The 119,268-nt window shown below is 54.3% G+C and overlaps 7 protein-coding genes across 12 annotated transcripts in view; 2 read left to right on the top strand and 5 right to left on the bottom strand.

The window, feature by feature from the left end:
* Positions 1-5,412: 5,412 nt before the first annotated feature.
* Positions 5,413-35,447, bottom strand: DISP2 (dispatched RND transporter family member 2). The gene is made up of 8 exons (XM_045532997.1): positions 35,270-35,447; positions 12,485-12,814; positions 12,177-12,206; positions 11,873-11,996; positions 11,477-11,592; positions 11,157-11,284; positions 10,710-10,807; positions 5,413-8,664 (listed from the first exon to the last, which is right to left on the bottom strand). Exons 1-8 carry the CDS (start codon positions 35,383-35,385, stop codon positions 5,413-5,415), a joined length of 4,194 nt encoding a protein of 1,397 aa, XP_045388953.1. The 5' UTR covers positions 35,386-35,447.
* Positions 35,448-37,196: 1,749 nt separating this feature from the next.
* On the bottom strand, positions 37,197-55,280 carry LOC123633318 (translation initiation factor IF-2-like). Its single transcript, XM_045544500.1, has 5 exons — positions 55,241-55,280; positions 53,555-53,926; positions 40,301-40,348; positions 39,219-39,226; positions 37,197-37,502 (listed from the first exon to the last, which is right to left on the bottom strand). The coding sequence occupies exons 1-5, from the start codon at positions 55,278-55,280 to the stop codon at positions 37,299-37,301; spliced, it is 672 nt and encodes a 223-aa protein (XP_045400456.1). The 3' UTR covers positions 37,197-37,298.
* A 212-nt stretch (positions 55,281-55,492) lies between these two features.
* On the bottom strand, positions 55,493-70,857 carry LOC123624864 (proline, histidine and glycine-rich protein 1-like). Its single transcript, XM_045533094.1, has 4 exons — positions 70,669-70,857; positions 58,645-58,692; positions 57,565-57,572; positions 55,493-55,871 (listed from the first exon to the last, which is right to left on the bottom strand). Exons 2-4 carry the CDS (start codon positions 58,652-58,654, stop codon positions 55,581-55,583), a joined length of 309 nt encoding a protein of 102 aa, XP_045389050.1. The 5' UTR covers positions 58,655-58,692; positions 70,669-70,857; the 3' UTR covers positions 55,493-55,580.
* A 1,738-nt stretch (positions 70,858-72,595) lies between these two features.
* LOC123624711 (proline, histidine and glycine-rich protein 1-like) lies at positions 72,596-81,800 on the bottom strand. 2 transcript variants are annotated; one of them, XR_006730207.1, is made up of 4 exons: positions 77,287-77,305; positions 75,727-75,774; positions 74,647-74,654; positions 72,596-72,929 (listed from the first exon to the last, which is right to left on the bottom strand). XR_006730207.1 is itself a non-coding variant. In XM_045532842.1 (4 exons), the coding sequence occupies exons 1-4, from the start codon at positions 81,582-81,584 to the stop codon at positions 72,699-72,701; spliced, it is 324 nt and encodes a 107-aa protein (XP_045388798.1). In that variant the 5' UTR covers positions 81,585-81,800; the 3' UTR covers positions 72,596-72,698. The 2 variants fall into 2 exon arrangements, 1 of the variants encoding a protein (XP_045388798.1); XM_045532842.1 differs by lacking the exon at positions 77,287-77,305 and adding an exon at positions 81,548-81,800.
* Positions 81,801-86,724: 4,924 nt separating this feature from the next.
* CCDC9B (coiled-coil domain containing 9B) lies at positions 86,725-93,376 on the top strand. 3 transcript variants are annotated; one of them, XM_045532633.1, is made up of 11 exons: positions 86,725-86,885; positions 87,730-87,843; positions 88,137-88,244; positions 88,824-88,979; positions 89,062-89,187; positions 89,833-90,002; positions 90,307-90,365; positions 90,902-90,955; positions 91,050-91,140; positions 91,693-91,735; positions 91,819-93,376. In XM_045532633.1, exons 1-11 carry the CDS (start codon positions 86,874-86,876, stop codon positions 92,365-92,367), a joined length of 1,482 nt encoding a protein of 493 aa, XP_045388589.1. In that variant the 5' UTR covers positions 86,725-86,873; the 3' UTR covers positions 92,368-93,376. The 3 variants fall into 3 exon arrangements, with proteins under 3 accessions (XP_045388589.1, XP_045388678.1, XP_045388505.1); XM_045532722.1 differs by having other exon boundaries at positions 86,752-86,885; positions 87,762-87,843; XM_045532549.1 differs by lacking the exon at positions 86,725-86,885 and adding an exon at positions 86,927-87,635.
* Positions 93,377-100,633: 7,257 nt separating this feature from the next.
* On the bottom strand, positions 100,634-103,668 carry INAFM2 (InaF motif containing 2). The gene has a single exon (XM_045532433.1). It carries the CDS (start codon positions 103,292-103,294, stop codon positions 102,833-102,835), a length of 462 nt encoding a protein of 153 aa, XP_045388389.1. The 5' UTR covers positions 103,295-103,668; the 3' UTR covers positions 100,634-102,832.
* A 12,829-nt stretch (positions 103,669-116,497) lies between these two features.
* Positions 116,498-119,268, top strand: part of PLCB2 (phospholipase C beta 2) — a 19,295-nt gene continuing 16,524 nt past the window's right edge. For 2 of the 3 annotated variants that reach the window (XM_045532128.1, XM_045532303.1), the window contains exon 1: positions 116,498-116,861. In XM_045532128.1, coding sequence (XP_045388084.1) covers positions 116,778-116,861 — 84 coding nt within the window. In that variant the 5' untranslated portion in view covers positions 116,498-116,777. The remainder of the gene's footprint in view (positions 116,862-119,268) is intronic. The other variant, XM_045532214.1, reaches the window with a different exon arrangement.

Below are 119,268 nucleotides of genomic sequence, written 5' to 3'. Positions count from 1 at the left end.
AAAAATTAGCCAGTCAGCTATAATTTTTTTAATAAAAAAAGTAAAATAAAGTAAAGAATAGGTCTTGCTTTTGAGATTTGTTAGGTGGGACCAAGCAGTGTTTAAACTAGGGCTAATGGATCCCCACTACTGAGGCAAGACCCTTCTGAGAGCTCTAACCAATGCTCCATAAATTATGAGGTTTTCCAATCTGGCTCATGGGAACAGGTGCTGTTCCAGGCTCTCTGTGAGATTTTTTTTTTTTTTTTGACAGTGTCTCACTCTGTTGCTCCAGCTCAAGTGCTGTGGCATGATCATAGTTCACTGCAACCTCAAACTCCTGGGCTCAAATGATCCTCCTGCCTCAGCCTCCCAAGCAGCTGAGACTACAGGCATGTGCCACCACACCTGGCTAATTTTTCTATTTTTGATGGAGACAGGGTCTCGCTTTTGCTCAGGCTGGTCTTGAACTCCTCAGCTCCAGCTATCCTCCCACCTCGGCCTCCAAGAGTGCTAGGATTACAGGTGTGAGCCACCGTGCCTGGCCTGGACTAGAATCCTTAAATGAAATAGGCACAGAACTGAGCCTTAGGGCTGCCCACTTTGAAACTTCTCAAAGAAGCTCTGTAGGCTTTGCTCTCTTGAGAATTTCCTCAAGCAGAGAAGTCTCAAGTAGTCCTTTTACTTGTTTTTCTACATTGCAGAGCAAGGTGCCAGAGTAGGATTCAGAATGAGGGAGAGGGGCATCTGGGAAGGTGGAGGTCAGGAAGGAGAACTGCAGACCTAAGGTGGCTTCTCGGGCACACCAGTATGAGGAGAGGGAACAGGAAGGAGGTGGCTCTGGAAATTGATTCCCTGAAAATGATCTGTGTCCACCTCCCTTCTAGGAAGTCTACACATCCCTGTAGGGGAGCACAAGCCCTAGTTTGGAGGCCTCTGACCCAGTGTGTGAAGCCACTGATGGAGCCACGACTGCTTCCTTCGCTGTAACAGGAGGGATGGGGAGAGAAGCAGGCACTAGGAGTAGGGTAGATAAGTTGGGGGTTTGATGCCTTGGAGGTGAGGAAATTTCTTTCTGAGGGCTTCAGTTTTCTTCTTGAAGAATGAGTTTTTCTGTCCATTGAAAATGGGGGCGGGAGGATGGAGGGGACCACATATTTGAGGAAGGTGGAGAAAATATGAAATTGTCCTTATAAAGAATGGAAACTAGTCTCCATAATGGAAACTAGCTAGGCAGAGTTGAGGGTCCAGTTGAGGTGAGTGGTCATGGATTCAAATCTACATCGATCTGCTCAGCTGTGGGATTTTGTTTAGCAATACTGAAGCTCCTGTTTGTTTGATGTTTGTGTGAATTTGGTAAAATGCGGATCTTTTCCGTATGTTGAGATATAACATGAATAATCACACAGAGGCCAGATAATAATTATCAGAGAAATTTATCAAGGTCCTTCCAGGGCTCTTCTGCACAGGGTGGCTTTGGATGGCCAGACATTTACATAGCACATAGTAGCTTTCTTTTGTTCCTCATCATCCTGGTGAATTGAGTTACAATTTCTTAAGCATGAACACCTGTAGACCTCAAGTTAGTCATCCCTATGAACAAGGGTAAGGGTGGAGATGGTGCAGAATGTCTGTTTTTCCTCTCCTCAGGTAAATGTAATCTTGATGCATGGCATGGGGTACCACTGAGCTTGCCATTGCCCCTGTGTATTATCAAAGGATGAGACAATGCCACCATAGAAGAAACAATCAGAAACTCTCTGGACAACAGATGAAGGTTGTAAACCAATGTATCCTCTTTCCTAAAACCCTTCACCTGCCTGCCTGTCCTTTTATGCACTGGGACAAGGACAGAATGAGTTGAAGGGGCCTGGGAAGTTTGGCTTATAAATCTCTTGTGAAATGTTGCTTTCAATATTGGCTCAAGCTGGAATATTGCCTAAATATCATAGTATGGGATATACTATATATCAGAAAAATCTATGATTCTGTCAGTCACATCAATTACTGTCTAACATTGTCACTCTAAATGTCCCCAAAGCACCACAGCCATGGAAGGTTGGGTTTTCTCATGGTAACAAACTATACCAAGTTTTATATAGATGTACATATTTGTTTGTTTGTTTTAGAGATAGGGTCTCACTCTTTTACCCAGGCTAGAATGCAGTGGTGTGATCATAGCTCACTGCAACTTTGAACTCTTGGGCTCAAGCGATCCTCCCACCTCGGCCTCCCAAAGTGCTGGGATTACAGGCATGAGCCACCATGCCCAGCCCCAAGTTATATTTTTAAGACATACAGCACACATACTCATACTCTGAATGTAAGTTCAAGGATCAGTGGCACAAATAGGAGAAATGACCTCACGTCCCGAGTGAGTGTTAATATAGTTCTATTTTAAAGTATCTTCATGGAAAGAAACCATTTCTTGGATTTTGCAGGGCAAACATGGATGCTTTGACTGGTTTTCACAAGCCTCACAGCATGCTTCTAAGCGACATGTGTCCAGGGCCATAACATTAATAAAGTGAACAGATCTGCTGAAACTCAAAGGATATTGAAAATGCTTTAAGTTCCACATTCCAAAGTCAGGGCTAGAGAGGCTGGCTGGATTACCCGTTGATGTGGGTTTCCTGCTGTTGGTTTGGGCCACTCTAGGTATGAGGTGATGTTTTAGATCACCGGTGGGTTCTTCCAGTCTTCTGGGCCTGGCAACATAAAGAACAAATCCAGTTGACACATCAGCTGCTATGGCTCATCTGCCTCCCTGAGGGGTTGTGTGGCCATGGCCTGTAAGAATGGGCCCCAGAAATCCCCAAATAGGGCCCAGAGGTGTGCCCAACTCCCTGATGCCCACCCACCCACCCCTCCGCACTCTAACATTTTAGTGGTTGTGTTCAGGCCAAGTGTTTGAAACTCCAGTCCCAGATACCAATGTCTTCCTTTGCAAGATACAAAAGAGGGAGCAGATTCTTTTGGGTCCAGATATCTGCTGGTCTCCCACAACATGGGGTGGAAGAGCCTAAGTGAGTTGCTGAGAAGCAAAATAAGATGGTAGACTCTCTTTTGGGTCAAGGTAGGACTTTTGCTCATGCTCAGGAGGAAGGGTCCCCTTGTCCTCCCCATGGCTCATTGTTCCAGAAGAGACCAGGGCTCTCTCAGCCTGGCTGTGTGATAACAGAGGGACATAGGTACCAGAGAAGCCAGGACCCTGTTAAGCAGCCGTAGGCCAGAGAGGCTGAATGCTACTTGGACACGAAGAGAGAGAGGTCCCAGCAGACCCCTGGAGGACAGGTCCAAATTAGGTCCTAGTCACTGCCTCCCCTTCTCAGTGTTTATCTTGATTTACTTATCTTGCAAAGGAGCCAAGGTATCCTGTCATTCCTGCCTACTGTCTTCTGTCCCTTCCACAACTCCCATGTCTCATTTGGGTTTCTGCTCCTAATCTCATGGAGTACTTGGGGCGGGAGATGGGTCTCAATAACATAGGAACAAACCAAAACAAAAGTACCTTCCGATTTGCCTCCAGCTCTGACACCGAGTGGCCCTGGAAAAATCCCTTCCCTTTTCTGATACTCATCTGTAAAATGGCCTGGATCAGTGGTTTTCCGACCACCTTCTGTGGAGCTGCCAGGAGCCTGAGGGGTTCCCCGGGGTCCCCGAAGAGGCTGCAGTAAAAAGGGAGGCTGAGCTGACTCTGTACCCCCACACCCAGTGCCCACCAGAGTGGATACTTTTTACCTGTTTTACATATTGTGTTTCCACACAAGGGTTCTTTGAAGAAAGGGTCCTGAGACTACAGTGTTTGAAAGCTGCTAGAGGAGATGATTGCTAAGGCCCCTTCCAGTCTAAGATACTTGGTCTTCTGAAGCTCAGCTCAAGTCATTCCTCCTTCAGGAAGCCTTCCTGGTTACCCAGTCTGGGGTACTTGAGCTCCAGCAATAACGATGAAGCCAGGCATATGGCACCATCGGTGACCCACCCAATGCCTGCATGTATATGTCAGCTGTCTCCCCAGCTAGATGAGCTCTAGGAGGGCAGTGTTTGATTTTCCTTCCACACCACCATCCCTTTGTACACAAAGTAGGTGTTCAGTGAATTTGTTAATGCTACCTCGTGTCATGAACTCTTGCATGGGATAAAACCTTCCCACCAGACTCTGCTTTGGGGAGGGGGAGCCAGCCTTTGGTCTGCTGAGCAGTCTACACAAAGACTTGTCCTTAAGAAGCTAGGGACCCTGACCTGGGGAGCAGCTTCAGACTCATACACTCCCACAAAGGGCAGGTCTGAGTTCCTGCCTTAATTGGATTCCACTCAATCTCTGCCGTCCCTCAGCACCTCTCCTGGTGGGGCTTCTTCACACAGCATGGCCATGGCAGAGGCATGCTCCCAAAGCCTGGGGATCAGAGCAGCCAGGAGGCCCCCAGGCCAGCAGGCATCTCAGCCAGATTCCAAAGGGAAGCATGGGGAGATGGGGAGGACTTCAGGCTTTGCTCAGACTACAGGTCTCTCTGGAGGTGGGGGTTTACTAAGAGATACTGGAGAAGGCAGGTTGGAGGAGGGGGCTAGGGGAGAAGGACCAAGACAGTCATAGGCCAGTGTCCCTGAGGCAGGTAGCCAGGAAAAGACTGAAAGAAAGAGGCAGAAAGAAAGAGGAATTGTGGGGGTGGAATGAGTCATAAAGCTGCTCTGCCACTTGCTGGGGTAAGTCAATTAACCTTACTTAGTCTCAATGTCTTTACCTGTAAATTGGGGGCAAAAGATCCTGACCAACGCAGGCTACCCTGTAGTGAAGTAGTGAGATTCTAAGGAGACCAAAAAGGTGCAAGGAGCTAAAGATTATTGTTTAACAGGGGAGAGCACCAGAGCCTGCTTCCAAAAGGGACTGTCCTGCAGTTTAGGAATGCTCCGAGGCTGACCATCCCTCCTTCTGCTTTACTCCCAGCAGCCATCTGTGCCAAGCCTGGAGAATTTCTGGTTAGGCTGGGGAGTGTGAAGAGAGCAGGGCAGCTCAGGACGGAGGCCCCAGCCCAATCCTGGCCCAGAAAAGCTCCTCAAAGAGAGGAAAGTGTCCTGATGAAGAGCCCATGAAAGGGGTGAGGCTCAGGAGGCTGCAGAGATTCCTGAGGGCTCTTCTGGTCAGTGAGGTACCCTGACGGGATCCCAAAGATGGGGTCCGTTAGTCTCACTGAACTTGTCACTTGGGATGGGGGTCAGGTCAGCCTCCCCTAATACCTGAAGCTATACCTCTGGCCTTCCCCCTTTCTAGAGGAGGGGTCTTGGTTGGGACTGTGGGGCAGACAAGCCCTCAGCAGGCCACAAGCAAGTCTCCTCCAAAGACCCTCCCCATGGAATCCTCCAGATGTGAGGAGTAAGCAGCAGCCAGATCAAGGCTGGAGCATCTGGCAGGTTCGTGCCCGGGTCTGGCCTCCCTCAGCTGCTGTAGCCTGAAGTGTGGGTACTGGGCCTGCGCAGCCAGACATCTGGCAGATCTGGCTGGCTGTTGGGCAGCATCACAGGGCTGCCATCCCCCACCCCCCCATGGCCCTTCCAGGACAAACTGCTCTGGTGGGAGGTGGGCAATAATGGGTCGTACACCGTCTCCTTCAGCGCCAGCCACAGGGTCTCCCGCTTCCCATTCATCTGGCCCCGCTCAGGTACTGGCTGCCCAGTGTCATCCAGGTCCTCTGGGGAGGCACCCACGGAATCTGGTACACGGGCACTGGGCTCAGAGGTGCTTAGGCAGGTCTCATCGGAGACGCTCAGCCCCTCCAGGGTGCTGGCTGAGGAGCAGAGGCCATCAGGAAGCTCTGCAGCCTTGGGCTCGGGCGAGTGGACAGGGGCTTCTGGTGAGGCCGGCAGGGGCTCAGCCTCCTGCCCTTGGGAGTCCTGCCTGGCCCGGGTTTTGGGGCTGGGGCCAGCCTGCTTATAGGGGGAGGAGGTCTGCAGGGCTGGGCACTGGCTGAAGACTGCCTGGTGGTCCAGGAACAGCTCCCTTGGGGAGGCAGGGGTCGGCGGGGGCCGGGGGCAGCAGGGACCATCATGCAGCTGTAGGTCCTCAGAGAGTACTGAGGGTCGGTGAGACAGCTTGCTGGTAGCTGTGCTGGTGTCAAAGCTGGGGCTCCGGCGTCGTGCCAGGGGCTGTAGCTCATATTGCTCTGAGCAGGACCCAGGCACTACTCCTATTGGCCCTAGTCGTGGGTGGCCTGCCTTCTCCTCCCCAGGCTCCCCAGTACTGGCGTCCCATGGCAGGTGGGCACAGGGCCAGAGGATCTGCCCACAGTTCTTCTCTGGCCCAAAGAAACAGCACAGAGATTGGAAGAAGAAGCTGGCAAAGGCACAGCTGACGAACTTGACCATCAAGAGGATGATGCCCAGCTTGCGATAGAGCAGCACTGTGGCAGGCAGCATGAGCACGCCAGCTGCAAACAGGGCTCCAGCCCCCATTGCTGTGGCGCAGCTGGTCTGGCGCAGGGAGAAGGCCACTCGGCTCAGGCGGTCAGGGTGTGGGCACAGGTGATAGGAGATGCAGTAGTTGACAGTGAAGTCCACTGCGAGGCCCACAGAGGCAGAAAGAAAGAGCGTCTCAGCAGTGTTGAGCTGCCACTCGAGTAGAACCAGGAGTCCCACGGTGAGCAGTACAGTGCCTGCCACGGCTGCCACGGAGAAGAGGCTGAGTGGAACATTCCAGGTGCCCAGCAACAGTGTGGCAAAGGCCAGCGCCAGAGCCAGGCCCAGAACCACAGGAGGCTCAGTGGTCAGGCTATGCTGCAGGCTGAACAGCTCTAGACGACTAGTGAACCAACCCCGGTGGAGGCCTGGAGGTGCCATGCCCAGCTCTGCGGCCAGCCAGTGGCTGACCTCAGCGTAGAAGTGATGGATCTGGCCGTAGTCTGGACTATATTGGAAGTTGGTTTGGAATTGCAGGACCAAGGCAGCCAGCCTGCCATGGGTATCATAGCGGGGTCCCAGGTCAAGGGTGCCATTGGGGCCTTGCTCCAGAGCCATCATCTTCAGGCAGTGCAGGAAGAGCTGCGGGGCCCAGGGGAAGCCTGAGTGGCCACAGCAGAGGTCAGGCCCCAGGCGGGAGCAGCCGGGGCTCTCCATCCAGTGCTGCAAGGCCTCCATGAAACACAGCGTGGGCCAGCCGTCCGGCTGCATGCCAAAGAAGCTCTGATTTCGGGCGTGGTGGCAAAGTGCCAGCAGCCAGCGCTGGGCCTCAGGGCTGCTGGCTGAGAAGGCAGGGTCACTCACCAGAGAGCTGTTGCTGCGAGGGTCCAGGGGGTCGCTAGTGTCCACCGGCAGGATGCCCCACACCAAAACTACGGGCATGTGGCCACCCTCGTCCCCAGACACCTGTTCAAACAGGAACTGCAGGCGGTACTCCGCGTCGTAGCGCTCAAAGGGGTGGCTAGGCCGGAAGAACTGGCTGCCGGGGGGTTGCAGAGTAGGCAGCCGCAGGCGGGGGCTGACGCCGGCGATGTAGCCGCCCCCTGCCGCCAGCACCGCGAACCAGCAGACCCAGATGTAGCGGAACTTGATGACGCCACAGGGCAGCAGACGCTGGAAGAGCAGGCGCGAGGTGATGGCTATGGCCCTCCGAAGGCCGCGGAGCCGCCGGTGCAGCGCCAGTGCCAGCCGCCCGGGCGCGCTGCTGCCCCACGGACCCTGCGCGCAGCCGTCCACCAGGTAGCGCTCATGGAGCACGGCGGAGGCGGGCAGCCAGGCCAGCGTGAGCGCCAGATGTGCCAGCACAGCCGTGCCCATGTAGAGGGCTAAGCACCGCACTGCTGGCAGGCGGCTCAGGTAGCTGGCGTAGAAGGCCACGCTCGTGGTGAGGCCGGAGACCAGCAACAGGTAGCCAAAGTGGTGCATGGTGCGGCCCACGCGCTGCGCCAGTCCCCCAGAGGGCACCTGGCGCTTGCTGAGGCACCATAGGTCGAAGAAGATGAGCGTGTGGTTGGTGCAGACGCTGCTGAGCAGGATGAGGGCCGCCAGATTGATGAAGGGGAAGTAGGCCATGCGGAAGACCACTTGGTAAAGAAAGAAGGCAACCAGCAGGGAGCCCAGCACCCCCAGCAGCATCATGAGCGCGAGGAAGACTGAGCGCAGGTAGAGGGTGATGCCGAGGAAGATGGCAGCCAGGGCCAGCAAGGGGTACACTGTATCCTGGGCCAGGTAGTGCTTCAGCAGCTCCTCCTTGACTCCCAGGTCCATGCCGGTGACAGAAGTGTAGTTGTCAGTGAGCACCCCAGGAGTGATTAGCTGGTCCAGGTAGATGCTCAACATGGAAGCATCCTTTGGGGTGGGCAGGAAGAGCAGGCTGAACTTGAGGGAGGGCACCTGGTAGTCAGCAGTCTGGGGACTCAGAAAGTCCCTGTCCAGCATAAAGTGCAGGAGTTCATAGATGGCACTGCTCTGGGAGCACTTGGTGGGAACCTGGGCACAGTGTGGGGGCTTGTCCTGCCTGGGTCCCAGACAAGAGGGCACCAGGACACCTCGGTGATAGTAGACTGCACAGACCCGAAGCAGGGCCAGTATGCGGTCTGTGTCAGCTTGGGTAGTGTCGAAGCAGGAGGAACGGTTGGAGAGCACCGCTACATAGTTGCCCAGGGACCAGCTGGGGCAGCATTCGTTGGTTGCTGTACGCTGGCACAGAGCCCCAAAGTGGGTATGGGAGCGGATCTGTAGGATACACACAGCAGAAGAGAGCTCAGGGGCAGTTCAGGGACTCAGGTTTCCCCAGCTCTGTCTGAGGCCCTCTCACCTCCTTTCAGGCTGCAGGACAGAGGCAGAGGGGGATCTTGACAGCCCAGAGGAATTGGCTTGTCTGAGAGCTGCCTTTGGCTCCTGGCCTAGGTGCTAGCAGCTACATTTTGACTCCATCAAAGAGGAGCCTCAGGGATGCTGCCCAAGGCCTCAGCCTGAGAGGCCCTGCCCTAAGGGCCCCTGCAGGTCACATACACCCACTCTGCACTGCCTAAGCCAGGCGTGGGAGTGGAAGTGGCAGCCACAGAAAAAACAGGGCCAAGGGTCCAAGGAGATGGAAACAAGTAATGGGGAAACTGAGCCAATGTTTTGGCCATGCATGGGCTAAAACATTGCAGAATTAGGGTTACTGTCAAACCTCAGTCCCCTGTCTCTGTCCACTGGGCTGCTCAAGCCCTCTTAGGGACCAGGATTTTTCTTTTTCGGACTTCATCCTTCCTCTTCTCTCCCTCCCTGCTGTTGACACCACAGCAGCTGATGTAATATGGAGAGCACTGGCCTAGGAGTCAGAGGCCCTGCTCTGCCACAAACTGGCTGTGTGACCTTGGGCCTGAGATCGTGGTGACAACACAGTACCATTTACTGAGAGATTACTATTGCCAGTCATGCTATATTTTCCCAAATTCTATCCTGTTTAATGGTTACAACATCCCTGTGAGAAAAGTACCATTATAATCCCCATTTAGCATATATGAAGACTGAGGCACTGAGAGGTTAAAAAACATATCTGGGCTGGGCACAGTGGCTCACGCCTGTAATTCTAGCACTCTGGGAGGCCGAGGCCAGAGGATCGCTCGAGGTCAGGAGTTTGAGACCAGCCTGAGCAAGAGCGAGACCCCGTCTCTACTAAAAATGGAAAGAAATTATCTGGACAGCTAAAAATATATATAGAAAAAAAATTAGCTGGGCATGGTGGCACATGCCTGTAGTCCCGGCTACTTGGGAGGCTGAGGCAGTAGGATCGCTTGAACCCAGCAGTTTGAGGTTGCTGTGAGCTAGGCTGATGCCACGGCACTCTAGCCCAGGCAACAGAGCAAAACTCTGTCTCAAAAAAAATAAAAAAATAAATAAAATTAAAAAAAAAAAAAACCATGTCTGGGGCGGGCATGGTGGCTCACACCTATAATCCTAGCACTTTGGGAGGCAGTAGGATCGCTTGAGGTCAGGAGTTTGAGACCAGCCTGAGCAAGAGCAAGACCCCATCTCTACAAAAAAAATAGGAAAATTATCTGGGCGTGGTGGTCATATGCCTGTAATCCCAGCTACTTGGGAGGCTGAGGCAGGAGGATCACTTGAGCCCAGACGTTTGAGGTTGCAGTGAGCTAGGTTGACGCCACTGCACTGTAGCTGGGGCAACAGAGTGAGATCCTGTCTTAAAACAAAAACCAAAAACCAAATGTCCAGAAATTACACAGAAAGGGAACCTTAGCTCCAGCTTTAAATTTAGGCATCTAACTCCAGAACTCATGTTCTTAACCAGTGTCTTTTGATGTCTTGGATATCCTCATGTGAAGTGGGGGGCTTGGGCTACTGAGTGGTTTTCACACTGTTTTTAGCAGCAAACCTTTCTTCAGATGTTATTGGATATAGTTCTCCAGTGAGCATAATTGAATTAGCAATGCTTGGGTTGATGGAGGCTGGGGCCTTTGAGCTCAGTCTCTGCTCCCTGGGCCAGGGCCTTCTCAACAGCTCTAGAGGCCCCTTTTTAGAACCTTTTGGAAATCCCCAGGCTCTGCATGGGCTCTCTTCCAGCACTTGTATCTTGGCTCTTCTGAAAACAGCCCACTCTTCTTTTCCCAGCCCCAACCTGGAGCCTCTCGCAGGCTTGGAATAATTTTCTAAGTGGGGAACGCTCTTCCCCAGTCCACCTGGCAGTCCTGGGTCAGATGTATTTCCTTGGGATCAGGTCCCTGGTTTATTTAGTTCCTCCCAATCCCCTGACACCTCCCCGGCCAGCTCACCTGATCCTGTTCCATGCGACACATGGAATGGATGGCATGCACGTTCCACAGGCTGCCCTCTGAGGTGGACATGAACACCAGCTGTGCGTAGCTCTTCTCTGCAACACACACCCTTGGAGCTCAGCCCTTTGGCCCCAGGTCCTGGGCCCACCAAAGGAAAGATGCTTATCCAGGGTTATATAAGGTTCAGGTTCTCAGGAGCCTCAAACCTGTGCTTGGCTGCCTGATCCTGCCCCTGTGCCCCTCACCCCCGCAGCTTGACCCTACCTGGCTGGAGCACCCAAGACCTGCCTCATCTTCCCAGCTGTAACCCAACTTCCTTGGTGTGAACTTGGTCAGCTGACCACCTTCCCTTTCTGTCTGCCCAATTTCTTCTGGGCCTGCCTGTCCTGCTAGGTGGGGTAAGGAATACCATTAAAGTCAGGAGCTGGCCAGGCTGCAGCTTACCAGGGGGGCCACAGAAGAAGCTCTCCTGCCCTTTGTCCTCCACGGGTTCCACCATCCTCCGAGGCCGGACAACGCCCTCCTGGGCACTGTCCCAGGGTGTGGGGCTCAGAGAGGTGTGGGAGCTTGAGCTGAGGTAAAGAGAATATCTATGCCAGGCACAATTAGGGGTGGAGGGCTCAGAGGAGGCCAGAGACTGCTCCCCCAGGAGCCCCAACAAGCCCCTCTGACTTGCCTTGGGGGAGGTCACCCAGCGTCCCCTCCCTGGAGATCTTGTTCTTCTTCCCTTTCCCACCCAGAGTGGAAAGATGAGAACCTGTTACCTGTTGAGCTCAAGTTCTGGGGAAAGGGAAAGCAGCTTCCTGGGGCCTGTAAGGGCCTGCAGTGCTCTCCAGACCACTAGCTTACGCCCAATGTCTGTGTCCCGAGGCTCAAAGCCCTGCAGGGAGGAGGGTGGAGAAGAGCAGGTGGGCAGGGGAGGAGTTGTCCATCTGGGCCCTTCTCAGCTCTGCCCCTTTGATTCCTTGGAGCGGGAGGGCCAGCCCACGTGCCTGGACTGTAGATGTCAGTATTACCTCTATACCACCTCCCCAACTCTCTCTGGGGGTTAAGTGCCCCCATTGCTACCCTGCCCCCAGCTAGGCCACTCCAACTCTCTGTCTCAGAATGAGCTGAGGTGGCCAGGTCTGGGGGTCCCCTCCCTCCCCTTGGCCCCTCACCAGCAAAGGCTTGGAGAAGTTGGGCAACTGGCCCCCCAACAGTCCAGCCAGGGTGCAGAAGAGGACGACAACCAGACACAGCAGCAGCATGGCCACTGGCCACTCAGCAATCAGCTGGGCATAGCTGGGAAAGAGGGAGGGAGCCCATATGAGTTGGTGTTGGGTGCGGTAGCAGGGACCTGGTGAGCTTAGGGTCCACCAAGAAAGGGGGGGTAGAGCAGATAGAGCAGAGAACACATGGAGTAGGGCTAAACTGGCCACCAGTCTGGTCACCTATAGAGGTCCAAGGAAGGCCCAGTCCTACCTCTTTGGCATCCGGAAGGCCCGTTCCTGCCTGTGGAAGAGAAGAAAAGACACTTGATTGCCAGAGTCCTCTTGTGGGGCAGGGGTTTGGGGGGGAAGGAGTGGGCAGGTGAGGGATGGAGGAAGATGGTATTAACCCTTTTAGGGCTTTCCCGCTTCAGCGTTCTAGTCCTTACTTCCTACTCCATCCGGACAGAGGACATCCAGGCTGCTTCCTAAGCAAGGAGTCCAGAGCCCCGGGGTCTGCCCCACTTTTAAGCCCTGCCCCATTTCCAGTGGCAGCTGACAGGCTGCTGGACCCCTCCTTACCTGACGCTGACCACATGCTGCTGCACAGAGGGTGGCTTCCAGGCCCCATCTCGCTGTGAGGGGGCTGGGGAAGGGCTGAAGCTGGAACCATGGGAGCACAGAGCTGCCTGATCCCCATGTCCTGGGAGGGAATTGCTCCCCTGGTATTCCTGTGGTGTCTGGGAATAGGTGAAGTGGGCAGGGGCCAAGGGGCTGGACAGACCCACAGGCTGGAGGGTGGAAGTTGTTGGTGGGGGTCCCGAAGAGCTGGAAGGGTCCTCAAGGGGGCAGCTGTGGAGGGAGCAGCTTCTTTCTGGGCTTGCCTCAGGGGCCACAGCCTTGGTCTGGGTGCTAGGAAGAGAGGAGGCAGGGAAGATTGGGGTGGGGGACAGTGGTGGGCCATCCCATGCCCCAGCATTGTTCAGTAAGACAAGACAAGGCCATAGGGCTCAGGGTTGATTTATTAGTAGTCCTGGGGGAGAGATGAGGAGGGTGAGGGCTCAAAGTCTGCACCCTCAGCCTACCTCTTGGAGTCCATTCTCTTTCACCCATCTATCTATGCTCTCAGAAAACATTATTGGCAGCTTGCTACATGCCAGGCCCTGTGCTAGACACTGAATATGCTTTTACATATATGATCCTATTTACTCCTTACACAAACCCTAGAAGGGAAGTGTTTTCCTTATTTTATAGATTTGAAAACAGGTTCACTGAGAGGTAAAGAACTGGACCTTGCACCTAGTTCTTCGGACTTATAGCCCTTAGCTCCTGCTGTTGCAGTCATCTGTTCATTCTCTCTCTCTCTCTCTCTTTTTTTTTTTGAGACAGAGTCTCACTCTGTTGCCCGGGCTAGAGTGCCATGCCATCAGTCTGGCTCACAGCAACCTCAAACTCCTGGGCTTAAGTGATCCTACTGCCTCAGCCTCCCGAGTAGCTGGGACTACAGGCATGCGCCACCATGCCCCGCTAATTTTTTTTCTATATATATTTTTAGCTGTCCAAATCATTTCTTTCTATTTTTAGTAGAGACGAGGGTCTCACTCTTCCTCAGGCTGGTCTTCAACTCCTGACCTCAAGCGATCCTCCCACCTCGGCCTCCCAGAGTGCTAGGAGCTACCACGCTTAGCCTGTTCATTCTCTTGACGGACATCTACTACATACCTGCTGCACCCTTGTTCCCATCTTACAGCCTTTGGACTTTCTCTTCTTCCCTCTGCCTGGGATGCTCCTCCTCCAGATAATTGCTTTTTTTTTTTTTTGAGATAGGGCCTTACTCTGTTGCCATGTCTAGAGAGGAGTGGTGTCATCATAGCTTACTGCAACTTCAAAGTCCCAGGTCAAGCAATCCTCCTGCTTCAGCCTCCTGAGTAGCTAGGAGGTACAGGTGCGTACCACCATGCCTGCTAATTTTTCTAATTTTTCTAGAGATGGGGTCTTGCTGTGGTGCTCAGGCTGGTCTTGAACTCCTGGGCTCAAACAATCCTCTTGCCTCAGCTTCCCAAAGTGCTAGGATTATAGGCATGAGCCACTGTACCTAGCCCATGGCCTTCTTTTTGATTCTGGTCATGGTTCAACTATGACCTCCTTAGAGAATCCTTCCCTGACTACTATCTCTGAAATAGTCACCCGCCAGCTCTCTATCTCCTTACGCTGCTTTATATTTTTTTCAGAGCATTTGCTGCAACTGCATATTATGTTCTATAATTGTCATGTTTATTGGCTGTCTTTCATACGGAATGTGAGTGCCAGGAGAACAGGGGCCTGGTGCATTTGTTCATCTCCATATCCCCAGTGCCTTGAACAGTGCCTTGCACACAAAAGGTGCCTTGGAAATATTTGGTGAATGAGAGCTAGACTGGCTGCACTGGCTGATAGCGGTGCTAGGATAAGACCCAGTCCATGCCCTCTGGGCACTCACAGCAGTTGGGAGATGTGGGCAGTACTGCATATTGAATGCTGTGAGAGAGGAAGTCACAGAGTGCTGAGGGAGCCCAAAGGGGCCCAACTTTGACAGCAGTGGAGGTAGTCAGAGAAAGTTTGCAGAGGCAACTGCTGCCCTTCTACCAACTCTGTCATGGGCCATGCATAGAACAGAAGGTTTGTTTTGCAATTACATGTACAGCTGGGAAAGGGAGTTGGGACGCCTCAAGAAATGTACCAGGAGGAGGTAGCAATACATTTCTCTCCCAAATTACTCATCAGGGCAACACTCTGCATGGAGCAGTCCCACTCCTCGGGTGTAGGAGGAGGTGGAGTCCCACCCCAGTGGCAGGACTGCCAAACCAAGGACAGGAAAAGATGGCCACAGAACAGAATGCCTGACAGCAATGGGAGGTTCCCAAAGGAGTTGAGGGGTGGGCAGCCCTGACAGAGCCATGTCTCCTTCCCTCTGACATTTAGACTGTCTCACTTGTCCACCAGAGTTTACATAGCTCCGATGGGAGAGCCAGATCTATGCAGAGCAAGCGATGGCTTCCAGTCCTGGTGGCAGCACTGGTACAGGGGATGAGCGTTGGTGGCAGATAGGCACTGCCCATGGAGGCTTACTTCTTCCCTGAGACCAAGTAGAAGACTTGGAAAGAATAGACAAGCTCTTGCTCTTCTTCCCAGAAGGATGGCTGGACATCCCAGCAGTCCAGGAGAGTTTGACCTCAGGCTGCAGATAAACTCGGGGAGCAGTGGAGGTGGGCTCCTGGCTCCAGCACCCTTGGGTTCTAGGACGTTAGGAAAATGCACAATTCTCGCAACATTGGCATCCTTGTCTATGTCGGATATGATGATAATGCCCACCTCTTAGTTTGGTATGGCAACTAACTGATATGACATATGTGAGGTGCCTGGCTTGGAGCCTGAGATGTGGAAGACACGTTTGCTGTCCTGCCCCTTTCCACACTCAGTGCTGCAGGGAACACACACTGTAAGACATATATTTTTATTTATAATTTGCCCTCTTTTGGCACCTCAGATAATATATCTCCAGTTTAGAACTTCTCACACCTTGAGAATCCTACTACATACAGAAATACTTCCTTTTGTGTTATCCAAAAGCTACATCAAAATTTGATTTCATGATTTAAATCACTGATATTTACTTTTTTACCAAGTCAATATTTAGAGAAGTAGGAATTTGGCCAAATTGTTCTAAAGCAAGACCTCAGATGACTCAATAAAGTTAATGATATAAGCAACCAGGGTGCTGGCAGACAAAAGACCCTGTAGGCCAGTCCTTGTGACCCAAAGAGGAGCTGGATAAATGCCCTGAGGTACGTGTGTAAGTGTGGACATCTACTTCTTTAAGATTTTTAATTCTGCAAGTCTTTTTTGAGCACCTATCATTGCTCAGCCATGTGCTTGCTCTCGAATGGGTCCTGAAGGCATGAGGATGACCCATCAGCCTTGGTCTCCCTCTTTAGAGCAGGGCCTGCCTTCCAGGGCTCAGGAGAGTGGGGCAGCCTAGGTGGAGGTGAGGGTCCTGTTACAGCTGTCCATGGCCTTCGAGAATGGAGCATTGGGCTTGTTCTAGCAGCCAGGACCCCCCTTGGAGTGTCAGTTTCTTGTGCACTGAGGGAAGCCAGCACTCCAGGGCGTGCTGGAGGACAATGGGAAACCTGTTCCTTTACCAGTCTACCAAACTCCTTTCTTAGTTGGCTCCTGTTCAAGGAGAATTCTAGCCTCCACCACTGGTTGGCATCTACTGTGGTCTCCCTGGCCCCAGGTCCTTCCCTTTGACCCACACTGTTTATCTCCAGGGACCCAGGGTCAGCTGCCCCCAATCTCACCCTTTTTGAATGTGCCCACCACTATCAACGTGGCAGAATTTGAAGTCCTCCACATTCTGACTAAAGTAGAGCCAGGCCTTTGTCTCAACCCTCCCAATGAGAAGAGCCAAACCCCACTCTTCTCAGAATAAAAGCTTTCTCCTGCCAGCTCCTGCTGTCCTGTGCTCTCAGGAGACCCAGTAATAATAGAAGTTAAGTATCCCAGGCCTCCCTTTCCCAACGGGCTTTCATTCTCACCCTCTCAGTTGCATGGCCCTGACTGGGATAAGTAACTTCCTGGACAGCCTGCCTGGGCAGGGAGGCAAGGGGAATGGAAAGTGGTGACACAGGTCTCACTCAAGACTGCCTGGCTGACAGGGGCCCAGACACAGATCCCCAACTTGGGAGGCCCAAAATGGGCATTAATAATGCTCCCAAGCCCACGGACACACAGCCACATGGACATCTGCGTGATCCCACAGAATGGACAGGACCAACTGGGAAGCAGCTGACACCACCAGGAAAATAAAAAGGTAAATTCAAAACCACCAAGAATTAACTATTTCAGATTTCTCTGTGGTCCATGCATTTGTAAAGGACCGTGTGTATCTTGTCTTATTCACTGTGTATCTGTACCCAGTGTGCTACTTAGCTCAGCAGGAGCATATTTGTGCTTCTTTGTTGAATTGCATAGGCAAGGCCCTATGCCTGGTAAGTGTCCATGGTCTCTGGACAAGTACAGAGAGGGGCCAGAGGACCCAGGGAGTTTCTGGAATAGAGGAAATGATCCTATGTTCAGGGGAAATGAGCTGACAGGGCTGACCCTTGGCAAGATATCCAAGACAGCAAATGACTCTCTGGCCCCTTCTAGGGCTGCTCCTGGCCCCAGGCCTCTGCCCTGCCCTGCCCTGTCACTTCTCCATGGCTGGCTTCTTTGGTCAGGACATAGTTCCAGGAAGGCCCCTGGTCTGGGGAACATACCCAGCCTGTGTCTCACCCTCTTGAAGAAGGCTCTGTGCCTTTCAGAGTGAAAGGTGACTAAATCTGTCCAGGCTGATGTGTTAACAACAGAGAGAAGAAAACATTTCTCTCCACTCATGGGGATTTTTGCTCCTGTTGAGGTACAGAATGTACATTTTAACTGGCACAGTCTGGAGACAATGTCTACCCCTGCTTTTTGCTACCCATGAATGCCTCTTCCTTCAGTCCAGGCAGGAGAGAGGCAGCGTCATGTCAGAGGAGGGATTCTGGGGGCAGCAGAGCCAGCCAGGGCACAGAAATTTCGCCATATTGCAAACTGGCTGGGCTGTTCCCTCACACATACCATGGAGGAAGAGAGAGGAGAGGCAGGGAAATCTGGGCCCTCAGCAGGAAGGTGTCCATCCTGTCCCACCAGCCTGGGGCTACTTCAGAGGTGGTACAGATCAGTGGCCTGAGGCTTAGAGCCTGTCCACCTTAGCGGCTCTAGAGAGTGCCAATGGCTGCCACACCAGGGGACCTGAACACACACATACACAGCTGGGGGCAATACAAGGCAGGAAATCGACTGACACTGAGGGACAAAGACAGTTCCTAACGTGGCTGCAGAGTGTCAGCCTTCCCCAGGATACCCGCCTTGACAAGCCTCCCGTCCAAGTCCACGGGCACCCTCCTGCACACTGACATGCAGAAATCCAGACTGAGATTGCTGCGCAATTGGTGCTTCTGGAGAAGAGGCAGGGGCAGGGCCTAGAGGGAGGGGCTCGGCAGGATAGAGGAGCGGGGGATGGGAGGACGGGTTGGGGACAGTGGGGAATTTGGGCCTTAGAGGAGATGTAGGAACAGTGGGTGGGGCAGGTCCCCCAAGCGGTGAGGGCCATGGGGGCTGACACTAGGGGGTGTCGGGGAGCGAGGAATTTGACCGGGCAGGATGAGGGCGTGGCAAGAGGGCCCGGGAGGCTGGGACCCGAGAAGGGCCTCTGGGAGGGGCTGAGAAATGAATGGGGCGACATATGGCAGCCACTGGGGATACCTGGGGCGGGGGTCCTGTGAAGGTCTGTTAGCTGGGTCTGCGGAGCAGTCCGCCCTACCTGTCCGGGCAGCTGCCATCTGGAGCCAAGGGCTCCCTGTCGGGCCCTTGATCGCCTTCCAGACCCCGGCTGGGAACCAGACTGCTGTTGCAGCTGCTGGTGCTACCACGGTCCATTCCCGTGGGCGGCGCCGCTGTCCGGGCCCTGGTGCTGAAGACACGGCCACAGCGACTGTGGTGGTGGCGGTAAAGGCAGGCTGGTGCGCATGCGTCTGCACGAAGCGGCCCGGTCGCTGGGCGGGGCCGAGGAGGAGCCCAGCCAATAGGCGCGGCGCCGAGGGGCGGGGACCGAGGCTTGCTGGGGCGCCGCGGCGCTCAGCCGGAGGCTGGCTGTCTTCATCAGCGCGGGTCTGGTGGCCTGGGCTCCGCCACCCTGCTAGGGTCTGACAGCTGCCCTAAGCTTCTGGCCATCTGGCCCTTCCTAGGGGCCTCGGTGTCCCCCTAAGGTGCCAGGGAGCGCGGCCCAAGCACAGCTCCTCACGAATTGAAACGCAGACTCCTCACTGGGAAAGGGCGCGTCTCCACGCCCGCACTTCCCGGCGCTGGAGGCTGAGAGGTCCGGAGGAGAGGTCGGACGACTTTAGTCCCACATTCCTCTCGGCTCCCTCAGCGCCCTCCTCTCCTCCCCAGGGGGGCCAGGCGTCTGCTCATATTGGGTCTTTCTTCCCATGCGTCTGGACCCGGACCTTGACCTGGCTGTGAGCCCCTCAGAGGTGGAGCCCAGAGTCTGTTATTCAAGTGCAGAGTATGGCGGAGGAAGAAGGCAGGAGACGCTCAGACCACCTCCGTCCAGTTCCTTTTCTTACAGTCACCCGTACCCCCCACATCAGCCTGGGAGGGTCCCAGTAGCCACCCACTGCAGGGCACTTGCCGGCTCCCACATCAGGGAGTAGCTGTGAGAAAGGGAAGAACAGAGCATTGGGGCGTGATGGGCCTGGCTAGGGGACTGTGGCAAAACTGGAATAGACATGGGCAGTGTGAGAGGCCTGGCGGTTGGGGAGTGGAGAGGGCCCCGGATGTGTTGGGATTTGGATAGGTAGAAAGGGTTTCACAGCAAGCAGGCTGTTGAGGGCCTGGCTGCAGGGGCAGGGAGGTGCGTTGGCTGAAGGCATAGGGCTGGGGAGAGAGTCAGAACCCAGCAGCGTTTGGACTCTGTCCCTAAAATGTGTGTCAGTGCCAGTCTACCCACGGCACAGGTCTTAAGGGATGGGGTGGGAGAATCTAGAGGTGTAGAGGTGATGAGTCTTCCCTGAATAGGATACAGTTTTGCTGGAGAGATAAAGGGTAGCCCATAAACTGGTCCCAAATGGGCAGGGTATGGGCAGGCCCATGAGATGGGCCTCTGCAGCTTGCTGTGGAGAAGGGGACAGTGTGCAAGCAGAGAGGACCTCTCTCTTTCTAATATGCCTTAGGGAAGGCATTGTGGAGATGGTGGAGCTTCAGCTGGATTGGAAGGACGACTAGGCTTTGAAAATGTGGAAACAGGAGACAGGGAAGGCACTGGTGACCTGGGCTGTAGGGCAGGGTGTAACTTTGTGGAAAGAACGTAATGGAGGGTGGAAAGTTCAATGTATTTCCAGGGAATGGTGAGAAATCCATCTGGACAGTGGGGAGCCATTGAGACTTCTGATCTGTAGAGTGAGGTATGTAAGCTGGAACGTTGGAAGGCCACCCCATCTAGGTGTACTCGATGGGGTTGAGGGGATGAGGCCACGCTTGAGGCCCCATGATGGGAGGAGGTGGGAGTGAAAAGCAAAGCAGAGGTCACCTACTACTGCCATATATGAGCAGCAGTGAGCCATGCTTCTGAGAATGGCAGGCTAAGTGCCCCCTTGTCACAACTAGGGAACTGAGAGACAACCAGGCCCCCTGAACACCAGGTTGTATGTGAATGAAGACATGCTCTGTAAAGAATAGAATGTGGCTTCCAGGAGGCTGTTTATTAGGAGAAGAAGATTCTGGTTCCTGGCCATGCCAAGTCAGCAGGGCAGTTCACTCAGGCTTCCCATCTTGGGTCTCTTCTTCCTTCTCAGTGATGTGGTCCAGGGTGGGGGCCACAGTGCCCTGGGCCATGTCCTGGGGCTGGACCATGCGGCCCTGGGCCATGTCCCGGCGGGGGACAATGGGGCCCTGGGCCCTGGTGAGGGGGTGGACAATGGGGCCCTGGGCCATGGTGAGGGGGTGGACAGTGGGGCCCTGGGCCATGGCCAGGGTGACCTGGAGGATGCCCTGGGCCATGACCATGTGGTCCACCGTGGCAGGGCCCCTGTGAAAAGTCAATTGAACAATGTCAGAGTCACAAGTCAGTGCCAGTCTTCCCTGAGTTAACTCCCCTTGACTCCACTTCCCTAGCGTACTCAGGATTCCTAGGCAAACAAGGGATGGTCATGAGAACTGGGTGCCAAGAATAGCAAGTGATGCTCCTAACCCTCGGCCTTTGCTTTGGTAAAGTCAGAGTGCTAAGCAGACAAAAGGGGAGCAACATACGTTTCTATTCCTTGAGGTGAGATATAACTCCTGCTCCCTGGACTTCAGGTTATTTTATTATTATATTATATTATTACTTTATCTGTATCTAAGAAACAGAGTTATTTCATCTCTTCCCATCCCAAATCCAAGAAACCTTGCAGAGTGATCAGAAGTTTTGCCACACTAGAAATTGCAGGCTCACCATATTTAGGAGCATGCGTTAGGCTGGGTGAGGTTGCAGAGGAGCTCACTGAGGGCCTGGGGCAGGGGAGGCAGGAGGCTGGATCAGGGGCCATGAAGGACCTGAGCAGGAGGAGGAAGACAGCTGGAGCATGAGAGGAGAACAAGGGTGGGAGATGGCAGGGTGGGGATGTGTGTGTTCTCTGTGTAGGTGTGTGTACATGTCTATACTGCATTTACACACACATAGCTATGTCTGTGTCCAGGTCCGTGGGTGGCTGCATAATGAAGCCTGCTGTGTGCACAGATACGTGCATGGGGTGCATGGTTGTGTGCACATGAGTATAGGTGTGTGTGTGAGCTCATGGCTGTTCCTGAGCAGGTGCCAGACCCAGGGAATCAGGAAGAATAGAAAAGAAAGTCAAAGCTTTACTGCGTCAGCCAGAAGAGGCCCGGGAATAGTGTTATTTAATTTTCTGTCTTGGCTGGAAGCAGTCCTGAGGCCACAAGGCCAGAGGAGTTCCTTTGCCTCTTGCACCAGGCCCAGGGAGGAGGATCGAGACACCATCTTGCTTGTGTGCTGGGGCACTAGGGCCCTGGGGTCCTGTGGAGCAGGGGTGAGGCTATGCCTCTACCTAGGGCTTGGGTAACTCCACAGCCTGCTTCTGCCTCCTAGGGCCTGAGTAGAGCTTGGGCCAAATGAAAAGAGGTAGGCTCCAGGGCTAGAGGCTTTCTGTGACCATGTTAGAGCAGCCTCTGCCCCACCCTGGCTCAGTGATGCCTGGAAACAGCCACTTCCCATCCCACCTGCCTCTGCTGCTATGCCTCCTTTGTTTGAGGGGTGGAAGGTGGAGGGGGACAGAGATCCAGGCCTAGGTCTGCTGGTGGTAGCCACTGGGGGGAAGAGGTGGAGCACAGGCAGCCTCCCTTCACTGGCAGAGGCAGGTCCTAGGCACCATGCAGTGTGCTTGGGCTTGGGAGCAAGCCAGCCATCCAGCGAGGCTGTGGGAATAGCCAGGAAAGCAGAGAAGCATAGAACAGGCAGGGAAGCAGCAGGAGAGAGGATGGGCTGCTGGGGCAGGGAGAGGATGTGAGGAAAGGAGAGAGACAGATGGGAAAACAGTGGGGAGGACAGCAGAAGGCTGCAGCCTGCAGGGGTCGGGGAACAGCCATGCCCCGCCCCATGGGGCTGGTTCCTGAGCCTGCTCCCTACTTGTCATTTGGGGGAGGTGGTGGCTGGTCCCTGAGGATGTAGGAAGGAGGCTAGAGGTTTGGAGTACATGACAGTGGGGAGGAAAATGGGGAGAGGGTTGGGGTATATTCCTACCTTCGGACCTGTGGGAGAGAAAGGGAAAAAAGAGGCAGCATTGGTCATTTTGTTCTGCAGTGAAAATCCCTGTCTTCTCCCTAGCGCTGATCTTGTGCCCCCACCTCTGCGCCAACAATCATTTCACATTCACTCACTCAACAACAGGCACATACTGAAAGTCAATACAAGGTTCAGCTGTGTGTCTCCGTGTGCTCAAGAGCTGGCTAAGTTTTCCTGGGTGCAGTGGGGCCAGTTAGGACATGTGGGTTCTTGTGCCCACTCTGTCACATCTGTGTTCTTCAAACTTCAGCCCAACGCCATGACACTGAGTCTGGCCCTTCCCAGGGGCAAACCCTGATTGTTCTCTTCCACTTCCAGGCTGCTCCCATCTCAACCTGCCCCAACTTTGTCAAGTCCTGCTTATCTCAGCATTTGTCTCTGCTCAGCCTCTCAGCTGTTTCTTGGCTTCTTCTTGTGGCCTTGTGGTCTCACAGCTAAGCCTTTGCATATGCCACCTGCCACGTGGAAATCTGTCAGGCTCAACTTTGTGGTGCCTTCCTGCAGGAAGGCCACGTGGACTGGTACCATCCAGCCTGCGCAGCTGCGGGTGCAGTGGGCTGACTCTGCAGCAGCCTAGCTGAGTGGTCCTGGGTGTTGGGAAATGCTCCCTTGGTGGGAATTGCCTGCTGTTTCTTAAAGGCCAGGATGGTCTTTGGTTCTTTTGAGGGGAGCCAATGGCTCAGCTGCCAAGAGCTGGGTTCTCGGCTCCAACCCAGCCACACCTCCATGGCCTTACCCTGAACGTGCCTCTAGCTCCCTGGGCCCCGTGTGTGCAGTGGGACAAGCACCTGCCTGTGTTACTCCTCAGGTGAAGATTTAATGAGATGAAGGATGGGGAAGTATGTTTCTTCCACGGTAACCTGTTGTAAGGGCTTGTTCTCATTGCGGACCCCACCACCACCTTCACACAAACACACACCCCCATATTTTTGGTGTGCAGTAGATACGGCTGACTGATCGCCCTGCCTTCACCACTCTCCTTCCCTCTCTCTTCCTTCTTCCACCCCACAGCCTCCCAGCCACGGTGCTTACCTGGATGCATCTTTTTCCGGCAAGAGCAGGGAGTGACACAAAGATCACCTGTGTTTAAAAGGTTAGTTTACTGTAATATAAATCACAACTTCTTTCCTTCTTCCCTTCCAGGGATGCACACACACAGCTCCTTCAAAGGACAAAAGGGATAAAAGTGCTCCCTTTGCCTTAGCTTGTCACCCATATGGAGCTGGCCCTCTAGGTGCCAGGCACGGGTGCTGAACAGACACAGTGGGTTCACCCACGTGGTGGGCAGACAGAGACACAAGAGAGCACCAGGCACCAGCCCCGGGACACCATACTCTTACACCTGTCCCCTGCCCCACCCCAGCTCACAATCATTTTATTCATTTCCACTTGGATGGATTTCAATCATGTTAAGTATTCCTGTTGTCTGCCTGCCATGTGCGGGTCAAGGTACCGCTGTCTGCACAGATTCTTGCCCCTGTGTAAAGATCTGGCATAGGGGTGAGAGAGGGAGGCTGAGAAAGCTGCGTGCACCCTTAGCTGGGAAGGGCAGGGTGGGGTGGGTGTTGGGGTCTCTGAGGGATGCAGGGTACCAATGTGAATTTTGCCCTGAAGCAGAAGTGAATGGAAAGCCTTCCAGGGTTCTAGCTGCTTGTTCCTGTCTCCCCCCACCAGGATTAGAAGGGGACGTGAGCCTTGGGTCTGAGATAATTTGTCATTCACCAAGAAGTCTTGCTCTTATCAGAATGAGGATGCTGTGGTGTCCTGGTGCCAACGGTGGCCTGGCCTTGCCTTGTTTGGGGTTGGCATGCAAGTCACACTGGACAACCCCCAAATGGACCCAGGGCACACACTGTACATTCATTTTTTCCCCAAACGCACAAATTAGAGTATACTATGTGTCGTCAGGATCATATACTTGACAGCAGAGCTCTCCGGTGCTCATATGATTGCTGAGCATATAAGCACAAACAGCCCCGGGAAACAAGGAACACAATTCCTTTGCAAGACATGGCCCCCTGCAGCTCTTTAGCCACCCATTTTCATTGGTTCTGCTGGTGCCACAAATGTTCAGCTGAGGTCACCTTGGGTAGCATAGCCCTGCTCCGCTTGCTCCCCCATCCTTTCCTTGAGTGAGTGATGAGGCTGGAAGAGACCCATGGGGCAGGGCTTGGGGGAGGGAGAGGGAAAGGGCACCTGGGGGCCATTCAGGTTCTGGGTAGGAAGAGGGAGCAAAGACAATGCTCAGACTGCATCTCTGCAATTCAGGCCCAGGTGTTTGAGCGGCAGGAGGTGGCAGGACCAGAAGGACCCCGATAACAATCCCTTCAACCCTCAGCGAAGCCACTCTGCCTGGCATGGCAGAGGCTGTAAACCTATTTATTTTCATTGAAGTGGACAGTGGAGGCACAGGGCCCAGCTCAGGAGTGGGAGCGGGCAGACAAGCATGCAGGTGCACGACCACACAAAGACACAGAGGCAAAGGTGACAATTTAATCCACACATACAGGAGAACATGACTACATGGACAAACGAGACAGGGGGACCCCCTCGCCCCTGGCAACAGCGGGCAAATCCCAGTCCTTACCTGAGAGTGCAGAGCAGGGGCAGGAAGTCTAAGGCGCTGTCTCTTGTCAGGTGTATTTGTGTAGAATAGGGAGGGGTGGGGTTGGCCAGGTGCACTGGGAGGGGCTTGGGCAGAGGAATTGAGGCAATAAGGAGGGATGGGCTAAACCTTATCTGGGCAAAGAGCAGCTGGAAGCAGAGTGTGGGGAGAGTGTGTGTGCGTGTGTGTGAGTGGGGAGGAGATGAGGGGCGTGGGGAACAACCCATTACCACATTGCTATGGAAATGAGATGCACAGAACCAAGGTGTCCCCAACCCTGACAAGTTGGTTTAGCACCCAGGGACCACCTCCAAACATTTGTAGAGCTCCTACTGAATGCCAGGCCATGCATGAGGTGCTTAACACACAGTAGGTAACCCACTGCCTCCTACAAAGTTGATAGGACGATCACCTCCTTTCAGCAGGTGCAGGAGGAAAAAGTGACTCTAATGGAGGACCTGGTGGAACGTGTGCCAAGCCCCAGGCCCAAGTTCTCAGATGTGCTGCCCAGCTCAGGGAGCTCCCCTGGGAGTGGAAATCACAGAAAAGGGCACATTCGGGATGGAACGTATGCAAGTGGGGAGTCCAGGCTGCCGGTTTGCTGTGCACTCTGCAAGCCTCTTGTGATCTGGTCCCCATTACCACTGTGGCCACTGCTGCATGCCAAAACCTCTCTCTAGGTGTGCTTCGCCATGCTGGGTCCCTTAGTCCTCTGCAGACGGGGCAGGTGCCCCTGTTGCAAGCTCTCCTGTCTACCTGGATCCCTGCTTCTAATGTCTATTGCTCCTAGTGGACTATGCTCTGTGAATGCAAGGACCACGGTGGCTGTCTTGGTCACTTTTACATTCCAAGGGACTGGCCTTTAGCAGTTCTCCTGGCATCAGCAGGTGCCCAGCAAGTATTCGGTGAATGAATGAATGGTCAGTTAGTTATCATGGAGTAATAATGGCTTCCATTTGTTTCCTTTTCTTTTTTTTTTGATCCAGACTGAGATGAAATTTTGTATTTGTGGCTTCTATTTCTGTAGTTTATATTTTGTGTTCTTTTTTTTCTTCCTTTTAACATATTGTTAAAAATTCCATTTTTTTTCTGGAAAAGGAGAGGAGCTCTTTTAAGGTTTCAGGCTTCTGGTTGACATGTGTTCATGCTGCCCACCCTTGCGCTCACAGTGCTGGGTAACACTGAGAACAGCCAGACTCTCACCCTCAGCCAGGCAAAGGCGCCTGTCTGGCCCCCGTTTCAATGAAGTAGAGCAAGAACCATGTGAAATCAAGAGGGAAAAGTTACAACAGCCACTGTTTCCAGGTTTGCCTGGAAAGAACCTGGATGAACCAGCTGCAACTTGAACTGTAAACGATTTGTTTTAAAGAAGTAACACAGACCTGAGGGAAATGGAAACTCAGGCCCTTGCAAAGGTTTACACGTGAGCATTTATAATAGCTTTTGGAATACCTAAAAAGCTGGAAGATCTCCACCACTTAACAAATAAATAAATTGTGGTGCATGCATTCAATGGAATACTAGTCAATAATAAAAAGGAATGAACTACCGATACAGACAAAAGCATGACTAAATCTCAAAGTAATTATGCCGAGTGAAAGAAGGCAGACATAAAGAACACATACTGTGTAATTTTATCTACAAAGTTCTAGACTATATGAAACACTGCAAAGGGACATGAAGCATCTTTGGGGTGGATGGATATGCTCATTATGTGGACTGTGGTGATGGTTTCATGGAGTATACATAAGCCAAAACATCACATTATACAATTTAAATATATGCAGATTATGGTACATCAATTACACCTCAACTAGAGCTGTCAATACAAAAGTAACCACTTTCAGAAAACAATTTCAACAAATGGAGAGGAGGAAAAGAGGTGATTCTCCTTTATTTCCATCGTGGGAAAGAAAGGAAAGTACTCGTGTGCCAGGTTCTTTGACAATTCTTTGGAGGTTAGAGTTGTTATGAATATCATCCCTTCCCTTGTGGTTTTTTTTGTTTTTTTTGAGACAGGATCTTGCTATATTGCCCAGGCTGGTCTGAAACTCCTGGTCTCCAGTGGTCCTCCCACCTCAGCCTCCTGAGTATCTGGGACTACATGTGTAAGCCAGATGTCCGGCTCCCTTCCCTCCTTCATAGATTAAAAAATGCTGGGTTTAAGAGACATTAAGAAACCTGCTTGGCATCACCCAGCCAGTGTGTACTTAGTCCCAATTGTGGACTATTTGAGTCTAGCGCCTGGGTTTCTTCTCCACATTAGATCATCTCTGTTGTTAGGAATGCTCGTCTGAAAAATTTCAGCCTGCTTTGGTAACAGGGTGAAAGGACTTTGGTTTATGACTAGGTGGGGAGTTATTAGTGCGTTCTGCACACATTTGCTGTGAGACTGCATGGAGCCAGGCCAGGGCGGGCAGGCCGGCTGGCTGCGGGGGAAGAACAGAGGTCCCAGGGGAAGTTTACTAAGGTGTGGTGCCTGCCAAGGTCCTGCCGAGCTGTGAGAATGGCACTGTATCTGTCTACCCACACCCTGCCCTCACCAGCCCGCCAAGGCCTACTCTCCCGAGGATTCCTTCTCCCTTCAGCTGTCCTGACTCCAGGACCTGCCCACCCCCACCCCAGCCCTTGGCAGGAAGCTGAAAGACAGGCCTATGTCCTCCCAGACCCCAAGAGGGAAAGAGGAGCGCATGGGGGCCCGATGCCTTGGGGTCCAGGTTCAGGAGCGCAGTTGTCAGCAGCTCAGGAGTCAGGGTCTGGGCTCCGAATCACAGCAGGCAGGCCGTGGAGGCAGCGAGGCCTTGGGCGGAGGACGTAGGCCCTGCCTTGATGGGGTGAACAGAGAAGGCAGGGCAGTCTGGGCGGCCGGGGAGGGCAGGAGGCCCATGGTGGGTGAGGAGGATGTGAGCAGGCTGGAGGCAGTCTGTGGCAGGGTGTATGTGCTCATGGACTCTTTCCCTACTCATGCTAAGATTCTGAGGCCAAGCAGAGCCTCAGTCACGCATGTGTCCCCTCTAACCCTTAGCACTGTGCCTCACAGGTGGTAAGTGCCCACCAAATGCTTGGACTTATTGTTTGGCTGAGAGAGTTGGCGCTTCCCTTCCAGAAAGTCACGGAGCAGAGTAGAGAGGAGCTCTTCTCTGGTCCCTCATCCCCCACTGGTGGCTCAGCCTTCTAGTCATCCTCTGTCCATGCCTCAAAGCTGCACCAGACCTTTTCCCTACCCCTACAGGCTGTGATCTCACTGTCTCAGCCCCAGGTCAGGAGTCTTGAGAATCGGTAGAGCCTGTCTGTCCCATCCTTGTACCCTTGCCTGCCCAGCTCACAGCCTTCCTCCTGGCCCAGAGGCAGGAGTACCCTGGGGACATGCAGGTCAGCCTGTCCTGCCCCACCTCTATGTGGGCCCCCAGGCCTGAGACCTTAGTGCTGGCTGGCTCTTCCCCTGGCCAATGTGCCTGTCCCCAGCCATGCTAAGGCTCTGGGGCCTCCTGAAGGGCTCACTGCTTCCCTGGAGCCCCACTGCCCTGCCCCACCCTGCCTGGCCCATCCGACCCCCACCCTGGCCAACCCATCTGGGCCAGCCTGGCTTCAGCTTCCTTAATCACTGTGTGCCCTCCTTGTCCTTGCTGTCAACATCCGGTCAGCCCCCTGGGCTACGTCACCTTCTCAGTCTGCCCTCTGGTCCCCTCCCCAGTCTGGTCTGCACCTTCCCAACCCGCGTCCCTTCCAGGCCTCCTGTAGACTGCCTGCTGGTGGGGTCATGGACAGCCCTCTCACTACCACCCCCTTGCCTAGTCTTGCTTATCCTCCTGAAGCTCATCTCCTTCTGGAAAAGTCCCTGGTGGGCCTGAGCCCTGTGCTGCCTGGTGCTGGCAAGTGCCTCCGAGGTGGAGCCAGCAGCTTCATCTCCTTGTTCCCTCATTCCCTCAGCCAGTGAAGCACACAGTAGGTGCCCAGGCATGCCATGGCCAGGGCAAGCCCTAGGAGTGGCAGCGCCCAGCCTGTGTGTATGGGCAGCTCCCGGTTGGGGATCAAGGTGGGGATTTTGGGAATCACTGAGTCCCCTTTGCACCTGCCAGGGGAACAGAGCTCGAAAGAAGGGAAACCTCAGGGGTTCAGTTCCACACCAGGGTTCACCTCCTGCTGCTGGGCCCCCAGCTGGAAAGCTCCCCAGCCAAGGCCCTAGCCCTGGGTGTGCCCCCGGGTCTGGATTGGAGGACGGGTCCCCAGCCCAGCCTTCCTTCTGTTTCTGGATGCCTCAGAGGCCTTTGTCCTGGGCCTCGCCCCGTTCTCAACTATGTGTTCTTGGGAAGGGCGTGGCCCAGACTTTGTCCCTGGCAGCTGGAGCCCCCAGGGCTGATCCCTCTAGTGCCACCTCATGCACTCTGAGTTCTCCCCACCCAGGGCTGGGCCTGGTCTGACTAAGAGGCCTGCACACAGACCTCTAGTCACGGGAGTCAGGACAGCAGTATCTGCAGGCAGGAATGGCCATGATGGGGTGTGGGGTGTGGGGGGGGGGAGGAGTGCGTTTGTGGGAAAGGAGTGCTGAGCTTAAGCCACCCTTTTGCCCCTTCCCACCTGGAGGGTCCAGCTGCTTCTTAGCTGGGCTCTTCCGCAATCCAGCCTTGCCCCTGCTCTTCCTCAACGCTCACCCACCCAGAGCTGGCAAGTGGCATCAGTGATGGCTAAGGGCTCAGCCCCCAGCCAAGAGGAATGTTTCCCGAGCACTGGGATGTGAGCCTGGGCCTGGAGGGATCCCTGGAGGGATCCAGGTGAAGGTGAAACATAGGGACTGCTTCCAGGGGCACCAGTGCTTGGTGGGGACAGGTGGCAGCCAGAGCCCAGGATTGCAGAGGAGACAGGGTGTGGGGGAGGGAGTGGGGAAGAACTCCCTGGAGAGGGTGGGACAGGGGCCTGGCCTTGCAGGATTTGCTGGGCAGGAGACAGAAAGGGAAGATGCTGAGAGGGTGCCTCAGCATCTCCCCCACCAGGTCACCAGTGTCCCCACAACTCAAGGAAGACTTCACTGTGTTCTGGCCCCACTGGGCTGGCGGGAGGCAGCCTTTGGGGCCCCTCAAAGGATGCTGTGGAGGTGGCATCTGGAAGGAGGCTGTGACAAGGTTACCGGAGGCAGGAAGAAAACTATTTTTCAGCCTGGGCCACACTTTGTTCCAGATATGGACGGTTAACCATGTTATTTCATTTCACGTCCAAATCACTCTGCGAAGCAGGTACACCTCATTTTATAGATGAGGACCAGAGACAAGGGGACAGAGCCAGCAAGGAGTGAGGTTAATCTGGAATCCTCCATCCCACCCTGCCTTGTCTATGAGAGGGTTGAGATGGGCGAGGGCCGGAGTGCTCCCTCTTTACTGATCCGCCGTGTGCAGAGGGGGCCCATCTGGAACATGAACGAGGTGTGAGCAGCTCTGCCCTCCTGGGTGTAGCCTCTGCCAGCTCTGTGCAGCCAGTGTCCCCACGTGTGGTGCAGAGGGACCGTCCTGCCCTGTGGCCTCCTTCCCCTTTGCTCTGCAGGGAGAATCCCAAATTGCAGTATCCTGTCCCCAGGGTCGGCAGCAGGTCTGTGTTCTAAGGACCAGGAATAAGGTCCAAATACAGTCTGCCTGGGCCGGGGTTGTTACCTGACCTGGCAGGTGGCCTGGGAGTGTGGGGGACCAGCCAGGGAAGAGACTTGACCCAAGCCGGGGCCCCAGGTTGCTGGGACAAGGGGCCTCAGCCTGGGTGGAGACAGGGAGCGCAGAGAGGGAGGTTTCAGCAGAAGGGGCATTGGCAGGGCAGCAGGGAAAGTGCTCTGGGCAGGGAGGCATTGCCTGGCCTTCCAGCCTCATCAGTGCCACAAACAGGGTTGTGACCTGGGCAGGTGGCGCCTCCTCTCTGTGTCTCAGTTACCTCATCAATAAAATAAGTCTTCTAAGACTGGATGTATTCCCTAGTGTGATGGAGCTGGGAGGTGGGAGCGGCCAAGACTTGGGGGACAGGAGCTGGGGAGCAGGAGGCGGGAGGGGAAAACCTCCTCCACCCATTGCCAGGCTTTGCTACTCTGCTGCCCCCCGGTGGTGGCACAGAGAAAGAGAAATGGGGTCTCCCTGGGGAACAGGGGCTGTTCCTCCTCTGGCCTCAAGTGCTTCCAGTGAGCTTCTCCCCTGCACAGGGCGGGCACTCTTGGGGGCCTTTCCCACCCACCAGCTCCTTCAGGGCTGTGCGCATTCCAGGTGGACAGAAAGGCAGTCACAGCCTATGCATAGGATACCCTCAGCCTTGTATGGGGCGGCAAGGTTTATTCACTCATGCCTTCATGTTGCAAGTGCTGATGGAGGGGCTGTAGTACGCAAGGGCACTGTGCCAGGCCCTGGGGATGCAGAGGGACTTGGCACATCATTCCTGCCCTCAGAGAGCCTCTGTCCAATGAGAGAGCAGACATAGAAGCCACAGACTCTGGAGAAGTGGGAGAAGGTGAGGGCTGGTCACACGTGTGACATCTTGTGTGAGTGACACTGGAGAAGCACATGGCCAGCACCCGTGGGTCCCTCTCTGACTGCTGCTTTGTCCTGGGCATGTAGATGTACGGCTGGCTGGGCCAGGAGGCCTCTTCCCCTAGGATAGAGGAGTCTCTTCTGGCAGAGTCTTCCAGAAGAGCTGGGTCATTCTCCCTAGGGATGGCTGGATTTCTACCTGTGCCTGTTGCTCTCCTGCCTTGTCCCTGTAGCCCCCTCTATGTACCCTCCTCCTCCCCAGACCTGGTCTGGGGGCCCAGGTTCCGGAGAGGGTGGAGAGCATCAGGTCTCCCTCCAGGGCCTGCGCTCTGCCGGCCTCCCAGTGCCGACAGCATAGTGTGGGGCAGGTGGAGCGGGCGTGAGGCTCCTGGAGGCTGTGAAGCCTTCTGAGGCTGGGCTGGGACACAGACAGGGAGAAGGAGGTGGGAGCAGGAGAGCGTGTGCATGAGGGGCCAAGGGCAAGGAGGCTGTTGCCTTAGTGTTGCTGGGAAAGTGGACCAGTCTGACTCAGGAGGGGCATCCAGTCCTGGCTGCACCACTGGCACAGGGGCCTTGGGACAGAGTCCTGGCCTTGGTGGCAGATAGGCATTGCCCATGGAGGCTTAGTTCTTCCTGGAGACCAAGTGGTAGACTTGGAAGGAACAGACAAGCTCTTGCTCTTCTTCCCAGAAGGATGGCTGGACAGCCCAGCTGTCAGGGAGAGTTTGACCTTAGGCTGTGGATAAAGTGGGGGAGCAGTGGAGGTGGGCTTCTGGCTGCAGCACCCTTGGGTTCTAGGACCTTAGGAAAATGCACAATTCTCGCAACATTGGCATCCTTGTCTGTGTGGGATATGATGATAATGCCCACCTCTTAGTTTGGTATAGCAACTAACTGATATGACACATGTGAGGTGCCTGGTTCGGAGCCTGGCATGTGGAAGACACGTTTGCTGTCCTGCTCCTTCCCACACTCAGTGCTGCAGGGAGCACACACTGTAAGATGTATATTTTTATTTATAATTTGCCCTCTTTTGGCACCTCAGATAATATATCTCCAGTTTAGAACTTCTCACACCTTGACAATCTCACTACATATATACTTTCCTTTATGTTATCCACAAGGTGTATGAAAATTTGATTTCATGATTTAAATAACTGATATTTATATTTATAACAAAAATAGGAATTTGGCCAAAGTTGTTCTAAAGCAAGACCTCAGATGACTGAATAAACTTAATGACATAGGTGACCAGGGTCCTGGCAGCCAAAAACCCTGTAGGCCAGTCCTTGTGAGCCAAAGAGAAGCTGGATAAATGCCCTGAGGTACGTGTGTAAGTGTGGACATCTACTTCTTTAAGATTTTTAATTCTGCAGGTCTTATCTGAGCACTTATCATGTGCTCAGCCATGTGCTTGCTCTCGAATGGGTCCTGAAGGCATGAGGATGTCCCATCAGCCTTGGTCTCCCTCTTTAGAGCAGGGCCTGCCTTCCAGGGCTCAGGAGAGTGGGGCAGCCTAGGTGGAGGTGAGGGGCTGTTCCCGCTGCCCATGGCCTTCGAGAATGGAGCACTGTGCTTGTTCTAGCAGCCAGGACCCCCCTTGGAGCGTCAGTTTCTTGTGCACTGAGGGAAGCCAGCATTCCAGGACGTGCTGGAGGACAATGGGAACCCTCTTCCTTTACCAGTCTACCAAAGTCCTTTCTGAGCTGGCTCCTGTTCAAGGGGAATTCTAGGCTCCACCAATGGTTTGCTTCTACTGCAGTCTCCCTGGCCCCAGGTCCTTTCCTTTGACCCACACTGTTTCTCTCCAGGGACCCAGGTTCAGCTGCCCCCAATCTCACCCTTTTTCAGTGTGCCCACCACTATCAATGTGGCAGAATTTGAAACCCTCCACATTCTGACTAAAGTAGAGCCAGGCCTTTGTCTCAACCCTCCCAATGAGAAGAGCCAAACCCCACTCTTCTCAGAATAAAAGCTTTCTCCTTCCAGCTCCTGCTGCCCTGTGCTCTCAGGAGACCCAGTAATAATAGGAGTTAACTACCCCAGGCCTCCCTTTCCCAAGGGGCTTTCATTCTGACCCTCTCAGTTGCATGGCCCTGACTGGGATAAGTAACTTCCTGGGCAGCCTGCCTGGGCAGGGAGGCAAGGGGAATTGAAGGTGGCGATACAGGCCTCACTCAGGAGAGCCTGGCTGGCAGGGGCCGAGACAGAGAGCCCCAACTTGGGAGGCCCATAAGTGGCATTAATCATGCCCCCTGGACCGGAGACACACAGCCATATGGACATCTGTGTGATCCCACAGAATGGACAGGACCAACTGGGAAGCAGCTGATACCACCAGGAAAATAAAAAGGTAAATTCAAAACCACCAAGAATTAACTATTTCAAATTTCTCTGTGGTCCATGCATTTGTAAAGGACTGTGTGTGTCTTGTCTTATTCACTGTATATCTGTCCCCAGTGTGCTACTTAGCTCAGCAGGAGCATATTTGTGCTTCTTTCTTCAATTGCGTACGCAAGGCCCTATGCCTGGTAAGTGTCCATGGTCTCTGGGCAAGTACAGAGAGGGGCCAGAGGACACAGGGAGTTTCTGGAAGAGAGGAAATGATCTTATGATCAGGGGAAACTAGCGCAGAGGGCTGACCCTTGGCAAGATATCCAAGACAGCAAACGACTCTCTGGACCCTTCTAGGGCTGCTCCTGGCCCCAGGCCTCTGCCCTGCCCTGCCCTGTCACTTCTCCATCCCTGGCTTCTTTGGTCAGGACATAGTTCCAGGAAGGCCCCTGGTCTGGGGAACATACCCAGCCTGTGTCTCACCCTCTTGAAGAAGGCTCTGTGCCTTTCAGAGTGAAAGGTGCTAAATCTGTCCAGGCTGATGTGTTAACAACAGAGAGAAGAAAACATTTCTCTCCACTTGTGGGCTTTTTCTTCCTGTTGAGGTACAGAATGTACATTTTAACTGACACAGTCTGGAGACAATATCTATCCCTGCTTTTTGCTACGGATGAATGCCTTTTCCTTGAGTCCAGGCAGGAGAAACGGAGAGTCATGTCAGAAGAGGGATTTTGGGGGCGGCAAAGCCAGCCAGGGCACCAAAATTGTGCCATAGTGCTACCTGGCTTGGCTGTTGCTTCACACATATGGTGAAGGAATGGAGAGGAGAGTTATGGAGGTCTGGGCCCTCAGCAGGAAGTTGTCGGTCCTGTCTCACTAGTCTGGAGCTTCTTCAGAGGTGGTACAGATCAGTGGCCTAAGGCTTAGAGCCTGCCCACCTTAGTGGCTCTAGAGAGTGCCAATGGCTGCCACACCTGGGACTTAAACCACACAGGTGCACAGCTGGGGGGCATGCAGGGCAGGAAATCTAATGACAGTAAGGGACCAAGACAGTTCCAGACGTGGATGCAGAGAGCCAGCATTCCCCAGGACACCGCCTTGGTGAGCCTCCCGTCCATGTCCACGGACACCGCCCTGAACACTGACACGCGGAAAGCCAGACTGAGGTTGCTGCGGGCTTGGTGCTTTTGCAGAAGACGCAGGGGCAGGGCCTAGAGGGAGGGGTCAGGCAGGCTAGAAGAGCAAGGGAAATCAGGCCTTACAGGAGATGTGGGAACAGTGGGTGGGGCAGATGCCCCAAGCCGTGAGGTGATGGCGACGGGGACTGACACTAGGGGCTGTCCGGGAGCGAGGAATTTGACCCAGCAAGATGAGGGCGTGGCGACAGGGCACGGGAGCGTGGGACCCGAGAAGGGCCTCTGGGAGGGGCTGGGAAATGAATGGGGCGACATATGGCGGCCACTGGGGATACCTGGTGAGGGGGTCTTGGGAAGGTCTGTTAGCTGGGTCTGCGGAGCCGTCCGCCCTACCTGTCCGGGGAGCTGCCATCTGGGTCCAAAGGATACCCGTTGAGCCATTGCTCCCCTTCCGGATCGGGGCCAGCAGCCGGATCGCTGTTGCGGCTGCTGGTGCTACCACTGTCCATGCCTGTGAGCGGCGCGGCTTTCCTAGCCCTGGTGTTGAAGACGCGGCTGTAGCGGCGGTGGCCGCAGCGGCGATGGCAGGCTGGTGCGCATGCGTCTGCACGAAGCGGCCCGGTCGCTGGGCGGGGCCGAGGAGGAGCCCAGCCAATAGGCGCGGCGCCGAGGGGCGGGGACCGAGGCTTGCTGGGGCGCCGCGGCGCTCAGCCGGAGGCTGGCTGTCTTCATCAGCGCGGGTCTGGTGGCCTGGGCTCCGCCACCCTGCCAGGGTCTGACAGCTGCCCTAAGCTTCTGGCCATCTGGCCCTTCCTAGGGGCCTCGGTGTTCCCCTAAGGTGCCAGGGAGCGCGGCCCAAGCACAGCTCCTCACGAATTGAAACGCAGACTCCTCACTGGGAAAGGGCGCGTCTCCACGCCCGCACTTCCCGGCGCTGGAGGCTGAGAGGTCCGGAGGAGAGGTCGGACGACTTTAGTCCCACATTCCTCTCGGCTCCCTCAGCGCCCTCCTCTCCTCCCCAGGGGGGCCAGGCGTCTGCTCATATTGGGTCTTTCTTCCCATGCGTCTGGACCCGGACCTTGACCTGGCTGTGAGCCCCTCAGAGGTGGAGCCCAGAGTCTGTTATTCAAGTGCAGAGTATGGCGGAGGAAGAAGGCAGGAGACGCTCAGACCACCTCCATCCAGTTCCTTTTCTTACAGTCACCCGTACCCCCCACATCAGCCTGGGAGGGTCCCAGTAGCCACCCACTGCAGGGCACTTGCCGGCTCCCACATCAGGGAGTAGCTGTGAGAAAGGGAAGAATAGAGCATTGGGGCGTGATGGGCCTGGCTAGGGGACTGTGGCAAAACTGGAATAGACATGGGCAGTGTGAGAGGCCTGGCGGTTGGGGAGTGGAGAGGGCCCCGGATGTGTTGGGATTTGGATAGGTAGAAAGGGTTTCACAGCAAGCAGGCTGTTGAGGGCCTGGCTGCAGGGGCAGGGAGGTGCGTTGGCTGAAGGCATAGGGCTGGGGAGAGAGTCAGAACCCAGTAGCGTTTGGACTCTGTCCCTAAAATGTGTGTCAGTGCCAGTCTACCCACGGCATAGGTCTTAAGGGATGGGGTGGGAGAATCTAGAGGTGTAGAGGTGATGAGTCTTCCCTGAATAGGATACAGTTTTGCTGGAGAGATAAAGGGTAGCCCATAAACTGGTCCCAAATGGGCAGGGTATGGGCAGGCCCATGAGATGGGCCTCTGCAGCTTGCTGTGGAGAAGGGGACAGTGTGCAAGCAGAGAGGACCTCTCTCTTTCTAATATGCCTTAGGGAAGGCGTCGTGGAGCTGGTGGAGCTTCAGCTGGATTGGAAGGACGACTAGGCTCTGAAAATGTGGAAATAGGAGACAGGGAAGGCACTGGTGACCTCGGCTGTAGGGCAGGGTGTAACTTTGTGGAAAGAACGTAATGGAGGGTGGAAAGTTCAATGTATTTCCAGGGAATGGTGAGAAATCCATCTGGACAGTGGGGAGCCATTGAGACTTCTGATCTGTAGAGTGAGGTATGTAAGCTGGAACATTGGAAGGCCACCAGATCTAGGTGCACACGATTGGGTTGAGGGGATGAGGTCACGCTTGAGGCCCCATGATGGCAGGAGGCGGGAGTGAAAAGCAAAGCAGATGTCACCTTCTACCGCAGTATATGAGCACCACTGAGCCAAGTTCTGAGAATGGCAGGTTAAGTGCCCCCTTGTCACAACTAGGGAACTCAGAGACAACCAGGCCCCCTGACCAGCAGCTTGTATGTGAAGGAAGACAGGCTCATTTAAGAATAGAATGTGGCTTCCAGGAGGCTGTTTATTAGGAGAAGAAGATTCTGGGTCCTAGCCATATGGCAGGTAAGCAGGACAATTCACTCAGCCTTCCCATCTTGGGTCTCTTCTTCTTCCTCAGTGATGTGGTCCAGGGGGGGGCCCAGAGTGCCCTGGGCCATGTCCCTTGGCTGGACCATGGGGCCCTGCACCTTTTCCAGGTGGTGGACAATGGGGCCCTGGGCCATGGGCAGAGGAGGCCTCATGGTGACCTGGAGGATGACCCTTACCATCATGCCCAGGGCCATGGCCTTGGCCATGTGGTCCACCATGGCAGGGTCCCTGTGAAAAGTCAATTGAATAATGCCAGAGTCAAAGTCAGTGCCAGTTTTCCCTGAATTAACTCCCCTTCACCCCACTTCCCTAGGGGACTCAGGACTCCTGGGCAAGGAAGGGGTTGTGGAGAGAGCTGGGGGCCAGTACTAGCAAGTGTTGCTCCTAGCCCTGGGTCTTTACTTTGGTGAAGCCACAGCACTAAGCAGACAAAGGGGGAGCAACATACATTTATTGGTTTCTTCCTTGAAGTGACATATGAATCCTATTCCCTGGACCTCAGTTTATTTTATTATTATTTTATATTATTATTTTCTCTGTATCTAAGAAACAGAATTATTTCTTCCATCCCTTTCCAAAGCCACGAACCCTTGCAGAGTGATCAGAAGCTTTGCTATGCTAGAAATTGCAGGCTCACCATATTTAGGAGCAAGGGTGAGGTTGGGGGAGTTTGCAGAGGAGCTCACTGAGGGCCTGGGGCAGGGGAGGCAGGAGGCTGGGTCGGGGACCATCCAGGAGCTGAGCAGGAGGAGAAAGACAGCTGGAGTATGAGAGGAGAACAAGGGTAGATGGTGGCAGGGTGGGGATGTGTGTGTTCTCTGTGTACCAGTGTGTGTACAGGTCTATACTGCATTTACACACACATAGCTATGTCTGTGTCCATGTACGTGGGTGAGTGCATAATCAAGCCTGCTGTGTGCACAGATACATGCATGGGGTGCATGGTTGTGTGCACATGAGTATAGGTGTGTGTGTGAGCTCATGGCTGTTCCTGAGCAGGTGCCAGACCCAGGGAATCAGGAAGAATAGAAAAGAAAGTCAAAGCTTTACTGCGTCAGCCAGAAGAGGTCTGGGAATAGTGTTATTTAATTTTCTGTCTTGGCTGGAAGCAGTCCTGAGGCCACAAGGCCAGAGGAGTTCCTTTGCCTCTTGCACCAGGCCCAGGGAGGAGGATCGAGACACCATCTTGCTTGTGTGCTGGGGCACTAGGGCCCTGGGGTCCTGTGGAGCAGGGGTGAGGCTATGCCTCTACCTAGGGCTTGGGTAACTCCACAGCCTACTTCTGCCTCCTAGGGCCTGAGTAGGGCTTGGGCCAAAAGAAAAGAGGTAGGCTCCAGGGCTAGAGGCTTTCTGTGACCATGTTAGAGCAGCCTCTGCCCCACCCTGGCTCAGTGATGCCTGGAAACAGCCACTTCCCATCCCACCTGCCTCTCCTGCTATGCCTCCTTTGTTTGAGGGGTGGAGGGTGGAGGGGGACAGAGATCCAGGCCTAGGTCTGCTGGTGGTAGCCACTGGGGGGAAGAGGTGGAGCACAGGCAGCCTCCCTTCACTGGCAGAGGCAGGTCCTAGGGGCCATGCAGTGTGCTTGGGCTTGGGAGCAAGCCAGCCATCCAGCGAGGCTGTGGGAATAGCCAGGAAAGCAGAGAAGCATAGAACAGGCATGGAAGCAGCAGGAGAGAGGATGGGCTGCTGGGGCAGGGAGAGGATGTGAGGAAAGGAGAGAGACAGATGGGAAAACAGTGGAGAGGACAGCAGAAGGCTGCAGCCCAAAGGCATTGGGGGAACAGCCATGCCCCGCCCCATGGGGCTGGTTCCTGAGCCTGATCCCTACTTGTCATTTGGGAGAGGTGTGGCTGGTCCCTGAGGGTGTAGGAAGGAGGCTAGAGATCTGAAGGACAAGACAGTGGGGAGGAAAATGGGGAGAGGGTTGGGGTATATTCCTACCTTCGGACCTGTGGGAGAGAAAGGGAAAAAAGAGGCAGCATTGGTCATTTTGTTCTGCAGTGAAAATCCCTGTCTTCTCCCTAGCGCTGATCTTGTGCCCCCTCCTCTGCGCCAACAATCATTCCACATTCACTCACTCAACAACAGGCACATACTGAAAGTCAATACAAGGTTCAGCTGTGTGTCCCCGTGTGCTGAAGAGCCGGCTAAGTTTTCCTGGGTGCAGCGGGGCCAGTTAGGACATGTGGGTTCTTGTCCCCACTCTGTCTCCTCTTTGTGCTCCCAAATTCAGCCTAACTCTATGACACTGAGTCTGGCCCTTCCCAGGGGCAAACCCTGATTGTTCTCTTCCACTTCCAGGCTGCTCCCACCCCAACCTCCCCATGTGCCCCACCTTTGTCAAGTCCTGCTTATCTCAGCCCTTGTCTCTGCTCAGCCTCTCAGCTGTTTCTTGGCTCCTGCTTGTGGCCTTCTGGTCTCACAGCTGTGCCTTTGTATGTGCCTCCTGCCACATGGAAATCTGTCAGGCTCAACTTTGTGGTGCCTTCCTGCAGGAAAGCCACGTGGACTGGGCCATCCAGCCTGCGCAGCTGCGGGTGCAGTGGGCTGACTCTGCAGCAGCCTAGCTGAGTGGTCCTGGGTGTTGGGAAATGCTCCCTTGATGGGAATTGCCTGCTGTGTCTTAAAGGCCAGGATGGTCTTTGGTTCCTTTTGAGGGGAGCCAATGGCTCAGCTGCCAAGAGCTGGGTTCTCGGCTCCAACCCAGCCACACCTCCATGGCCTTACCCTGAACATTCCTCTAGCTCCCCGGGCCCCGTGTGTGCAATGGGACAAGCACCTGCCTATGTTACTCCTCAGGTTGAAGATTTAGTGACATGATGGATGGCAAGTAGTTTTCTTCCACGGTAACCTGTTGTAAGGGCTTGTTCTCATTGCGGACCCCACCACCACCTTCACACAAACACACACCCCCATATTTTTGGTGTGCAGTAGATATGGCTGACTGATCGCCCTGCCTTCTCCACTCTCCTTCCCTCTCTCTTCCTTCTTCCACCCCACAGCCTCCCAGCCACGGTGCTTACCTGGATCCATCTTTATGGGGCAAGAGCAGGAAGTGACACAAGGATCACCTGTGTTTAAAAGGTTAGTTACTGTAATATGAATCACAACTTCTTTCCTTCTTCCCTCCCAGGGATGCACACACACAGCTCCTTCAAAGGACAAAAGGGATAAAAGTGCTCCCTTTGCCTTAGCTTGTCATCCATAGAGAGCTGGCACTCTCCATGCCAGGCATGGGTGCTGAACAGACACAGTGGGTTCACCCACATGGTGGGCAGACAGAGACACAAGAGAGCACCAGGCACCAGCCCCGGGACACCATACTCTTACACCTGTCCCCTGCCCCACCCCAGCTCACAATCATGTGTTAATTCATTTCCACTTGGGTGGATTTTGATCATGATAAGTATTCATGTTGTGTGCCTGCCATGTCCCCGGTCATGGTACCCCTGTCTGCACAGATTCTTGCCCCTGTGTAAAGATCTGGCATAGGGATGAGAGAGGGAGGCTGAGACAGCTGAGTGCACCCCTAGCTGGGAAGGGCAGGGTGGGGTGGATGTAGGGGTCTCTGAGGGATGCAGGTACCATGTGAAGTTTGCCCTGAAGCAGAAGTGAACAGAAAGCCTTCCAGGATCCTAGCTGTTTGTTCCTGTCTCCTCAAACCAGGATTGGAAAGGGCCTGAGCTTGGGGTCTGAGACAATTTGTCATTCACCAAGAAGCCTTGCTCTCATTAGAAGGAGGATGCTGTGGTGTCCTGGTGCCAACGGTGGCCTGGCCTTGCCTTGCTTGGGGTTGGCAGGCAAGTCACACTGGACAACCCCCAAATGGACCCAAGACACACACCGTACATTCATTTTTTTCCAAACCCACAAATCAGAGCATAGTATGTGTCATCAGGACCAAATACTTCACAGCAGAGGTCTCAGGTGCTCATATCATTGCTGAGCATATAAGCACACACAGCTCCTGGAAACAAGGACCCCCTTTCGCTTGCAAGACATGGCCCCCTGCAGCTCTTTAGCCACCCATTTTCATTGGTTCTGCTGGTGCCACAAATGTTCAGCTGAGGTCAGCTTGGGTAGCATAGCCCTGCTCCGCTTGCTCCCCCATCCTTTCCCTGAGTGAGTGATGAGGCCAGAAGGACCCATGGGGCAGGGCTTGGGGGAGGGAGAGGGAAAGGACACCTAGGGGCCATTCAGGGCTGGGTAGGAAGAAGGAGCAAAGACAATGCTCAGACTGCATCTCCGTAATTCAGGCCCAGGTGTTTGAGCAGCAGGAATTGGCAGGTCCAGAAAGACCCCGATACAATCCCTTGCAACCCTCAGCGAAGCCCCTCTGCCTGGCATGGCAGAGGCTGTAAAACTATTATCACTCAAGTGGACAGTGGAGGCACAGGGCCCAGCTAAGGAGTGGGGGCTGGGCACATGGGCAGACAAGCATGCAGGTGCACGACCACAAAATGACACGGAGGCAAAGGTGACAATTTAATCCACAAACACATTCCCTAGGAGACCATGACCACAAGGACAAACGACACAGGGGAACCCCCTTGCCCCTGGCAACAGTGGGCAAATCCCAGTCCTTACCTGAGAGTGCAGAGCAGGGGCAGGAAGTCTAAGGTGCTGTCTCTTGTCAGGTGTATTTGTGTACAATAGGGAGGGGTGGGGTTGGCCAGGTGCACTGGGAGGGGCTTGGGCAGAGGAATTGAGGCAATAAGGAGGGATGGGCTAAACCTTATCTGGGCAAAGAGCAGCTGGAAGCGGGTGTGTGGAGAGTGTGTGTGTGTGTGTGTGTGTGTGTGTGTGTGAGTGGGGAGGAGATGAGGGGCGTGGGGAACAACCCATTACCACATAGCTATGGAAATGTGATGCAAAGAACCAAGGTGTCCCCAACCCTGACAGGTCTGTTTAGCACTCAGGGACCACCTCCGAACATTTGTATAACTCCTACCAAATGGGAAGTCATGCATGTGGTGCTTAACACATAGTAGGTAACCCACTGCCTCCTACAAAGTTGATAGGACGATCACCTCCTTTCAGCAGGTGCAGGAGGAAAAAGTGACTCTAATGGAGGACCTGGTGGAACGTGTGCCAAGCCCCAGGCCCAAGTTCTCAGATGTGCTGCCCAGCTCAGGGAGCTCCCCTGGGAGTGGAAATTGCACAGAGAAGGGGACATTCGGGATGGAATGTAGGCAAGTGAGAAGGGAGGCCAGGCTGCCAGTTTGCTGTGCACTCTGCAAGCCTCTTGTGGTCTGGTCCCCATTGACCCCTGTGGCCACTGCTGCATGCCAAAACCTCTCTCTAGGTGTGCTTCGCCATGCTGGGTCCCTTATTCCCCTGGAGACGGGGCAGGTGCCCCTGCTGCAAGCCCTCCTGTCTACCTGGATCCCTGCTTCTAATGTCCCTTGCTCCCAGTGGACTATGCTCTGTCAATGCAAGGAGCACGGTGGCTGTCTTGGTCACTTACATTCCAAGGGACTGGCCCTTACCAGTTCTCCTGGCGTCAGCAGGTGCCCAGTAAGTATTTGGTGAATGAATGAATGGTCAGTTAGTTATCATGCAGTAATAATGGCTTCCATTTCTTTTCTTTTCTTTTTTTTTTTTTTTGAGCGAGACTGAGATGAAATTTTGTGTTTGTGGCTTCCATTTCTGTAGTTTGTGTTTTTTTTTCTTCATTTTTAACATATCGTTAAAAATTCCATTTTTTTCTGGAAAACGAAGAAAGACGAGCTTTTTTATGGTCTCAGGCTCCTGGCTGACCTGGGCTCATGCTGCCCACCCTTGTGCTCACAGTGCTGGGTAACACTGAGAACAGCCAGACTCTCACCCTCAGCCAGGCAAAGGCGTCTGGTCTGGCCCCCGTTTCAATGAAGTAGAGCAAGAACCATGTGAAATCAAGAGCAGAAAAGTTACAACAGCCACTGTTTCCAGGTTTGCCTGTAAAGAGCCTGGATGAACCAGCTGCACTTGAACTGTAAATGATTCATTTTAAAGAAGTAACCCAGACCTGAGGGAAATGAAAACACAGGCCCTTGCAAAGGTTTACACATGAGCATTCATAATAGCTTTTTTTTTTTTTTTTGGAGACAGAGTGTCACATTGTTGCCCTGGCTAGAGTGAGTGCCATGGCCTCAGCGTAGCTCACAGCAACCTCAAACTCCTGGGCTTAAGCAATCCTGCTGCCTCAGCCTCTGGAGTAGCTGGGACTACAGGCATGAGCCACCATGCCCAGCTAATTTTTTCTATATATATTTTAGTTGTCCAGATAATTTCTTTCTATTTTTAGTAGAGAAGGGATCTCGCTCTTGCTAAGGCTGGTCTGGAACTCCTGACCTCGAGCAATCCACCCGCCTCGGCTTCCCAGAGGGCTAGGATAACAGGCGTGAGCCACCGCGCCCGGCCCATAATAGCTTTTGAAATAGCTAAAAAGTTGGAAGTTCTCCACCACTTAACAAATAAATAAATTGTGGTGCATGCATTCAATGGAATACTAGTCAATAATAAAAAGGAATGAACTACCGATACAGACAAAAGCATGACTAAATCTCAAAGTAATTATGCCGAGTGAAAGAAGGCAGACATAAAGAATACATACTGTGTAATTTTATCTATAAAGTTCTAGACTACATGAAACACTGCAAAGGGACATGAAGCATCTTTGGGGTGGATGGATATGCTCATTATGTGGATTGTGGTGATGGTTTCATGGAGTATACATAAGCCAAAACATCACATTGTACAATTTAAGTATATGCAGGTTATGATACATCAATTACACCTCAACTAGAGCTGTCAATACAAAAGTAACCACCTTCAGAAAACAATTTCAACAAATGGAGAGGAGGAAAAGGGGTGATTTTACTTTATTTCCATCATGGGCAAGAAAGGAAAGTACTCGTGTGCCAGGTTCTTTGACAATTCTTTGGAGGTAAGTGTTGTTATGAATATCATCCCTTCCCTTGTGTTTTTTTTTTTTTGAGACAGGATCTTGCTATATTGCCCAGGCTGGTCTGAAACTCCTGGTCTCCAGTGGTCCTCCCACCTCAGCCTCCTGAGTATCTGGGACTACATGTGTAAGCCAGATGTCCGGCTCCCTTCCCTCCTTCATAGATTAAAAAATGCTGGGTTTAAGAGACATTAAGAAACCTGCTTGGCATCACCCAGCCAGTGTGTACTTAGTCCCAATTGTGGACTATTTGAGTCTAGCGCCTGGGTTTCTTCTCCACATTAGATCATCTCTGTTGTTAGGAATGCTCGTCTGAAAAATTTCAGCCTGCTTTGGTAACAGGGTGAAAGGACTTTGGTTTATGACTAGGTGGGGAGTTATTAGTGCGTTCTGCACACATTTGCTGTGAGACTGCATGGAGCCAGGCCAGGGCGGGCAGGCCGGCTGGCTGCGGGGGAAGAACAGAAGTCCCAGGGGAAGTTTACTAAGGTGTGGTGCCTGCCAAGGTCCTGCCGAGCTGTGAGAATGGCACTATATCTGTCTACCCACACCCTGCCCTCACCAGCCCGCCAAGGCCTACTCTCCCGAAGATTCCTTCTCCCTTCAGCTGCCCTGACTCCAGGACCTGCCCACCCCCACCCCAGCCCTTGGCAGGAAGCTGAAAGACAGGCCTATGTCCTCCCAGACCCCAAGAGGGAAAGAGGAGCGCATGGGGGCCCGATGCCTTGGGGTCCAGGTTCAGGAGCGCAGTTGTCAGCAGCTCAGGAGTCAGGGTCTGGGCTCCGAATCACAGCAGGCAGGCCGTGGAGGCAGCGAGGCCTTGGGCGGAGGACGTAGGCCCTGCCTTGATGGGGTGAACAGAGAAGGCAGGGCAGTCTGGGCGGCCGGGGAGGGCAGGAGGCCCATGGTGGGTGAGGAGGATGTGAGCAGGCTGGAGGCAGTCTGTGGCAGGGTGTATGTGCTCATGGACTCTTTCCCCACTCATGCTAAGATTCTGAGGCCAAGCAGAGCCTCAGTCACGCATGTGTCCCCTCTAACCCTTAGCACTGTGCCTCACAGGTGGTAAGTGCCCACCAAATGCTTGGACTTATTGTTTGGCTGAGAGAGTTGGCGCTTCCCTTCCAGAAAGCCACGGAGCAGAGAAGAGAGGAGCTATTCTCTGTGGAGCAGGAGGACACGTTTCTGGGCAGAGGGGCTGTATCAAGGAGAGGAGAGGGGAGGACAGGAAGAGGCTGAAGGGTCTCCTGGAGGCCCTGGCAGGGGTGGGAGGGTGAGGACCTACGGTGAAGGCCTGAGGTGGGATACTGTCCCTCTCTGTCATGGCCAATGGATGCAAGCAGAGCCAGCCAGGCCGTCCTGGCTCCTGGCTGCCCTGGGGGTGGGGAGAGAGGCAGGGCAGCCAGGTGCCTCGGCATGGTTTTGGTGGACAGGTCTCTCCTGGCACCAGGGCAAATGTAGCCCAGCCTGGGCATGGGCTGGAGAGGGTGCTGCGGGACGGGCCTCAGTGATTCCGGGGTGCGGGGAGGGCCCGCACCCCAGACACTCCTGGGCAGCTCACTGACCGCCCCCCGACCTGGCCAGAGGGAAGCTAATAGCACGTGGCCTGGGCAATTCAAGGATTTCAGAGCTTTAAGAGGCCAAATACCATCACGGGTGTGAGGGCTTTCTCGGTGTGCTATTGCTATTGGTACAAACACTGGTGGCCTGTTTGACTCTGGGCCTCATCATTCGTGCCCTCCTCAGCGCCGGGCATCTGCCTGTGGGACACGTGGTCCCCACTGTTGGGCTCTGGCACCGTCAGAGCATTTCACTGACCGGCTACAGAAGGTTCCCTCCCTGCCCTCGCCCCCTGCAGCACTCTCCTTTCCACTAGGTGAGAGAATGCAGGTGTACCCGGGACTGATGTGCATGTTCCAGACGCAGGACTTTCAGTGCTTAAACTGGGACTGTTACAGGCAAACTGGGACAACTGGTCACCCAACTTTCCTCCCCAGTGGCAGGTGTTCCAAGCCCCACAGTTCAGCAAGCTCTCTCTCACCCTGGTGTCCCTCTCCTGCCCAGATGCCTCTAGGCCGGGTGAAAGCCCTTGAGCCAGCCCACCCATGCCGCCCCAAGGCCCTCCCCTCCTCTAAGGAGCCCTCACTGGTCCCTCAGCCTTCTAGTCATCCTCTGTCCATGCCTCAAAGCTGCACCAGACCTTTTCCCTACCCCTACAGGCTGTGACCTCACTGTCTCAGCCTCAGCTCACCAGCCTTGAGAATGGGTAGAGCCTGTCTGTCCCATCCAGCCTTGTACCCTTGCCTGCCCAGCTCACACCCTTCCTCCTGGCCCAGAGGCAGGAGCACCCTGGGGACATGCAGGCCAGCCTGTCCTGCCCCACCTCTATGTGGGCCCCCAGGCCTGAGACCTTAGCACTGGCTGGCTCTACCCCTGGCCAGTGTGCCTGTCCCCAGCCATGCTAAGGCTGTGGGGCCTCCTGAAGGGCTCACTGCTTCCCTGGAGCCCCACTGCCCTGCCCCGCCCTGCCTGGCCCACCCCACCCCCATCTGGCCAACCCATCTGGGCCAGCCTGGCTTCAGCTTCCTTAATCACTGTGTGCCCTCCTTGTCCTTGCTGTCAACATCCGGTCAGCCCCCTGGGCTACGTCACCTTCTCAGTCTGCCCTCTGGTCCCCTCCCCAGTCTGGTCTGCACCTTCCCAACCCGCGTCCCTTCCAGGCCTCCTGTAGACTGCCTGCTGGTGGGGTCATGGACAGCCCTCTCACTACCACCCCCTTGCCTAGTCTTGCTTATCCTCCTGAAGCTCATCTCCTTCTGGAAAAGTCCCTGGTGGGCCTGAGCCCTGTGCTGCCTGGTGCTGGCAAGTGCCTCCGAGGTGGAGCCAGCAGCTTCATCTCCTTGTTCCCTCATTCCCTCAGCCAGTGAAGCACACAGTAGGTGCCCAGGCATGCCATGGCCAGGGCAAGCCCTAGGAGTGGCAGCGCCCAGCCTGTGTGTGTGGGCAGCTCCCAGTTGGGGATCAGGGTGGGGGTCTGGGAATCAGAGTCCCCTTTGCACCTGCCAGGGGAACAGAGCCCGAAAGAAGGGAAACCTCAGGGGTTCAGTTCCACACTAGGGTTCACCTCCTGCTGCTGGGCCCCCAGCTGGAAAGCTCCCCAGCCAAGGCCGTAGCCCTGGGTGTGCCCTGGGGACTGGATTGGAGGAGGGGGTCCCCAGCCCAGCTTTCCTTCTGTGTCTGGATGCCTCAGAGGCCTTTGTCCTGGGCCTCGCCCTACTCTGTCCTGTGTGTTCTTGGGAAGGGCGTGGCCCAGACTTTGTCCCTGGCAGCTGGAGCCCGCCCAGGGCTGATCCCTCCAGTGCCACCTCATGCACTCTGAGTTCTCCCCACCCAGGGCTGGGCCTGGTCTGACTAAGAGGCCTGCACACAGACCTCTAGTCATGGAAGTCAGGACAGCAGTTTCTGCAGGCAGGAATGGCCATGATGGGGTGCGGGGGGCGGGGGAGGAGTGCGTTTGTGGCAAAGGAGTGCTGAGCTTTAAGCCACCCTTTTGCCCCTTCCCACCTGGAGGGTCCAGCTGCTTCTTAGCTGGGCTCTTCCGCAATCCAGCCTTGCCCCTGCTCTTCCTCAACGCTCACCCACCCAGAGCTGGCAAGTGGCATCAGTGATGGCTAAGGGCTCAGCCCCCAGCCAAGAGGAATGTTTCCCGAGCACTGGGATGTGAGCCTGGGCCTGGAGGGATCCAGGTGAAGGTGAAACATAGGGACTGCTTCCAGGGGCACCAGTGCTTGGTGGGGACAGGTGGCAGCCAGAGCCCAGGATTGCAGAGGAGACAGGGTATGGGGGAGGGAGTGGGGAAGAACTCCCTGGAGAGGGTGGGACAGGGGCCTGGCCTTGCAGGATTTGCTGGGCAGGAGACAGAAAGGGAAGATGCTGAGAGGGTGCCTCAGCATCTCCCCCACCAGGTCACCAGTGTCCCCATAACTCAAGGAAGTCTTCACTGTGTTCTGGCCCCACTGGGCTGGCGGGAGGCAGCCTTTGGGGCCCCTCAAAGGATGCTGTGGAGGTGGCATCTGGAAGGAGGCTGTGACAAGGTTACCGGAGGCAGGAAGAAAACTATTTTTCAGCCTGGGCCACACTTTGTTCCAGATATGGACGGTTACCCATGTTATTTCATTTCACGTCCAAATCACTCTGCGAAGCAGGTACACCTCATTTTATAGATGAGGACCAGAGACAAGGGGACAGAGCCAGCAAGGAGTGAGGTTAATCTGGAATCCTCCATCCCACCCTGCCTTGTCTATGAGAGGGTTGAGATGGGCGAGGGCCGGAGTGCTCCCTCTTTACTGATCCGCCGTGTGCAGAGGGGGCCCATCTGGAACATGAATGGCGTGTGAGCAGCTCTGCCCTCCTGGGTGTAGCCTCTGCCAGCTCTGTGCAGCCAGTGTCCCCACGTGTGGTGCAGAGGGACCGTCCTGCCCTGTGGCCTCCTTCCCCTTTGCTCTGCAGGGAGAATCCCAAATTGCAGTATCCTGTCCCCAGGGTCGGCAGCAGGTCTGTGTTCTAAGGACCAGGAATAAGGTCCAAATACAGTCTGCCTGGGCCGGGGTTGTTACCTGACCTGGCAGGTGGCCTGGGAGTGTGGGGGACCAGCCAGGGAAGAGACTTGACCCAAGCCGGGGCCCCAGGTTGCTGGGACAAGGGGCCCAACCCTGGGTGGAGACAGGGAGCGCAGAGAGGGAGGTTTCAGCAGAAGGGGCATTGGCCGGGCAGCAGGGAAAGTGCTCTGGGCAGGGAGGCATTGCCTGGCCTTCCAGCCTCATCAGTGCCACAAACAGGGTTGTGACCTGGGCAGGTGGCGCCTCCTCTCTGTGCCTCAGTTACCTCATCAATAAAATAAGTCTTCTAAGACTGGATGTATTCCCTAGTGTGATGGAGCTGGGAGGTCGGGGCGGCCAAGACTTGGGGGACAGGAGCTGGGGAGCAGGAATGGGGGAGGGAGAAACCTCCCCCACCCATTGCCAGGCTTTGCTACTCTGCTGCCCCCCGGTGGTGGCACAGAGAAAGAGAAATGGGGTCTCCCTGGGGAACAGGGGCTGTTCCTCCTCTGGCCTCAAGTGCTTCCAGTGAGCTTCTCCCCTGCACAGGGGGGGCACTCTTGGGGGCCTTTCCCACCCACCAGCTCCTTCAGGGCTGTGCGCATTCCAGGTGGACAGAAAGGCAGTCACAGCCTATGCATAGGATACCCTCAGCCTTGTATGGGGCGGCAAGGTTTATTCACTCATGCCTTCATGTTGCAAGTGCTGATGGAGGGGCTGTAGTACCCAAGGGCACTGTGCCAGGCCCTGGGGATGCAGAGGGACTTGGCACATCATTCCTGTCCTCAGAGAGCCTCTGTCCAATGAGAGAGCAGACATAGAAGCCACAGACTCTGGGGAAGTGGGAGAAGGTGAGGGCTGGTCACACGTGTGACCTCTTGCGTGAATAGCAGTGGGGAAGCACACAGCCAGCACAGTGGGTCCCTCTGTGACTGCTGGGTTGTCCTGGACATGTTGGCCTCCACCTGGATGGGCCAGGAGGCCTTTTACCCTATCATAGGGGAGTCTCTTCTGGCAGAGTCTTCCAGAAGAGCTGGGTCATTCTCCCTAGGGATGGCTGGATTTCTACCTGTGCCTGTTGCTCTCCTGCCTTGTCCCTGTAGCCCCCTCTATGTACCCTCCTCCTCCCCAGACCTGGTCTGGGGGCCCAGGTTCCGGAGAGGGTGGAGAGCATCAGGTCTCCCTCCAGGGCCTGCGCTCTGCCGGCCTCCCAGTGCCGACAACATAGTGTGGGGCAGGTGGAGGGGGCGTGAGGCTCCTGGAGGCTGTGAAGCCTTCTGAGGCTGGGCTGGGACACAGACAGGGAGAAGGAGGTGGGAGCAGGAGAGCGTGTGCATGAGGGGCCAAGGGCAAGGAGGCTGTTGCCTTAGTGTTGCTGGGAATGTGGACCAGTCTGACTCAGGAGGGGCATCCAGTCCTGGCTGCACCAGTGGCACAGGGGCCTTGGGACAGAGTCCTGGCCTTGGTGGCAGATAGGCATTGCCCATGGAGGCTTAGTTCTTCCCCCAGACCACGTAGAAGACTTGGAAGGAACAGACAAGCTCTTGCTCTTCTTCCCAGAAGGATGGCTGGACAGTCCAGCAGTCCAGGAGAGTTTGACCTCGGGCTTTGGATAAAGTGGGGGAGCAGTGGAGGTGGGCTTCTGGCTGCAGCACCCTTGGGTTCTAGGACCTTAGGAAAATGCACAATTCTCGCAACATTGCAACCCTTCTCCGTGTGGGATATGATGATAATGCCCACCGCTTAGTTTGGTATGGCAACTAACTGATATGACATATTTGAGGTGCCTGGCTCGGAGCCTGGCATGTGGAAGACACGTTTGCTGTCCTGCTCCTTCCCACGCTCAGTGCTGCAGGGAGCACACACTGTAAGATGTATATTTTCATTTATAATTTGTCCTCTTTTGGCACCTCAGATAATATATCTTCATTTTAGAGCATCTCACACCTTAGGAATCTCATACCATATATAACTACAAACATTTTCATTTTGTGTCACACCTTGAGAATCTTACTCCATATATCATTATACTTATTTTCCTTTATGTTATGCAAAACCTGCATCAAAATTTGATCTCATTATTTAGGTCACTGATATTTATTTTTTTACTAAGCCAAGATTTAGAAAAATAGGAATTTGGCCAAAGTTGTTGTAAAGCAAGACCTGAGATGACTCATTAAAGTTAATGACATAAGCGACAAGGGTGCTGGCAGACAAAAGACTCTGTAGGCCAGTCCTTGTGAGCCAAAGAGAAGCTGGATAAATGCCCTGAGGTACGTGTGTAAGTGTGGACATCTACTTCTTTAAGATTTTTAATTCTGCAGGTCTTTTTTGAGCACCTATCATTGCTCAGCCATGTGCTTGCTCTCGAATGGGTCCTGAAGGCATGAGGATGACCCATCAGCCTTGGTCTCCCTCTTTAGAGCAGGGCCTGCCTTCCAGGGCTCAGGAGAGTGGGGCAGCCTAGGTGGAGGTGAGAGGCCTATTACAGTTGCCCATGGCTTCAGAGAATGGAGCACTGGGCTTGTTCTAGCAGCCAGGACCCCCCGTGGAGTGTCAGTTTCTTGTGCACTGAGGGAAGCCAGCACTCCAGGGCGTGCTGGAGGACAATGGGAAACCTATTCCTTTACCAGTCTACCAAACTCCTTTCTTAGTTGGTTCCTGTTCAAGGGGGATTCTAGCCTCCACCAATGGTTTGCTTCTACTGTGGTCTCCCTGGCCCCAGGTCCTACCCTTTGACCCACACTGTTTCTCTCCAGGGACCTAGGGTCACCAGCCCCCAATCTCACCCTTTTTGACTGTGCCCACTACTATCAATGTGGCAGAATTTGAAACCCTCCACATTCTGACTGCAGTAGAGCCAGGCCTTGGTCTCAACCCTCCCAATGAGAAGAGCCAAACCCCACTCTTCTCAGAATAAAAGCTTTCTCCTTCCAGCTCCTGCTGCCCTGTGCTCTCAGGAGACCCAGTAATAATAGGATTTAAGTATTCCAGGCCTCCCTTTCTCAAGAGGATTCATTCTCACCCTCTCAGTTGCATGGCTGTGACAGGGTGCAAGAGTGTCTGGCTGACAGGGGCAGAGACACAGAGCCCCAACTTGGGAGGCCCAAAATGGGCATGAATAATCCTCCCAAGCCCACAGACAAACAGACATATGGACATCTGTGTGATCCCACAGAATGGACAGGACCAACTGGGAAGCAGCTGATACCACCAGGAAAATAAAAAGATAAATTCAAAACCACCAAGAATTAACTATTTCAAATTTCTCTGTAGTCCATGCATTTGTAAAGGACCATGTGTGTCTTGTCTTACTCACTGTGTATCTGTCCCCAGTGTGCTACTTAGCTCAGCAGGAGCATATTTGTGCTTCTTTCTTGAATTGCGTAGGCAAGGCCCTATGCCTGGTAAGTGTCCATGGTCTCTAAGCAAGAACAGAGAGGGGCCAGAGGACACAGGGAGTTTCTGGAAGAGAGGAAATGATCCTATGTTCAGGGGAAATGAGCTGACAGGGCTGACCCTTGGCAAGATATCCAAGAGACCTAATGACTCTCTGGTCCCTTCTAGGGCTGCTCCTGGCCCCAGGCCTCTGCCCTGCCCTGCCCTGTCACTTCTCCATCCCTGGCTTCTTTGGTCAGGACATAGTTCCAGGAAGGCCCCTGGTCTGGGGAACATACCCAGCCTGTGTCTCACCCTCTTGAAGAAGGCTCTGTGCCTTTCAGAGTGAAAGGTGCTAAATCTGTCCAGGCTGATGTGTTAACAACAGAGAGAAGAAAACATTTCTCTCTACTTCTGGAGCTTTCTCTTCCCATTGAGGTACAGAATGTACATTTTAACTGGCAGAGTCTGGAGACAATGTCTTCCCCTGCTTTTTGCTACCCATGAATGCCTTTTCTTTCAGTCCAGGCAGGAGAGAGGGAGAGTCATGTCAGAGAAGGGATTTTGGCGGTGACAGAGCCAACCAGGGCACAGAATTTGCACCATATTGCTACCTGGCTGGGCTGTTCCCTCACACATACCATGGAGGAAGGGAGAAGAGAGGCAGGGAGATCAGGGCCCTCAGCAGGAAGGTGTCTGTACTGTCCCACCAGTCTGGGGCTCCTTCAGAGGTGGTACAGATCAGTGGCCTGAACCTTAGAGCCTGCCCACCTTAGCAGCTCCAGAGAGTGTCAATGGCTGTGACACTGGGGGCCTTGAACACACACCTGCACAGCTGGGGGCCATGCAGGGCAGGCAATTGACTCATAGTGAGGAAGAAACACAGTTCCTGATGTGGCCGCAGAGTGTCAGCCTTCCCCAGGACACCCCCCTTGGCGAGCCTGCCGTCCACGTCCACGAGCACCGCCCTGCACACTGACACGCAGAAACCCAGACTGGGGTTGCTGCGGGTTGGCGCTTCTCAAGAAGACGCTGGGGCAGGGCCTAGAGGGAAGGGCTCGGCAGGATAGAGGAGCAGGGGAAACGGGGTCCTTAGAGGAGATGTAGGAACAGTGGGTGGGGCAGGTCCCCCAAGTGGTGAGGGCGATGGTGACTGACACTAGGGGGTGTCGGAGAGCGAGGAATTTGACCCGGCAGGATGAGAGCGTGGCGACAGGGCACGGGAGCGTGGGACCCGAGAAGGGCCTCTGGGAGGGGCTGGGAAATGAATGGGGCGACATATGGCGGCCACTGGGGATACCTGGGGCCGGGGTGCTGGGAAGGTCTGTAAGCTGGGTCTGCGGAGCCGTCCGCCCTACCTGTCCGGGGAGCTGCCATCTGGGTCCAAAGGATACCCGTTGAGCCATTGCTCCCCTTCCGGATCGGGGCCAGCAGCCGGATCGCTGTTGCGGCTGCTGGTGCTACCACCGTCCATGCCCGTGGGCGGCGCGACTTTCCTAGCCGTGGTGTTGAAGATGAGGCTGTAGCGGCGGTGGTCGCAGCGGCGATGGCAGGCTGGTGCGCATGCGTCTGCACGAAGCGGCCCGGTCGCTGGGCGGGGCCGAGGAGGAGCCCAGCCAATAGGCGCGGCGCCGAGGGGCGGGGACCGAGGCTTGCTGGGGCGCCGCGGCGCTCAGCCGGAGGCTGGCTGTCTTCATCAGCGCGGGTCTGGTGGCCTGGGCTCCGCCACCCTGCCAGGGTCTGACAGCTGCCCTAAGCTTCTGGCCATCTGGCCCTTCCTAGGGGCCTCGGTGTTCCCCTAAGGTGCCAGGGAGCGCGGCCCAAGCACAGCTCCTCACGAATTGAAACGCAGACTCCTCACTGGGAAAGGGCGCGTCTCCACGCCCGCACTTCCCGGCGCTGGAGGCTGAGAGGTCCGGAGGAGAGGTCGGACGACTTTAGTCCCACATTCCTCTCGGCTCCCTCAGCGCCCTCCTCTCCTCCCCAGGGGGGCCAGGCGTCTGCTCATATTGGGTCTTTCTTCCCATGCGTCTGGACCCGGACCTTGACCTGGCTGTGAGCCCCTCAGAGGTGGAGCCCAGAGTCTGTTATTCAAGTGCAGAGTATGGCGGAGGAAGAAGGCAGGAGACGCTCAGACCACCTCCGTCCAGTTCCTTTTCTTACAGTCACCCGTACCCCCCACATCAGCCTGGGAGGGTCCCAGTAGCCACCCACTGCAGGGCACTTGCCGGCTCCCACATCAGGGAGTAGCTGTGAGAAAGGGAAGAACAGAGCATTGGGGCGTGATGGGCCTGGCTAGGGGACTGTGGCAAAACTGGAATAGACATGGGCAGTGTGAGAGGCCTGGCGGTTGGGGAGTGGAGAGGGCCCCGGATGTGTTGGGATTTGGATAGGTAGAAAGGGTTTCACAGCAAGCAGGCTGTTGAGGGCCTGGCTGCAGGGGCAGGGAGGTGCGTTGGCTGAAGGCATAGGGCTGGGGAGAGAGTCAGAACCCAGCAGCGTTTGGACTCTGTCCCTAAAATGTGTGTCAGTGCCAGTCTACCCACGGCACAGGTCTTAAGGGATGGGGTGGGAGAATCTAGAGGTGTAGAGGTGATGAGTCTTCCCTGAATAGGATACAGTTTTGCTGGAGAGATAAAGGGTAGCCCATAAACTGGTCCCAAATGGGCAGGGTATGGGCAGGCCCATGAGATGGGCCTCTGCAGCTTGCTGTGGAGAAGGGGACAGTGTGCAAGCAGAGAGGACCTCTCTCTTTCTAATATGCCTTAGGGAAGGCGTCGTGGAGCTGGTGGAGCTTCAGTTGGATTGGAAGGACGACTAGGCTTTGAAAATGTGGAAATAGGAGACAGGGAAGGCACTGGTGACCTCGGCTGTAGGGCAGGGTGTAACTTTGTGGAAAGAACGTAATGGAGGGTGGAAAGTTCAATGTATTTCCAGGGAATGGTGAGAAATCCATCTGGACAGTGGGGAGCCATTGAGACTTCTAATCTGTAGAGTGAGGTATGTAAGCTGGAACATTGGAAGGCCACCAGATCTAGGTGTACTCGATGGGGTTGAGGGGATGAGGTCATGCTTGAGCCCCATGATGGGAGGAGGCAGGAGTGAAAAGTAAATGGGAGGTCACCTTCTAGGGTATATGAGCACCAGGGAACCATGCTTCTGAGAATGCCAGGGTAAGTGCTCCCTTGTCACAACTAGGGAACTCAGAGACAACCAGGTCCCCTGAACAGCACGTTGTATGTGAGTGAACACAGGCTCTGTAAAGAATAGAATGTGGCTTCCAAGAGGCTGTTTATTTGGAGAAGAAGATTCTGGTTCTTGGTCCCATGCCAGGTCAGGATGGCAATTCACTAAGGCTGCCCATGTTGTGTCTCATCTTCTTCCTCAGTGATGTGGTCCGGGTGGGGGGCCACAGGGCCCTGGGCCATGTCCTGGGAAAGGACCATGGGGCCCTGGGCCATGGTGAGGGGGGTGCCAGTGGGGTCCTGGGCCATGGTGAGGGGGGTGCCAATGGGGCCCTGGGCCATGGTGAGGAGGGTGCCAATGGGGCCCGGGGCCATGGTGAGGGGGGTGCCAATGGAGCAATCGGCCTAGGCCATGGAGGAGCCCAAAGTGACCTGGAGGGTGCCCGCCACCATGGTGCCAATGACCGTGTCCTCCACCATGGCAGTGCCCCTGTGAAAAGTCAATTGAATTATGTCAGAGTCACAAGTCAGTGCCAGTCTTCCCTGAGTTAACTCCCCTTCCTAGGGGACTCAGGATTCCTGGGCAAGCAAGGGGTTGTGGAGAGAGCTGGGTGCCACTAATACGAAGTGTTCCTCCTAGCCCTGGATCTTTGCTTTGGTGAAGCCAGAGTGCTAAGCAGACAAAAGGGGAACAACATACATTTATTGGTTTCTATTCCTTGAGGTGAGATATGACTCCTCCTCCCTGGACCTCAGTTTATGTTATTATTATTTTATCTGTATCTAAGAAACATAATGATTTCATCTCTTACTTTCACAAACCCAGAAACGCTTGCAGAGTGATCAGAAGTTTTGCCACGCTAGAAATTGCAGGCTCACGATATTTAGGAGCAAGGGTGAGGCTGGGGGAGGTTGCAGAGGAGGTCACTGAGGGCCTGGGGCAGGGGAAACAAGAGGCTGGGTAGGGGCCATGAAGGACCTGAGCAGGAGGAGGAAGACAGCTGGAGCATGAGAGGAGAACAAGGGTGGGAGTTGGCAGGGTGGGGATGTGTGTGTTCTCTGTGTAGGTGTGTGTACATGTCTATACTGCATTTACACACACATAGCTATGTCTGTGTCCAGGTCCATGGGTGGCTGCATAATGAAGCCTGCTGTGTGCACAGATACGTGCATGGGGTGCATGGTTGTGTGCACATGAGTATAGGTGTGTGTGTGAGCTCATGGCTGTTCCTGAGCAGGTGCCAGACCCAGGGAATCAGGAAGAATAGAAAAGAAAGTCAAAGCTTTACTGCGTCAGCCAGAAGAGGCCTGAGAATAGTGTTATTTCATTTTCTGTCTTGGCTGGAAGCAGTCTTGAGGCCACAAGGCCAGAGGAGTTCCTTTGCCTCTTGCCCCAGGCCCAGGGAGGAGGATCGAGACACCATCTTGCTTGTGTGCTGGGGCACTAGGGCCCTGGGGTCCTGTGGAGCAGGGGTGAGGCTATGCCTCTACCTAGGGCTTGGGTAACTCCACAGCCTGCTTCTGCCTCCTAGGGCCTGAGTAGGGCTTGGGAAAAATGAAAAGAGGTAGGCTCCAGGCCTAGAGGCTTTCTGTGACCATGTTAGAGCAGCCTCTGCCTCACCCAGGGTCCTGAGGCCTGGAAACAGCCACTTCCCATCCCACCTGCCTCTCCTGCTATGCCTCCTTTGTTTGAGGGGTGGAGGGTGGAGGGGGACAGAGATCCAGGCCTAGGTCTGCTGGTGGTAGCCACTGGGGGGAAGAGGTGGAGCACAGGCAGCCTCCCTTCACTGGCAGAGGCAGGTCCTAGGGGCCATGCAGTGTGCTTGGGCTTGGGAGCAAGGCAGCCATCCAGCGATGCTGTGGGAATAGCCAGGAAAGCAGAGAAGCATAGAACAGGCATGGAAGCAGCAGGAGAGAGGATGGGCTGCTGGGGCAGGGAGAGGATGTGAGGAAAGGAGAGAGACAGATGGGAAAACATTGGGGAGGACAGCAGAAGGCTGCAGCCTGCAGGGGGTCGGGGAACAGCCATGCCCCGCCCCATGGGGCTGGTGCCTGAGCCTGCTCCCTACTTGTCTTTTGGGGGAGGTGGTGGCTGCTCCCTGAGAGTGTAGGAAGGAGGCTCGATGTCTGGAGGACATGACAGTGGGGAGGAAAAAGGGGAGAGGGTTGGACAGGATTCTTACCTGTGGACCTGTGGGAGAGGAAGGGAAAAATGAGGCAGCTCTGGTCATTTTGTTCTGCAGTGAAAATCCCTGTCTTCTCCCTAGTGCTGATCTTGTGCCCCCACCTCTGCGCCAACAATCATTCCCCATTCACTCACTCAACAACAGGCACATACTGAAAGTCAATACAAGGTTCAGCTGTGTGTCCCTGTGTGCTCAAGAGCTAGCTGACTTTTCCTGGGTGCAGTGGGGCCAGTTAGGACATGTGGTCCTTGTCCCCACTCTGTCTCCTCTGTGCGCTCCCAACTTCAGCCCAAATCCATGACACTGAGTCTAGCCCTTCCCAGAGGCAAACCCTGATTGTTCTCTTCCACTTCCAGGCTGCTCCCACCCCAACCTCCCCATGTGCCCCGCCTGTGTCAAGTCCTGCTTATCTCAGCCCTTGTCTCTGCTCAGCCTCTCAGCTGTTTCTTGGCTCCTGCTTGTGGCCTTCTGGTCTCACAGGTGTGCCTTTGTATGTGCCTCCTTCGACATGGAAATCTCTCAGGCTCAACTTTGTGGTGCCTTCCTGCAGGAAGGCCACGTGGACTGGGCCATCCAGCCTGCGCAGCTGCGGGTGCAGTGGGCTGACTCTGCAGCAGCCTAGCTGAGTGGTCCTGGGTGTTGGGAAATGCTCCCTTGGTGGGAATTGCCTGCTGTTTCTTAAAGGCCAGGATGGTCTTTGGTTCTTTTGAGGGGAGCCAATGGCTCAGCTGCCAAGAGCTGGGTTCTCGGCTCCAACCCAGCCACACCTCCATCGCCTTACCCTGAACGTTCCTCTAGCTCCCCGGGCCCCGTGTGTGCAGTGGGACAAGCACCTGCCTGTGTTACTCCTCAGGTGAAGATTTAATGAGATGAAGGATGGGGAAGTATGTTTCTTCCACGGTAACCTGTTGTAAGGGCTTGTTCTCATTGCGGACCCCACCACCACCTTCACACAAACACACACCCCCATATTTTTGGTGTGCAGTAGATACGGCTGACTGATCGCCCTGCCTTCACCACTCTCCTTCCCTCTCTCTTCCTTCTTCCACCCCACAGCCTCCCAGCCACGGTGCTTACCTAGATGCATCTTTTTCCGGCAAGAGCAGGGAGTGACACAAGGATCACCTGTGTTTAAAAGGTTAGTTTACTGTAATATAAATCACAACTTCTTTCCTTCTTCCCTCCCAGGGATGCACACACACAGCTCCTTAAAGGACAAAAGGGATAAAAGTGCTCCCTTTCCCTTAGCTTGTCACCCATATGGAGCTGGCCCTCTAGGTGCCAGGCACGGGTGCTGAACAGACACAGTGGGTTCACCCAAATGGTGGGCAGACAGAGACACAAGAGAGCACCAGGCACCAGCCCCGGGACTCCATACTCTTACACCTGTCCCCTGCCCCACCCCAGCTCACAATCATGTGTTAATTCATTTCCACTTGGGTGGATTTCAATCATGTTAAGTATTCATGCTGTGTGCCATCCATGTGCTGGGTCACGGTACCCCTGTCTGCACAGATTCTTGCCCCTGTGTAAAGATCTGGCATAGGGGTGAGAGAGGGAGGCTGAGAAAGCTGCGTGTACCCTTAGCTGGGAAGGGCAGGGTGGGGTGGGTGTAGGGGTCTGTGAGGGATGCAGGGTACCATGTGAAGTTTGCCCAGAAGCAGAAGTGAATGGAAAGCCTTCCAGGGTGCTAGCTGCTTGTTCCTGTCTCCTCCCACCAGGATTAGAAGGGGGCGTGAGCCTGGGGTCTGAGACAATTTGTCATTCACCAAGAAGTCTTGCTCTCATCAGGAGGATGCTGTGGTGTCCTGGTGCCAACGGTGGCCTGGCCTTGCCTTGCTTGGGGCTGGCATCGAAGTCACAGTGGACAACCCCAGGATAGACTCAGTGTATGCATATTACATTCATTTTTCCCAAACCCACAAATCAGAGTATAGTATGTGTCATCGGGACCAAATACTTGACAGCAGAGCGCTCTGGTGTTCATATAGTAGCGCTAAGCCTTGAATCTCAAACAGCTCCCGATACAATGGCCCCCTTTCACTTGCCAGACATGGCCCCCTGCAGCTCTTTAGCCACCCATTTTCATTGGTTCTGGTGGTGCCACAAATGTTGAGCTGAGGTCACCTTGGGTAGCATAGCCCTGGTCCCTCTGCTCCCCCATCCTTTCCCTGAGTGAGTGATGAGGCTGGAATAGACCCATGGGGCAGGGCTTGAGGGGGGAGAGGGAAAGGACACCTGGGGCCAGTTGGGGTCTGCGTAGGAAGAAGGAGCAAAGACAATGCTCAGACTGCATCTGGGCAATTCAGACCCAGGTGTTTGAGCGGCAGGAAGTGGCCGGTCCAGAAGGACCCCGATACAATCCCTTAAACCCTCAGCGAAGCCCCTCTGCCTGGCCTGGCAGAGGCTGTAGACATATTATCACCCAAGTGGACAGTGGAGGTGCAGGGCCCAGCTCAGGAGTTGGGGCTGGGCAGATAGGCAGACAAGCATGCACATGCACTACCAAAAAAGACATGGAGGCAAAGGTGCCAATTTAACGCAAACACACATTCCCTGGAGATCATGACCACATGCACACACGACACAGGCGGACCCCCTTGCCCCTGGCAATAGCAGGCAAAGCCCAGTCCTTACCTGAGAGTGCAGAGCAGGGGCAGGAAGTCTAAAGTGCTGTCTGTTGTCAGGTGTATTTGTGTAGAATAAGGAGGGGTGGGGTTGGCCAGGTGCACTGGGAGGGGCTTGGGCAGAGGAATTGACCCAATAAGGAGGGATGGGCTAAACCTTATCTGGGCAAAGAGCAGCTGGAAGCAGGGTGTGTAGAGAGTGTGTGTGCGTGTGTGTGAGTGGGGAGGAGATGAGGGGAGTGGGGAACAACCTATTACCAGATTGCTATGGAAATGAGATGCACAGAACCAATGCAGGAGTCCCCAACCCTGAGAAGTTGGTTTAGCACCCAGGGACCACCTCCAAATATTTGTAGAGCTCCTGCCGAATGCCAGGCCACACATGAGGTGCTTAACACACAGTAGGTAACCCACTGCCTCCTACAAAATTGATAGGACAATCACCTCCTTTGAGCAGGTGCAGGAGGAAAAAGTGACTCTAATGGAGGACCTGGTGGAATGTGTGCCAAGCCCCAGGCCCAAGTTCTCAGATGAGCTGCCCAGCTCAGGGAGCTCCCCTGGGAGTGGAAATTGCACAGAAAAGGGGACTTTCCTGATGGAATGTAGGCAAGTGGGAACGGAGGCCAGGCTGCCAGTTTGCTGTGCACTCTGCAAGCCTCTTGTGCTCTGGTCCCTATTGACCCCTGTGGCCACTGCTGCATGCCAAAACCTCTCTCTAGGTGTGCTTCGCCATGCTGGGTCCCTTATTCCCCTGGAGACGGGGCAGGTGCCCCTGCTGCAAGCCCTCCTGTCTACCTGGATCCCTGCTTCTAATGTCTCTTGCTCCCAGTAGACTATGTTCCATGAATTCAAGGACCATGGTGGCTGTCTTGGTCACTTTTACATTCCAAGGGACTGGCCCTTAGCAGTTCTCCTGGCATCAGCAGGTTCCCAGTAAGTATTTGGTGAATGGATGAATGGTCAGTTATTTAACATGGGGTAATAATGACTTCCATTTGTTTTCTTTTCTCTTCTTTTCTTGTCGTTTTTTTTTTTCTTTTTTTGATCTAGATTGACATGAAAATTTGAGTTTCTGGCTTCCATTTTTGTAGTTTATATTTCATGTTCATTTTTTCTTCCATTTTAACATAGTTTTAAATATTGCAGTTTTTCCTAGAAAAAGAAGAAAGAGGAGCTCTTTTATCGTCTCAGGCTCCTGGCTGACCTGGGCTCATGCTGCCCACCCTTGCGCTCACAGTGCTGGGTAACACTGAGAACAGCCAGACTCTCACCCTCAGCCAGGCAAAGGCGTCTGTCTGGCCCCCGTTTCAATGAAGTAAGACAAGAACCTTGTGAAATCAACAGTGGAAAATTTACAACAGCCACTGTTTCCAGGTTTGCCTGTAAAGAGCCTGGATGAACCAGCTGCACTTGAACTGCAGACGATTCATTTTAAAGAAGTAACCCGAACTTGAGGGAAATGAAAACACAGGCCCTTGCAAAGGTTTACACGTGTGCATTCATAATAGCTTTTGGAACAGCTAAAATGGTGGAAGGTCCCCACCATGTAATAAATAAATAAATTGTGGTGCATGCATTGAATGCAATGCTAGTCAATAATAAAAAGGAATGCAGTATCGATGGAGACTAAAGCATGACTAAATTTCAAAGTAATTATGCCGAGTGAAGGAAGGCAGACATAAAGAATACATACTGTGTAATTTTGTCTATAAAGTTCTAGAATATATAAAACATTGGAAAGGGACAGGAAGGAGCTTTGGGGTCGATGGATATGCTGATTTTTCCCTTTAGCTGTCCTGACTCTAGGACACCCCAGCCCTTGGCAGGAAGCTGAAAAGACAGGCCTATGTCCTCCCAGACCCCAAGAGGGAAAGAGGAGCGCATGGGGCCTGATGCCTTGGGGTCCAGGTTCAGGAGCGCAGTTGTCAGCAGCTCAGGAGTCAGGGTCTGGGCTCCGAATCACAGCAGGCAGGCCGTGGAGGCAGCGAGGCCTTGGGCGGAGGACGTAGGCCCTGCCTTGATGGGGTGAACAGAGAAGGCAGGGCAGTCTGGGCGGCCGGGGAGGGCAGGAGGCCCATGGTGGGTGAGGAGGATGTGAGCAGGCTGGAGGCAGTCTGTGGCAGGGTGTATGTGCTCATGGACTCTTTCCCCACTCATGCTAAGATTCTGAGGCCAAGCAGAGCCTCAGTCACGCATGTGTCCCCTCTAACCCTTAGCACTGTGCCTCACAGGTGGTAAGTGCCCACCAAATGCTTGGACTTATTGTTTGGCTGAGAGAGTTGGCGCTTCCCTTCCAGAAAGCCACGGAGCAGAGAAGAGAGGAGCTATTCTCTGTGGAGCAGGAGGACACGTTTCTGGGCAGAGGGGCTGTATCAAGGAGAGGAGAGGGGAGGACAGGAAGAGGCTGAAGGGTCTCCTGGAGGCCCTGGCAGGGGTGGGAGGGTGAGGACCTACGGTGAAGGCCTGAGGTGGGATACTGTCCCTCTCTGTCATGGCCAATGGATGCAAGCAGAGCCAGCCAGGCCGTCCTGGCTCCTGGCTGCCCTGGGGGTGGGGAGAGAGGCAGGGCAGCCAGGTGCCTCGGCATGGTTTTGGTGGACAGGTCTCTCCTGGCACCAGGGCAAATGTAGCCCAGCCTGGGCATGGGCTGGAGAGGGTGCTGCGGGACGGGCCTCAGTGATTCCGGGGTGCGGGGAGGGCCCGCACCCCAGACACTCCTGGGCAGCTCACTGACCGCCCCCCGACCTGGCCAGAGGGAAGCTAATAGCACGTGGCCTGGGCAATTCAAGGATTTCAGAGCTTTAAGAGGCCAAATACCATCACGGGTGTGAGGGCTTTCTCGGTGTGCTATTGCTATTGGTACAAACACTGGTGGCCTGTTTGACTCTGGGCCTCATCATTCGTGCCCTCCTCAGCGCCGGGCATCTGCCTGTGGGACACGTGGTCCCCACTGTTGGGCTCTGGCACCGTCAGAGCATTTCACTGACCGGCTACAGAAGGTTCCCTCCCTGCCCTCGCCCCCTGCAGCACTCTCCTTTCCACTAGGTGAGAGAATGCAGGTGTACCCGGGACTGATGTGCATGTTCCAGACGCAGGACTTTCAGTGCTTAAACTGGGACTGTTACAGGCAAACTGGGACAACTGGTCACCCAACTTTCCTCCCCAGTGGCAGGTGTTCCAAGCCCCACAGTTCAGCAAGCTCTCTCTCACCCTGGTGTCCCTCTCCTGCCCAGATGCCTCTAGGCCGGGTGAAAGCCCCTGAGCCAGCCCACCCATGCCGCCCCAAGGCCCTCCCCTCCTCTAAGGAGCCCTCACTGGTCCCTCAGCCTTCTAGTCATCCTCTGTCCATGCCTCAAAGCTGCACCAGACCTTTTCCCTACCCCTACAGGCTGTGACCTCACTGTCTCAGCCTCAGCTCACCAGCCTTGAGAATGGGTAGAGCCTGTCTGTCCCATCCAGCCTTGTACCCTTGCCTGCCCAGCTCACACCCTTCCTCCTGGCCCAGAGGCAGGAGCACCCTGGGGACATGCAGGCCAGCCTGTCCTGCCCCACCTCTATGTAGGCCCCCAGGCCTGAGACCTTAGCGCTGGCTGGCTCTTCCCCTGGCCAGTGTGCCTGTCCCCAGCCATGCTAAGGCTGTGGGAGCTCCTGAAGGGCTCACTGCTTCCCTGGAGCCCCACTGCCCTGCCCCGCCCTGCCTGGCCCACCCCACCCCCACCCTGGTCAACCCATCTGGGCCAGCCTGGCTTCAGCTTCCTTAATCACTGTGTGCCCTCCTTGTCCTTGCTGTCAACATCCGGTCAGCCCCCTGGGCTACGTCACCTTCTCAGTCTGCCCTCTGGTCCCCTCCCCAGTCTGGTCTGCACCTTCCCAATCCGCGTCCCTTCCAGGCCTCCTGTAGACTGCCTGCTGGTGGGGTCATGGACAGCCCTCTCACTACCACCCCCTTGCCTAGTCTTGCTTATCCTCCTGAAGCTCATCTCCTTCTGGAAAAGTCCCTGGTGGGCCTGAGCCCTGTGCTGCCTGATGCTGGCAAGTGCCTCCGAGGTGGAGCCAGCAGCTTCATCTCCTTGTTCCCTCATTCCCTCAGCCAGTGAAGGACACAGTAGGTGCCCAGGCATGGCATGGCCAGGGCAGGCCCTAGGAGTGGCAGCGCCCAGCCTCTGTCTGTGGGCAGCTCTCGGTTGGGGATCAAGGTGGGGGTTCTGGGAAACACTGAAACCCCTTGGCACCAGCTAGGGGAACAGAACCCCAAAGAACATAAACCTTAGGGGTTCACCTCCTGGTGCTGGGTCCCCAGCTGGAAAGCTCGCCATCCAACGTCGTAGCCCTGGGTGTGCCCCCGGGTCTGGATTGGAGGAGTGGGTCCCCAGCCCAGCCTTCCTTCTGTTTCTGGATGCCTCAGAGGCCTTTGTCCTGGGCCTCGCCCTGCTCTGTCCTGTGTGTTCTTGGGAAGGGCGTGGCCCAGACTTTGTCCCTGGCAGCTGGAGCCCGCCCAGGGCTGATCCCTCCAGTGCCACCTCATGGACTCTGAGTTCTCCCCACCCAGGGCTGGGCCTGGTCTGACTAAGAGGCCTGCACACAGACTTCTAGTCACGGGAGTCAGGACAGCAGTTTCTGCAGGCAGGAATGGCCATGATGGGGTGTGGGGGGAGGAGTGTGTTTGTGTCAAAGGAGTGCTGAGCTTTAAGCCACCCTCTTGCCCCTTCTCACCTGGAGGGTCCAGCTGCTTCTTAGCTGGGCTCTCCTGCAATCCAGCCTTGCCCCTGCTCTTCCTCAACACTCACCCACCCAGAGCTGGCAAGTGGCATCAGTGATGGCTAAGGGCTCAGCCCCCAGCCAAGAGGAATGTTTCCCGAGCACTGGGATGTGAGCCTGGGCCTGGAGGGATCCAGGTGAAGGTGAAACACAGGGACTGCTTTCAGGGGCACCAGTGCTTGGTGGGGACAGGTGGCAGCCAGAGCCCAGGACTGCAGAGGAGACAGGGTATGGGGGAGGGAGTGGGGAAGAACTCCCTGGAGAGGGTGGGACAGGGGCCTGGCCTTGCAGGATTTGCTGGGCAGGAGACAGAAAGGGAAGATGCTGAGAGGGTGCCTCAGCATCTCCCCCACCAGGTCACCAGTGTCCCCACAACTCAAGGAAGTCTTCACTGTGTTCTGGCCCCACTGGGCTGGCGGGAGGCAGCCTTTGGGGCCCCTCAAAGGATGCTGTGGAGGTGGCATCTGGAAGGAGGCTGTGACAAGACTACTGGAGGCAGGAAGAAAACTATTTTTCAGCCTGGGCCACACTTTGTTCCAGATATGGACGGTTACCCATGTTATTTCATTTCACGTCCAAATCACTCTGCGAAGCAGGTACACCTCATTTTATAGATGAGGACCAGAGACAAGGGGACAGAGCCAGCAAGGAGTGAGGTTAATCTGGAATCCTCCATCCCACCCTGCCTTGTCTATGAGAGGGTTGAGATGGGCGAGGGCCGGAGTGCTCCCTCTTTACTGATCCGCCGTGTGCAGAGGGGGCCCATCTGGAACATGAATGGCGTGTGAGCAGCTCTGCCCTCCTGGGTGTAGCCTCTGCCAGCTCTGTGCAGCCAGTGTCCCCACGTGTGGTGCAGAGGGACCGTCCTGCCCTGTGGCCTCCTTCCCCTTTGCTCTGCAGGGAGAATCCCAAATTGCAGTATCCTGTCCCCAGGGTCGGCAGCAGGTCTGTGTTCTAAGGACCAGGAATAAGGTCCAAATACAGTCTGCCTGGGCCGGGGTTGTTACCTGACCTGGCAGGTGGCCTGGGAGTGTGGGGGACCAGCCAGGGAAGAGACTTGACCCAAGCCGGGGCCCCAGGTTGCTGGGACAAGGGGCCCAACCCTGGGTGGAGACAGGGAGCGCAGAGAGGGAGGTTTCAGCAGAAGGGGCATTGGCCGGGCAGCAGGGAAAGTGCTCTGGGCAGGGAGGCATTGCCTGGCCTTCCAGCCTCATCAGTGCCACAAACAGGGTTGTGACCTGGGCAGGTGGCGCCTCCTCTCTGTGCCTCAGTTACCTCATCAATAAAATAAGTCTTCTAAGACTGGATGTATTCCCTAGTGTGATGGAGCTGGGAGGTCGGGGCGGCCAAGACTTGGGGGACAGGAGCTGGGGAGCAGGAGGCGGGAGGGGAAAACCTCCTCCACCCATTGCCAGGCTTTGCTACTCTGCTGCCCCCCGGTGGTGGCACAGAGAAAGAGAAATGGGGTCTCCCTGGGGAACAGGGGCTGTTCCTCCTCTGGCCTCAAGTGCTTCCAGTGAGCTTCTCCCCTGCACAGGGCGGGCACTCTTGGGGGCCTTTCCCACCCATCAGCTCCTTCAGGGCTGTGCGCATTCCAGGTGGACAGAAAGGCAGTCACAGCCTATGCATAGGATACCCTCAGCCTTGTATGGGGCGGCAAGGTTTATTCACTCATGCCTTCATGTTGCAAGTGCTGATGGAGGGGCTGTAGTACGCAAGGGCACTGTGCCAGGCCCTGGGGATGCAGAGGCACTTGGCACATCATTCCTGCCCTCAGAGAGCCTCTGTCCAATGAGAGAGCAGACATAGAAGCCACAGACTCTGGGGAAGTGGGAGACGGTGGGGGCTGGTCACACGTGTGACATCTTGTGTGAGTGACACTGGAGAAGCACATGGCCAGCACCCGTAGGTCCCTCTCTGACTGCTGCTTTGTCCTGGGCATGTAGATGTACGGCTGGCTGGGCCAGGAGGCCTCTTCCCCTAGGATAGAGGAGTCTCTTCTGGCAGAGTCTTCCAGAAGAGCTGGGTCATTCTCCCTAGGGATGGCTGGATTTCTACCTGTGCCTGTTGCTCTCCTGCCTTGTCCCTGTAGCCCCCTCTATGTACCCTCCTCCTCCCCAGACCTGGTCTGGGGGCCCAGGTTCCGGAGAGGGTGGAGAGCATCAGGTCTCCCTCCAGGGCCTGCGCTCTGCCGGCCTCCCAGTGCCGACAGCATAGTGTGGGGCAGGTGGAGGGGGCGTGAGGCTCCTGGAGGCTGTGAAGCCTTCTGAGGCTGGGCTGGGACACAGACAGGGAGAAGGAGGTGGGAGCAGGAGAGCGTGTGCATGAGGGGCCAAGGGCAAGGAGGCTGTTGCCTTAGTGTTGCTGGGAAAGTGGACCAGTCTGACTCAGGAGGGGCATCCAGTCCTGGCTGCAGCACTCGCACAGGGGCCTTGGGACAGAGTCCTGGCCTTGGTGGCAGACAGGCATTGCCCATGGAGGCTTAGTTCTTCCTGGAGACCAAGTGGTAGACTTGGAAGGATCAGAGAAGCTCTTGGTCTTCTTCCCAGAAGGATGGCTGGACAGCCCAGCTGTCAGGGAGAGTTTGACCTCAGGCTGTGGATAAAGTGGGGGAGCAGTGGAGGTGGGCTCCTGGCTATAGCACCGGTGGGTTCTAGGACCTTAGGAAAATGCACAATTTCGCAACATTGCCATCCTTCTCTGTGGAGGACATGATGATAATGCCCACCACTTAGTTTGGTATAGCAACTAAGTGATATGACATATGTGAGGTGCCTGGCTCGGAGCCTGGCATGTGGAAGACACGTTTGCTGTCCTGCCCCTTCCCATACTCAGTGATGCAGGGAGCACACACTGTAAGACGTATATTTTTATTTATAATTTGCCCTCTTTTTGCACCTCAGATAATATATCTTCATTTTAGAGCATCTCACACCTTAGGAATCTCATACCATATATAACTACAAACATTTTCATTTGTGTTATCCAGAATCTGAATCAAAATTTGATCTCATTATTTAGGTCACTGATATTTATTTTTTTACTAAGCCAAGATTTAGAAAAATAGGAATTTGGCCAAAGTTGTTGTAAAGCAAGACCTGAGATGACTCATTAAAGTTAATGACATAAGCGACAAGGGTGGTGGCAGACAAAAGACTCTGTAGGCCAGTCCTTGTGAGCCAAAGAGAAGCTGGATAAATGCCCTGAGGTACGTGTGTAAGTGTGGACATCTACTTCTTTAAGATTTTTAATTCTGCAGGTCTTTTTTGAGCACCTATCATTGCTCAGCCATGTGCTTGCTCTCGAATGGGTCCTGAAGGCATGAGGATGACCCATCAGCCTTGGTCTCCCTCTTTAGAGCAGGGCCTGCCTTCCAGGGCTCAGGAGAGTGGGGCAGCCTAGGTGGAGGTGACAGGCCTATTACAGTTGCCCATGGCTTCAGAGAATGGAGCACTGCGCTTGTTCTAGCAGCCAGGACCCCCCGTGGAGTGTCAGTTTCTTGTGCACTGAGGGAAGCCAGCACTCCAGGGCGTGCTGGAGGACAATGGGAAACCTATTCCTTTACCAGTCCACCAAACTCCTTTCTTAGTTGGCTCCTGTTCAAGGGGGATTCTAGCCTCCACCAATGGTTTGCTTCTACTGCGGTCTCCCTGGCCCCACGTCCTTCCCTTTGACCCACACTGTTTCTCTCCAGGGACCCAGGGTCACCAGCCCCCAATCTCACCCTTTTTGAATGTGCCCAACACTATCAATGTGGCAGAATTTGAAGCCCTCCACATTCTGACTAGAGTAGAGCCAGGCCTTTGTCTCAAACCTGCCAATGAGAAAAGCCAAACCCCACTCCTCTCAGAATAAAAGCTTTCTCCTGCCAGCTCCTGCTGCCCTGTGCTCTCAGGAGACCCAGTAATAATAGGATTTAAGTATCCCAGGCCTCCCTTTCCCAAGGGGCTTTCATTCTCACCCTCTCAGTTGCATGGCCCTGAACAGAATGAGTAACTTCCTGGGCAGGGAGGCAAGGGGAATGGAAAGTGGTGACACAGGCCTCACTCAAGAGTGCCTGGCTGACAGGGGCCCAGACACAGAGCCCCAACTTGGGAGTCCCAAAATGGGCATTAATCATGCCCCCAAGACCACAGACACACAGCCACATGGACAACTGTGTGATCCCACAGAATGGCCAGGACCAACTGGGTAGCAGCTGACACCACCAGGAAAATAAAAAGGTAAATTCAAAACCACCAAGAATTAACTATTTCAAATTTCTCTGTGGTCCATGCATTTGTAAAGGACCCTGTGTGTCTTGTCTTATTCACTGTGTATCTGTCCCCAGTGTGCTACTCAGCTCAGCAGGAGCATATCCATATCTGTGCTTCTTTCTTGAATTGCATAGGCAAGGCCCTATGCCTGGTAAGTGTCCATGGTCTCTGGGCAAGTACAGAGAAGGGCCAGAGGACCCAGGGAGTTTCTGGAAGAGAGGAAATGATCCTATGTTCAGGGGAAATGAGCAGACAGGGCTGAACCTTGGCAAGATATCCAAGACAGCAAACGACTCTCTGGCCCCTTCTAGGGCTGCTCCTGGCCCCAGGCCTCTGCCCTGCCCTGCCCTGTCACTTCTCCATGGCTGGCTTCTTTGGTCAGGACATAGTTCCAGGAAGGCCCCTGGTCTGGGGAACATACCCAGCCTGTGTCTCACCCTCTTGAAGAAGGCTCTGTGCCTTTCAGAGTGAAAGGTGCTAAATCTGTCCAGGCTGATGTGTTAACAAGAGAGAGAAGAAAACGTTTCTCTCTACTTCTGGGGCTTTCTCTTCCTGTTGAGGTATAGAATGTACATTTTAACTGGCAGAGTCTTCAGACACTGTCTACCCCTGTATTTTGATACCCATGAATGCCTCTTCCTTCAGTCCAGGCAGGAGAGAGGCAGCGTCATGTCAGAGGAGGGAATCTGGGGGCGGCAGAGCCAGCCAGGGCACAGAATTTGCACCATATTGCTACCTGGCTGGGCTGTTCCCTCACACATACCATGGAGGAAGGGAGAAGAGAGGCAGGGAGATCTGGGGCCTCAGCAGGAAGGTGATCGTCCTGTCCCACCAGCCTCGGGCTCCTTCAGAGGTGGTACAGATCAGCGGCCTGAGCCTTAGAGCCTGCTCACCTTAGCAGTTCCAGAAAGTGCCAATGGCTGCCACAGGAGGGGACTTGAACCCACACGTGCACAGCTGGGAGCGATGCAGGGCAGGCAATTGACTGATAGTGAGGAATGAAGACAGTTCCTGACGTGGCTGCAGAGTGTCAGCCTTCCCCAGGGCACCCCCCTTGGCGAGCCTCTCCTCCGCGTCCACGAGCACCGCCCTGCACACTGACACGCAGAAACCCAGACTGGGGTTGCTGCAGGTTGGCGCTTCTCAAGAAGAAGCTGGGGCAGGGCCTAGAGGGAAGGGCTCGGCAGGATAGAGGAGCAGGGGAAACGAGGTCCTTAGAGGAGATTAGGAACAGTGGGTGGGGCAGGTCCCCCAAGCGGTGAGGGCCATGGGGGCTGACACTAGGGGGTGTCGGGGAGCAAGGAATTTGATCCCACAGGATGAGGGCGTGGCGACAGGGCCCGGGAGCTCGGGAGGGGCTGGGATATGAATGGGGCGACATATGGCGGCCACTGGGGATACCTGGGGCCGGGGGTCCTGGGAAGGTCTGTTAGCTGGGTCTGCGGAGCAGTCCGCCCTACCTGTCCGGGCAGCTGCTATCTGGGGCCAAGGGCTCCCCGTCCGGCCGTTGCTCCCCTTTCGAATCGGGGCCCAGAGCCGGATCGCTGTTGCGGCTGCTGGTGCTACCACTGTCCATGCCCGTGGGCGGTGCGGCTTTCCTAGCCCTGGTGTTGAAGATGCGGCTGTAGCGGCGGTGGCCGCAGCGGCGATGGCAGGCTGGTGCGCATGCGTCTGCACGAAGCGGCCCGGTCGCTGGGCGGGGCCGAGGAGGAGCCCAGCCAATAGGCGCGGCGCCGAGGGGCGGGGACCGAGGCTTGCTGGGGCGCCGCGGCGCTCAGCCGGAGGCTGGCTGTCTTCATCAGCGCGGGTCTGGTGGCCTGGGCTCCGCCACCCTGCCAGGGTCTGACAGCTGCCCTAAGCTTCTGGCCATCTGGCCCTTCCTAGGGGCCTCGGTGTCCCCCTAAGGTGCCAGGGAGCGCGGCCCAAGCACAGCTCCTCACGAATTGAAACGCAGACTCCTCACTGGGAAAGGGCGCGTCTCCACGCCCGCACTTCCCGGCGCTGGAGGCTGAGAGGTCCGGAGGAGAGGTCGGACGACTTTAGTCCCACATTCCTCTCGGCTCCCTCAGCGCCCTCCTCTCCTCCCCAGGGGGGCCAGGCGTCTGCTCATATTGGGTCTTTCTTCCCATGCGTCTGGACCCGGACCTTGACCTGGCTGTGAGCCCCTCAGAGGTGGAGCCCAGAGTCTGTTATTCAAGTGCAGAGTATGGCGGAGGAAGAAGGCAGGAGACGCTCAGACCACCTCCGTCCAGTTCCTTTTCTTACAGTCACCCGTACCCCCCACATCAGCCTGGGAGGGTCCCAGTAGCCACCCACTGCAGGGCACTTGCCGGCTCCCACATCAGGGAGTAGCTGTGAGAAAGGGAAGAACAGAGCATTGGGGCGTGATGGGCCTGGCTAGGGGACTGTGGCAAAACTGGAATAGACATGGGCAGTGTGAGAGGCCTGGCGGTTGGGGAGTGGAGAGGGCCCCGGATGTGTTGGGATTTGGATAGGTAGAAAGGGTTTCACAGCAAGCAGGCTGTTGAGGGCCTGGCTGCAGGGGCAGGGAGGTGCGTTGGCTGAAGGCATAGGGCTGGGGAGAGAGTCAGAACCCAGCAGCGTTTGGACTCTGTCCCTAAAATGTGTGTCAGTGCCAGTCTACCCACGGCACAGGTCTTAAGGGATGGGGTGGGAGAATCTAGAGGTGTAGAGGTGATGAGTCTTCCCTGAATAGGATACAGTTTTGCTGGAGAGATAAAGGGTAGCCCATAAACTGGTCCCAAATGGGCAGGGTATGGGCAGGCCCATGAGATGGGCCTCTGCAGCTTGCTGTGGAGAAGGGGACAGTGTGCAAGCAGAGAGGACCTCTCTCTTTCTAATATGCCTTAGGGAAGTCGTTGTGGAGCTGGTGGAGCTTCAGCTGGATTGGAAGGACGACTAGGCTCTGAAAATGTGGAAATAGGAGACAGGGAAGGCACTGGTGACCTGGGCTGTAGGGCAGGGTGTAACTTTGTGGAAAGAATGTAATCGAGGGTGGAAAGTTCAATGTATTTCCAGGGAATGGTGAGAAATCCATCTGGACAGTGGGGAGCCATTGAGACTTCTGATCTGTAGAGTGAGGTATGTAAGCTGGAACGTTGGAAGGCCACCAGATCTAGGTGTACTCGATGGGGTTGAGGTGATGAGGTCACGCTTGAGGGCCCATGATGGGAGGAGGCAGGAGTGAAAAGCAAAGCAGAGGTCTCCTTCTACCACTGTATATGAGCACCAGTGAGCCAAGCTTCTGAGAATGGCAGGTTAAGTGCCCCCTTGTCAGAAGTAGGTAACTCAGGGATAACCAGGCCCCGTGACCACCAGGTTTTATGTGAATGAAGACAGGCTCTTTAAAGAATACCATGTGGCTTCCAGGAGGCTGTTTATTAAGAGAAGAATATTCTGGATCCTGGTCCCATCCCAGGTGAGGCAGGCAATTCACTGAGGCTGCCCATGTTATGTCTCATCTTCTTCCTCAGTGATGTGGTCCAGGGTGGGGGCCACAGTGCCCTGGGCCATGTCTTGGGGGGCGACCATGAGGCCCCGGGCCATGTCCAGGTGGTGGACCATGAGGCCCCGGGCCATGGTCAGGGGGGTGCCCATGGAGCAATCGGCCTAGGCCATGGAGGAGCCCAAAGTGACCTGGAGGATGCCCACCACCATGATGCCCATGGCCATGACCGTGTCCTCCACCATGGTGGTGCCCCTGTGAAAAGTCATTTGAATTATGTCAGAGTCACAAGTCAGTGCCAGTCTTCCCTGAGTTAACTCCCCTTCCCTAGAGGACTCAGGATTCCTGGGCAAGCAAGGGGTTGTGGAGAGAGCTGGGTGCCACTAATACGAAGTGTTCCTCCCAGCCCTGGATCTTTGCTTTGGTGAAGCCAGAGTGCTAAGCAGACAAAAGGGGAACAACATACATTTATTGGTTTCTATTCCTTGAGGTGAGATATGTCTCCTACTCCTTGGACCTCAGTTTATGTTACTATTATATTATAGTATATTATTATTATTTTCTCTGTATCTAAGAAACAGAATGATTTCATCTCTTCTCTTCCCAAACCCAGGAACCCTTGCAGAATGATCGAAAGCTTTGCCATGCTAGAAATTGCAGGCTCACCATATTTAGGAGCAAGGATGAGGCTGGGGAAGGTTCCAAGGGAGCTCACTGAGGGCCTGGGGCAGGGGAGGCAGGAGGCTGGGTCGGGGGCCATGAAGGACCTGAGCAGGAGGAGGAAGACAGCTGGAGCATGAGAGGAGAACAAGGGTGGGAGATGGCAGGGTGGGGATGTGTGTGTTCTCTGTGTAGGTGTGTGTACAGGTCTATACTGCATTTACACACACATAGCTATGTCTGTGTCCAGGTCCGTGGGTGGCTGCATAATGAAGCCTGCTGTGTGCACAGATACGTGCATGGGGTGCATGGTTGTGTGCACATGAGTATAGGTGTGTGTGTGAGCTCATGGCTGTTCCTGAGCAGGTGCCAGACCCAAGGAATCAGGAAGAATAGAAAAGAAAGTCAAAGCTTTACTGCATCACCCAGAAGAGGCCTGAGAATAGTGTTATTTCATTTTCTGTCTTGGCTGGAAGCAGTCCTCAGGCCACAAGGCCAGAGGAGTTCCTTTGCCTCTTGCCCCAGGCCCAGGGAGGAGGATCGAGACACCATCTTGCTTGTGTGCTGGGGCACTAGGGCCCTGGGGTCCTGTGGAGCAGGGGTGAGGCTATGCCTCTACCTAGGGCTTGGGTAACTGCACAGCCTGCTTCTGCCCCCTAGGACCTGAGTAGAGCTTGGGCCAAATGAAAAGAGGTAGGCTCCAGGGCTAGAGGCTTTCTGTGACCATGTTAGAGCAGCCTCTGCCCCACCCTGGCTCAGTGATGCCTGGAAACAGCCACTTCCCATCCCACCTGCCTCTCCTGCTATGACTGCTTAGTTTGAGGGGTGGAGGGTGGAGGTGGACAGAGATCCAGGCCTAGGTCTGCTGGTGGTAGCCACTGGGGGGAAGAGGTGGAGCACAGGCAGCCTCCCTTCACTGGCAGAGGCAGGTCCTAGGCACCATGCAGTGTGCTTGGGCTTGGGAGCAAGCCAGCCATCCAGCGTGGCTGTGGGAATAGCCAGGAAAGCAGAGAAGCATAGGACAGGCATGGAAGCAGCAGGAGAGAGGATGGGCTGCTGGGGCAGGGAGAGGATGTGAGGAAAGGAGAGAGACAGATGGGAAAACAGTGGGGAGGACAGCAGAAGGCTGCAGCCCAAAGGCATTGGGGGAACAGCCATGCCCCACCCCATGGGGCTGGTGCCTGAGCCTGCTCCCTACTTGTCATTTGGGGGAGGTGGTGGCAGCTCCCTGAGGGTGTAGAAAGGAGGCTAGATGTCTGGAGGACATGACAGTGGGGAGGAAAATGGGGAGAGGGTTGGGGTATATTCCTACCTGTGGACCTGTGGGAGAGGAAGGGAAAAAAGTGGCAGCATTGGTCATTTTGTTCTGCAGTGAAAATCCCTGTCTTCTCCCTAGTGCTGATCTTGTGCCCCCTCCTCTGCGCCAACAATCATTCCCCATTCACTCACTCAACAACAGGCACATACTGAAAGTCAATACAAGGTTCAGCTGTGTGTCCCCGTGTGCTTGAGAGCAGGCTGACTTTCCGGGTGCAGTGGGGCCAGTTAGGACATGTGGTCCTTGTCCCCACTCTGTCTCATCTGTGTGCTCCCAACTTCAGCCCAACTCCATGACACTTGAGTCTGGCCCTTCCCAGGGGCAAACCCTGATTGTTCTCTTCCACTTCCAGGCTGCTCCCACCCCAACCTCCCCATGTGCCCCGCCTGTGTCAAGTCCTGCTTATCTCAGCCCTTGTCTCTGCTCAGCCTCTCAGCTGTTTCTTGGCTCCTGCTTGTGGCCTTCTGGTCTCACAGCTGTGCCTTTGTATGTGCCTCCTTCGACATGGAAATCTCTCAGGCTCAACTTTGTGGTGCCTTCCTGCAGGAAAGCCAGGTGGACTGGGCCATCCAGCCTGCCCAGCTGCAGGTGCAGTGGGCTGACTCTGCAGCAGCCTAGCTGAGTGGTCCTGGGTGTTGGGAAATGCTCCCTTGGTGGGAATTGCCTGCTGTTTCTTGAAGGCCAGGATGGTCTTTGGTTCCTTTTGAGGGGAGCCAATGGCTCAGCTGCCAAGAGCTGGGTTCTCGGCTCCAACCCAGCCACACCTCCATGGCCTTACCCTGAACGTTCCTCTAGCTCCCCGGGCCCCGTGTGTGCAGTGGGACAAGCACCTGCCTGTGTTACTCCTCAGGCTGAAGATTTAGTGAGATGATGGATGGCAAGTATGTTTCTTCAACTATAACCTATTGTAAGGGCTTGTTCTCATTGCGGACCCCACCACCACCTTCACACAAACACACACCCCCATATTTTTGGTGTGCAGTAGATACGGTTGACTGATCACCCTGACTTCACCACTCTCCTTCCCTCTGTCTTTTTTATTCCACCCCACAGCCTCCGAGCCACGGTGCTTACCTCGATCCATCTTTATGGGGCAAGAGCAGGAAGTGACACAAGGATCACCTGTGTTTAAAAGGGTAGTTTACTGTAATATGAATCACAACTTCTTTCCTTCTTCCCTCCCAGGGATGCACACACAGCCCCTTCAAAGGACAAAATGGGTAAAAGTGCTCCCTTTGCCTTAGCTTGTCACCCATATGGAGCTGGCCCTCTAGGTGCCAGGCACGGGTACTGAACAGACACAGTGGGTTCACCCAAATGGTGGGCAGACACAAGAGAGCACCAGGCACCAGCCCCGGGACTCCATACTCTTACACCTGTCCCCTGCCCCACCCCAGCTCACAATCATGGGTTCATTCATTTCCACTTGGGTGGATTTCAATCATGTTAAGTATTCATGCTGTGTGCCATCCATGTGCCGGGTCATGATACCCCTGTCTGCACAGATTCTTGCCCCTGTGTAAAGATCTGGCATAGGGGTGAGAGAGGGAGGCTGAGAAAGCTGCGTGCACCCTTAGCTGGGAAGGGCAGGGTGGGGTGGGTGTAGGGGTCTGTGAGGGATGCAGGTACCATGTGAAGTTTGCCCAGAAGCAGAAGTGAATGGAAAGCCTTCCAGGGTGCTAGCTGCTTGTTCCTGTCTCCTCCCACCAGGATTAGAAGGGGGCGTGAGCCTGGGGTCTGAGACAATTTGTCATTCACCAAGAAGTCTTGCTCTCATCAGATGGAGGATGCTGTGGTGTCCTTGTGCTAATGGTGGCTTGGCCTTGCCTTGCTTGGGGTTGGCATGCAAGTCACAGTGGACAACCCCCAAATGGACCCAGGGCACACACTGTACATTCATTTTTTTCCAGACCCACAAATCAGAGTATAGCATGTGTCGTCAAGACCAAATACTTGACAGCAGAGCTCTCCGGTGCTCATACGATTGCTGAGCACACAAGCACAAACGGCTCCCGGATAAAAGGACCCCAATTCCCTTGCAAGACATGGCCCCCTGCAGCTCTTTAGCCACCCATTTTCATTGGTTCTGCTGGTGCCACAAATGTTCAGCTGAGGTCACCTTGGGTAGCATAGCCCTGGTCCCTCTGCTCCCCCATCCTTTCCCTGAGTGAGTGATGAGGCTGGAATAGACCCATGGGGCAGGGCTTGGGGGAGGGAGAGGGAAAGGGCACCTGGGGGCCATTCAGGGTCTGGGTAGGAAGAGGGAGCAAAGATAATGCTCAGACTGCATCTCTGCAATTCAGGCCCAGGTGTTTGAGCGGCAGGAGGTGGCAGGACCAGAAGGACCCCGATAACAATCCCTTCAACCCTCAGCGAAACCCCTCTGCCTGGAATGGCAGAGGCTGTAAAACTATTATGACTCAAGTGGACAGTGGAGGCACAGGGCCCAGCTCAGGAGTGGGGGCTGGGCACAGGGGCAGACAAGCATGCAGGTGCACGAACACAAAAACACACGGAGGCAAAGGTGCCAATTTAATGCACACACACATGCCCTAGGAGACCATGACCACAAGGATAAATGACACAGGGGGACCCCTTTGTCCCTGGCAACAGCGGGCAAATCCCAGTCCTTACCTGAGAGTGCAGAGCAGGGGCAGGAAGTCTAAGGCACTGTCTCTTGTCAGGTGTATTTGTGTACAATAGGGAGGGGTGGGGGTGGCCAGGTGCACTGGGAGGGGCTTGGGCAGAGGAATGGATGCAATAAGGAGGGATGGGCTAAACCTTATCTGGGCAAAGAGCAGCTAGAAGCAGGGTGTGTGGAGAGTGTGTATGCGTGTGTGTGAGTGGGGAGGAGATGAGGGGAGTGGGGAACAACCTATTACCAGATTGCTATGGAAATGAGATGCACAGAACCAAGGCAGGAGTCCCCAACCCTGAGAAGTTGGTTTAGCACCCAGGGACCACCTCCAAATATTTGTAGAGCTCTTGCCGAATGCCAGGCCACACATGAGGTGCTTAACACACAGTAGGTAACCCACTGCCTCCTACAAAGTTGATAGGACGATCACCTCCTTTCAGCAGGTGCAGGAGGAAAAAGTGACTCTAATGGAGGACCTGGTGGAATGTGTGCCAAGCCCCAGGCCCAAGTTCTCAGATCTGCTGCCCAGCTCAGGGAGCTCGCCTGGGAGTGGAAATTGCACAGAGAAGGGGACATTCGGGATGGAACGTACGCAAGTGGGAAGGGAGTGCAGGCTGCTGGCTTGCTGTGCACTCTGCAAGCCTCTTGTGGTCTGGTCCCCATTACCCCTGTGGCCACTGCTGCATGCCAAAACCTCTCCCTAGGTGTGCTTCGTCCCTTATTCCCCTGGAGACGGGGCAGGTGGCCCTGCTGCAAGCTCTCCTGTCTACCTGGATCCCTGCTTCTAAGGTATCTTGCTCTCAGTGGACTATGCTCTGTGAATGCAAGGACCACGGTGGCTGTCTTGGTCACTTTTACATTCCAAGGGACTGGCCCTTAGCAGTTCTCCTGGCATCAGCAGGTTTCCAGTAAGTATTTGGTGAATGAATGAATGGTCAGTTAGTTATCATGGGGTAATAATGGCTTCCATTTCTTTTCTTTTTTTTTTTTTTCACTTCTCTGCTTTCTTTCTTTCCTTTTTCTTATCCAGCCCAAGATAAAAATTTGAGTTTGTGGCTTCCATTTTTGTAGTTTATATTTCATGTTCATTTTTTCTTCCATTTTAACATAGTTTTAAATATTGCAGTTTTTCCTAGAAAAAGAAGAAAGAGGAGCTCTTTTATCGTCTCAGGCTCCTGGCTGACCTGGGCTCATGCTGCCCACCCTTGCGCTCACAGTGCTGGGTAACACTGAGAACAGCCAGACTCTCACCCTCAGCCAGGCAAAGGCGTCTGTCTGGCCCCCGTTTCAATGAAGTAAGACAAGAACCTTGTGAAATCAAGAGGGTAAAAGTTACAACAGCCACTGTTTCCAGGTTTGCCTGTAAAGAGCCTGGATGAACCAGCTGCACTTGAACTGTAAATGATTGATTTTAAAGAAGTAACCCGTACCGGAGGGAAATGAAAACACAGGCCCTTGTAAAGGTTTACACGTGTGCATTCATAATAGCTTTTGGAACAGCTAAAAAGGTGGAAGGTCCCCACCATGTAATAAATAAATAAATTGTGGTGCATGCATTGAATGCAATGCTAGTCAATAATAAAAAGGAATGCAGTATCGATGGAGACTAAAGCATGACTAAATTTCAAAGTAATTATGCCGAGTGAAGGAAGGCAGACATAAAGAATACATACTGTGTAATTTTGTCTATAAAGTTCTAGAATATATAAAACATTGGAAAGGGACAGGAAGGAGCTTTGGGGTCGATGGATATGCTGATTTTCCCTTTAGCTGTCCTGACTCTAGGACACCCCAGCCCTTGGCAGGAAGCTGAAAAGACAGGCCTATGTCCTCCCAGACCCCAAGAGGGAAAGAGGAGCGCATGGGGCCTGATGCCTTGGGGTCCAGGTTCAGGAGCGCAGTTGTCAGCAGCTCAGGAGTCAGGGTCTGGGCTCCGAATCACAGCAGGCAGGCCGTGGAGGCAGCGAGGCCTTGGGCGGAGGACGTAGGCCCTGCCTTGATGGGGTGAACAGAGAAGGCAGGGCAGTCTGGGCGGCCGGGGAGGGCAGGAGGCCCATGGTGGGTGAGGAGGATGTGAGCAGGCTGGAGGCAGTCTGTGGCAGGGTGTATGTGCTCATGGACTCTTTCCCCACTCATGCTAAGATTCTGAGGCCAAGCAGAGCCTCAGTCACGCATGTGTCCCCTCTAACCCTTAGCACTGTGCCTCACAGGTGGTAAGTGCCCACCAAATGCTTGGACTTATTGTTTGGCTGAGAGAGTTGGCGCTTCCCTTCCAGAAAGCCACGGAGCAGAGAAGAGAGGAGCTATTCTCTGTGGAGCAGGAGGACACGTTTCTGGGCAGAGGGGCTGTATCAAGGAGAGGAGAGGGGAGGACAGGAAGAGGCTGAAGGGTCTCCTGGAGGCCCTGGCAGGGGTGGGAGGGTGAGGACCTACGGTGAAGGCCTGAGGTGGGATACTGTCCCTCTCTGTCATGGCCAATGGATGCAAGCAGAGCCAGCCAGGCCGTCCTGGCTCCTGGCTGCCCTGGGGGTGGGGAGAGAGGCAGGGCAGCCAGGTGCCTCGGCATGGTTTTGGTGGACAGGTCTCTCCTGGCACCAGGGCAAATGTAGCCCAGCCTGGGCATGGGCTGGAGAGGGTGCTGCGGGACGGGCCTCAGTGATTCCGGGGTGCGGGGAGGGCCCGCACCCCAGACACTCCTGGGCAGCTCACTGACCGCCCCCCGACCTGGCCAGAGGGAAGCTAATAGCACGTGGCCTGGGCAATTCAAGGATTTCAGAGCTTTAAGAGGCCAAATACCATCACGGGTGTGAGGGCTTTCTCGGTGTGCTATTGCTATTGGTACAAACACTGGTGGCCTGTTTGACTCTGGGCCTCATCATTCGTGCCCTCCTCAGCGCCGGGCATCTGCCTGTGGGACACGTGGTCCCCACTGTTGGGCTCTGGCACCGTCAGAGCATTTCACTGACCGGCTACAGAAGGTTCCCTCCCTGCCCTCGCCCCCTGCAGCACTCTCCTTTCCACTAGGTGAGAGAATGCAGGTGTACCCGGGACTGATGTGCATGTTCCAGACGCAGGACTTTCAGTGCTTAAACTGGGACTGTTACAGGCAAACTGGGACAACTGGTCACCCAACTTTCCTCCCCAGTGGCAGGTGTTCCAAGCCCCACAGTTCAGCAAGCTCTCTCTCACCCTGGTGTCCCTCTCCTGCCCAGATGCCTCTAGGCCGGGTGAAAGCCCCTGAGCCAGCCCACCCATGCCGCCCCAAGGCCCTCCCCTCCTCTAAGGAGCCCTCACTGGTCCCTCAGCCTTCTAGTCATCCTCTGTCCATGCCTCAAAGCTGCACCAGACCTTTTCCCTACCCCTACAGGCTGTGACCTCACTGTCTCAGCCTCAGCTCACCAGCCTTGAGAATGGGTAGAGCCTGTCTGTCCCATCCAGCCTTGTACCCTTGCCTGCCCAGCTCACACCCTTCCTCCTGGCCCAGAGGCAGGAGTACCCTGGGGACATGCAGGCCAGCCTGTCCTGCCCCACCTCTATGTGGGCCCCCAGGCCTGAGACCTTAGCGCTGGCTGGCTCTTCCCCTGGCCAGTGTGCCTGTCCCCAGCCATGCTAAGGCTGTGGGAGCTCCTGAAGGGCTCACTGCTTCCCTGGAGCCCCACTGCCCTGCCCCGCCCTGCCTGGCCCATCCCACCCCCACCCCGGCCAACCATCTGGGCCAGCCTGTCTTCAGCTTCCTTTATCACTGTGTGCCCTCCTTGTCCTTGCTGTCAACATCCGTTCAGCCCCCTGGGCTACGTCACCTTCTCAGTCTGCCCTCTGGTCCCCTCCCCAGTCTGGTCTGCACCTTCCCAACCCACGTCCCTTCCAGGCCTCCTGTAGACTGCCTGCTGGTGGGGTCATGGACAGCCCTCTCACTACCACCCCCTTGCCTAGTCTTGCTTATCCTCCTGAAGCTCATCTCCTTCTGGAAAAGTCCCTGGTGGGCCTGAGCCCTGTGCTGCCTGGTGCTGGCAAGTGCCTCCGAGGTGGAGCCAGCAGCTTCATCTCCTTGTTCCCTCATTCCCTCAGCCAGTGAAGGACACAGTAGGTGCCCAGGCATGGCATGGCCAGGGCAGGCCCTAGGAGTGGCAGCGCCCAGCCTCTCTCTCTGGGCAGCTCTGGGTTGGGGGTCAGGGTGGGGGTTCTGGGAAACACTGAAACCCCTTGGCACCTGCCAGGGGACAAGAACTCCAAAGAATATAAACCTTAGGGGTTCACCTCCTGGTGCTGGGTCCCCAGCTGGAAAGCTCGCCATCCAACGTCGTAGCCCTGGGTGTGCCCCCGGGTCTGGATTGGAGGAGTGGGTCCCCAGCCCAGCCTTCCTTCTGTTTCTGGATGCCTCAGAGGCCTTTGTCCTGGGCCTCGCCCTGCTCTGTCCTGTGTGTTCTTGGGAAGGGCGTGGCCCAGACTTTGTCCCTGGCAGCTGGAGCCCGCCCAGGGCTGATCCCTCCAGTGCCACCTCATGCACTCTGAGTTCTCCCCACCCAGGGCTGGGCCTGGTCTGACTAAGAGGCCTGAACACAGACTTCTAGTCACGGGAGTCAGGACAGCAGTTTCTGCAGGCAGGAATGGCCATGATAGAGTGCGGGGGGAGGAGTGTGTTTGTGTCAAAGGAGTGCTGAGCTTTAAGCCACCCTCTTGCCCCTTCCCACCTGGAGGGTCCAGCTGCTTTTTAGCTGGGCTCTCCTGCAATCCAGCCTTGCCCCTGCTCTTCCTCAACACTCACCCACCCAGAGCTGGCAAGTGGCATCAGTGATGGCTAAGGGCTCAGCCCCCAGCCAAGAGGAATGTTTCCCGAGCACTGGGATGTGAGCCTGGGCCTGGAGGGATCCAGATGAAGGTGAAACACAGGGACTGCTTTCAGGGGCACCAGTGCTTGGTGGGGACAGGTGGCAGCCAGAGCCCAGGACTGCAGAGGAGACAGGGTATGGGGGAGGGAGTGGGGAAGAACTCCCTGGAGAGGGTGGGACAGGGGCCTGGCCTTGCAGGATTTGCTGGGCAGGAGACAGAAAGGGAAGATGCTGAGAGGGTGCCTCAGCATCTCCCCCACCAGGTCACCAGTGTCCCCACAACTCAAGGAAGTCTTCACTGTGTTCTGGCCCCACTGGGCTGGCGGGAGGCAGCCTTTGGGGCCCCTCAAAGGATGCTGTGGAGGTGGCATCTGGAAGGAGGCTGTGACAAGGTTACCGGAGGCAGGAAGAAAACTATTTTTCAGCCTGGGCCACACTTTGTTCCAGATATGGACGGTTAACCATGTTATTTCATTTCACGTCCAAATCACTCTGCGAAGCAGGTACACCTCATTTTATAGATGAGGACCAGAGACAAGGGGACAGAGCCAGCAAGGAGTGAGGTTAATCTGGAATCCTCCATCCCACCCTGCCTTGTCTATGAGAGGGTTGAGATGGGCGAGGGCCGGAGTGCTCCCTCTTTACTGATCCGCCGTGTGCAGAGGGGGCCCATCTGGAACATGAATGGCGTGTGAGCAGCTCTGCCCTCCTGGGTGTAGCCTCTGCCAGCTCTGTGCAGCCAGTGTCCCCACGTGTGGTGCAGAGGGACCGTCCTGCCCTGTGGCCTCCTTCCCCTTTGCTCTGCAGGGAGAATCCCAAATTGCAGTATCCTGTCCCCAGGGTCGGCAGCAGGTCTGTGTTCTAAGGACCAGGAATAAGGTCCAAATACAGTCTGCCTGGGCCGGGGTTGTTACCTGACCTGGCAGGTGGCCTGGGAGTGTGGGGGACCAGCCAGGGAAGAGACTTGACCCAAGCCGGGGCCCCAGGTTGCTGGGACAAGGGGCCCAACCCTGGGTGGAGACAGGGAGCGCAGAGAGGGAGGTTTCAGCAGAAGGGGCATTGGCCGGGCAGCAGGGAAAGTGCTCTGGGCAGGGAGGCATTGCCTGGCCTTCCAGCCTCATCAGTGCCACAAACAGGGTTGTGACCTGGGCAGGTGGCGCCTCCTCTCTGTGCCTCAGTTACCTCATCAATAAAATAAGTCTTCTAAGACTGGATGTATTCCCTAGTGTGATGGAGCTGGGAGGTGGGGGCGGCCAAGACTTGGGGGACAGGAGCTGGGGAGCAGGAGGCGGGAGGGGAAAACCTCCCCCACCCATTGCCGGGCTTTGCTACTCTGCTGCCCCCCGGTGGTGGCACAGAGAAAGAGAAATGGGGTCTCCCTGGGGAACAGGGGCTGTTCCTCCTCTGGCCTCAAGTGCTTCCAGTGAGCTTCTCCCCTGCACAGGGCGGGCACTCTTGGGGGCCTTTCCCACCCACCAGCTCCTTCAGGGCTGTGCGCATTCCAGGTGGACAGAAAGGCAGTCACAGCCTATGCATAGGATACCCTCAGCCTTGTATGAGGCGGCAAGGTTTATTCACTCATGCCTTCATGTTGCAAGTGCTGATGGAGGGGCTGTAGTACGCAAGGGCACTGTGCCAGGCCCTGGGGATGCAGAGGCACTTGGCACATCATTCCTGCCCTCAGAGAGCCTCTGTCCAATGAGAGAGCAGACATAGAAGCCACAGACTCTGGGGAAGTGGGAGAAGGTGAGGGCTGGTCACACGTGTGACATCTTGTGTGAGTGACACTGGAGAAGCACATGGCCAGCACCCGTGGGTCCCTCTCTGACTGCTGCTTTGTCCTGGGCATGTAGATGTACGGCTGGCTGGGCCAGGAGGCCTTTTCCCCTAGGATAGAGGAGTCTCTTCTGGCAGAGTCTTCCAGAAGAGCTGGGTCATTCTCCCTAGGGATGGCTGGATTTCTACCTGTGCCTGTTGCTCTCCTGCCTTGTCCCTGTAGCCCCCTCTATGTACCCTCCTCCTCCCCAGACCTGGTCTGGGGGCCCAGGTTCCGGAGAGGGTGGAGAGCATCAGGTCTCCCTCCAGGGCCTGCGCTCTGCCGGCCTCCCAGTGCCGACAGCATAGTGTGGGGCAGGTGGAGGGGGCGTGAGGCTCCTGGAGGCTGTGAAGCCTTCTGAGGCTGGGCTGGGACACAGACAGGGAGAAGGAGGTGGGAGCAGGAGAGCGTGTGCATCAGGGGCCCACATGGAGGAGTCTGGTGTTTGACTGTTGCTGGGAAGAGTCTGACTCAGTGGGGACATCCTGCAGGAAGGGAAAAGAGTGCACAGTGGCATTTGCAGTCAGGATGGGGACTCGGGTGGCCACACAGATGGGATGTAGGTCCAGTCGTGCTGGGGGAAGGCCTGTACAGGAGAGGGGCTGAGCGTGCTAGTCAGCGGAGAGAGGGGAGGCAAGGGCAGTCCCAAAGAGGTGGAGGCTGGACCTTTTTCTGCCTGGGTGGTCTGGGAGGAGCGGGAAGGCAGTGGGGGCTTTCTGCTCTGGAGACAGAGGGGATGAGTTGTGGCGTGGGGTTAGGCAGCCTGGGGCCAGGTCCATCAGGGGTGTGGGGAACGCAGGCACCTCTGATCGTCTCCTCAGGGGCTGGACGCAGAGCCTTAGAACTACTGAAAGAGACCCAGGCACCCCTAGTACAGAAAGACCACCCCTCCTTTCAGTACCCCCAAACCTCAGGCCCCAGAGGCTCTATGGAGGGACTGCCAGGCAGGCTGGGCCCTAGACAGGGAGACCAGCCTCCGCTTACGTGGAAGATTTGGGGAGAAGCTTTTCTGAAAAGGGCTGCCTCCTTTATCAGAATCAGAGAGGTGTGCAGCCGGCTACACAGCTGGGGTGTATGGTGCAGCCTATTGCTCCTAGGCATGTTACTGCACTGAGTACTGCAGGCAATTGTAACACAATGGGAAATACTTTTGTATCTAAATGTACCTAAACATAGAGAAGGTACAGTAAAAATATGGTATAAAAAAGTAAAAAATGGTACACCTTCTAGGGTACTTACCATAAATGGAGCTTGCAGAACCAGAAGTTGCTCTCGGTGAGTCAGTGAGTGAGTGTGAATGTGAAGGTCTGGGACATCACTGTCGACTTTATAAACACTGTACTTAGTACTTAGGCTACACTAAGTTTATAAAAAATATTTTTCTTTCTTCAGTAATAAATTCATCTTAGTTTACTGTAACTTTTTTACTTTATAAACTTTTTAGGATGGATGTGGTGGCGCATGCCTGTAATCCCATCACTTTGGGAGGCTGAGGCGGGAGGATTGCTTGAGCCCAGGAGTTCAAGGTTACCGTGAGCTGTGATTGTGCCACTGAATGCCAGTCTGAGCAAAAGAATGAGACCCTGCCTCAAAGAATAAAAAATAAAAACCTTAAATTTTTAAAATCTTTTTTATTCTTTCTTGATAACACTTAGCTTAAAACATAAACACATGGTACAGCTGTATAAAATTGTCTTCTTTCTTTATACCCTTGTTCTATAAGCTTTTGTTATTTAAATTTTTTTTTCCACCTTTTAGCTTTTGTGTTAAAAACTAAGATACAAACACACCCATTAGCCTAGGCCTACACAGGATCAGGATCATCAATATCACTGTCTTCCACCTCCACCTCTTGTCCCTCTGGAAGGTCTTCAGGGGCAATAACACACATGAAACTGTCATTTCCTATGACAACAGTGCCTTCTGGAATACCTCCTGAAAGAACTTCCTGAACCTGTTTTACAGCTAACTTTTTTTTTAATAAGTAGAAGAAATGATGGTAAAAAACATAGTATAGTAAACACATAAACCAGTAACATAGTTGTTTGTTGCCACGATCAAGTGCTATGTACTGTACGTAATTGTGTGTGCCATACTTTTATCTGACCGGCAGCGCAGTAGGTCTGTGTACACCAGCATCACCACAAACATGTGAGTAATGTGTTGCATGACAACTTTATGAAGGCTACCACATCGCTGGGCAATAGGAATATTTTAGCCCTATTTTCATCTTCCGGGACCACTGTTGTGTATGCAGTCTGTCATTGACGGAAACGTCATTATTTGGCACACGACTATACAGAGAAGACAATGTCCACCCTAAAGAAATGAATGGCTAATGGTGTTATTTCAGAATGTGGTAGTATTTGGTGACCTGGGGGAGCTTTTTGATCCCTTGGAATACTCACACCGGTGCTGACTGAGAGAGCAGCAGGAGAGGGAGGCACATTTGAGGTGGGACCCACAGACCAAGCAGCCTGATGGGCTGGGCTGTGTCTTGTAGGCCTTTTTCTACTAGGGGGAGGGATGGCGGCCTACAGGCAGGCCCAGGCTGGGGTCCTGCTGGGGCACAGGACCTCAGGTGAAGGCCGGTCTGGGCATCCAGGCCTCCTGCGCAGGCTCGACCCACCAGGGAGAAGTCCCTGCCGGTCTGTCTGGGGACACTGGGGCAAGGCAGGGAGAGGTGCTGGGCAGGACCAGCTGGCTGCCAGTGCCCTGGTCCTCGCCCTCTGAGAGTGGAAGGGTGGGGGTGGCGGACGCAGCGTTCCTGGCTGGGAGCCCAGAGGAGTCTTTTGTAATCACAACATGATCTCGTGTGCTGAGCAGCGAAGCCGGCAGGGAGAGGCCGGCAGAGGCCTGGCTCCGGTGGCTCCAGCTTCCCTCCCGCTCTGGTTCCCCCGGGGGCTGCTCTGGAATTCTCTCGGTGCCCGCTGTTGCCATGCACTCGGCTGTGAGTGGCACTTCGCCTCTTGAGGGGGCTTTCTTGGGACTGGGAGGGGGCTGGGATACTGGGTAGCCACACTCTGGGGGCAGCTGGGACAGCTAGGCCTGGGAGGAAGAGGGCTGTGACTAGGCGGGTGGAAGGCTGGGCAGGGACACTGGCTACATCAGAGACCCTGCAGCCAGACAGGGAGGACCCCCGGATCTTGATGCAGAGACTCGGCTTGCCCGGGGTGGCTCCCTGGCTGGGGCTGCCAAGCGGAGCTGGGTCGCTCCTGCCCCGACTGCCAGCAGCTCACGGCCTTGAGAGGCCGGGCCTGCGGGAGCAGCTCGTTCCTGCAGGCTGGGCACAGGCGTGCGGAGTGGGCTCCAGGGCCTGAGAGCCCAGGACAGAGCCAGGGCCTCTCTTTTTTCTGTGATTCTGGATCTAGGAGCCAAACAGCTCCCCGCCTCAACCGACCTCCAGAATCCCCTGGCAACTTCCCAGTCACAGCAGGTTCCACTGCCAGAGCCATTTATAACTCCCATTCCAGGATCTGCTCGCAGCGAAGCTCCCTGGAGAGCAGGGGGAGGGGCAGCCCAGTGCTGGGAGCTGTGGCTCTGGGTTTTAGGCCCTGACCTAAGTCCCTGAGGAGGCAGAGGCAGGCAGACAGGCCTTGCTGGAATGGGGGCTTGGGGCCTTCTCTGGTCTATCTCCCTGAGTGACCCCCTTCCTTCCTGTGTGACTTTAGCTGTGGGTCTGGGGTCTGTTCCTTGTGTGGTAAGAATAAGGTAGGGTGGGCAAATGTGAAAGTTGGAGAACCGGTAAGGGGTGGGCCCAGCGGTCAGGAGCTTGGGTTCCCTGCCTTCTGCAGGGGCCTCACAGAGCAGAGTCCCCAATGAGCAGGCAGGAGGAGAAGGACGCAGAGCTGGATCGGAGAATAGTTGCCCTGCGAAAGAAGAACCAGGCCTTGCTCCGCAGGTACCAGGTGAGTAGGCTGCGACAGGGGCCGGGAGGACCGACTTGGCTGCCACTCCCTGCCTGACCCGCACGTGCCTGCATGGTGGTCTCTCCCTGCGGACTCAGGGCGGGCTCTGGGCCTGAGGCCAGGTTAGGGTGGGCATGCCCCTCTCAGGGGCTTGGTCAGGGTCCAGGGACTTGTGATGTGGTGCCTCTGCCCCCTGGTGTCCCACTGGTGTCTCTCTGTGTAGGCCTGTCAGCGTCTGTGTCTCTGTGCACCTGGGGGGCCGTGGCCTGTGCTGACCCTGGGCCCTCCCACAGGAGATCCAGGAAGACCGTTGGCAGGCGGAGCAAGGGGGCATGGCCGTGACCACGCCGGGGCTCCTCCGACCTGATGGCCTCACTGTCACCATCAGCCAGGTTCCCGGCGTAAGCCTCACTCTGGGACATACGGCGGGTGGTAAGGAGTTGGGGGCCCAGCCCATGTCAGGGCAGGACAGTTGTCCCTGCTCCCTTTCTCCCACTTGCCGTTCTGGGGTGCATGCCCGGGTCCCAACCTTTCACAGCCACGCCTCTGCTGTCCCCCACCAAAGGCCACATCAGAAAGGCCCCCCCAGTGGAAGCCTCATACTTGCTTCTAGTCCCACAGCCCTGCACCTATGCCCCAAAGCACAGACTGCTCCTAAAAGCCTGCAGGATGTAGGGACAGAGAAGTTGGGGGTGAATGCCGGGAATAGTGTCTGAGGGACAAAGCCTCATTGTCTGAGAGCTCTGGACTTCCCAGCTCAGAGATGACGGGCCACTGTGGCATCTTGGGCCCCAGGGTGGCCCTGGGCCCTGGATAACCTAATGCCATTGGCATGTGAGCTCCTTGTGGGAGTCAGCTCCTCTGTGGGCATTCCAGGGAGGGCTGGGGCTGGAATCCAGGCCTGGGGAGCCACCCAGCGGACCCCGCACCCAGGTCCTGCCCAGTGCTGCACGTGTGGCCTGAGGGTCTTCATTCTGCAGGAGAAGCGGGTGGTTAGCAGGAACTGGACAAGGGGCACCCTCGGACCCCAAGTGGCCAATGAGATGCTTGAGCACGAGGACACAGAGGATTGCAGGGGTACTTTCTGCCTGGGGCAGCGGGTGGAGCTGGCTGTGACCATGGAAAACAAAGCTGAGGTGAGCTTGGTGGGTGGGGAAGCGCAGGCACCGGCCCCGCCTTCCCTGGCTCTGCCATGCCGCCCATCTTCACCTTCCCCAGGCCAAACGGATCGTAAGTGCAAAGCCCAGCAAAGCAAGGAACCAGGGCACTGATGGGTCATCTGGAGGACGTGGGGGCCGGAGCCCCCCAGCACCAGTGGCCATCAGCTCGGATTCTGCATGGAAGGTACATCTTTGAGAGGGGACAGGGACCTGAATGTGGATGTCCCCATTTGGGGGAGGCAGAGACGCTGAGTCAGATATATCCCTTGTCTTCAAGGACATGGCAGAGGCAGCACCTGCAAGAATTCCCATCCCTCCTTTCTTTCTCTGGGCAGTCTCCACTTTGGGTGGGCCTCGCAGTGAGAGACAGTCGAAGCCAGACATGTGATCCATCTCCTATCCCAGCTAGCCCCAGGGGTGGCAGGGGAGTAGGGGAGAGGGCAGGAAGGTGTAGGGGACTGGCTGTGTGCCAGGTGTGACCTCTAGGTGGCAGCAGACCCTAGTCCTTGCTCTTGCTCACAGCCTCGGGTGCCCCTCCCACTCCCGGCCTGTTTGCACACCCCTGCACAACCCTGTGGGTGGGTGCAGTTGCTATCCCCATTTTACAGATGAGGAAATGATACACAGAGAGCTACTTGCCCAAAACATACAGCTGACGAGTGGATGGAAACCATGCCCACGGCAAACACAGCACATCAGAGAGGGAACAGACCAGATGGGGATGTGGAAACCTTGAGAGAGGAAGGGCTTAGTAGAATCTCCAGATCTCTGCTCCAAGATCTCCTCTTTCTGCTTCTACCCTATAGTGCTGAGTGTCTTCTCCTTGCAGGGTGCTCGGGAGCCCCGGAGGCAGCCAGTGGGGGAGCCCCCAGAGGCAGGCTGGGACTATGCCCAGTGGAAGCAGGAGCGGGAGCAGATCGACCTGGCCCGCCTCGCCAGGCACAGAGATGCACAGGGTGACTGGCGCCGCCCGTGGGACCTGGACAAGGCCAAGCCCACGTGGGTGGCAGGGCTGGGCAGCTGGCTGGGCTGACATGCTTGTGGTACTGGGGTAGGGCTAACTGTGGGTGCTGCTCGGAAGGCCGGTGGGACCCTGCCCAGGACCTTGCCTGGGCCCTCTGGTCAGGCCCTGGGCTCAGGGCTCTGTAGGGGCACTGGGTCCCCCATCTGTCTTGGAACCATCATCTCCCTGCTGCTCTCGATTCTGGGGCTGGGGTTGGGGGAGGTGGTGTCCGGGCAGGGCCTGCGGCAGCCTCTGTCTTCCCTGCTACCAGCAGCCTAACTCCCCGCTCTGTCCACGCAGGCTCCGGGACTGCAGCAAGCCTGGGGAAGAGGGCCCGGCCAGGGTGGGCAGCAGAAGGGGTGAGCCGACACCCACTTCATCTCTCCCTCCTTGGATTTTTTCACCCCTTACCCTCCTTGTCCTCTCTTTTCTCTGTCTTTTCATTTCCTACTTCTTTTCAGAGCTGAAAGGGCACATCCCTCACTGTCAGAGGGCATGAAGACCTCCCCTTCTGCCCTCTGAGCCCACAGCTCTTGCTTGGGTTCTGATTCCAGAGGAGGCTCAGTGGTGGCCTATCCTGAGGTCCTTTCAAGTGCTGGTCTCCGGCGGGTGGAGTCCTAGTGGCCCTGCCCCTGGCCTGCTGAAGAAACAGCTCTGTGGATTTCTGGTCCCCTCATTTTACACATAGGAAGCTGGGGCCTGAGAGGGTGGTTAACTCACCTGGCCACAGTGTGGCAAAGCAAACACAGGAACCCCCAGCCCAGGGCTCCTCTAGGGGAGCAGAAAGCCCATGACTGAGCTGAGGACTGACAGCTCCCGAGTGCTGGAAGAACCTGTGTTCTTGCCTGGGATCCTTTGCCACCCCACCCTTTCGCCATTTCCTTTCCTCCCTTAGGTCCCAGGAGCCACCGGAAGCTACAGCCCTCACCATTGCCCCCTGATGGAAAAGGTGAGTTGGTGGGGGGTGAGCAGGGGCCTGCCAGCAGGTGGGGGGGGCTGCTATGGCCCTCTTCTCTCCTGGATTTGTGGACCATCTCTTGCAGGTCGAGGTGGACAATCTGGCAGACCCTCAGTGGCATCAGCCACAGGCAGCAAAGCCCGAGGGAAGGAAAGGCTGACTGGCAGGGCCCGAAGGTAACAGGTGGCAGGGGACAAAACCAACGCAGGCATCTGGGTGTCCCAATTTCCTGGACTGGCACAGGTCTAGGTACCTGCTCCATCCCCAGAGCCACTGCATCTTGGCTCACTGCTGCCTGGCGGCAGGTTAATGAGCTGCTGGGAGAGGCCATTGGCAGAGGAAGCAGCAGCAGCAAGAGCCTGGTGCCCAGGGAGGCCAGTGGTAATTACAGGAGCTCCCTTCCCCCGGGGAAGCGAGGTGCGCCTTTCCCAGGCAGCGCAGGCAGGGACACGCCTGGAGTCCCCACAGAATTCAAGGTGCTGGAGACTCGGCCATAAACAGCAGCTGGGGACCCAGGATGGGGCCAGGTGGGTGGCATTTAGAAGAAACAGCTGGATTTGGGGGGAAAGGCCAGGCTGGGAGGGAAGCATCCTGGAGCCTCATTGATCCCACCCTGAGGCCCTTGGGCGTGGCTTCTCCCTGGACACATGGGCCACTGGGGCTGTGGAGGGGTGACATGAAGTGGAGTGGGGGTAGGCACAGGGCTGCCATGTGCTGTGTTTCTACAGGTGGGACCTGAAGGAAGACAAAGAGGAGCTGGAGAGTCAGGAGGTGGGTACTTGGGCACAGGACGGGGCGGGCTGGGGACACAATCCCAGAATTCACCAGTCAGCTGGACCACTCTCTTGTTTCAGGGAAACCAAAGCGCCAGACAGACAGCCAGTGAGGAGGAACGCGCACAGAGGCAGAGCGGGGTGGAGCTGGGCAGACCAGGGAGCACCCCGGCAACCAGCTCGGCTCTGGCACCCCCAGAGGGGCCAAAAGGGGAGTCAGGCGCTCCCACGGCCATCTCCACCCCTGGCTCTCCGCAGGAGACTGATATGACTCCCCTTGACCTCTCCCTAGGAGGGACCAGCCCCTCTGGGCCTGCGGAGAGCACAGAGAGCACGCGTGTGCTGAGTCCAAGGCCTGGGCCCCAGGAGAGGCCCGTGTCCCGGCCAGATGGCTCCGACCAGCCCCTGGGGTGGAATGACCACCAGGCTGAGCTGCAAGTCCAGACTTGCTCCGAGCCACAGAGAGGAGCAGGGCCCCTAGAGCCCAGAGAAGACAGGTCTGGCAAGGCTGGGGCCCAGCAGGGCCTGGCACAGAGAAGCAGGCCCCCCAGGGGAACCAGCCAAAGGGCGAGAGGCACAGGAGGTGTGAGGAGCAGGACAGGGGGCCCTGGCCCTGCAGAAAGATGCTGAGCAAAGCTGGGGGAGCCAGGTGGGGAGAGGAAACAGGAGAACTCAGTCTTCTATGTGATGGGCATCTGGTCGTTGGTGGCTTGTGCCAGTTGGACTGAGCAGTGTGGCAAACTCTCCTTCAAGGCAACCTTGTGAGGGCAAAGAGCTGCCTCCTCCCTGCACATCACGTGCTCATCCCTGTGCACATGTGTGTTTGCACGTGCAGGCACAGCCCCTGGTGTGTTCCCATGCTGGCACCTGGTGTCTGAGGCTGCTGAGCCCTGAGCTGGGCCTATTGCTGCCCAGGCCACAAGCCTTCTCTGCCGTGGCAAGAGACCAAGGCTTGGTCGCCCTCAGCACCTGGCTCTCCTGGCTCTCCGTCATCCCCAGTGCCTGGCCTCCCCCTCCAGCTGCCGAATCCTCGGGTCCAGGCAGCCTCCACAGCTGGCATGGCCAGCCCAGGCCTGGGCCCTTTCCCATGGCCCTGCCTTGCTCCCAGGTCACTCAGTCCCAGACTCACAGGATGGCTGAACCAGGGGAATCTCTGCCAGCTTCCTGCCTCTCCTGAAGAGGAGACTGAGGCCCAGAGAAAAGCTGGCACGGACTGGGCTGGGAATAGACAAGTAGAGCTCAGGTCTTCTCCGTGAAAAGGAAGGTCTCTGGAAAGGCCTCCTCCCTGACATCGGGGGAACCTCCTCTCCCTACAGCAGGGTGGGAGCTCACAGCCAGGCCCTCTCCCCCACACCGAGGCCAGACATTACGGGCACCCTGAGTGGAGGCAGGGGCCTGGCCCTGCAGCCCAGGGTCACTTCTTGCCCTTTTCTACTTCCTCTTTCCTCCACTGCCCGCACCAGGGCCATGCAAAAGCAAGGACTCAGACAGAGACTCAAGAGACGGAGAAACAGCGGCATGACATCAGGACTTGTCTTTCCTACTTAGTCTCCATTCCGGCCCCTCCCCTGAGGCCCACGTCTGGTGAATTATCCAGACTCCGCACAAGCTGTGGCTTCCTCTCAATTCAACAAACATTTCCTGAGCACCCACTACCAGTAATCCAGCCTGTAGGCGATGGTGACTGCCAGCAAGAGGGAGGGAAGAAACCCAGTCATCCGGCAGATCAAGGCTGAACAGCGGGAGCTGTTCCTGGCTGTAGGTGCCCAAGAGGGCTGGGGGCAGGATGGTGGTAGGAGCCCAAAGGAACCATTCCACTGCTGCTAGGCAGAGGCAGGTGCTCCTCTTTCTTGTTATCCTGTCCTCTGCCCCAAGCCCTTGCCTTGGTCTCACCATGTGGTCCCTTCTGCTCCCCTCCTCTCCGGTCCTGCCATGGCTGTCCCTCTCTGCTAAGGGTCATGGTCCTCACGTGCTCTAGGGAGAGTCCAGATCCAACCCAGGACTTCTGCACTGTCCAGTGAGAGGCCTGAAGCCTGGGGTCCCAGCTAGGGCTTCCTCACTGTCTCTCAGCTCCATCCTCCACCCTTGTATTGGGGGAGCTGATGGGGGATATCTCTACAGCAGATCAGACTCTTTAGAGAACTTCTCCCACTTTAGCATGAAGAGTAATGCAGATTCTAATCCAGTTGGTCTGGGGGCTACTGGTTCCTGGACTATACTCTTGCACAGTGAGGGTTTGGACTTCAGTATATGGCTGGAGGTGAAGACAGACTCTCGATTCCAAGGTGTGCTGCTGGCTGTGTAGGGGTTGGGGGAAGTGCTACCCCTGCCAGGTGGTGGGGGCAGGAGTTGGGTGGGAAGCTGAGGGTCCTGGGGAAGAAGCTTTAGAGGGCAGTGAGTGAGTGGTGCCCACTTATTGTAGTGCACAGTGAGAGAGCTGGTCAGGAATGGGATGCGGTGAAGGGTGTGGAAGAGGTTGGTGTGGGGTTGATCAAAGAAATTTTGGAAAGCCTTGGAAACATTCCTATGTATGTGAGACATGCTTGGGCTATGGATGAAGACAACAAGCTCAAGTTTTTCTCTTGCCTTCCAGTCACAAGTTTACATCTTTGGAGTGTGGCACAGGCCCCGGAATCTATGAATTCCAAAGGATGGGGCCAGTATAGAGTGGGTTCAGGTGGAGCCCTTGAATTCAGTTGTCTCCAGAAATGATTGCGAGCAAGAATTCGAGTTCTGGCCGGGTACAGTGGCTCATGCCTGTAATCCCAGCACTTTGGAGGCTGAGGTGGGAGGATTGCTTGAGTTCAGGAGTTTGAGACCAGCCTGGGCAACATAGGGAGATCTGTTTCTACAAAAAAATAAAATTAGCTGGGAGTGGTGGTGCACCCCCATAGTCCTAGGAACTTGGGAGGCTGAGGTGGGAGGATCACTCAAGCCCAGGAATTCAAAGTTGCAGTGAGCTATTGTGCCACTGCATTCCAGCCTGGGCGACAGAGTGAGACCTTGTTTCTAAAAAAAAAAAAAAAAAAAAAAGCCAGAATTTGAATTCTAAGATTCATAATTTACAGTCTGCTCCCAAACCCCTAATGCTGCCAACTACAGCTGTGCCTTCATTGAAGGCTCTATGCCAGGGCACATTTGACTCTGGGGTGAGGATGTAGCAATCAGATAGCTCTGCTTCAGCCCGCACAGCAGGACTAAGCAGGAGAGAAAGCTGGGCAGAAGGGCTACGGAGATACAGGGCTTCTCTCTGTGGGGTAACACCCAGGATGATAGGAGGAGGGATGTCACCAAAGTCACCAGGGGGTTTGGAGAGAATGCCGACTGGCCCAGAATGTCTTCACTGCAATAATACTGAGCTTTTCTCATAAAAGGAGAGCTCTTTAAGGGAATCAATAGCTATCATGGTGACCCCCAGCTATCTGTCCAGATTGTGGCCACTCCTCTTGCTCTAGGATGGAACCAGCTAGGGAGCAGGAGGGAAGTGTAGTTAGACACCCCTCCACAGGCCTTGGGGTCAGGGAAAGCTGGTTTTATCTCTCCCTGGCTCCTTCAATTAAAGGCCTGGCTGGGAGCCTTCCTCTTGGATGCTCTTCTCCTCTCCAACCAATAGACAAGACTACTCTTCAAAGATGGCAGGTCTTCATCAATCACAGCTATCAGGAGCCCAGGCCCAGGGCTGCAGGAACTGAGAAAGGAGGGCACACAGAGTAGGAAGGAGCCAGGAGGGAGAGGATAGCTTTCCCTCAGGCCTTGAAGCAAGGAGGACAGAACAGGCAGAGGCCTCTCTGTCGCAGGCCCGTCTCTGACAGATGGCAGAAAGGAAATGCAGTAGACCAGACTGCAAGAAAGACGTGTTTTGGTGACAGGCAGCATGGTCAAATGGAATAAGCACAGGCCTTGGAATCTGACTGACTGAATCCGAACCCTAGGTCTGCCATCTGTCAGCTGGGTGACCTTGATCAATTTTAACCTCTAAAAGTCTCAGTCTCCCTATCTGCAAAATGAGGCTAGTAATACCTACTTTCAAGGGTTTCTGAGAAAATTGAAGATAAGAGTATGCACACAGCACACAATAGACTCTCTCTCTATTCACAGTGGCCTGTCACTCAGAAGGCACTCAATAAATATTTGTTGAATAAACGAAGTAGCTATTGGTGTGACCTCTGTCCACTTTGTTTTCTATCTTTTTCTTTACCTTTTCTTCTAGCCTCATCTTCACTGGAGGGCAGTGCACTTGCGGGAAGCACGGGATGGTTTGTAAAGTTTCTCCAGCCCTCCTGGACAGGTGGCTTCTGTTAAACCCCTGAGTGGTCTAGTGGAGTTAGCTTCACAAAGTGGCCCTGCTTTTACAGGGCGTGGTCTTTGTCCTCGCCCACTGGCTCTAGCTCATTTCCCCCGAACGCTGCACACTGGCTCTCACAGCTCAGAGTGGGTCCTCTTTTATTCTGTTTACATCAGTAGCAATCTCACAAACTCACAGGACAGTTTTTGCTTTTTCATTTTCCCCAGAAACAAACCTCCTTGCAGAGTTTGCGTCATGCCTCCCAAGGTTATGTTCTGTCACCCAAAGGAGCAGCATGACTGCATTTTGTTATGGTCAAGGGACAGCTGGGGATCCTTGGAATCAGGGGATCTTCAGCTATCAAACAAGGCACAAATTTGGAAGGTTTGACCACCCGTCAACTCCAGCCCCAACCCTAGCTGCAGGGACAGGAATACCAGGAAAAGATAGCACTAGCCCCCAAAAGAACAAAAGAAATGGCAAAAGCCCCCACATAGCCGTATCTTCTTATTTTGGGGACTAAATCAAGGGGGAGAGGGGGCAAAGTAATAGGAGAAACTATAAACACTATTTCACTTGTCTCTTGAGTCATTTATCAGTGTCCACAGACCCCACAAACATCTCCTGCACAAGGGTTATCGGGGCTCATGGGGAAGGGCTGACAGAGGCTGACCACAATCCCACAGAGGGGAGAAGTCAAGCTTGGGAAAGGAATGAGAAGAGACAGCAGAAAGCATGGGCTGAGGCTGCTTTCTCTCAACAAGTCTGCTGGGCCTACGTCACAGCCTCTCATTAAGCATCCACTCAATGCCGGGGAAGTGAAATAGCACAGACCTGGCACCAGAAAGAACAAATGTGGCACCCACTGCTCCTTTTAAGGACTGACTGGAGAAGCAGCAGGCCTCAGGGCAGGAGTTGAGGCAAACACATCAGTACCTTAGGGGGTGGCAGGGGCGGCGGCGGTGTGGGGTGGGGGGGTGGGGGGGTCGGCGGTTTGCAGCCTGCCTCCTTCTTAACAAGCTCTCCAGGGCAACTTCTCTGGCAACTGTCAAAAATAATGGACAATGTAGGATTTTTACAGACACTGTGGACATAGTGTTTCTTCTTTCCCCAGCTGAGCAGCTGGCTTCAACCAAGAAAAAGGGTTAAAAGTCACCTTGATAACCATGTGTCAAAACAGAACTATCCAAACCCTAAGTTACTGAATCAGAAGGCAAGGCTGGGCCAGTGGTTCTCAAACTTTAGTGTGCATCAGAATCACCTGGAAGGCTGGTTAGACCAGAATGCTGGGCTCCATTTGCTCAATTTCTCACTCAGTTGGCCTGGGATGGGCCAACTAAGGTGTCATCATTTTAGCAAATCCCAGGTGACGCTGATGCTGTTGATCTGGGCACTGGCATAATGTTTACTGCCCACCCCTTCACGTTTCTTTCTTTTCATGCATTATTTTTCCCCAAAGGGACAAATAGTCCCTTGAAAATATATTACTTCATCTGTACACACTGTACTTGTATTCCCAAGATCTCAAAGCCCTTTCACATCTGTGACCTCCATTTGCTCTCATGAATTCCCATTTGGTTAGGAGAAAAGAGAGAGGTCAAAGGCCTTAACTAATGCCATTGTCGAGTCCCCAGGTCTCCTGTCTTCCAGGGCAGGGGTCTTTCCCAAGAACACTCTGCCCCCCCCATCCAGGTCCTCGTGATGCTGTGAGCTGCCCACAGCTCACAGACTGGCTGCTGTGACTCAACACTACCAAGCCTACCAGTAGGGAGCTGAGGGGGCAGGTGGCCTCCAGGGCACAATTCGGGGGAGACCTCAACTAATGACCCCCAACACTGAGGTAGCAGAGAAAGGTATACGTATTTAAAAGGAAATTCTTGGTAATCAACACAATTGCTGTTTTGGACAAGTTGGTTTGGAGACTTTTGAGGCTCACTTGGCACATTGTACACACTGAATAAATAGTTCTTGATTTAATGGCAGTGACTTGTGGAAAATATTCCTAACACTATTAGTTAGAATCTTGTTGCTATTTAACTGATAAGCTATTGCAAAAACAGATTACTGGTGTTAAGAGAACATGGTAGTTTAACAAGAGAAGACTTTTGTGGGCAGGACTGTCAATTTCCTGAGGGCAAGAACTGTGTGGTCATTTTCCGGCCTGTTAGCAGTAGCTTAACCAATGTTTATAGAATTGAAGGGGGCCCAGAGAAGCTGACTTGGCCAGAGTGCTCCCTCCTGGCCAGGTGGCTCACATGCAAGGTGTATCATTGGCTATGGCTGTTCTGCCCTTGGGATGGAGAGCCTGGTAGACCTGGGTGTGTGGTAAAGAGAAGTTGTTTCCCCCCCTCCCCCCTCTCAATTAGCTACCGGAGGGAACAAGAAGCATAACAGGCTTTCTGGCAGCAGCAAACCACAGGCTGCGTCAGCAAATGAAACAGATGTGACCAAAAAACTTTTGACAGCAGGTATTTTTATAGCCAAGATTAGGCTGTCCCCCTGGGACAGAGGAGACAATGAATGGGTCACGTCCGTTGAGCACCACATGGAAGACAGCTGCAGGCTTCTGGCACCTGGAAAGAATAGGAAGGCCAAGCCTGAGTCCCTTAACTTGGAAATAAAGAAACTGAGGCCAGAGAGTGAGTGCAGCTACAATTTGCTGGTGTTCTCTTTAGCAACCCACCCCCTTGAACCAGATTATGGGCTATGGATGTGGGTATGCAAGTGCATTATGACAGGGACACCACAATGACAGTAAGGCCAAGCCCATCCAACATGGTGATCAACCAGGTGATGAACCAACTCTGAGCAGGCACTGAGTTAGCACTGGGCATGAGAAATGAATGAAGCCACCACTGTCCCTCCCTCCACCAAGGGACACTGGGGGAAAAAAAAGTACAGCTGTGGCGGCCCTTTGTTACTGAATTGCAATTCCAGAAATACCTCCACTCTCGGTAGACAGGAAAGGGAGGACAATTATTACCCCTTTTAAATAGTGGTGGTAGTCCTGAAGCTTGTGACCTGACCTTTCAGTTCTCCTTAAAGAAACGTGTAGAAACAAGTAATTGCTCTGCATTCAGCATTTCAAAACAGGATATAAATACTCAACAAAGAACATGCTATCTTAGAATTGCCCGGTGAAAACTGATAAACAAGGTAGACAGAAAAGCTTCTAAAACTGTGGTCTCATACCACGTAGAAATCTAGAGCTGTTAGGAAGAGAAATATTTCTTATGGTTAAAACTTCAGAGAGACACTTCTTTGCACCTCAACATCAATGGGGGAAAGAAAAGATAGCCTCACAAACTCAGTCTAAAAGGGCTCCCTGACCACCCCACCCTCCAAAATGTCACTTTCAAATAGGATCTCTCTTCCTTCAAATTCGGGCTGTCGGGGAATAAATATACACAGTAACTTCTAACATAAGCAGACCTAGAAATGGTCCTGGCAGTCCAAGTGCAGAGTGGTTGAAGGAAACTAACCCCCCTTTGCAGACCTCTCCTTCCTGGCTTAAAACCTCATGGACAGTTTTGCGGCTAAGTTCTAACCCTTGAAAATAAAGCTATTCTGACACTGCTCCCCAGCCAACCAGGCGCTGTTCTCATCAGCCAGCAGCCTCCTGCTGCACGTACTGCTCTATGTGCCCAACATGTGAAGCCGTGTGCAGCTGCAGAAGCCACATGTCGCTGTCTGTAGAAAGGAGGGGCTGTGACTACAAGAGCCTCGGAAACGCTTTCACTCCCCTTCTGCTCTGCCATACCAAGCCCTCTGACAGAAAGCCATTGTGTAGGCTGAAGAGGGAAATAAAAGAAGGGCGGACTTTTTCCGTGCCTCCCTGCAGACTACAAGGTGATGTAAAAGAACAGTAGCTACCCCCCCTACAGCTCTGCTGAAGTGCAGGCCTCAGGGGGCCTGCTGACACAGGCTTCTCACTCCAGATTTGTACTGGGCAGCATTGTCGAATAATGAGCTGAGCTCAATTACTTACCATGTATTTTGCAGCATAACTAATCCCTTATATTTGTGCTTTTCACCCACGTTTTTTGTTTGCTTTAAGGAGAAAAAAGCCTCACCTTTGAAGCAGCCCACACCTCTCAGCCACTTGGCTCTCTTGCCTCCTCCATGGTAGACAAAGCTCTGACCAAGCACTGCAGACACACGTTTGTGTTTCCTGGCGTTAGCACTTGTTGAACTATCTAGGGGCCAATAGTTTAAAGGTGAGAACAGTGATGCTATCAGGCAGCTTATCCTCACCTCAGCGCTCAGCCAGCTAAATGTTTGCTGATAAATCTTAATATTCATGCTTGCTAGTCTCTTAGCTTCATCAGTTCTGCTCAGAGACCTGTAAAGCAGAACTTCTCAGCTTTTTTAAGATTGGCAAAAGGTGACTGTTCTTCCCACTCCATGATCACTTTCAGACTAAGATGGATTCTGCCAACCTCAACTCATCAATTCATTCAAGCCATCAGGCACTAAGAACAGCAGGGCAATTGCTTTTTCCTTCTAAACCTATTCATCACCATCCATCCCCCACATCTCAGACCACTTACTCTTCCAACCTCTGCTCCTTCCCACAAAGCACAGTAAGAGAAACAATCAACATACACAGACTTAGGCAGAGTTTTTAGAATGTATTTTTGTTCACCTGAAAAATAAAACTTTTAAAAAATATACAGGACTTTTTGAGTACAGGAATATCTTAAATGGCTGAATTATAAATAATGTCTCTGGTCATGTTCACAGCTAGGGCTGGACCAAATGTCCTAATTCCAGTGAAGGCTTTAGAGAGTCCGGAGGCCAGCAGCTGGACCTGCGAGTGCTCTCTCTAGACTCTCTGATCCATCCCGAAGTGGATTTAAACAGTCCAGAAAGCAGGGATCAGGAAGGGAACGGGGGATTGGACTCCCAGATATTCTCCTATGAGTTCAAAGGATTCTTGGAATAAGAGATCAATTTACAAATTATTAAAATATAGGACTAAAAATTCACACAGTAAATATAAATTACAGGCTATTATTGAAGTTATAAAGTGGCATTTTATGTTTTTTCCCCCAGTCTCCCACCAAAAATTTAAAGGCCTCATAGGCTTCCTAATGACTAAAGTCCTAGTCAGCTGCTACGAAATCTCTAGCCAGGAGACCTTGGAGGTGTTACCAGCCTGCTGGTAGGCTGTGACAGCTCAATTGCTATTATCTTGCCCACAACAGGACATGGCTTAAAATGAGGCTGTTGTCCTGTAAACTTGGATCAGAGCTAACTAGAGTGTAGGCAAGAAAACTGGAGAGACAAACTGTTTCAGGACTCAGGTGGGTAAGTTTTTGTCTTTTTTTTAAAAAAAGTGCCTCATTTCTCAAAAAGGAAGCACTAAGGGGTTTGATATCTCATCACTACCCACATTCAATTGCCTAAAAGCAAGTGGCAGAAGGAAATGGAATCAAAATTGAGGAAGTATAATTCTTGCTGCCCCAGAGCTATACGTTATGTCATTTCTCTTGATGTTTCTCTTCTCCTTTAAAAATTACAGGCTACATTTAAGTACGGGTTATCAGGAAAGGTAAAGACGAGCCAATTCAACCTTCGCATGGCTGGCCTATTAACTGGCTCTCAAAGCACAATCCTGAGTTTGAAGCCCACCTTCCAGCTTTTGATTCTGCAGTATAACTCAAAACAAGAGGACCTGTGATCAAAGCTCTCGTGTCACAACAGATTTCGTCCCAGTCGCAGGGCAGTTTGTCACTAAAGGCTCAGGAAAGATGGAAGGCAAAGGTGATTACTGGAACAAGACAAGATCTTGAGGAGCAGGAAAAAAAAAGAAAAAGATATAACACTTGCCAGTCACTCTACTTACAAAAGCTTTTTCTTCCTAAAAGAATTCTGTGTGGGGAAAACCAGGATTGAAGCACAGCAGCATTGCTCTTTCCCTTCCTTCCTCCCTGGCCCATATCCAGATACTTAGGGCTGCAACAGGAAGCCTTTTTGGTGGGGGCACAAGGGTGGGAAGAGGAGGGGATCAGTACATTCCTCACTCTCCCTAAACTGCTTCTACTTTGCCTAAGGTTTTCCACTGTCAACAGTCTAAGAATGATTATACTCTTTTGTGTAAGAATGTCATAAACTTATCTTTCAGAAACAGAAGGGGAACGGGGAAAGAGGGTGATGAAAAAAGTCGTGCCTGTGCCATTCTGGCTAGGTGCACTTTGGGGCCAGCAAATAGCCCTTGCTTGACCCCAGCAGTCAGCAGCTACCCAGTGTGTGGGAGCATACACAGAGTTCTATGTGATTATAGCTTCTAGTGCATATGTCAACAACTATATACAGGGATCTATAAATTAAATGCATCTCTGGCCACTGCAACTAGGTTGACGTACCTGAGCTCCACTACTTTTGGTGCCCTCCTCCTTGCGAGAGCTTCAGATTATTTTAAAAAAGAGCCCCAACAGCTCCCTCCTTCCCCTGAGTCTTGGGGGAAAGCCCGAGTCACCCCGGCACATAGGATACACCAGAGCTAGCGCCGCAGACGGGTTCGGTGCTGGGATCTCCCCACCCCTCCCCCCACCCCCCTATTGCTCAGGGCCCTGGCACAGCACGGTCCTGGGAAGACCAAACCCCGAGTCCCTGGCGAATCGTGGTCCCTTGGCTGAAGATCGGGCTGCAGGCCACTCCCGGGGCGAGCCTACGATCGCAGGGGTGTAGGGGGCGCGTTCACTCTCGTGGGGGTCACTCCCGCGGGCTCCCTGCCTCATCCTGCTGCACAGTCCTGTCTCTGAGCTTGGGGAGAATTGTTTCCGGACGCCCCCAGCGCGGAGGGGTTCAACGACTCCCCGGCGCCGCCGCCGCCTCCTCCTCATCCTCGTCCGGCCCACGCGGCCGCTCGAGCGGCCCTGCCTGGGGGCTGTCTATGGGGGGCTCCGGAGGCACCGGCCGCGCCGCTTGCAGCGGGGGTGCAGCGCGCGGTGCCTCACGGCGGGACAACCCGGTGGTGTTGGGCCCCGCCGCCGCTGCCCCAGAAGTCCCGGACGGGCCGGTGGCGTTGGAGCCGCCCGCGGGCGGGCCGGCAGCACCCCCCGAGGTCCCGGCGCCCACCGGCTGCCAGATGAGGCTGTAGTAGACGGCGAGCACGATGGCGGCCAGCGACACGGAAAGCACGTAGGCGAACACGGTGGCGAGTCGGACCCACTTCTTGTTGGTCTTGGCCGCCATCTTCGCCTTCTTGTCCCCGGTGTAGGTGGCCGGCTTGCCCCGCTCGGCCGGGGCCGCGTCGCGCTCCTTCATGGGGGGACCCCGGCCTTTGCCCCGGTGCTCCACGGCCCCGGCTGGAGGGGGCCTGGCGGCCTGGGAGGACTGAGCAGGGGGCAGCCCGGCGCCCTCGGTTCCCGGCGGCTCCGCGCTCCGCCGCCGCTCCTCACGCCGCCCGCCCGCAGCCCGCCACCGCGTCGCTGCAGCCGCCGCCGGGGCCTGGACCAGTCACCGCCGCCAGCGCCGCCGCCGCCGCCGGCCCGTCAGCTGCTTCCCCGCCGCCGCCACAGCCACAGCCGCCACAGCCGCCCGGCTCCGCGTCCCCATCCGCCGCCGCCGCCGCCGCCGCCGCCACGCGCTCTGCCGCCGCTGCCGCCGCCTGCCCGGCCGCCGGCCGCCCGGTCTCCAGTGGCCGCGCGGACAGCGCGCTCCGCTCCAGCCCGGCTCCCCCGCCCCGCGCGCCGGCCACAGGGGGCGGGGGAGAGCGCTGCTGGGGGCTGCCTCTTAAAAGGGCGACGCCGGGGTCCGGAAGTGCCGCGCGGGGAGGCGGGCTGCAATCTGGAGCCTCGAGCCCGGCCGGGACGCCCAGTTAAGAGGAAGTTAAGGGAAGCTGGTTCTTAAAGGGGCGACGTAGCCGCGGCCCCGCGCGGGCTGGCGCGGCGAAAACGAGAGCCCCGGGTGCTTCTTTAAAAGGGGAACGGCGGCGTGCCGGGCGGGCGGAGTGCGGAACTGGAAGGGGGGCGGAAGGGGCTGTCGGAGCGCAGAGCTGTCAACTCTGGCACCTCCCCGCTCCGCCCCGAGGCTCAGAAGTGACAGGTGGAATAGCAGCCAGCGGTTTCGGACCTCAGGCCTCGGTTTACCTCCTGAAGTTGGGGTGACACTACGCTCATGCTCTTGGCTCGCCCTCCGCTCCACGTACCCGGCCCCGGGAGGGTCTCCTAGGCCCCCTCACACCCAAAGAGCCTGGCTCACGTCCAGCGTGGGCAGCCAAGGAACCCGGAGCGCTCACTGAGGCCACACCTGGTCGTGTTTCTTCTCCCGGATCCAGGCTGGCATTCGGGGGTCTGCTGGGACCGTCCCAATTCCCTGTCCTCTTAGAGCCCCGGGATCAGGCTGCCCAGACCTCCCAGAACCTCCCGGACAGACCCACCCACGGACTGAGTTGGTTCTCCAGACTCATCTGCCGCCTGAGCCCCAAAGTTCATAAGAGGTCCCTATTTGGGTCTTCCGACTGCCAGGTTTGGCATTGATTTGGACCCAAGAGGCAGCCCTGAACCGGTGGAGTTTTGCTCCCAGGGCTCCTAGAGCGTTTGCCCTCGCTGATCCTCTCCTGGCCTCAAAGCCTGGGCGGTTGTCCCCGCTTCCCTTACTCCTTCCCAAGTGAGGTTTGTCGTCCCTGGCTGCAGGCGGGGTGGAGGGTAGGGGGGCAGGCGATGGGCTTTGTGTCTGGCTTTGGATCTCCTGGGTCCTAACAACACTTCTTGATGCTGTGCCGCTTTTCCGTGCCTCCTCCCTGCTTCCACCCTCCTCTCTCCTTGCCTTCTCTCCTCCCCATTCCCCCTCTATAAGGCTTTCCAGAATTTCTGGTTTCTTCCTCCTTGAATCCTACTTCCTGTGTTCCCAGAACTGGGTGTGTGAACCACCTGGGTGTCTGAATGGGTGAGGGAGACTGTGGCTGCATGTGTGTTGGGGTACAGGACTGTGGTCCTCATGGGTTTCTGTGGGTGAACTCCCTCTGGCCCCCTGCCCTGGGAGTGTGACCCTGGTGGCCAGGAACCCCTCTGCCCTTTCCACTTCCCCTTATCCTCCAGGAAACTTTGGCTTCCAGACATCACCCCCTGCCCCCATGAGGACGCCCCTTCCCAGCACTGCTGCCTTGCCACCTGAGAGGCACAGAAGGCAAGTGCCTACCAGAGCTGAGTGTGCTGGTGGACTGCTGGAACCACAGGCCTCTAAGCCAATCCCATTCCTGATGGAGGCCCAGGTGTGGGTCTGCCACTAGCAATGGCTAGCTGGATGCTGTTTCAAGGAAAAGTCTGCCTTTTTACTTTCTGAAAAATTTCAAGCATATTTGGAAGTTTGGAGTGTTGCCTTCTATGAGCTGATGGGGAAGAAAATAACCCATTCCTTCCCCACCCTGCTCGCAGGTTGGCCAGAGCTACTGTAGCAGGGTGGCCTGTTGAGTTACAAATCCTTAAATTGTGTCTGGAAGTTGTCCTCTCTTCAGGCTCTTCTGGGCTTCCCTCCCGGCAAGACTGTTCATACAACCATCCCAAGGTGGATTATTCGTAAACATTCCAGGTAAGATCAATGCAAAGCTTTCTTGGATCCCATTTCTTGAATGCACTCCATATTGCGTTTCCATATTTCTGCTGCAAATTAAACTTCCTTCCTGCCTGGTTCCCAGTGGAGTAGGAAAACAGCATGTCACTCTTCTATACCAAAAACTAATATACTTGAAGCCGTTATTCAATTCCTCTCACCCTGTTCTCCAAACTCAACAGTGCCAGATTCTTTAACCTGTCATCAATAAACCCTATTTATTAGCTGGATTTACATAGTGTCTTCTACCCCAGGAACTCAAAATGCTTTCAGATATAATTGAGCCTGATCTCCCTGGTGCTTGAGCCATTAAGAAACCATTAGAGTATTCCTGTTGCAGGCAACTAAATGGCCCCCTAGTGGCCTGAAAGTGAATATGCTTCTCTAAATGCCTCTCCCCTACTAAGGGTTGGCGTGAATTAGAGAAATCAGAGAATCCAGGCAGCATGGGGAGAGAATGGGCCCCAAAGGCCATCTTTTGTGAATACTGCAAGGGACCCCAGTGCCTCCTCCACGACCTCCCCAGGGAACACTCTCCAGTGTCAGCTAGAAGACCATCCATGATGATGTGTGTACCTTATTGTCCATCCCCTGAGGCAGCTCTTTCAGGCTTTGGAAAGTTCTGACCAATTGTAACAGCAGCAATAATGATGCCCTTAGTATGTGCTAGGCATTATATTAAGCACTTACATTCCTTGTCTCATTTTTCTCACAAGAACCGGTTAGGTAGTACTATTTATCTTCATTTAATAGTTGAAGTAACTGCCTCAGAAAGGCTAAGGAACTTGCCCAAGGTCACATACTAGATACAATTCAAACCCCTGACTCCAGGGCATTAGGTTCTTGATCCCTGCCCTACTCTGCCTCGCAGGTAAAGCTGAACTTTGTCTCTGTAGTGGCTGTTGTGGGGTACCACCCAGGTCATCCTCAGGATGGAGGTGCTCATCCTTCCAGCTGTGGGGAGTGTTGGCTGCCAATGGCTCACAGCTGCGACATCCCTGGGCCTTGCCGTCTGGTGCCAGAAGAAGCTGCCTCTCTCTCTCCTGGCCTACAAGACCAATAAATAGAGCCAAGTCACAACAAAGCCCGGCCAGAGATGTTCAAAGGCCTGCTAGAGAAGAGGAAGGCTACACCCTGAAGGAGCTGCAGAGGTAGCTAACATATAATGGCTGGAGGCATAGGCTAGATCAAGGTGAGGTCTGGGCTGACCAGTAAGTTGAACAGGGAGACTTTATTGTTACAGGAGTATTCTATGAATCAGGACTTCATAGCCCAACAAGGATACTGGGAGACAGGAGAAAGGCAATTGTCCACCAAAGTGCAATGGAAATGCCAGAACTATTATGGCAGAATGTGGAAGAAGGGTTCAAATAGCTCAGAGAAGTGGGCATACTATAGTGGGTATTCTATGTAAGGCCAGAAACCACTTAAGTTCTGCAGGAAGGCCCAGAAGATACTCTGGTTATCAAAGCAAGAAGGAATGCACTAGTGAGAGGGGTACCAGCATCCCTGAGAAGCTCAGTTTTGGCTGTCCTCTGTGGGCCAGGCCTGACAACAAGAGGCCATTCTAGAACGGGCTCCCTGATAGCAATGGAGATGATAGGATCATAAAATAACAGAAGCCAGACATTGGCACAACGATTGTAATGAGCTGGAGTGGCAGTAAGGGGTCCTGGCCAGTAGAGCTGTGAAGATGGTTGATAACATATTACAGCATCCCTGGGGCAAGCTAGATGGGCAGCCAGTAAACACATTGCTCATTCTATACCAGTGGCTCTAAAATGCTTTGGTTTCAGGATCACTTTACACTCTTAAAAACTGAGGTCTCCAAAGAGCTTGTCTTTATGTAGGTTATAACTATTGATATTTGACATATTAGAAATCACCAAGAATTTTGTAAAATATCCATTCATTAAAAAAGAATATGCCCATTACATGTTAACATAGATAATGTATTTTTATGAAAAATAACTATGTTCTAAAACAAAAACTAGTGAAAAGAATAGCTTTGTTTTACATTTTTGAAAATCTCTTGAATGTGGCTTTATACTATAGAAGACAACTGGATTCTCATATCTGCCTCTGCATTCAATCTGCTGGAAATATGTTGTTTTGGTTAAAGTATACGAAAGAAATCCAGCCTCACTTAGATATGAAGTTGGAAAAGAGAGGAGCATTTTAATAGCTTTTTCAGATAATTATGGTTCAGATAAATATAGTTGTTTTTCTTTTCAGATAATTATGGTTCAGATAAATATGGTTGTTTTTCTTTGACTCTACACCAAAACTCAAAAGTAGTATTTCCTTAAATGGTGGTTGTAGACAATGAAACTACATCGATGAACTTTTTGTACTCAATTACATTAAAGTCCTTTGATCTACGTTGCCTTTTGAATGGCAGTTTTACCCATGCATGATTTTGTAACATTCTGCTTTGGTCATTTGGAAAATATTGGTTCACTGAATTATATAGATATTTCAAATATTGATAAAGTTCATTATATAACATTTAAAATCATATTTGGTAATTACAGAAAAAGTTTAAATATTGGGAATCTAGCAAGTTCATGATAACGTACACAAATTTTCTAAAATTCTGATTTTTACTTGAAAGCTCAAATTTTATAATTGACAACACATACTATCAGTTATTTTTCTCACAGTGATGGGCTTACTTGGTTCGAGTTTGGTAAAACATCTGCCAAATAGACAAGTGTGAATAACCATAGTTTATCCATCAGTTATTTTTCCAAGTAAAAATGGTGTTCCATGAAAAAAGTGGCTAGTAGAGCTCATAACCCAATTGCACAAGTGCTTTTCCCCTAGAGAACCATTATATTTACATAATACTTCTATGTGCAGTAGAGTACTTTCCATATAATCATACAGAATATTAAATAGACATGTATTTAAGGGTCATAATTTAATAAAATTTAATAATTGTTATTTCTTTGTTAAGGATATTCTTAAGTAAAACTGTCCTTCTTCTTCTTCTTCTTCTAATAATAATAATAATAATAAACAACTACTAGTTCAATTTAGTGCCACAGCCTTGGTTTGTTAAGACGCCAGAAGTTTTACCCACCGTTACTTTTGCACCATCAGTGCAAATGTCAACACAGTTAAAAAGGACAAGTAATATGTTAGTATTATTATGAAAATAACTTTGACCTTGTGAAACCCCTGAAATGGTCTCAGGGACTCCCAGGAGTCTGCAGACCACACACTGAGAATTGCTGAGCTGTACAATGAAAAGAAATCAAGGATGAAAGACCAGGAGGTTGATGGCAATTGCTCCAATAAAAAGTCACAATCTTATCTGGTTTCCAAACCTGATTTAAGTTTCAGATCTAGAACCTGACCCAGGGGTCAGGTCCCCAGTAGTAAGCTTCCTGCAATACTATGGCAGTACAGTAATGATTTCCCTACTCCCTCCCCTAGGGGACCTATGGCCACTTACTTGGGTAACTCTATAGTGGGAAAAGTAGAACAGCCAAGCGCTTTGCAAAAAGGTCTGCTGGATGCAGTATCTGAGTTGACATTGATACCTGACTGGGGATGGACTCATCATCATGGCCCCTGGTAGAGTAGCCAGAGGTAAAAATATATACAGGCTCATGAGCTGTGGCAAATAGCTTTGTTAGAGGCCTAGAAAGAGAATATTAGAGGATTGGAAACAAGAAGGTCTTGGGAAGAGACATGTGGCTATATCTATGGGAGTGGGCACAAAGTACAAAGATCTGTATATTGGACATTAATGCCCACCAGAGAGCACCCACCATGGGGAGATACTAAACAATCAAGTGGATAGAATGAGTTAGAGTTGATGTTAGCCAACCTCTGTCATCGACCACCCCATGCTGGCACAGTGGGCACATGAATAAAATGGCCCTGGTGGCATAGATGGAGGTTACACATAGGCACGTGTGTGGTAATAGGGGTGGCCCAACAGAATGGGCTCCCATTCACCAAGGCTGATTTAGGTATTATCACTGCCAAATGTCCAACCTGCCAGCAACCGATGGCCAGCCAGCCACTTGGTAACAAGTTGACTACATTGAACCTATTCCATACTGGAAGGGTCAGTGACTCATCTTGACTTGAATAGGCATATAGTCTAAATATGAATTTGTCTTTCCTGCTCAAAGGTCACTCTGTGGGAGCTTGAAGAGTATTTAATTTACGGACATGGGATCTCACATAACATTGCATAAGACCAAGAGTCACACTTTATAGCAAAGACTGCGCACATGACCAGGGATCTTTTGGGCCTATTACATACTTCACCACCAGAGGCTGGCTGAATAGAGCTGACAGAGTGATAGAACAGCCTTTCAGAGGTGCAGCCAAAGCACCATTTTAGTGATGATGGGACACCATGCTCTGAGATGAAGTATGCACCCTAATTAATGCCTATTATATGGTACTATGGCCCAACACGTAGAATAGAAAGGTTTAGGAAGCCAGGGATAAAAGTAGGAATGACCCAATTGCCATCACTCCCAGTGACCCTTCTGGGGGAATTTGTGGTTCCTGTTCCCATAGTTCTGTGCTTTCTGAATTCAGAGACTCTGGTTTCCAGAGGGGGAACACTTCCACCAGGGGACAGAACAAGAACCCCATCAACTCTAAGCATGGCTGCTTTCTGTCCTTTAGACTCCCTGTGCCAAGAGACCAGCAGGAAAGAAAAGGAGTCACATCCAGGAAGGGGTAATTGACCTTGATCACTTGGAAGAGATAAGGCTTCTGTTCCATAATGGGGTCAGGAGAGAAAATGTTCGGCACCCAAGTGATCCACTGGGGTATCTCTTGGTAGGCACAATTTTCATGGAAAGTGGACACATTGAGGAGCATGGTCTGAAAGGACACGGTGATTAGGTGACAAGTTAGTCCCTTAGGGAAGCCCTCTAGACCAGCAGAGGTGCAAGCTGAGGGTAAAGAGAATCTAGAATGGGTAAGAGAGAAGGGAGATGATGAGTGTCATTTGTGACATCATGACTATCTGCAGTAGTGGGGGCTATAGTTTATCCCACTTAATTCTTATAAGTTTCCCACAGAAAGATCACCAGAATGCTGAAGAAGCTATTTCCTGGTGGAGTGAACTCATTATATGAAGTGAGCAGGTCCGAGCCCTGCAAGGGGGTACTGTCGTGGTTGCTGTGGTGCACCACCCAGATCCTGCCTTAAGGACCAAGGAGCCTATCCTCCAAGTTGCCAGGAGTGTTGGCTGCAGATGGCCCACACCTGAGTTTCTCCCATGGCATTTCCTTTGGCTGCCTTGCCGGACTTCTTGACCCCTCTCTAGGGGTAGTCTGCCCGGTTGATGTGGGGTTCAGAGGTACAGCCCTCTTATCTGAGTTGGGGCTAATTCTGAAGGGTTATCCCAACCCCAGAGCTCCCTGTGGAGGTGTTCTGTGTTGTGACTGCATTGTTGATCAATTTCTTCCTCTGCTCAAGCCTGAGTCTTTCACTACATCAGAGATGTTATCTCTGAAAGCACCCAATAAACTTCCTGCAAGCAAACTCTGTCTCAGGATGTTTCCTGAGAAACCTGACCTGAGACAGTCCCCAAGTCCCCCTAAGATTCTAACCTTTGGGACCTCAGAGAACAAGTCTCACCCATCGGCAGGTGGATCTCCTGACCACCTGTGGCTTCTATACTGTGGTTCCCTCCACAGCGTCACGTGCATCTTACATCCTGACCTCTCTCCACCAAGTATCCTCCAAAGTTTGCCCTTCCCTGCAATAAATGCAATAAAGCAACATAAGCTGAATTCTCCAAGTTTATCAGGTGTGGTCTGATGTGCTGAGAATGAGAATGGGACTGAGCCTTCCTTGAGTCTAGAGCCCTGGCTGCACCTCAGAGCCAGGGGTGAAGCTCTTTAGAAACACAAACACGTCACCTTCCTTCCCCTCTCCCCACCCCCAATCCTAGATCCTGATGCAGAGGGTCTGGGTGCAGCAGGGAATACGCAGTGTTGCCAGAACTTGCAGGTGATTCTGATGTAAGATCAAGATGGAGAAACACTGGGCTTGGTATCCGACTTTAATTTGGCAGCCTAGGAATCTGTCCGTTTTTATTGGCAGCTCTGTCATTTGACTCAGATGGAGCTGGCTGTCAGCGAAAACCCTCAGTTTTATTCACACATGCTTCTGCTAAGCCGCCACTTCCCCACCCTGTCCTTGTACAGTTGGTGCCTTGGAGCCAAGCCCAGATCTCTCAGTTAAGCCCTGTTCCTTTTACCTTGTGAGGTTTAGGTCATTGCTCCAGCAGGTTAGGATGGTTTGGGATCCTGAGTCTGTCTCCCAATATATTCCTGTCCTCACTGGCTTCCTGCTATTCACAAAGTTGAGGGACTTGTCCTCTGTGGCTTTGCCCTGGTCCCAACAAAAAGGTGGACCAGCACGGGAGTAAGGGCAGGAGCGATCGGTCAGTCCTGAGGCAATGCACCGTGCTCGTCCAGGGAAGGACATCATCTAATTTATTTCTGTCGTGCTTATGAAAACCAGTCCATTTCACAGAGGGATTGATTAGCGGAGGCAGAGAAGATGAGTGATTGCGTCCAAGAATACCATGCTGGGGAAACAGCCAGGCCTTTCCTGCCATCTACAGCTCTCATCTCTAGGTTTGTCATCTCTCAGAGGAAAAGCAGGAGATAAAAGTAACAAGATTGGCCCTTCTGATTGGAAAGAGGGAGACTTTTAGAGCCAGAAAGAATCTTAGAAATGATCAAAAGTTTGACAGATCAGCGAGCTCAGGTAACTTCCCTCGATCAAAAGTTTGACAGATCAGCGAGCTCAGGTAACTTTCCTCGATCGCAAAGCAAACCCTCACTGCAGCTGGGAGTGAAATCTGGGTTTCTGGAGGGAGGGTCCAGTGTTCATGCAGCTACACCTCTAGGTAAGTTTGACCCACAATGGCAGATCAAAGGGACACATACACAGCACGGATTCTTTTCCAGTTCCAAGTCCCAGATGGTTCCTTCTGTGGTTCTAGAGGAGCTTGGAAAGGGAGGACAAGCAGCGTCTTCCTCTTGGGCTTCTAGAGAACTCTTGATGGCCTCTCCTCTCCTTCCTAAGGGGTTGGAACCCCAGCACCTGCTACCCAGCCTTGGCCCCATCTCCACCTACACTCAGCTGTCAGCGAGCAGATGTGGCTGGATCTGAGCCTGGACATACAGCTGGACAGCTTGGCAGCTCGTGGTCCTCACTCTCACACCTCCTCCTCAGCTTGGGGCTGTGGCGGTGTGAAGCCAGTGGGAGGCTGGCACCTGCCCATGACTTGAGCCCCTTTGATCATTGCTCTACAAGTTTGGGCCACTTGGGGACAGCCTGCTTCAAGTCCACAGCCAGGAGCAACCATAACTCAGCCTGCCCTGGGAGGTGGGTCCAGCCCCTGATCCGCATAGACTACTGAAAAACAAAAGAATCCAAAGAGTGAGTCAGTGAAAACACTTGTGGACATAACAGCATACATACTGAAGAAGAAGAAAGAAAAACTGTATTTTTTTTCCTGCCAGTGTCTAATTAAAATATAATAATTCATAATGATAATGATAGTACTATTGATATTGATAGTACTATATGTGCAGGCACTATATTAAGTACTTTACATCCATTATATTATTTAATCCTTACAACATCCCCATGAGGCATTATTCTCCCCATTTTACAGGTAAGAAAGTTGGGGCACAGGAATGTTAAATATCACAAGATAAACCAGCTAGCAAGTGTCTGGGTTCATAGGGCAGTGAGCGTGGCTCCCTGTGCCAGACTGGGAAATAGACCCCACAGGCTGCAACAACTGAGCCCTCTTCCTTCCAAAAGAGAGGCAGCCATTGGCCCAAGATGCACAACAGACCCCTGCACCCCTGAACCCCACTGCTCATCAGGTCAGTGATGGCATCAGGCCAGAAACCGACCTAATCTGGCCACCTCATTTGGCTGGTAACTGTGGCACCCGCAGATCTGAGTTCAACTGCCACCACTAAGCTTATCTGATGAGCAGGTTGGGAAACCAAAGCATGAGATCCCAAAAGAAAGCTGTCAAGTGAGCAAGTAAACTTGGGACCTGCATCCTGGGCTCCAGGCCATAAGCATGTCCCTGGGAGGCAGCATTGGGTTAAACATAAGTTCTTGTTGTTGTTGTTGTTGTTGAGACAGAGTCTAGCTCGGTTGCCCATGCTAGAGTGCAATAGTATCATAGCTCACTGCAAGCTCAAACTCCCGGGCTCAAGCTATCCTTCTGCCTCAACCTCCCGAGAAGCTAGGACTATAGGTGCTAATCACCACACTTGGCTAATATTTTCTATTTTTAGTAGAGATGGGGTTTGGGGGTCTTGCTCTTTCTCAGGCTGGTCTTGAACTCCTGAACTCAAGCAGCCCTCCCGCCTCCGCCTCTCAGAGTGCTAGGATTACAGGCGTGAGCCACTGCGCCAGGCCTGAACATAAGTTCTTACTACCTTCTATGACCTAAGGCTCCCACATGCCAGACTCTCCAGCATACGTGTCTCCATGGATCACAAATGACCCAGACCCACCAGCAACTTCCCTGAGCGTTCGCTTTCTTGGAATCCCCCTGCCTTTCCCCAGCACACACGTGCTTTCCAGGGTGCCCAGCAGGGGGCATCCTTGCCCTTCCACTGTCTGCCCTGGGGGTAAGATTGGCCCACTGCCTGGGTGCCCAATATCTGCTGTTCAGCTTAGCCCAGGAGCCCAAGGCCACGTTTCCCAAACTGGGCCTTCAAGTGACCTCCATGATTTCCTCCATATCCACTCTACTATTATTTATGTGGTATATTTTTTGTAAACTCACATTTTTTAAAACCTAACTGTATTTTTAAAAGAAAGAAAGCCCTCTGTGATGAAGGTTTTCGGCTCTCCTTGCTGCCTGGATTTCCTGCATTTTAGGGCTGGCATTGCAGGATGTCAGGATGTGGGCAGGAGAGTACAGGCCCCCATAAAGCTGCAGTTGGGCTCCCAAGAACATTCCAGGCTGTGCCATCACAGGGTAAAGATGGGTGAGGCTTTGTTCTGTGGAGTCAGAGCCGAGATTGAGAGGACCAGAGTGAGAACTCCTGAAATCCTTGTGTTGAAGAGAGGAGCCTGTCCCTCTCCCTCCCAAGGCTCGCCATTCCAGGCCCAAAGTGGAGAGAGGGCTGGTGGCTACAGGGCAGGCAAGAAGGAGGGACTTGGGTGCAGGGACCAGGGTGGCTGCAGGTGACAGGTGCAGAGGCTTTGGGAAGGGAAAGGGATTTCCCTTGCAAAATGCACTTAAACAGACCCAGAGGGAACCTGATCCCAGGGAGAGAACCAGGAGGCAGGGGCCACCAGAGGGGCCCAGCACTGGAGGGAGGGAGAGAGGAGAGAGGAGAGACCTTGAGGAGTTATGGGGAGGGGAGGAGGAGACCCTGAGCTGTTTCCAGGAGGTGCAGCCTTGCTCCAGTCCCTATCCCCTGGTTTTAGAATTGCTCTTTTGGAGAATATTTTTGTGCAGCTAAGGAATCCCTTAGCTGCAGCCCCCACTGGGCAGTTTATCAGTCTTAGTATTTTTTATTTTTATTTTTTTGAGACAGGATCTCACTCTGTCGCCTGGCCTAGAGTGCAGTGGTGTGATCATAGCTCATTGCAACTTCAAACTCCTGGGCTCAAGCAATCCTCCTGCCTCAGCCTCCCGAGTAGCTGGGACTACAGGCCGGGCTATTAGTCTTAGTCTTAATTCCCGCTGAAGAGTCTCCTCCCTCCACCTGCCTCCCTCCTGCCCTGGCCCAGACCACCAGCAGAGGCAGTTCTAGGGCTGGGGTGAGGGTCTCACAGTTGTCAGGGGCCCATGGGTGACCCCAGGGAAGAAACCCAGGCCCTGAGAGGGGAAGGAAGTCAGGGGTAGATCTCCTCACCTCTCTGCCTGGGTTAAGAAGGGCGATAGGAGGAGCAGGTTAGGCAACAGGAAGTGGGCTGGGGCCGAACTGCCCAGGCCTGGGACCCTAAGCCGGGCTGCGCCTCTCCGGGGCAGCCCTCTGCCCCACCGCTCCACCCCAGGCCTCAGTGCGGAGTCTGGTGGGGAGCCCAGTGGGGGCTGGTGGCAAGGGCTGCCCAGAGCTGTGTGCAGGGTGGCTAGTCGTGGGGGTCCAGGTCTGCACTGGCCCAAAGCTGAGAGGCAGGAGGCACCGAGTCACGTGGTAGGTCAGGGGCTGATTGCTTCCCTTGCACCTCATTTTCATGGGGAGGAAGCATTGAGAAAGAAGAGCTGGGTGTTTAGCAAACTTTGCTTATTCAAAGCACTCCATCCAGGCTCACCCTGTAATCCCAGCAGGGTGGGATTGGGAGGCTGAGGCGGGAGGATTGCTTGAGGCCAGGAATTCAAGACCAGCTTGGGCAACATAGTAAGATCCTGTCTCTGCAAAATATAAAATTAGCTGATGTGGTGGCATGTGCCTATGGTCCCAGCTACTCGGGAGGCTGAGGTGGGACGATCCCTTGAGCCCAGGAGTTTGAGGCTGCAGTGAGCTATGATGACACCACTGTACTCTAGGCCAGGCAACAGTGAGACCCTGTCTCAAAAAGAAAAAATAAAAAACACACTCAGTCCCAGCTGCGCCTGTCTGCATTCCCAACTCCCACCTCTAGGGTGGTCCCAGCCTCTGGGGTCAGACCCCTTGCTCTGTACCCTACCCCTGTGGAGGTCCCTTCCCCTACTGAGCGCTTTGCACCTGCCCCTCAGTCCAGGCCTGGGCAACAATAGCCCAGCTGGTCTCCAGATTGTTCTCAGCCCCCCAGGCCAGCTCTGACCAGGGGCTACCCGTAGGACGAAGAAGCCCTGGCTGCAAGGTGACCAGGCCTCATGACCACCTCGCTTCTGAGCGGCACAGAGAAGGAAGCCCTGAGCAGGAAGTGCTAAGGCACAGGGTGGGGGCGGGGGCTTCCAGGGGGAGCCCAGCCTCCCTGGGCAGGAGCAGTGGCCACAGCCCCCGCTGCAGGAAGGGCAGGAGGAGGCTGATTTACAAGGCAGATGGGCCCCTGGCCGGAGCTCTCAGCCCTGCAGTTGCCACCGGTGCGCTATAAGAGCACCCAGACTTCCGGACCGGCTCGGGAGGGTGCCATGTGAGCACAGCTTGGCTCCCCCTCCTACCCTGCTTCCTTCCCTCCTCCTGCCTGCCCCGTGTCTGCCCAGCGTCTCCAGGGAGGGACACTTGGCACCATGTCTCTTCTCAATCCTGTCCTGCTGCCCCCCAAGGTGAAGGCCTATCTGAGCCAAGGGGAGCGCTTCATCAAATGGGACGATGTAAGTGAGGCAGGAGCCTTGGCTGCTAGGGGCGGGGGCGCAGGGTGATGGGGCCAGGCTGCTAGTGGGCTTTGCTGGTTGGGAGGGTTGGTTTATGTCTCCTAAGACCCAGGCGCCTGTGTAGCGTGGCCAGGCAGCTGACACAACTGCCTGGTAAACAAGCCTGGGCTGCGAGCGTGCACCGGAGGTAGTCTCTCTGGGTCTGGATCTGTCCTGCCCCAACCCCCGGAAGAAGAGCAGGGACTGTTACTCCTGGCTTCAAGCTGGTGGGCAGAAATCACCCCCAGAGCTAAGGCAGGGCCGGGAGAGGTGAGCCAGGCCCTCACCCCTAGCACGGGCATTCTGCTTCTGCTCCGGCAGGGTGCTCACAACTGACTCCTTCACCCTTTGCCACTGGGTACTGTCCCAGTCCCAGGGAAGCCCTGCTCTCCCTGAGCTGTGTGGGGGCAGCCACAAAAGGCTCTGGACCCAAGTGAGAACAGGAGGCTTCGGCTTCCAGGGGCCTGGGAAGGAATTAATCGACTTCTACTTCCCCTTGCTGGGCACAGCCTTGCCCCCCGATGCCCGCCTGTCTGCAGGGGAAGGGGAAGGCGCTGCTTCGCCCTGTGTGCCTGTCGCCACTGTGTCTGCTCCTTCCTAAACTGGGACTGCGCCCATGCTCGGGTCCTCCTGGACCCTGAAAATGTTGCTGCAGCTCAGGGGTTCTCTTGGGCTGGGGAGAACAGTGTGGGGACCCTCCTTCAGGGAGGGGAGGCTGTGGGCTGCCCCCATGAGATTCAGAGAAATGAAGGCTTTGTGGGGGAGGAGTGGGCCCTGGTGGCTGGCTGGCCATATTATGGTGGGATGAGGGCGTCTGGGTCTAGGCCCTTCAGGGCTGGGCTAGGCTGAGGAATCTGGCTGCCCTGACTATGGGAAGGGCCCTGTGGCAAAATGCTTCCTGCTGCCTAGGAGAGATGCGGTTCATGTGGCACGGTGGTGGCATGGAGGCAGCATGCCCCATGAGCCTGTGGGATGAGGGAAGTGGCTCAGAATGAAAACTGAAGCAGCCTCTCTCAGTTCCTCCGGGCAGTGTGTGTAACCTGACTGGGCAGTGGGTAACCAGGGCTGGGGACATGCTATGCGGCCTTCTCTCCAAGCCAGCACCTGTGTACCCGGCTGCTCCCTTCCCCTCCCCAAGGTCGGGCACTGCAGGTACCCTGGATCCTGACCTGCATGAACGAGACTGTCCCAAGCCTTGTCACAAGGCACATGCACCTGTGAGACAGGGCTCTGCTTTCAGGCTACATTTGGCCTGATTAGCAGATGACATGGGTATATTGTGCCATGTTGGATAAGCACAAGGCATAGGATATAATAAAATCTTGACTTTATTTAGTCTCCCATGGCCCCTTTACAATACCTTTGGTGGGAGAAGCTCTCCTCCTGGGCATGGAAGGAAACTCAGCAGCCACAGGACATTATATTCACTCTTGGGTAATAGTGTAATGGTCACTGTTAATCAGAAAACCCAGTCCTATTCCAGAAACTGGTTATAATCAAAACTCCAACCTTAATTTAGAGTTACATCTTCCACCCTCCTCCCTCTAGGAATGGGTTGAGTCAGGCTGCTGGCCTTCTAGAAGGGCCCTGGTGGGACTCCCTGCTCCTCCTCCAGGCCCGTCTGGGGCCAGGCTGCAGGGAGAGAGGTGGGACGGGGGTAACAAGATTCTCTCTTGAATGGCGCTAGCATACACTGGCTCATACTCTCTGAGCTCAGCAGAAGCTCAAAGCTCATTCTTTTTCTGGTGGACATTTTTGAGGATTCTTGGGAGACCCTCCCCACAAACTGAGGATCTCTTTCTTGAGGTCCCCTGACATCTCTATTTTAGGTGGTCACTCACAATTACTTCAGCCTTTGTTACCATTTTCAGCTTCCTGTGGCTTCAGACCCTCTGCCCCTTTCTCTCCAATAGGCCCACTCCGGACCCCAGCAAACACTCATGCATCCGCTGTCCTAACACATTCTGGGGGTGCAGGATCCCCTAATGTGCCAGCATCTCTCTGCTGTGCCTCATGCAGTCAGCCCTTCTGTAGCCCACATGGTTTCCTGGGCAGGGGTCTGGCCTCAGTCCGTTGTGTCCTACAGCTGCAGGATCACAAAAGCTCTCCAACTAGAGTTGCAACCCCTCACTAGGCTTAAGGTGAGGGATCAGGTGCCCCTAATCCTCCCCTGGGGAGGGAAGGTAGCTGTCAACACAGCTTTCTCTAAAATTGGTTTCCTCACAAAATCTCTTTCCCCCATACTCTAACCACCCCTGATCTGAGAATAACTCTTTGATCACTTCTTTTGTAAATGCTGCATTTGGTCTGGTTTAGCATGTGGGAACTATCATGCCTGTTGGATGCTTTAATTTTAAAATCTTGTTAT

The sequence above is a fragment of the Lemur catta genome, chromosome 1, assembly GCF_020740605.2.
Source record: "Lemur catta isolate mLemCat1 chromosome 1, mLemCat1.pri, whole genome shotgun sequence".
In the NCBI taxonomy this organism is placed as follows: Eukaryota; Metazoa; Chordata; class Mammalia; order Primates; family Lemuridae; genus Lemur; species Lemur catta.
This window is presented reverse-complemented; position numbering and strand designations above follow the sequence as displayed.

Excerpts from the sequence above, each read along its gene's own strand:
- DISP2 (XM_045532997.1), bottom strand. The coding sequence starts at position 35,385 with ATGGACAGTGGTAGCACCAGCAGCCGCAACAGCGATCCGGCTGCTGGC. Across the intron at positions 11,285-11,476 it reads CCAGAACTTGAGCTCAACAG|CTCAAGCTCCCACACCTCTC; the intron begins GTAACAGGTTCT and ends TCTTTACCTCAG. Across the intron at positions 8,665-10,709 it reads GTCGCATGGAACAGGATCAG|ATCCGCTCCCATACCCACTT; the intron begins GTGAGCTGGCCG and ends TGTATCCTACAG.
- LOC123633318 (XM_045544500.1), bottom strand. The coding sequence starts at position 55,280 with ATGGGGCTCAAGCATGACCTCATCCCCTCAACCCCATCGA. Across the intron at positions 53,927-55,240 it reads CATCCCCTCAACCCCATCGA|GGTGGCGGAGCCCAGGCCAC; the intron begins GTACACCTAGAT and ends AGACCCTGGCAG. Across the intron at positions 40,349-53,554 it reads GATGGCAGCTCCCCGGACAG|GTGATCCTTGTGTCACTTCC; the intron begins GTAGGGCGGACG and ends TTTTAAACACAG.
- LOC123624711 (XM_045532842.1), bottom strand. The coding sequence starts at position 81,584 with ATGGCGAGCTTTCCAGCTGGGGACCCAGCACCAGGAG. Across the intron at positions 75,775-81,547 it reads TGGGGACCCAGCACCAGGAG|GTGATCCTTGTGTCACTTCC; the intron begins GTGAACCCCTAA and ends TTTTAAACACAG.
- CCDC9B (XM_045532549.1), top strand. The coding sequence starts at position 87,540 with ATGGGGGCTTGGGGCCTTCTCTGGTCTATCTCCCTGAGTGACCCCCTT. Across the intron at positions 87,636-87,729 it reads TGGGGTCTGTTCCTTGTGTG|GGGCCTCACAGAGCAGAGTC; the intron begins GTAAGAATAAGG and ends TGCCTTCTGCAG. Across the intron at positions 90,956-91,049 it reads ATTGCCCCCTGATGGAAAAG|GTCGAGGTGGACAATCTGGC; the intron begins GTGAGTTGGTGG and ends CATCTCTTGCAG.
- INAFM2 (XM_045532433.1), bottom strand. The coding sequence starts at position 103,294 with ATGAAGGAGCGCGACGCGGCCCCGGCCGAGCGGGGCAAGCCGGCCACC.